Below are 139,355 nucleotides of genomic sequence, written 5' to 3'. Positions count from 1 at the left end.
AGTGGACCCAAATCAAAGCTTTGAATTCTTGTCTTTAGTTGGTTGTCCCATGGTGTAATATGTAACATTAAATGTAACCTATATAAACAGCGCTCAATAAAAAAATTTTGGAAAATGTGCTAGTTTATTTTGCACTGAATTTGATTTATTGGTATGAGAGAATCAAACAATGAGTCCCATGTTGCATGATTTGTGTTGTTTACAAATCTAGTTATATACAGCAATTCAAACTATATAGACATACAGTGCACAATAGATACAGGTAACAAAATATCTTTATTTTTCTATTTACTGTAACAGCTACAGCAGCTATCTATATGCACTGCATGTTTCACTCGCTCAGTTTCTAAGTAAGCATTTGTCTTAGTTAAACATAAATCAGTTTTAATACTTGGCCAACTGTACCTTAACATAATTAAATCAAATGTGGCTATTTCATCTCGTATTGCTTAATAACAGCAAACGCTGTCTGCAGTGATCATTTCTGTAAGGTTCGTTGTGTAATTTTCGTTACACACATTCAATAGATCCATGTACATCTCTCATGTCTATTTACATGTAGGACACAGCAAATGTCATTAATTATCTTTCTGAGCCTGTGATCGCCTGTTTTCCACATCTGTTACAGTACCTATAAAGTTTCCAATGACACTGTTAAAAGATTTTAACATTGTCACTCCCAGTTCATTGCTAGTTTCATTAATTTCTGGATCATAGGCCCCCATGAGGGGTGTGCACACCCTCACACTCCCCTTACCAGCACCTTCCAGGATGCCCATCAGCTGCCCTCTGACCTTGTGAAACAAATCATTGTTGTAGGACAGTAATTCTGAATCATCAAGAGGATAAGTAACATCCTCCGAGTAACATTCACGTGGGACTGGTACCTCTATGTACTTTAACTTGGGAAAACTTGCAGATAGGATGGAGAATAACCTCAGTAGTGCTGCAGAGGTCAGAGGGTTCCCCAGGAGCTTGAGTTCCTCCAGCTCCTGACAACAAGCCAGAGCATTAGTGAAGGAGTCCATGTGTCCATCCTCTATGTTACATTCTTCAAGGGTCAGGCTGACCAATGTGGCTGAGCAACGGCTGAGCAGTTTATGGAAAGCGGCGGAGAAACCTCCAATGATGTCATGACCACTGATGTCTAGGCGGACCAGGGCCTCACTGTGGAGGCTGTTTGACAGGTATGTCATGTCCATGCGGTTCAGGCAACAGTTAGCCAACTCCAAACACTGCAGTGGAGTGATGAGGGGACTAGGCAAACAAACCAGGTAGAAGTTAAAAAAAATGTGGTCATTGGCAAAGGATGAGTAGTACTTGAGAATAATAGCTGCTTTTGCAATAAGATTCAATATTAAATGCTAAAACTTAAAAGAATAATTTGCTATTTGACTAATCCTCAGAAGAGTTAGCTGTCTGTCCTCATCAAAATAACTTAATACTGGGTTCATGTCATGAATTAACAACAGCAACAAAATTAACAACATGGATGTCAGAATTATATATTATATTATTATTAGTAGATTTCATGAAGCCACAAGGTCTCCTTGCTTGTTCACACAAATTAACAAACAACTCTTTTTATCTCTTCAGCTGCCATTTACTCACTGTAACAGTCTGCGCAGGTGTCCAGTGAGAGTGGAGAAACCAATGTAGAGCTCAGTCAGGCTGCTCAGCTGTGCCAGCAGATTGCCGATGGTGGCTAGTAGATCATCCTCATCAGACCCCAGCCTCCTAAAATCCAATGCCCCAGCTGGCAGAGTCAGAGACTGTAACTTGGGGAACTCCACCCTGGACAGCAGTACTTCCAGGTGAGTGGCCTCCAGTGGAACATTGTGGACCACCTCCAACTTTATGATGGACTCAGGCTCTGCTAGTCGTAGAACATAGAAGAGTTGCTTGAGAGCCAGGGAATCAGCCCGAAAACTAACAAAGCGAAGCTTGAGTGGACAGTAACGGAGGAGGAGGAAGGCCTGAGCCACCAGCTCATAGTTGCGGCCTGTGACAAAGCCATTCAGACGAACATCAACAGACGTTTCAAAGACGGACTGGGACACATTGTTGGACTGCATGGCCACTGTGGTTTCATAACACATTTGGGTGAGGAGCTGGGTTCGTGCCCATCGACCCAGGGTGGACTGGCAGGGGCAAGTTTGATGCTCAATGTCCTTTAGGGCTGTGAGGTCCACTGTGTGCAGGTTTTTTGCATAGGTTGTTGGAGGAGACAGCACATAATCCTTAAAAACAAGATACAAATATTGTAAAGTCTTGAGATGACATGATTATCTAGTCAGCCTACAATAATTTATGAAAACTTAGCAAGTAATAAGCCAGATATGCAATAAGTATAATAAGTATGCCATAGTTCAGACCATATAAGTACCTTCAAACCAGTCAGGATTGCCTCCAGACAAAGTCGGCAGGTACGGGAGGTGAGGTCCACCTGACAGTCCAGTGTCTTTCCCAGGAGTCTTTGTAGGTTGAGCTCAGGTAGAGGCCATGTCTGGACCAGTGCATGCAGCAGTGCAGACTGCTCATGGAGGTAGCAGGCCTTAAAGAGAAGCGGGTAGAGGTTGAAAGATACACAGTGGAGGGTTTCCAACGCACCGGGGCCGGTCTTGACAAAGCTTTCAGCAGCAAGGAATCGCAGTGACTTCATATTTTCACACGTTGTTGATATCAAAGGATTCGTTGAGGGAGCTGCTATCAAACAGCTCAGTGTCAGTGTTTTGCCTCCTCTGTGTCTGCTGATTTGTTCCTATCCTCTGTTGCTGTCTTTGTGGCGCTGGTAAGGCACGGGCAAGGCATGGGGGTCTCGTGGTAGGTAAGGGGGCTGAGGTTATTTATAGCAACAGCTGTCTCATGTCCCTCGTCAGGCATGGTGTCTATTTGCAACTTTCAATGAGAGATAAGTAGAAACAACATTTGAATGCCGCTGGGAAATGTGTCACAATTCACAGCACGTCTTTGTCAGGCATGAACTACACAAGCACTGCAAGAACTAAAGAAAACAATGAGAATAAAGAAATAATCCAACCTTTAGATATTATCTGCACAATATTTAATGCAATTCAGCAATTATTTTCTTATCTAGTGCTTTAATTTACATTTAAATATATACATTTTCATTCAAACTGATTTACAGAGAAAAGTATTTGCCACTCTCAAATTGCAACATGTGCTTGCAATGCATTATGGTCAATTGAGGCTTCTGTCCTTGATGACAAGCTTCTCTCATGATGTATTCTGATATATTTTGACATATATATAGTCACAACAAAGAATTGACCTTCCAAGATTTACAGTTTTTCATCTCACAGGACTTTGTTTTTATTACATAACTGAGCCTGTTTCCACCACACACTGACTATAATGTAAACGATGTGATTCAAAAACCTGCGGTGCTCCAGTAGGCCTCCTAAACTCAGTTCAGGTTGATTATTTCGTCTAAGACTAAAATGCATTTATGCAGGGGGGTAGTGGTGATGGTGGTGATGGTGGTGTTCATGGTGGTGATGGTGTTCATGTCTCTGGACCAGTCGGACACGGCAAGAAGGCTTAAGATTAGACAGATTTTCTCTATCTTCCCCAGGTGTGGATCTGAGGTGTGAGGCATCATCTTGTACCCTGGAGCGAAGTCTCTTGCTGTGGGAACGTTGGAGGAGACTGTGTGCTGGAGGCTGACACGGGTTCAAGTGGCACCACGAAGCAGGATGCTTGTAGGACTTTCGCTCTCCTCTGCACCTGTCATTCCTCACCTTACTTTTCAGGGAATGAAGGACAGAGATGCCTCTGGGAGAGCCAGAGAAGATGCAGTTACCATTTTCTACCACTGTGTGGGGCTGGACAGCAGCATGAGTTTGCTGTGTAGGTTCCTGAGATGATGACTCTGGAAAAAAAGATCAAATAATACTTCAATTTCTAGTGTGTGTTGAAAATAAAACAGTAGAAGTAGAGGAGAGGAGAGGTTTCTATACCTGTATTATCAAACTTAGAGGTATAGTTTTCAATGCCAGCTAGATCCAGATAGTGGTTCCTGCGCTCTATATTTTCATCCACGCAGTACAGTTTCCTTACTGGATTTCCTTCTTTTGGAGGTGTACTCTGCTCCATCTTCGCTGCTGTTTTCAGTAAGAAAGAGAGAGAAAATACCTAATTGCATTCATTTAAATCCCACTCCTCCGACAGAGGTACCAGTTTGGGCTCACTGCTGCTTTCATTCCTGTGTGCTGATCCCACACATGATATTTGTGGTTTCTGGAGCCAGAGTATAAATTTCATTTTACCTGACTGTGAGATCTTGTCTGGGCAAGCTGTGGGAGTTACAGCTAACCTGATCCTCAGTGGTGTGTGACCAGGCTGCTTGACTGATGCCTTTATAACCTCATACATAGAGTGTATCAGACTGGACATGTCCTGCAAAACACACAAATACAGACTATACAGAGATTCTTCATTTGAAATATCTTAATAATAAGCATGAAAGCAGCCTACCTCCTTTGTGACTTTGTTGCTGTTGTCAAAATTGTACAGTGTGAAGACCCACTCCTGCCGAGGGTCTTCCTCAGGCACCATGTTACACTCTGTGTCCTGTATGTACACATATGATCAGACCAAGTTTGACATTTCGCGTTCCCAGACAGCACATCTAGAGCTCCCATATAAACATGTCATGTCTTGCACAAAAACTCTTTAGCAGTTGAGGTTTTGTGGGCGTTGTGTTTGGGACTCCTTCTTAGCCGTCTGTTGCCATCGCTATGTGTTTGCCAGGCAACCAAGCGCAGAGTCCAGCGGGTCATTGTGCTTGGTTATGATTCCAGTCTTTATGCTAAGCTAAGCGAGCTATCTGTTATATGACATACATAAACATGACAGTGATACTGATCTTCTGAAAACTCACAGCAAAAAAGAACATATTAGCCTACTTTTTCCATAAATGCTAAAGTATTTATTTAACTGCACTAAAATCACAAGAATCATTAACATGAAGCTTTAAAAACAAGTCCTATAATCATCCAGACACAGTGGAATCACACCCATCTGGTACAAGTCATGATGGAGGCTTACACTTACTCCAGCATGGCTGTTCTTCTTCTTAATCCGTTCGTTGACCTGGATGTAGATGCTTTTGTCTGTTTCAGGTGTCCTCTTTAGTGGCGGAACCACTGAACAACACACAACGCTGAATGTCATTATTAGTTCAATGCAGAAACAGTTTGATGGTGGCTATAATCAATGCTGTGTTAACCTGCTGTGTCTTTATTATTAATTTATTCTGTGTTAAACTAAATGCTCAAACTGAGCTGTACATTCAAAGGCTGATACTTTCCCACACAAACATAAAACACATGTGAGTCATTTCACTATTTTCTTTTCCCCTGGGAAAGCTCATTAAACCATCTATAATACACAGACAGTGAACAATGTACTTATAATGCATGTAATGTTACACTCACCATTGCAGTTGCGGTTAAGGTCCGACCTGTTTTCTCTCAGTTCTACGTACAAGTTCTGTGAAATAAGTAACCGTGGTAAATAAACAGAGAGCACTCATGTACAAGAGGGAGAAGGAAAGAAGGGAGGAAGCAATTAAGTGATTTTCCTCAGTTGGATCTCCAGACCATCTGTGGTTTTCTGTACATCTTTCTAGAGAACTGTCACCAACTCCACCTCAATTATGCTCAACATACTCATATTATATTGGATCAAGCATAATCTTTATCCACTATCATCAATGTCTAGTTTTTTAATTTCCTCATATTTTATATTATTAGTAAAAAACAAGAGATGACTAGATGCACCATGGAGGCATGTGTTATCTCTGTGTTACACTGATGCCTGGGCAGATGCAGATGAGCAACAAAGGGGAAGATTAGATGAATGCTAACCCTCATTCACACACACACAACTCATCTAATCTCCCCACACCCTCTTCTCTTTGCCCGCCACGCTCTGCCTGCTGTGAGGCTTTGATGCTGGGTTCAATTTACAGTGAAGGAGGGCAGGTGGGGGTGGAAGAGGGATGATGCAGGTACCATAACTGTTTCCACCTGGTACAGTCTCCTTCCTTGTCTGTTGCACACCCGCATTACACAACATACAGACATTCATGTATCCATCCTAATATCACAGTGGTTCAAGTGTTGACAGAGAAACAAGATGCCTGGCAGTGGGTCCAACCATGGACACTGTGGGTATGTGGTCTGTGCCTAAGCCATTAAACCACCAGAGCGCAACATCTGAACACGACACCAAGACGACAGCCGGTCATGCAGGTTTTAGAAAACCAGGAATTACTGGGTCATAACTTAGAATTTTCTCCCTAGTATAATCAAAATATCTTTAAACACCTGATAAAGGTGTAAACAGAAACAAACAACAAACTGATGATTGGAAAAAACGTTTTGCCAGAGCTTGGAAGTGAAACTAACCACTCCTAGTTCTGGCACATGAAGATATTAAAACTTGATCGTTACGTTTGCGCTTATGTTACAATATTGACCTTATGTCTGTGGACACTTTGCACACACATGCACACACACACACACACACACACACACACAGAGATCATAGCAAAGTAAACAGGTTTGTGTTTCTTTAGAAAGTGAAGTTGTCGACGCCTGAGAATGAGTCACTGGTATTTGACAGGTAAGTATGTAAATAGTAAGTTGATGTGTCTGTGTCCAGTTTTTACCCACACCCCATTTTTTCCTTTCACTTACTTCAGAAATACACAAAAATGTATGTGTTAGATGCAAGACGCAGTAATACCAAGGATGCAAAATGTTACACTAAATGATCTAAAATGTTTTCTTTGCCATTTGCAGTTTACAGCAGCAGTGTCATGGAGTATGGAAAATCTAATCGCAGGAAGCGCCCTACCATTAACAAGCTCAGAAACTCCACCGCAGCCCTTTAAACAACTTGGCAGAGACGACGCCTTTTTCCAAACTGTAGAACTTCCCAGAACTTTCGTATAGCATGGCACAGACATAACACTTAACAACAAAAGTGGTGGCAGCTCACACCAAATCTCATGACTGAAACGTGTTGAAAAAAGCGTTACTGGCACGCTGCTTGTTCTAATCTTATTTTACTTGAGATTACTGAATAAGTCAATTTACTGTTCCTAGAAACCCTGTGATCCTTGGTGGCATATAAAACAGCTCTGATTCATTTATTACCACAAAATCTGGTTAAATCAAATTAAATCAGTCTTTTTGTAGTCATCTGGAGAGTATGTGACCATGAACAGTGTTTACAGTCTTTCATAAAATGAAATGAAGACTAAAACACTCTTTTTCAGTTACCCAGCCCCGAATCTGACTGCTTCATTACTGTTAACAGTCTACATGTGATGCCGTCTACTCAAACAGCCACCTCTCTCCACACTTCATCTACAGCTCCAAACACCTCTCCCCACATCTTTTTCCTCTCTCCCCACCCTCACAGTCTGTCTGGCTGGAGAAGGAAAGCAGTACCAGATGTGGAGATTTTTTCAGTGCAGCCCCGTATAAAGAGTTTGCTGTTTGGAAGGGGTGGTCGTGTTGCACTTCACAGACTTGGAAGTCTCTTTATAGGGATGGAGGAGGAAGGGAGGAAGAATAAATATACGACTACCTCCAAACACCTTTTATATCTCTTGGATGTGAAATGAGCAAATAACGTTTGTCCCAAAGACTGGCTTCCCTGAGATGAAGCTGATACCACTGCAAGAAAGCTGTGCTGTTGTGTTGTCTTGTTTTTCTGTAGTGTGGAAACAGATCTCCCTGAGTTTAGTGTACAGCTCCCGCTGGAGAGAAAAACAAGCCGTAATATTGCCCAACATCACTAATTCACCTCAACTGGATTGAACATATGAGGAAAAACTGGTCCCTCTATGATGTTGATAATATCACTAGAACTGCAGGCGCTAAATTATTAGTGTCTTATTATTAACAAAGTTAATAATTATAATATTATTGAAATATTAAACCTCTGCCTAAGATTACTGTTTAATCCAAATGAAGTGTCTATCCTGTAATCCATCAACATCAAGTATTTAGTAGAGTTTAATTTGTCTGAGTTTCTCTGATATGTCTGATGTATAGGATCAATGTGTTATTTTTTAATATATAGTTTTACCTCTATCTATATACTTGTTAGGCCAACTATATATAATTTATTACTAACTTCATAAAAAATGTAAATTTTCTTTTTACCTCTGTTAGTTTGCTTTTGTGGATGTGCTCTAATTCCTTCTGACAGGTCAGCACATTGGAAGTCAAACTACCACCTGCAAAACACAATAAATATGTAAACACACACACAAATATTGCTTGAGCACATGTACAAATCGTATCGGATGTTTCCCACATTTTACCTTCAGGGCTCTGTCTGCGTTTCGAAGCTGTCCAAATAATGAGAGAAGAGTGAACGCTTGTAAAAAGCTGCAGAAATAAACTCAACACGGGGTTAATTTCATGTAAGAGCTCACCTAGTTTGGACTGGAATTTGCCCATAGTCCTTCCTGTTCATTTGATCAAGAAAAGTTCATGTTGTCCAAACAATGTGCAAAAAATAACTTTAGTGAAACATCCATTTCCTCTCTGAAGCACCGAGACTCTTTGGCACAGAAGAGCTGAAGCTCGACAGTTTGACAGGGGTGTTTGTCCAAGAGTATAGAAGCAGAGCGAGAGGATTCACGTCTGACTACTTCCGTGTTCGGTTGAAGGCTGAGTGGGACCTGAAGTAGGTCGCTCTGTGTTTAGTTTCTGCTCGCAAAACAACTTATTGTTGTAAGACTTATTATAATCTAGTAAAAATACTAGGAGTTAAGTTTTGTTCACTTAAATAACGTTGTAATATATTTTTCTATCGCGTCTGTGCATTTACTCGCTCTTTAGTATTGAATGCACCACTATCCTCAGTAAGACGTATCCTGGCATGGCACTGACCGCTCACTCATTTTGCTTAAATGAAACATGAGTCGGTAGTGCAGAAGTTGCAGGACCTGTTTCGGTGAAATCTTCATTGTCTGAATGGTCCGAATTCTATATTCAGGTGAAGGTTATGTCTTTGCCACAAGTTTGGTGTTTCCCACATCACTGACTTTAAAGAAGTCTAACACAGCTACACTTGAACTGACACAACAACAGATTTTGAATTTCTTTCAGTAACAAATATTCAACTGTAGAGTATAAAATATATCTCTTACATATGCTATGCCAGAACATCTTTAGGACTCCACACTTCTAATAATAATATAGGCTATTATATAAATTAGAATATTCACAGTTTACTCCACAAAATGTAAACATAAATTTAATAATACGTATAAAAAATAGCAGTGCCGGACAGAATACATTTTATTTTTTTTAACAATTGCAATGAAAAAAACCTAGTGGTGAAGTTTTTTTTGCTGTTTATTACTAAATACAAAAGTAATATTCAAATGATGCAGCCATTATAAACAACTTGTTTGAAATGTAGTTACACATAGTTTCTTATGTACCAAATAACAGCTCATCCTCAATCTGAAGTAGTCACTATGGTTAACAACCATATTTGTTTCCAATATATTACATAAATGTACAAATGTCTGTTTAAAAGCAACAGACCAAGTCCACATCAGAGTCCTGTTAGCTGCTGCCACCCACAGATTCTTTGACCGTGAGTGCTGGTGTGGGTCCTATGTGAGTCCAGATGTAGCCCTTTTCTGGTCGGATGGGGATGGTAGGAAACGGAGAGCTCCGTGACTTGAAATATTCAGAGGGAGCGTGACACACAAACTCCAGGTACTCCATTTTTCTAGGCAGATCCTCTTCAGGACCTGGAAGAAACATATATTTCTTAACTTGCCACATACAGTATATAGCTTAAAATTGGCGCAATTCTGATTTCCCATTACTCACCAAGAATATATGTGCTGGGATCAAAATGGTCCTTTGGGCTGGCCTGGGTGGGGATTAACCAGGTCAATGCTGCACTCTTTTCACAGTACTGGTCCTGCACAAAGCCCCGAATCTGAGCATAATACGGCTTCCCGTCATCTTCATCTATTACTTTGATCACATCTCCTGTCTGGTAGTAAACACCCTGTGGATACAAACAATAAGAGTAAGGAAGACTACAGCCAGGCTCCTTCACATGTATAAAAGGATAAAAGTTCAGCATCATAGTGTAGTTGATATAGTGTAACTAGATGTAGAAATGCTGAAAACAGATAGGAAGATGCAAAAACTGCGTACAGGACATTATCAGTAATACAAAACTGAAAGATGACATTATGTTTGCTTGGTAAGAACGCCGTACCTTATGAAACACTGATTCTGATGTTATTATTGTTGCAACAGATTCAGGGGCTTTGATTGGCTGAGGAAAAAGATCAAGGTAAATAAATTCATTTATAGTACACTACAATAACATGAGAAACAATGAAATTTGCAAATCAAATTCATGTCAAACTTACATTTTTTAACTTAAATATGTGTCTTCTTCCCTTTCCCTTTGTTGACACTTTCTTCTCAGATGCTGGTGCTTTGTACTTGGTGCTTCTGAGCCTCGCAGACCTCCTGTGAATCTCCTGCTTCGACTGAAGACAAAAACAACATGTACAAGGTATTTTGCAGCAGTTCACCATGCTTTGCGCAGCAGCCTCTATAAATTACAATCCACCTAATACAGCATCTCTTAGGCTGCAACTCTTTATTATTATTTTAATGAGTATTGTTTGAGTCTGAGAAATCAGAAAAATAAAAGCGCTAAATCATATTGTTCCAGGACCTGAGGAAGGCTTGCTTTAGCTGAACTATCACCCCACCAAAAAAAAAAAAAGACCTTTATTATGTTTATAGTTAAATTACATATTACTTGAAGATCCGAATGTCAGCGACATAAACAACAGTCTCTAAAAGATGGAAATTAGAAAATCCACTTATAAATGCAACACTAATAACACCAGATTTGTTATACTGAGTATTTTTATTATTATTCTTCATAGGACATGAAGCTGCTCTATGATTTGTTATCATCACTTCACTACAGTCTTCTCCTCTGCTGTTCAGATTAAAGAGGTAACTACTAAATTCAACTGAATTGAACTATTAGACCAGAAGCAACATTTGAAGATGTTTTATTTTGGAGTAGGAGCATCTTTAAAAACATCACAAAATATAAGTGTACCGGCAACAAACAGCCCATGTTTACAAACATTACACAGATGAACTGACCTGCTTGCCTCCGCCATTGCTGGGCTGAGTGTTGGAGGAGATGGAGGGTCCTGATGCTCCGCCGCCGGTGCTCTTTCCTGTGCAGTTGTTGCACAGGATTTCTCCCTGGTTTCCTTTCTTCCACATCGACGAAGAATTCGTCTTGCAGACAGCGCAGCATGGTTTCAAACCCAGCGGCATCGTTAATTGTCAGAAAATGACGAAGAAATAAACAATGAGGAGAAGCGGCTCACTCGACTCCTGCTAACAGTTTATCTAAATTAGACTGGTGCTGGTGTGACTCCAGCAAATGACACCAACAAACACACGGATATTTTCTCTGCACAACAGACAGACTTTGGAAAGATGGCTATGACATTAGACTACTGACAATAACAATCACAACACTAAATAGAAACCTGGACTGTTTGAGAAGACAAATCACCGCCATTGTAGCGCCACTGTTTCTTCTTCTGCGCTGGCGTTTGACATCCACTCTTCTTCTGTGGTAGTTCTGAATCGCTTTAGCGCCCCCGCTGGACTGGAGGACACTGAATGAATTGAAATGGTAGAGTTTGGAAATTATTTACTTTGTACTTTTGCACTTCTGCACCTGCGATTGTGGTTGACCCTGTTAAATTGTTTTGTTATTGGTATTGATTTTAAGCTCCTTACTGGATTGTTTTAGGTATTTCTCCCTACTGGTTAAAATCACATCTCTCTTAAGGTTTAATCTGTCACCAAATCCCCTGGTTGATAAAGGTGTTCTTCAGTGATCAAGATAAGGCCCACTGCTTTTTACTTTACATATAAATACAGTTTATCTTCCAACTTAGCAATACAATGCAGATTTTTATATTGATTTTGTGCCACCACAAACCAGGCCTTCTCTGGATTACAGATCACTTTTTGTTGACCTACAGACATCCCTGTTTTTTTAAAAGCTTCATTTAAACTTAAAAAACAAAATGACAAGGACAAATTGTGTGAATTTCAGGGCACAAACTACCAACATCTTAAACTACTCCCAATTAGTAGCATGTACATAGCAATTCCACTTGAATCGCATTAGAGTATTTTTTTTATTATATATAATTGTAAAAGTATGAAAATATAATATAAAAACATATATTTTGTATAATATATAAATACATGTAGTTATTTTTAGGCACTTTTCATGTGTGTCCTTCTCAGTCATGAGCTGAAGCTCCTCCTGTCCAGCAGGGGGCAGTAATCCAGCTAAACGTTTATCATCAGGCTGCAGAAGAAGAAAGTCGTCACTGTTCAAAACAATACTTGAAGTTCCTCCTGTCTACCGCCTTGTCCTCATGAAGATGTCTCAAAACAACCCTGACAAAGACGACCAAACGTCAAGTAGCAAAAAGTCAATCTCGCTCCCGATTTCCAGAGTGAGGCTGATCATGAAGAGCTCCCCTGATGTGTCCAGCATCAACCAGGACGCTCTGTTTCTCACCACCAAGGCGACAGTAAGACGCCGCATTTCACTCATTTACCATCGGCTCGTTAATCAGCTGCAGCTAGCTGGGATTAGCAGCGTTAGCTTCGGGGATCACTGTAGCTGTAGCTGCTCCAGCTTGTGTGTTCGAGTTTCAGCTTTGCTTTTGCTTTTGCTCTTGTCTTGTTGTTGTTGAAGGAGCTGTTTGTTCAGCACCTGGCTGTGTCTTCGTTCAACAACGGCTCCGGGAAGGAGACTAACACCCTGTCCTACAGCGACCTGGCTAACACCGCAGAGGAGACCGAGACCTTCCACTTCCTCACAGGTGGGACCCAGCTGCAGTCACAGACCTGCAGGGACTTCATGTTGGCCACACTGGCCCTTTATCACTGAAACACCACTGTAACCCGGAACCCAGCTAACTAAGTTAGGGTTCTTCTTACTAATAGTATACAGTCAGTTCCAGCAGTAGTAGAGGAAGTACTCATATTCCAGTACTAATACCACACTGTGAAAACAGTCTATTACAAAGAAGGCTTCTATATGTAAATCAGTTCAAATAATAGTTAAAATGAACTGAAGGAAAGGCTGCAAATCCTCATACAGTGTTGGGAACTCGCTAAGTATATAGTGTGTGTAGTGTAGTTACATTTTGAGGTACTTATACTGGAGTATTTCTGCTTTCTGATACTTCATACTTCTTTGCTGTGCATTTTCATGAACCTGTTATAATTAAATCACTTCTTCACCGTAGATTCATACATCACCCATGGAAATACAGTTAGCTTGATAATCTAATTCAGGCATTTGGAATAGGTCTTGGATGTGTTTTTTGCCTTCATAGCAGTGATGGTGTGATGTGGTAACGTGTTTACCATAGTGTAATCATCTCTTTTTAACTGACAGATATTCTGCCTAAGAAGATCTTGGCTCGAGATTACCTCAAGTCTTTGGAGCAAATGCAAGAGGAGGACGCTGACTTTTAAAAAGATGCATTTCATATGTCAACAGCTGTTATCAACTATTCACATTCTGCCTTTCACTGACAGCAAAGTGACTCAGTGCTTTTTACACTGTGTTCAACTGCATGGCTCATGATGAAGGTCAGAGAAAAGCCACACAGTGCTGCTGTGAAATCAGGTGAAGACTTCAAAATCAACTTTAAACTCAAAAACACAGGGACTTAGAAGAACATAGAAGTTGTACCATAAACTTATGATAAAAAACTCATGCCAGCAAGTTAAATATTGTAATAACAGTATAAACAAATCAGCCTCAGATTCATTCCTGAACTTTCCCGCAGAATTTCTGACCTTTGAAAGACAAACAAACGTACTGTGTTGATGCACTTGAATATTACATTTTGAACATGTTATGATTTAAGAATGATTTTGCATGTTGCCCATTAATCTAGACAATCTTCGAAGATTTTCTTGAAGCAGTATCATCAATATCACTCTTGTTTTTCATCCACAAATATCTGGAGGACAAATAGTTTTCTCTTACCTCCATGTAACAGACCAAGATAAAGTCCATTCCACACATCTGCAGCACAGATGGCTGAGCTACTGAGCTATTATCCCCCTTTAAAATAAGATTGGGTTAACACTTAATTTCAGAGATGCTGCTTTCAAAGTGAAATTTACTGATTTTTCAGATTTTAATTTATATGCCATACTGTAGTTTTACAAACATGCTTGAGTTGTGAGTAGAAATACTTGAAAGTTGTTTGATCTAAGTAAACGTACAAATACCTCTGTTAGCGTAATTACAAAGAAACTGAGCATGCCGTATCTTTCCAAATGAAAATTCACATTGAAACACGTCAATATTTGAGGTGTATAAAACTAACCACCTTACTAAGCATCATTGTCATTTATTTACAAATTGGTTGTTTAGATTTGATATGAAAATAAAGATTTGTGCTGTCTAAAATGTATTTTGTAGCGCATTGTATTTTATCTCAGACATTTGAACATTCAGTTTGCAAATTTGTGAAATTAACAACTCACTAAATGTCCTGTTTAATTTTAATAACAAGTGTTGATATGATAATGAAATCTCCATGTGGAACATTTTCAAAGGGCCAGTATAAAACTGGATTTAACATTTGCATAACTCCCTGATAATATTAGGTTTATTTATCTCTTCAAATTCCAGGTTACACATTTTACTTTAGTAGCTGTATTTAAGACAAAATACGGTGCATATCAAGTCCTCATGCTACAGACTTACATAATCCTAAGCATGCAGATATTTGCTATAAAGAAAGAAGAAGAGGCAGTGGATCCATGCCATTGTCACTGTAGGATGAGTTTGTTCAGTCTAAGCTGCATGTTAAGCAGAGTCTTCTCTAAAGTGGAAAACTGATTCTCGAGGTGGTTTGTCATGTGCTCTCTGCCATCGATGGCGTCCTTCGTGTTGGTAAGATGCTCCTTCATGCTGAAAGGGATGAAAGCTGTGAGTAATTATCTTCTTGACTCATTTAAACACATTACTTCTAATCTTGTCTCACATGTAGCAGAAGAACAGCACTGAGTTAAATGCTAATAGTTTGCTGCTAAAAGTGGCCGGGGCCTTGTCTCCAGATGTCCTGATGAATGACTGTTAGAAAACACGTACAGTGACTCAGCTGCTTTTCTGAATGGTGTTCCCACTCTGCCTTTTTTGGCTTTCAATCAGTATTAGGTCTGGACCAGACAAAATCTGATCCAGTGCTCCTTATTTTCTCACTAATAATAAAGTAGTATTTACTGGAAATGTAAATGCCTTACCACTGTTCAGTGGGGTGGCAAAGCTGTGTATTGTGACATAGTTTTCAACTGGAAAGAAAACAATTGCGTCAGAAAAGGGGAAGGGTTTTGTCTTTTTGAAGTGAGCACACAGGCTTTTAACTTTTCCTCATTACACTGATTCTTCATTTCAAGAGTTATAAAAACTGAAAAATGACACTGCCCCTGGAAGACAATCTGTAAACTGATGCAAATGTCTCTGAATTATTCCCACATACATTTGCTTTACAGGCGCAGCACAGTGATGTATAATTGCAGCTACAGGCACAAAACTTTACTTAGCTAGGACGGGCATGGTTTGAATTATGATAACGTCTGTAGTGTTATGATTAAGGTTTTGTCAAATGGATGTGAAGAGATATTAATTTTAAAGCTAAAATGCTGACTGCTGATGCTCCTTTTAAAAATGATCGTGAAAATTGTGCTGGGGAGTTTGATGCTTTAAAAAAAAAAAGTAATTCTACCCCTTTTTCATCCATCGATCCATTATCCTAATGCTTGTCATCTTAAAGGCACTAAACACTACACTTAACAACAAAAATATAATCATTTTCATACAGCCTGTAAGTTGTTCAACCTGAAGACCTGATACACATACAATCTGGTCCTCATTTCTACTTCTCACCTTGTGAGCGCCCCCTGCTCCCTCCCCTCTTTCCTCTTTTCCTCTAGAGAGACAAACACCTTCTCCATCGTCTGCATAGTTTCTACCACGCTCTGGTGGTCTGAGCGGATGCCTTGGACCTCCTCTCTGGCTTGGTGGTTGTAGGAAATCCCTCCTTCCTCTACCCCGCTAGAGGTGGACACAGCCTGCAGGGCAGCCCTGTTCTGCAGAACAAGCAGACGAGAATTGGCAAACTCTTCAGGCCCAGCTATATTTTCCCAGCAGATTGCAGAGGAAGGGGGTAACCAGAACCGCTGGGTGCAGTTTACTGGCGTTCCTGGAGTCTCTGTAACAAAGGGACTATCACCAGGAAAACTGTCGAGCACGTTCAGAACAAATGATCCAGAGCCCCATTCCCAGTCCTCTCCAGACTGTTCTTCAGAGGGAAACATAGGAGTGGGTCCTGCTGATCCTGCTCCCTCTGCTGGGAAGTGGACCCCCAGCAGGAGGCAGCAGGACAGGCAGAGCCCGGCCCTGCTCACTGCCCCCTGGAGCATCTCCAAACTGGCTGAAACATAAAGTGTCAGGGTTTCAGTATCAGGCTTTTAGGAAAATGGAGCAGATTCATAGTGTAACACAAACAAGCTCAAACAGCTGTAATGGCTGCAAAGTCAATTTTCTTGGCACATTACAGTTACTTTTTCCACTGTGGCCTTTTCCCGTAACAAAGCTATCTTATTATTCACACAGTGGGTCTCCCCTTACCAAAACAAAACAGAGACTAGTGCATGTTCGTCCTATGCTGGGAAGCAAAAGTGAGGTATTTAATGATCACATGTATCTAAGATTTATATGGAGAATTATTTAAAAGTGAAGAACACAACTTTCTATATGGCCAACATGGGGTTTTCTTTCAAAATAAAACTACACATTATGTTACGTTTAATCAAAAGAACAGCAGTTACAATGCATTTTGGCCAAATTAGAACACATTACTTACTTGGTAGTATTTTATACATCTCTAAAATACTGCTGCATTGATTTATTTTATTTCTTCCTTTCCTTACAGGAAGTTTTATTTTCATTTTGGCTGCTTCACGGTACTTTGCAGCACAATAGGTTTTGGAAAATAACAGAGCCCCAAATTTAAAGCGCAACTTCTAATCACTGCAACAACTAGGCTCGATGGAAAAAACATCATTTTCACTTTAATACGGTAATAAATTCACATTTGTTGACTGGGCTTAAAGGTTCTTACCTTGCAAAGAAACCCCAGCGACGAAGTAGTCTGTGAGCGCTGCGACGCTCGTCTGGTGCCTGAAGTCGTCGGAAAAAGTGAGTCGCTGGCTGCAGCCTGTTACATGCGATATGAATCACTATTTACTGGCCAGCAGAGCTGGGAGCAAAGATTTCCCTTCAGACTGTTTGGAGGACATGAAGGAAATTTACCCCAGATTATTTAAAATAGACGTGCACACCGGGTGAGAAACTCTAATTACGCGCAACAACAAACCTGAGTGCCTTTCTGGAAAGATGCAGGCATTTTTTTTCTACTTTTGTACATTTGTTGAGACTTGTAAATTCAAATTTTAATTTACAGATTTGTTTGACTCTAAAGACTATGATTGCAGACCTTGTGACTGGAGTTTATGGAGGAGTCCAGGTGTGATTGTCCTGGAATTTATGAGCCATCTTACAATGTCCTGAACATAAGCAGCCTTGATTTTGGCTCAGCTTCAAGTTCAAAACACTCAGACATCATTCAGTCATGATGAAACAGTTTGATATATATACAAATATAGGCTACTGCTGTTAAAGGATAGAAACATAATTATCCCATGGTGGAGAAACTTGAGTTTAATTTACACCATCTGTGTTTATTTAGTGATTCTTTTGAATGTCCAGGGAATACATTTATACAGCCTGAGGCTTAAATCCTGACATAAGCAACAAGGAATGGGAGATGAATTTTGGCACAAACAACCCAGAGTGTTGTAATTTTGGGGGGTGGGGTGGACATGAGACACACAACACCAACCTTGAAATATGTACAGTTCATTTTGGGATAAATTGTAACAGGCTCTGTGAACCTGGTCACTCCTGAACAGGGAGGAACTGTGAAATGCTGTTTCACATCACCACAGTCCTTTCTGCAAAGATATTAGTACTTTTCGAGTTACAATAACCAGACAGTGACTGTGTTTTAAGTCATGCTTTGACTCAGTTTTGCATTGGATCTTTGCTGCAGCATTATGATTTTGAAGGTAATGAGAGACCAAGGTTAAGGTGCCAACTTTCATATTTGTGTATTTTTTATACTTTATTGCAATGTTTGCTTTACCAGGTTCCATAAAAATGTTTTAATTTACACAGCATTGTTTACTACACAGAGCTTGTTTATTTGTAATATGTATAAGTCACTTTCTGAAGTCTGTGGGGTAAATTTTAATCCATTTCTTTGTCGGAGGTCTCATTGTAAAGGACTTATGATTTTTGTTGGTGAAATATAGGAGTTTAATAAGGGTGAACTATAAGTCTTACTTATATAATGCCTGCTTCATGCGATATGTTAAAGAGCAGCTTATCAGTCTGTGTTTTGTCTGGTAAATTAATTCCTATGAAGTTCTTCCCAAAAATATTTTATAATTTAATAGAAGTGCTTCTTTTATTTATTTAATTGTTAGTAAGTTCTGTAAACTACTAATTTCATATCTGCTGTGCTGCAGCTCACAGTCAAAGGAATGAAAGCACCAACCTTATACAAATGAATGTCCAAATACTTATGAACAATTCACTTATGGACATTTGTGAGTGAGTAGCTGTGCTTTGGTCGTCTGTAATTGATAAGACAATAATCCTACACTGACATCTAGTGCCAATGACTGGAAACTGCTTGATTTCACCACTGACTCCTCATTAAACTGAATTTTATCTGCTCATTTGGAACCCAACAGCTTTTCTACACACTGATCCTAAATCCTAGCAGCTCTGTATGTGCATGTGTTCCAAGATCAAGTGAATTCACACCTCGAGCACCGTTTCTTGTCTTTTCAAATTAAATTCCATCACTGCGTCCTGTGTGTGTGTGTGTGTGTTTGGCTCCACATCCACAGCTCAGGGGCTCTGCCCATGCCCGGGGCCCTGCGTCCGAGGGGCGGGGAGCACCGTGGAGCTCCTCCTCCTCCAGGCTGCCGTCACCGGGGCTGCTGGACTGGAGCAACTCGGCACCAGCACCCAGCCGCTGGCTGCTCCTCCGTGCTGAGTGGAGACTCGGTGCAGCCAGGAGCCGTTCCTCCGCCTCTGCCCGTCATTTGTCACGGTTACCGACATGGCCTCCGACGGCATGGACGAGCGATCTCCGCTGCTGTCGGGCCCCAACAGCGAGAATGTGACCCCCACTGCTCCCCCGTACCTGCAGGATTCAAGTCCCCGAGGTAAACACACGACATGTAGAGCCCCGCCGCCTGCATGCTGAATCATTTCGGGGCGTATCGAGTTTGTGCAAGTGCGTAAATAAAGCGCAGCAGGAGCGTCCAGCGCAAGGCCAGGACATCGGTGGGAAACCAAACGACAGCTAAGAACAAGGTGGAGCTTCCCCCTGTGAGAAGTGGAGCAGTGGGTTAGAGAAGAGGGGGCCTACAAGAACAGCAGCCGGTGTTTTTACTGCAGAAATGCTTCCATCACGACTCACTGTGGCCTTAATGTTTGGGATCTCCACGAAAATAGACGTGAGTCGTGATGTGGCCCTGCAAGACCTCGGTGAATGTTGGCTTTAATGTCGGTGATTGATGCTGGAGAAATGACCCATTGCAGATAAACGCAGGCGTGCAGCCTTTTGTCCCAGCTGCAAATCAACAAAACCCCCAGATGTGGCCTTTTTGTTTTTTTTATTTTTATTTTTTATTTTTGCATGGGGCCAGATCAATAGCACGACGGGATCTAAATGACAGCTGCCAGTTTCCACATTTATATGGAAATAGGACTGTGAACAGCAAATATCTGGTGCTGATCTTGTTGAGATACTTAGATTAGTCCTGCATGTTTGTGTGTGTTTCATACAGTAAGGAATAAGCACATGTGTGGTCAGAAAACTGACTCTGTCTGTCTGCGTTTTGCTTAGTAAACAGCTGAATGTAGGTTACAGTACCACAATACATACACGCTCAACCAGCCGGGCTATTACAGCTCATAAATCCTCTAACCTCTCAGTGTCCTAGCTGCTGTCAGGACTGGCCTTGGTTGAATTTTGTCTGATCAAATTCTGTAGCACTTTATTGTGCATTTTAGCAAATTTAGCAGGAGATTCTGCTGCAGGCTTTAATTTATTTCCATAAAAACATCCTGATCTGATTCTCATGTCAGAGGACCATGGACAGGATTTTCTCTTCCAATGCATGAACATTAAGTCTGCCTCATACACTGTGGTAGTTATCTGTGATTATACCTTTTTATTTCATTGACCGTCTTTATTGATACTCATTTAGACGCATTTCAGTGCTCATGTCAAGAAAACAAATGTTGAGAGCGACAGTTTTGTTGCTCTGAGTTCGTCTAATCTTGCCAAATTCATATTTCCCCACCGGATTAATCATAAAGACTTTAACACTGGGCCGTGAGCAACACCCTGTACAAATGTCTGTATATTTTCCTCCCTCCCTCTTTACACTCTGATTACAGCTAATTCCAGTTTTGTGTTGTTTTTTTGGTATCAGCTAATTTTTAAGTTGAATCCATTTGAGCTAATGACACTGACACCGAGATGTTTCCCTAAGATACAATAATTAGTCCATCAAATCGTGACTCATTAATCTGATGAACAGAGTCGTCCGCGTCAGTTTTTAATCAGCAGCAACAAGCTGAGATGCCCTGTTTGCTGTTTCTCCACTGATCACTGAGTTTGGTGTTGGTGAGAGGACCAATGACCTTGACTGCAGCTCAGTTGTTAGTCGAGGTTCTTGATTTTGTCACCAGCTGCTTGATGCTTTTGTGCTTGAATGGCAGGAAAAAGATGACTGCAACAAAAGTCAGTATTAGAGCTGTTTTAATCTTGACAGTTTGTCCTGCTAATTATTAGAACACTTACTTAGATCACAAGATGGTCCACAGCATATGTGGTGTTATCATAAGATTTGCTGACAATATGAGTAAAATACAAAATGACATTATCACTAAAGAGATGTTTATTTCATGCTACATGCAGTAAACTACATTATAAACTCAGTAGCTCACTTAGCCACACCACCACAAACCACAGCTCCCACAACCATTCAATCCCTGATGGCAGCAGCTGGGACAGGATGGCGGCTGGATATTGTGGTGGTTACTGCTGGTTGTAGTGGAGCGTCGTCTCATCTTACCTACGGCTCCGAGGACAGCTAGTGAAAACCTATAGCTCCTATATTCAGTTTCAAATATGCATTAGGACAACTGCAGAGCACACAGGACAGAGAGGAGCAAGTACGAACAGGCATCTCCTGAGACCGGACGCTGGTGATGGAAGACGGAGAGTTAAGAAGTGCTGACTCTGTTTTAGTTCAAGTTGTTGATCAGGATGTAAGTTGAGGCTGTTGTAAGCAAATCTATGTCTTAAGAAGAGGGTATAGTGTGGATGTGAACACTCACTATTATAATTTGGAGTCATGTACATGTCTGTATCCATTGTTATACTAAGAGGTCGATTGTTTCAGTCAACTGACAGAAGATGAGATCTCAGAGATTTGAAGAGAACAACAGCATTCACAGGTGCTTCTTGTTACACAGGTGTGTCCTGTGAGATGAGTTCAAACAGTACATGGCTTCAAATGACTAATCGTGGTTTTAGCCCCGGGTTTTACCTGTGCAGACTTCAGCTGTTGTTAAAATCAGAGGCGTGTACATTTGTACATTGAACACTGACAATGTTGAATTGTTTGTCTATTAAAACAAAAAAACATGATGATGACTTTATAATTCTGGCAGATTGTAATTAGCATTTGTCAAAAAATCTTTAACATTTTATTGTTTGAACAGTTGGTCTGTGCATGTAATGTATATAAAGAACACCAACGTGTCTGTAGAGTTTATCTTGAGTCTACAGCTTGAGTACTACTGTAGTAAAGGTAGTGACTGTTGCAGGTCTAAATATTAAGTATGTTAAAGCCCTTAAAAACAGGAATGCAGACTAATTACACCAGGTTAATGTGGGATTAAACAGTACAGAGTTCATTTGAGTGGCTACTTTAGTTTAGTTCACAGTAGTTCTTTGAGACATAAAGAGAAAATCTGTAAGTCTGTAAATACCAAGATTTGATTATGTTGATTACACTTGTTTATGGATTGTAAAACACTAATTAGTGGCTTGGCATCTTAAGTTTCTTAACCAAAATGGTCAGGCATTAGTGGGCCCAATTAGCTGGCAGTGCGACTGTTCTAACAGCTGGACAAGTAAATCAAATGTCAATTTTATACTGCACACGCGAGGGCTTCAGTGAAATGTATCTGCTAAAGTTATTTTAACGTAGCTGCAGATGTTTCTTTAAAGTAAAAAACAGCTGAAAGTGTTCAACCCTGTACTCAGACTGTGTGCTATATGTTAATTTTGCCTGCCGCTTGGCAGCGAGGGCAGTGACTTTATGACTTCACTAAGAAGACCCCATTGTTCCTTTCTTCAACATAGAGAGTGGCCCCTGACGAAGAGAGAGGTCACATGTTGAGCAGTCAGAGCAGTACACAGCCTGTCATGGGTTCCTTTACAGTAATGGTAGAAGTAAAACTAAAAAAGTCCCATCGTGGAGGATGACAGAGCATATGATCATTTAAGATCAATTTGTGTTTGTAGGCTGAGACGTATTACATACTAGGTCATAATTGACTAACAAAAATTATTTTAATTAAACCTTTAGGTAACATTTATTTTAGTTGTACATTTATTTGTTATTTAATTTTATTTAATTACATTTTATTTTATTTTGAATGAAATGTTTGATTTTGACACTGAATAAATGTCGTGCCCAAATATGTCTGCATACAAAACACACAGTTACTTGTCTTCCTTTTTTGCTCATGAAGTTTTATAGATGCATGCTATTAACAGCCGGCTGTGTGTTGTGTGCTTTGCCCTCCTTTTCTCAAAGCCGAACTACCTCCTCCTTACACAGCCATCGCCAGCCCCGACGCCGGCGGAGTGCCTGTCATCAACTGCCGCGTATGCCAGTCGCTTATCAACCTGGATGGAAAGCTCCATCAGCACGTGGTCAAATGCACCGTCTGCAATGAAGCTACAGTAAGTGGAGGCCACTGTCGAGGCGGGTTTAGAATTGATTACTGGTGCAGACATCACTAATACCCCCCACCCTCCCAAAGTGTGACATGGTAGCTCTCAGAGGTCGTACAAATGATTCCCTTATTAACAGAGCACATGATTTGGGCATGTGTGGCTGATATGTTGTATATTTCATAGCTTAAAGGCAAAGTTCTTTGTTGTATACAGCTGTACTACGCTGTGTCACATTTATTGTTTTTAAATCGGCTGATCCTCTTCTTTTCTGTTTTTCATGTTCTGCACCAAACTGGCAGTTTTCAGTGAGTTTATTTTATTATGTTTATCTTCCAGCCCATCAAGAACCCCCCAACAGGGAAGAAGTATGTGAGGTGTCCTTGTAACTGCTTGCTCATCTGTAAAGACACATCCAGGAGAATAGGATGTCCTCGACCAAACTGGTAGGCGACACATGGACAAGTTCATTCATTTGCTTCTCTTCCAAAGCATTTAACACTAACAACATTTTGTAAAAAAGACAACTCAAAATATTAGGCTCCAAGCTTTTCACTTTGACATGATCAGAAACATCTGATCCTCTTCTGGCTCTGTTAAGATCGTTCGATGATCTGTCTTTTGGTTCCTCTGACAGCAGACGCATCATCAACCTAAGCCCGGTGATGGTGATTCCAGAGGAGCAGCCGGCGCAGCCAGCACTGCCCATCCAACCCGAAGGGATGAGGGTGGTCTGTGGTCACTGTGGTAACACCTTCCTAGTACGTAAAACTACCAGGACCACCAATCTGATTAATCACAGAGATGTTTGTGCAGACTGTTGTTGCTGCGCTGTTGTTGGTACGTGCATATTAACGACGTTGAGAGCTTCAGGATGTTCTCAACACATTCAGTGATAGAAAATAATTGAAGTGAAATGGGAATTTGATGTATTTCCCTGGCAGACAGTGTTATATGATAGTTTTATGGTATATTTACAGAGCTGGTAGTGAAGAAAATGTGTATGTCTTTTATATGGTGAAGTTAAGACCTCGTTTATGTTAGAGATTCTCTCTAAAAGAACTTGATGTCTGCGTTTGCTACACGTCTGCTTTCCTTGCGTGGCTCTTCAGACCTTCTAAATGCTAGTTCATCGAAGAGTAGCCACAAGACGTTAAGTTCACCCTTTAACCTGTAGCTACACAAGACTTTAACAAAGTTGTCTTCCTGCCACCTTTTGTTGAGGAGAACTTGAAATGCACAACCAGAGGTTCTGAGCATCTCGCAGGTCAGAATGTCAGTGGTGTTGTCCTCTTAACGAATGCGCGTTGTTGCTTGCGACATCTGTAGGGCAGTGAGGACGCCAGGTCATCCCAGCCAATGTCTGGCCTCCCCAGCGATGGCTCTCCCCCAGCACAACAACAGGTTGAGAAAGCTGGTCACACTGGTGGACATATTAACAACAGCCTAACCCTGCTCCTCATTTATGCTGCTGATAATATGACTTTGTGTACATCTGGCTTTGAAGAGAGATTCAGTTAAATTACATTTTTATGTGTGTAAAAAATAGATTTAATCTAGATGGTGTCTAAAATGTTCATCTCTTCTTTAAAGCCATGTGTCTAAAGTCACATACTGAACTTTTATCAGTAGAATACAGTTTTATAACACTGCTTTTTAACATCAACCCTCGGGGAAACAATCCCAACTAACATATTAGAACAATTTTGAGTGTTAATTTATCAACATAGCCTGAAAATATGTTTTTCTAATACAGAAATAATACGTTTAGATGTTCAAACCGTCATAACATTTAATTCAAAATAATTTCAAGTGAATCTTGTCAAAGTAGATCTGTAGCATGCAGCACATGTGCACGTACCTCACTGCTGAAACATGACAACACTTCTTTTTTTCTGTTTCCTCACAGTGGATGGAGCTTCGGTTTAACACGCTAGCAAAGTGTCCCCACTGCAAAAAAATGTAAGTCCCTCAAGCTTTCATTTAACAAACAGGCAGGTTTCAAGAATCTGCATGTTCGTCTTATACAAAAATGAGATGTTTATTAAATGGTTAGTTGTCATGGTAATAGTGGGAAATTTTCTACAACAAAGTGAGAAAGAAAACACTTGTTATCCATGTAAAAACATGAACTCCCAGCCTTCTTGTAATTGTTGCTGGAGTCATTTTTAAGTGCTTACTTTATGGATAAAGTCTTTATGGTCAGACGCTGACCTGGACTTTGTAGTTCTTGGGAAAAAAGGGGGGAGAGGAGGTAATGGAGACTAATCTAGACGTGTGACAGGAATTAAAGCTTGCCCTCAATACATGGACTGTAATGTTAATGTGGTAAGAGGGTCACAGGGTTGAAGAGTGCTGGGAGGCAGTATGGAAGTGATGATATGGAAAGTATCTGAGCAGGAGGCAGCTATAGTTTTCTATACGTCTGTGTCTGTCCAGATCTTACCTGCACCTGTAACTTCTTCTGCCATATATTTCAATATATTTAATTATATTTCATTTCATGAAATGATATTTATTTTATGCCAGTATTTCCTATTTTGACAGTTAATTTATTACATTTATATATATATCCAAATAACTTTCTCTCTTCTGCTAAAGCTTAAAAACATAAAAACTGAAACCGAAAGTTCAGTTTTTATATAACCACAATAAACAAGAAAATAAAAAGGGACTGGGGAGTTATTGTGTGATGAGCCGTAACGCATAAAGTGGTTTATAATCTTTCCTCTTTAACAAGAAAGCCCTTCAATTTTCTTTGTGCAAAGATTTTTCATATGTCTTTGTTTGTCCCCACGTCTCTCGCCTTCTGACTTATCTCTCTCCTGAACTTCCTCTCTACCTGATAACAGAAGTTCAGACAGTGATGGCTGAGATTCTTTGGTGTCCTGTTTTGATATTTTTCTGTAATTCTCATAAGGAACTGATACCACTGATGTGAGAGAGCACATTTCCAAGGAAACTGTGGTTCATGTACATCTAATTCTTAACCTCTCTCTGCATTTCTCAGTCGGGCCAAGAGCAGATCATGTTTGATTAGTTCTGCAAGTAATGTTGTTTTGTTTTAGATGGCGGTAGATGGAGCAACTTAATTAGAGATTCAAAAATAGGCCCCATATAGGATCACAGGTCATCAGAAATGAGATTGTCAGGCGTTATGAGTGCAAACAAAGAGGAATCGTTGAAAACAAGATGTGATCAGGTGATCGGCCTCCCCTTAAGCCATCTGAATACCAGTGATTCCTCAAGAATGCTTGAGTCCCGTCACATGAGAAGCATGTGAGAAGAGAGAGGGGGAGGAAAGTGAAGTAGCAGTGAAACACATTTTTTAAAAAAAGGACAGTGTGGTGCTGAGGAGCCGTTGACTGGGATGGAGCTGAAACAGTTGTTGGGAGCTGCGCATGTGAGGGGCCTCAGGCACTTTCATGTGTTACTTAAAAAGGGGAAGTTAGAAATGTCTTGCCTCAAAAGATTGTCGGGGTGCTGTGGAGTGAGGAAAAGAAGGGGACAAAGAAATGATCGGGCTCATTATAAGAACTGGACACAAAACAAAACAGTTCACAAACATTGGCGTTAGGGATTTCTGATAACGTCTGCAGTTTAATTTTTCATATCCATATAATCATAGATGAAATTTCTCCCAGGACACATGATTAAAATGTATTCTCTAATTTAACCATTTCTTATTTACTTGATGTTTATTTACAGATCCTCTGTAGGCAGTGCGCTCCCTAGGAGGCGCTGTTGTGCTTATATAACTATAGGAATGATCTGCATTTTCATTGGAGTGGGTTTAACAGTAAGTACAGACTTTCTGTTGTTTATATATATATATATATATATATATATATATATATATATATATATATATATATATATATATATATATATATATATATCAGCACATTATTTGAATGCACTAAAGTAAGTTTTTAATCAAAAAATTTAATTGAATTAATTGAAAAATTTATTAATTTTTCCCCCTACCTCTCTTTCTCTGCTCTGTGCTAACAGGTCGGTACTCGGGACTTTGCCAGTCGTTACAATGCCACCTACGTGTCCTGGGCGTTCGCCTACCTGCTGGGCCTCATCTGTCTGATACGAGCCTGCTACTGGGGTGCTATCAAAGTCAGCTACCCGGAGAACAGCTTCGCCTAGCCTGGGCTCCACACACACACACACAACAGCCCTGCGACGGCTGAAAGAACAAACCCCACATTTAGTTTTTCCATCTTGTTCTCAAAGATCTTAAACTGGTCGTGTTCAGTAGAGCGGGTCGTCTGCAGAGCGTTTCTGGGCAGGAGGAGTGTGTTGAAGAGGTGCTGTGTGTGTTTGAACAGGTGCATGTCGGAGGTGCATCCTGCTGTGAATGTTTTTGACTGGCTGAACAAATCTATTGTATGTCGATCGATCCTGTCGTGGTTTCGCAGAATCCTCCGAATCACAGAATCGGGAACTTAAGAAGATTTTTCTTGATGAATGCCAAGATTAGCTGTCTCTCGGGTTGATTTAAGAATGAATGGTCTTTCTGAACCTTTTTGTTGTTTTCCAGCAGCCCGACTGACGTGGTGGTACCCACTTGATTTGTTTTGTTACTGACCAGACCAAAACGAACAGTTTGCCCATTGCACTACGATTATATGCAATTGTATGTGTTGTTTTTGCTGCTAGTTAAACTCCAGTTTCAGAAAGCTGCCTATCCATACTGTATTGTAACCATTCACCTTGCGTGTACACTGACATAGTATTGCTATATGATTTTAACTCTCTCAAAATGATCAACTGTAAAAGAAATCCTCTCTAAATACCCATGCGTGCCAACTTTTCTGCCCAGTGTTAGTCATGAAGAAGAATAGCATCAGATCAATAGGAGCTTCTCTATTTTATTTTATTGAAGTGTTACGTTTTTTTTTGTGCCATGCAGCTTTTAACTCACTACAGCAATAAACCTTTGAGGTTGGTTATTTTGAAGCTCCCCGTCTTCTTCGCTGCTTTTCTTTGCCTTCTCACTCGTGGAAAATAATCCCAAAAACCCAGTGACTCATGTTTGCATGTTGTTTTTCTTGAGTCACTGTGATGGTGTTTTCTCTTTCACAGAGGTAGCTGAAGTGTATGATGTTGCTGTCTTTGCTCCTTCTGCCTGTGAGTTAGAATGTAAACCCTCCTCGCTTATATCGCCGCTCTCTCCAACCTGCAGTGAACTTACTGTGCTAACTAACTTCTCTGTACGCGAACGCAGCATCCTAGACCTTGACCAGTGGGCGCACAAACTTCTAACCTTGTTTTGAATGTGATGATGATAATGATGATGATGACAAAGCAGAAAATAATATTAAAATACTCTTTGTACATAGTTCAAATTCTGTACTTGGAAAACTGTAGTGTGAGATTGAAGGAAAAGATGGCTTGTGGGTCTTTTTAAAAATCATAATTTATCAATAAAATGCAAAAAATGTTTTGGTCTCTTCACTTATTTGGACTAATCTGACTTGTGAAGACACAGACAAGTGTCAAACAAACAGGATGTGTGTTTCTGTTACTAGTTATTTTGACTATGCAACAGTAACACTAGCTGCACCTTTACCATCTGCGACATTAGTGATGTTTATGCACCAAGAATAAAAGGGCAAAATGGGCAATGGATTTTGTTTTCATGAACTGAAAAAGGATTGATTACTTTCGGTAAATGAAGTATATTTTTATGCTAATACTCTGGACTTTTGCCTAAAGCAAAACATTTCAGATTTCTGCAGAAAAAGCAAAACTAAATTTGCACATTCACGTTATTAAGAGTATGGTTAGTAAGTTCAATAAAGTTAAAAATCCTTATTTGACATCAGTAATTTAGCTGGATTGATTCTTAGAGCAATCAGTCTCTTAGGGCTTATACGTTTTATCCTATAGTAAATTTTAAATAATGTTTATTATTTGCTTCCAGTGGAGTACTATTAAGTCACGTACTTGATGCTTGAATGCTTGAATAAATATACCCTAACCCCCTAACCCCAACCCAAGTTTACATGGGAAATGTAGTTTACAGCTAATGTTCCTATTAGTATAGAAGCCACTTTACTCTTTAGCATCACTATATTTTGGATTTTGCATTTATTATATTGTTTTTTAGCAACATTTGGCTCTTAACATCATTATTATTTGGTAAATGAGAATGTGTGATTTAGATGATTATTTAACACCTAATCAATTTGTCCTAAATACTACTGGAGTCATTTCTAGTTTTCTATTTCATTTCTGCACGTTAACACTGTCATTACTGCTGCAGCTCTGCTGTCTTCTCACTAGGTGGCGGCAAATCCAATCATTTGAACAATTTTAAACACACACACACACACACACACACACACACACACACACACACACACACACACACACACACACACACTCTAAGTGTAGATGTCACACTTGAACATCACAGCATCATGGTGCACACAGAGTGAGATAATAAGCCCTTTGTAAGCTGTTACAAATGAACACCTGAGCTGTTACCACCATATATTTACATTAAACTGTCACTGTGAGGACGAATGTTGATGCAGCTGAACAGGCTGAACGATAATTCCCTCTCTGTCAAAAGAAACTAAACACAAGGTCTAAAACGTGAATATATTTTCCAAATGAAGAACAAAAGAGAGTCACAGACAGGATACACAACAGTATGATCTTTTTATTTATGACCGACAGTTATACATCTCAATTTGACACATTGAATACAGAAACAACAGAATAAAGGTTTAATGAGCTCCCCAGAGCTGCTACAGTTGATATAGTTAACCCACCCCCTCACACACACACTCACACACTCCCACACACACACACACACACGCTTCTTTAGCTCTCATTGTCTACCCAGGGCTGCAGATGATGTAACGTCAACAACAGTGATGTGACGATGTTATGTCATCAGATGGGATTCTGTCTGATGATGTCATTGCTTTCAGGATGTCAGAGCGTTGTTTAAGAGTTTTTAGACAAACACACGTGGGCTATTTCAGCTACCACCTGACTATGGAGGAACACTGAGGTCATAAAATCGATACTACGATCACCACGATTACATGAGTTGTGTTGAGTTAGTGTGTGTATGTGTGCGTTTGTCACTTCCCGGTGTGTTGACTCGTTTCCACTCTGCATCCGTCTACTTGTGTTCCTCTTTCAGTTGTTGTTGAGAACCCACCATGATGCTGTGAAATAGATACAGAAAAAGCATTTAGTGACCCGGAAATATGACCCCAATCAATTCGACATTGAGCTCACTGTGTGTACATTGTGTGCTTTGTGTAGTTGTGTGTATCTACGACCAGTTTATTCAGCACTGCCCTCTGCTTTGAGTCCTTGTTGGGGGGTATGTGAAGTGTGCAATTATATTTGTTACACAGAATTAAGACCAATTCATTACAACAATGCAGGAAAAATCAAACACAAGGCCAACTGATTAGGAAACGAGTGCTGGAAAAATTAATGCGATAAAATGAATAATAGCAAACATATTATGAATGTAAAGTAGTAAAAGCCTTTTTTTATTTGATTCTGCAAATATGGAAGAGGGGAATGGTTATCTGACTGTTAAATGTCTTTTACACCATTAGCCCCAGAGGTATAAAATAAAATATAACAACAACACATTTTACAACAAAGCTTCAGTTACATTTACATAATGATAACTCTCACCAGGAACCAGCATGGTGGTAATGGTCTCAGGAGTTTCCAGGAAGTCCACGTTCCCCCTCTGGAAGGTTTTACTGTAGTTGGTCTGCAGGTGACTGAGCAGAGTAAATGAGAAGATGTGACATTTGGTGATGACGGGTGTGTAAAATGTACCTTTTTCTGCTACTTTCTACTTGACAACTTAAGTTGCATTGCAGATTAGTTCTGTTTCTAACCTCTCTGTGTAGTTAAAGCCATGAAGGCCACGCAGCTGCTGAACACTTACTTCTTCCACACGTTGTTGTTCTCCCAGAATTCATAGAGAATGTAGCGTGATTCATTTGCCAGCCGCTGAACTGCGATGCTGCCGAATGCAGAACACGAGAGAGAACAAGTGATGCAATCGCTAATTAGTGTGCTACATCATGTCCCCCAACACAGCCTGTCTGAATGTAGGCAAAGTGGAGCTGTCAAATAATCTTTTCTGTGGCTTCACCCTCGAATTGTGACGATTAAGTTTGTTTTAGTCTCATTTTAACTTGAACACGAATTAACATGACTGGATTTTTAAAGAACCTATTATGACAAAACCTGCAAATGTCACCCCGTCCTTCAGGCAGCTGGATTTTGTTTGTGAGTGATTCAATTTGTTCTGCTAAACTGAAGTTTGCCACAGAGTGACAAGGTGACAGAGCTGAATACACAAATTTTGCATAATGCAGCGCTAAAGCTCGATTTTGGACAGGAGAGTAGTGAATTCTTATATTCATTAAACCGAACCCTAGTTTCTATTTTTAAAGTTTTATAACTAATTCAGTTTCCCTCTTAATCTCTTGAAGATTTCTAAATGAGATTATGATATAAATGAATCATTCATATCAAGAAGAGGGACACTGCTCAAAACGGCTCTGTGGAGTGGATGATCAAGTTACACGCAAAATAACTACTTAACTTAACTACTACTTAAGTAAGGTATAAGGCAATGTCCCCATGTCTACAGGTCCTAAAAGATTAGGACTTCTTTCTCATTGTCTTGGTATTTTAAGGAATATGCCTTTTATCCTTTCACATAAGGAAAAATAAGTAAAAATAACGCAAATGACCTGAAAGGTGAAACAACCAGTACAACATGTGGCAGCTTCTATTGACCTGGGAGTCTGATGGGAGTCTTCAACAACAGAGTAGAGATCGATGGATATGCAACAAATGTTTGTTCTGCTGTAGGGACTGTTTTTTTACTGTTCTGTTGAATTTCCTACTAGTCTTTATGAAGCTGGTTGCAATAATATTAAAAAATAGAAAGCATGTAAATATATAACAGTACATCTCTGGTCAAAAGTGCATAAAGAGATAAACTGACTGTAGACATCCAGTCTGGATGCAGGCACACTCAATGTACTGTCTGAGAGCCAAACGAAACTCTTCCAGCTCCTCCTCCAGCACCGAGAGCTGCCTCTGGACTATCAGGATGTGCTGTGAAGACAACACACACACAACAGGCAGAGGCACAAGAAAGTCAGGGTCAGGGTTTGCATCTGATGTGTAGAGAATGTGACGGAGCTCAGGGTTGATCTGAAATTTCCTGGCAGGATTTCACACTGGCTGAGTGTGTTAGCAGAAAGATGGTGACTAATTGTGACTAATTGTAACGTGAACTCTAGGATTGTTGACACAATCTATAATTATAATGTCCTGGCAACAGTCTCTTTACAGATTAGCCCGCATATGTGCTCCTGATGCTGTGGTACCTGAAGGTGAACAAGCATTTGCATCTCATTGCACAAAGCAGGAAACTATAGCCAGGAAGATCTGGCGTAATCACGACAATGGAGAGCCTGCTAATAATTCCTGGATGATCAGAATTTGTTGACAGGGGCAGAGGGGTTGACGTGAACAGGAAGTGAATGGTCTGCCCTCTGGCCTATGGTACACAATGTGTTAATGATGTGTGTGTCTGTGTGTGTGTGTGTGTGTGTGTGTGTGGTTGATAAAACACCTCAGGTCTCTGTCAGTGTCTAATCTTGAAGAAACAAAGTCACTCACACACCAACACAAGGGTCATTGTGTGAGTGTTTAGCACTGTGTTGTGGATAATTACAGTTTTTCACACAACAGCACATTGATTCCCAATCACACACAGTGTTAAACAATCAATCAATCACATCAATTAATTCAGAAAAGCAGGTAATTAGAATTTTATTCTTGCCACTGTAATTACGGTCAAGTAATTACAGTCAAATCTGCAGCTACTTATCATCACTTAGTGTGGGTGTATTATCTGTGAATCATGTTTGGTGTGTAATGTTCATGGAAACACATGTGAGGGTAGATTTCACATGCTGAAAATCATCTGTCACCATGTGTGAATGTGAATTTTTCACACGGGAATGACCCCAAAATTATATTTCATATATATTTGATGGTTTAGGATTCATTATTTTCAAACTCCCCTCCTCTGTAAATGCTCTCCATCCTCTTTATGTGTCTGTGTTGAACTGACGTGAAATCCTTCACGTGTGTTATTCTGCTCTGTGTCACTGAGCCGCTCATCAGCCGTGAAATGAGTGATGCGCCGCTGACGGTTTCCCTTTGCTGTGGACTCTAAGGTTAAACACAGACAAACACTTGCACACACAGTTCGAAACACACTCGCACATGGGGAAAAACGTCCTGTTTCAAGCAATTTCTTAGGAATTTCCTTAAGGGCAGCACAAGCACATATGAAGACGTACACACACACTCTGTCTCTCCACCACACTCACAATTCCCCCATGTCTGCTTCCTTATTGACTTTAAGCCTCTCCTTCAACACTGAATATTGAGCCTTAAACACAAAGATTAAACATGAAGAGGAGGGCAATAATGTTTTAGGCCTGCTGTTGCTACAGCAACCGTTGACTGCTTATTACCAGCGTGGCCTCTTTTTCAGTAACACGCCACTGTGTGAGAACTGAGTGACACAAAGTGGTCACCAAAGAAAAACAAGTAGACACACCGACTTGCTCTCCACGACCTCCTCTTCGACAGGCTCCAGGCGAATCTCCTGCAGAACAAGAGGAAATACACAGCAGTTGTTTCCTAATAGAGATAAATATGTGTAAATATCCAACAGCACATGGCTGAATAGTCAACCTGTTTTGCATCTAAATTTCTTTAACTTGCAGAGGTAAAGTAAGAACCTCTAAAACATTATGTCCTGTTTACAACAGATTTCAACAGCTGTTATCATCTGTATGCAGCTCATAATTCTCATACACTGTACATACAACATGTCCACGTGTTGTTGGGATGAGTCGATTTGTTTGTGAATCCAAAAAGCCATCATTTGTGGTTAATTGGAGAGAGAGATGTAAAGACCAGATGGTCAGCATGATGTGAGGTGACAAACGTGTGTTAAACCAAGGGCAGGAAAAATAAAGAATAAGAAAATTAAAGAAGGTAAAAATGCCGATTGAAAGAAACAAAGCTACCTTTTGTTCTAGGCGGTCGATGAGTTTCTGCAGTCTGTTGACCTGCACAATCCACTGGCTGTCTTCATCATAAATACCTGAAGGAGCGAGACACAGAGAGGTGGACGGACTTCAGACAGAAACAGTAAACGTCAAAGGTGAAGGGATGAAAAGTGCTGCGTGCACTGAATGCATTTTCAAGACGTTTCCCACCATTGATTGCTTAAGCTGAAGCTAGTGGTGGTAGCCCAGAAGCCATTTCTATGTTTCCTTTCATCTGATGCAACACACAACCACGGCAATCAATAAAAAAGCTTTGAGGCCTGTAATGGAAGTTTATAGAGACTCTGCAGTTGTTTGACAGATCCCCTAGCAACAGTGTCTGGTGCCATAATAGACGAAGAGAAATGACTGTGTGCAAACAATAGATAAATACATACAACAAGCTGGCTGGGAAAATGGAAGTACCTTTTATGTGGATAAAAGACTTTTGAAGGAGCAGAAAACGAACATCCTTACAAAGTTTATTTGTCCCCTGATTCTGCTCTTTTTGCGAGAAAGTTTAGTTTGTATGAAAAACAGAGCACCATAAACTAAAGCATGTATGTTAAAGAAAGACACATTCATAAAATCCAGTCTATTCGTGTTCAATTTTTTTATATTAGCTACTGTTTAGTGCTTTTTGCAGTGCCCAGTACTTAAGTTAAAATTAGCCGGTGCAGAAGACGTGTGCTTGTGAGCCAGACGGTTCATCATCATCATCAAACTGCAATCTGTGCACAAGTAGCAGGATGAGTATCTGACTGTATTTGAGATGTATGTCATAAAACAATATCTCCTACATGCAGCATTCCCTTTCAGAGCATAAAATAATGTGAAGTGACACCTTTGCAATAAACATAATTGTATTATGTCCAGACACGGACATCCCATAATATCCACCAACCTCAAACCTCTCACTTTCTCTCCCGCACCTACACAACCTCCTCTCCTGTGTTTTGCTCTCTGGGTCTGACTCTGACACCATGACTCTGGCCAATTAGCTTTTCTGGTCCTGCCAGCAACGAGTTGACATAACTCAAGACTGAAGAGCGATGAAACAGGAGAAACAGGAGTCCTGAGAATTTGAGTTAATGAAATATAGACCGCAGAACATGTAACCACACCTGAATTGACCAGACTGAGGAGCGGGTTGTTGGGAGAGAGGCTATTGTTCCTCTGAAGCCTCCGATTGGAGCGACGACCCGACCACTGGATGGACAAAACCTCTGGCTTCAACGGACCCTGTCTGGGGTCAAAAGAGGACAATTAATATTCAGACATGGCCGTATTTTGGTTTACTCTCTTTACATAAGCTGCATGACTTTCAAAATCCATCCTCTTTTGAACTCATATTATAATTATATGACCTGTTTGTTCTTTTTGCTGTCCTGCACTGCACACACCAGAAAAACTAATCTGTCCCATGATTTAGAAAATCTGGACTAACCACTAATTCCCAAGAATCAACAGAAATACAATAGTCATGAAATTTATTTTACTACATACACAGCTGTAATTTGTGTGTAGCGAAAAATCTATTTTGTAATAACAGAGTGAGATATAGTATAGTAATACTTCAAGGCTTAGGATTTATAATTTGAGATGAAGATCTGGTTTCTAAATATATGTCTTAGCATGTTGGTCAAAGAGTGATGCTAATGCCAGTGACAAGGTTCGTGCAGCCACAGGGTGACATCTCCTAAGATTTATCCAACTGCTGTCAAGTGGTTAGGTCCCATATTTTTAGATCTTAGGGTGTCTGTGTGTGTGTGTGTGTACAGGTGAAATAATTTCAATTGTCAATTGACTTTCAAAAGTGTAAGTGTATAGTGCCAAATCAGTACAGACGTCATCTCAAGGCACTTTACTATGTACAGTTTAAGACCTTATAGAGTAAGCATGCACTTATTATGTGTACAGTATGTGTTGTTATGATCATAACATGATTTTATCCAAACATAGTGAAACCTTCCTACCAGCACCTGAGACACTTAGTAGACAACATGTCTTTAGCTAGTTCATTTAAACCATATAAAATGAAGTTTAAGATTCTGCAGTCGTTAGGTTTAACTATGCAGTAATCATGTACAGATTACTATTTAATTCTTACAATTTAAATGTAAAGAAATGTGACTGTGATTGTTCTAAAATCCTAAAATCCAATGAGTGTATTCAGAATGATCTCCCTTTGTTAAGAGGACTGTGATTGCTTCATATAACACCACCTACAAGAGACTTTAATTGCTCCTTTCCACATCTGAGAGAAATCCAGTAAGCCTATAATTAATTCACTAGCTGCTCTCAAACTTGCCTACATCCCCGATGATTGGATAAGGAGGAACCACTGATGGGTCCCACTGGATGACTCATGTTATCTGATACCAACTTTATTTGCTGTAATTGTCTGAGCTCGGTAAGGAGAAAAGATCAGCAGCCTCCCCATTAACATGTTCTCCAACAGTCTTCATGACAGTTGAACGTTAGGGAGAGCAGGTTAAAAGCTAAACAGCCAACTGTGTGTGAAAGAAAGAAGATATTTGTATTTTCTTTCTCAAACTGAATTTTAAAGCAATCTCAGTATCTGGAGAAGTAATCACTGATGAACAACCCTGTACATCCTTTCTCAGAATTAATAAAGCTTTATTGAAAGATGATGATGGTACTCAATCATGCATCGAGAAAAGGAGAATTGTTTTGGATGATGGTTCCTACACTGTACAGAGAGAAAACGAATACTTTTAAAGTGAACTTCGTAATTTAATGAATACAGAGCAAAACTTTAGCCCTGACACGTTAGTGTGAGCCTCCATCTGTTTGCAACCTCGTCCCACTCTTAAACATGATCTCATAAAACCTATTTAAAGCCATCAAAGAAGCAGCTGTCTCCTCTAGATGTTTGGAAGAACAGAGCAATACACGGGAAATGTTCCTCAAGCGTGGCTTTTCAGAGAGGGGTAGCTAGTTACAAGCACTGGGCATGAGGTTACTGTTGCAGCAACCTGTAATTAACAACAGAGTTATGATTGCTTTGTCTTTTATGTGGGAAGTAACACACTTGTCAATCACAGCTTTGCAGACAGCAGCTCTCTTAGTCACTTGTGAGTGAAGCAGTGTTGCTAAAAGCTCCCGACTTGTTCGGTGACAATGGTGATTCAGTGTAGTCACTTCACGTAGAGTGATTCAGCCGCATTCAGAGACGGTTATACCATTACAGCTTTGTTTGAGTCACATGGACCCATTAAGAAAGAACCAGCAATTACGTAGGCTTGTGAGTAATGATACTTTTAATTAGAAATATTTTAATGGCTTACAGGTCAACATGATGATAGAGAATTATAGGCAAAGTTTGTCTTCCTTTGAATGTCAGCAGAAGCTGGCAGCAGAGCACCGCTCAGCTGCTGAAGCTGCGGCTGAAATGTGAACTCAGGCAGGTGACGGGATGCAAAGGCTGTGCGTCATCACCTGTTCTTTAAATACATCATGAACACAGACACTACCTACAGGGCTGGACACGCATTTGATGATGCTATGGTACCTCAGTGAGGACACAGGTTCACATACAGGGCTGCATTCCTTAACCTTTTACCCCCACCTTAACCACCACAAGTAACAATCCTCAATCAGCCCTTTGGATGTGTGATGTCCAACGAAAATGTCCTCACAACACAAACTGTACATGTTATATTGTGCACTTGCACACTGGTGAGTCATCACAGCTACTTAACCGAACACACCAGGGGCCATGGCACGCACACACACAGCCTTCTCAGAAACAAGTGCCTCAGGTTTGATCATCAATAGTCACACACAGGCAGCCAATTTACAAACATACTAATATGCGAGTCGTAACCACATTAACTTCATATTCTAATCCCCGACCTGTCATACAAACACGTTATATATATATATATATATATATAAATCCATCCAATCATTTAGCAAAGCAATATAATTCATTAATTATTACTGTTGTTGTCCAAGCACAGCTCCACTAATAAACTATCTGTCTCAATATTGGCGACATATTCTTACTTCAGTATGCAAAGTATTACAATCATCCTTCTTGTAATCGCCTCAATGTTTTATGCATGACAAGTCTTTTTAATTAGCCTTTCCTCACTGTACAGTATTTTCCCATAAGATCTGCGCAGAGATCAAATAAAGGATTATAGACATCTGCTGGATTACAGGGAAGAGCAGGTGGTCTATAAAATACAGGGTGAGAACCTGTGCTGTTGCATGGCACCTTGGATGAAAGCATAGTTTAGTCTGAAATGTGGGACGTAAATTAGTGTGCGTGATTATGGATAAAATTATTACACTAGCTGTGAGAACGGTAATTATGGGTGCTGTTGTACAATACACTTTGTCTGTGTCTGTGTGTGTGTGTGTGTGTGTGTGTGCGAGGGACCAGAGTGATTTGTTCTTACTTCTCCTGGCGAGTCTGCTCGGCTGTGGTTTCCATGGCGCACTCAAGTGAGCTTTGAAGTGAATGAAGCTGATTGGTCGTCTCCTTCAGCAGGAAGCGGGTCACAAACTGCTCCAGGTGGGTGGACTCCTGATAATCCTGTCAGTCAAGAGGAGGAGTGGGAGGAGGAACGATTAAGGAGAGGAGGGCAGAACAAGGAGAGCTGTGACAAACTTCTCATGCCAGCCAAGCGCCAGTCAACGTCCGGGCCTCCCTCTAGTGACGGAAAGTTTCCTCCCTGGAGATCTTTCTCTCACAGTCAGACTGTGCTTGTACTGGGCAGCTTCCAGCTTTGAATGTGATCACGGCATGTGTTCATTGCTTTAATCCTGCTGCTAGTCAGTAGCAGCGAATTGAACAATTGCAGATTGATTTTCTGTACATAGATACAAGTATCTTGTAAATTTCTCAGTGTGAATCCAAAATGTTTCATGATTATACAGTATTTTGTATTATTAATCAAATACGGAAAAGTAATTAATAAGTCTAGTTATCAAATAAATGTAGTGTAATAAAAGTATCATATGGACTTATGTATGCAGAAGTAGCAAAATGGAAATATTCAAGTACATATAAATACATAACAAATACAGTATACATGAAGGACAGAGAGCTTCAAATAATTCATTTTAATGGCAGCAAAATCAGGGAGTCTTATCCAATTTCCTTCACACAAACTAAAAACTAATTGATTCATTCAAGCCATTATGAACATATTTTTTAATGAATGTTAAGGTAACTTTCCATCTTAAATCAGTGATAATGGAAATTTCCCCTCATTTGAAAAAAAAACTGGCAGCTGCCATAGAGCAACAGATCATGCAACTCCTGAGGGAAATCTCTGACTCTTTAGCTGCTAATGCTCCACTGTCTTCACAAGTCAACCTCTCTATTCCTTCTGTTTGTTGCTGGGCAGGTAACGTGCAGTCAGCTGCTTTAAAATGATACTGATGGGAGCAGACTGAACCTAAACAATAAGTGTGGGCTGTAAAACAAAGGCAATCAAATATTGATTAGTCCAGTCTAAAAACATGCATCCTGACATTTTTTACACGTCCCACTGATCTGATAGTTTGCACTAGTGATAGTGCATCATATGGCACAACAGGTGTTTACATTTTCCATTACGAAAAAAAGTGTTTTAAAAATAACCTGCAACTGTAATCACAATCTAAAAGAAATACCATCCTCAACGGCAAGCATTTCTGATTGAGTTGCCATTTTGTGAGTGAAGGACATGTTTGTTTAGAAAGCTGATGGGGAAAAATGAAACTGAATGACATTTTCAACAGGTGTCATTTGCTCTGCTTGGACCTGGGCAGGAGGGCTGAGTGTTGTTTTGGATATAATCAAAATGGAGTGAATGAAGCCCCGGCACAGCAGAGTTTGCTGTTTGCACGCCACACCTGCTCCCACCGTTTTGAGCAGCCTGAATATTTGTATACTCGACTAACATCGAGCTGTCTGTAGGGAAACGCTAATGCAAGTTAGATTAGAGAATGACTAATGCATGAAGAAGAATGTGCATGTGAGTGTGTGTGAGACGCCAAGAGAGTCAGAGGGAGTCAAAGGAATATATTTCAGTGTTTCTGTCTTTTGGCAAAGTGCAATGAGGATGGTTTGAGAAGCTGCATGTGTTTATAGCGCTACAGGAGAGTGCACACACACACACACACACACACACACACACACACACACACACACACACACACACACAAACTAATTACAGTGTTTTTAGAAGCAAGCTAGTCGAACTCTCAGCAGGACAGATCATCAGGCTTTCCCGTCGGTTCGATTATCAACAGAGACCGGGGACTGAACTGCCTGTTCTACAGTGTGAGAATCAAAAACCTGTTTTCCACAAGAACAAAATACTTGAAATTTATCACACCATGAGCGTCGCAACAACTCTGACTCTGTGTTGGTCATAGATCAGTTGGACATTGATCCCCTGACATTCTCACTGTCAGCAAACACACACTTGCACGTTCATGCACACTGAGAGTGAGTCACGACGAAACTGGTAAAGGTCAGTCTCCTGTCTACCATCTGAGCACAAATTACCTCCTGTGATCTGTACCTTTGTGTGTGTGTGTGTGTGTGTGTCCACCTCACCATCTACAGCTATTTAAAACAGCTTAAGGTCTGCCTGATATTTTTCTTTTTTGCCTTTCTCCTGACCTTTTATTTTCAGCTGTACAAAAGGTCAGTTGTGTGCTTTGATGGAGCCAGTGGCATGTAGTTTTTACATTTTTCTATTTCGACCTTATTTTTTCTGCCAGTATCATGCCGTTAAAGCCTTTTAGTCAGGACTAAAACTACATATTGTCCTCTCCAGTTTGCCTCACAATCATATGTCACTCTTTTGTCAAATAGCTTTACCTGAGTAGTTTTTTAAACCCTGTTTGCAAATCCTAAAAATAAGGTCAGAAATAATCTTATTGGAATATGACATTCTGAAATTCAGGTCATTCTGATAATTTGCCACAACTAGAGAACTGAGTGGCTTCAAATGCATTTCTACACTTCTACTATCCTACACTACCTACTGTACCTACCTAGTCTGCAGAAATTTAAGGCTCCAAACCTGATGATTAATTAATTGTGTTTTCCTAAATCAAAAAGTTTCATATTTTGAGAACTGCCTTAATAATACAGCGTCTTTGAAGTGTGAGACACAGCAACATGCACCAGCTGTAGGTGAGAAGCACCTGTGATCTGCTACGAAAGGGTTTGAAGGCAGAGCTGAGGGTGGTGGTGTGTGGAAAGTCTGTAAAAGCTCTGGCAAGAATATGTGTGCAAAATAAAAACCCAGAGTGTCTCTGCACAGATACAGATGCGTGCCTGGCTCTGATTTAGATACACTCCTGCACCCCCCCCACCTGCACGTGTGCATGGATGTTTGATGTATATGCACAGACATACACAAATTATCTCATGCACACACATCAACAATCTTTCAATGCAAAAAAAGGAAACACCTCAGGAATATACTCACACATACATGCTTCCCCCTCACACACATCCACCCACTCCAATTCATATACAGTTGAAATGAGACGACTGAGCTTTAATCTGTGGCTCATGCTGCATCTGTTCTCTCTCTTGCTCAACTATTACTTGATCACATTTATCTTTGTCCTATGCTATGACTCATTTTAGCGTCATAGATGTTTTTGTGGTGGTAAATGGGATAGATCTGAATTAGGATTGGAGAGGTTAACACTTTAGGATGGGAGAAGTCAGCAGTGCACCCTTTACTGTGTACTTCTGTGATTGTGAGTATTTTTGACCAGTCAAAAACTGTTCATATTGTACATGGTTTGTCCTCTTTGAACGGAGATAGAGTATCTATTTTGAACTGTGTGTCTGAGCAGGAACAACACTGAGGAGCCATTTGATGTTCTGTTTCTTGTGTAGCTCATGAGATCTGACTTACGGCTTTTGAAAAATCCACAGCAAGGTGAATAATCCCTCTAGTTTTTTTTTTTTAAACCTTGAAATATACTTCTATACTGCCTCTCCTCTCTCTCTCTCTCATGCTGTCTCATGTCCTGCTCTCAACTATTCTTTTGGAGAACAGAAAATGGTTTGAGGTGCAATTTGATTTTCACACCTTATCACAGCTTGGCGCATGCTGAGGCCTATGAAAGACTGCAGAGGGATTGCAAAAGTATCTTCACGGGATATTTCCTTTGAAGAAGTGGATGTCGAATTTCAGGCACATGTAATTCAATGCTGTGCTCCTGCAGGTCAAACTTTTTGGAAATCTATGTTTAGAAAATGATGTTTCATTTGCGATGAAATATTATGGACTGGTTTTCTTCTACTGTTATTTCAACACCATGTCTGACATGCACCTTATGAAAAGTATTTCCCCCAACTACGCCCTTTCTTCTGTATTTAATATCACAACATTTACCGAACTGAAACATTTATCTGTTGTTACTATTTTTTAATCACCACAGTTCTTGCGTGTTGATGCTGGATGTCATCATGAGTTACCTCTTTCTGTGCTAATAAAGAACTACCACTGACAATTAAACGCTTTGACTCCCACATGCTCTTGCTGAGGCAGCCACAATGGGACGCGTCTGCTTCGCTGCAGATATGAGAGGCGATTTGAGCTTCACAGCATGTGTCATATTTGCCAGATGAGATACTGTAGTAAAAGAGAGTGGTGCAAAGAAAAATAAGCTTTTCCTGCAGATCTCATGAGCCACTTCTCATCCTCACTCTAACGTTTATCCATTCCTCTTTATCTTTTTTCCCTTTTGTCCTGTTTTTCTTTTGTCGTCTCTGACTGTTTACCTTTATCTGTGTATGTTTGCCTTTTTGCTTCCTCACCACCCTCATTCTTCTTCTTCACCTTTCTGATAATAGAAAAAAGTCAGGAGGATCGGAGCCAAAATCAAGATCAAAAGCTATGTTAGTTTGGTGGTGGAGACTGAGGCCATTTACTTCCTCACATATGTTGGCCACAAGTCCAAAAGGAATCATATCATGTATTGTTCTGGGGGTTAATTAGTAGCATGAATGAGACCTGGCTTGTCCTTTATGGTTCTGTAATGGAAATGTGACTAATGGGAGATCTGAGGAAGCCAGCTGGGCAGCACAGGAACATGCTGAGAGAGGTTTGCAGCATGAAGCTCGGACCACACTGTGAGTAAATCAAACATCTGTTTTAGTGTTGTCACTGTGTGCTCGGGGTTCGATGTCAAACTGTGCAGCACGGGGACGTGTGGGAGAGTGTTACAGTACATGTAAATGAACATGAATACACAGTTTTAATATGAACAGACATTGCACAATGAACAGAGAAAGGCATCATCATTGCAGCAGCGTTTAGGGCAAATTTGTTTTCCTGTCAGAAATTTGACACAGTTTGCTGCAAAGATCATCTCGTTTAAAGAGAAATAATTTGGTCATACACACACCACAAACTCACGTGAGTAATAACGTAACTTCACAAACTATATATTAGTATAGTTTAATATATTAATATTCTAAACAAAAACCACATATGACCCAGTTCAACACTGACTTATGTTTTCCACTCTCTATTGACCCCTTGTGTGTCCTGTCAAGGGAAACAGCTTTATATTTGCTTGGTATAATCTTACCTTCTTTGTTTTGTCCATTGCCTTCAGTATGGATATGTTCAGGTCCTCTAAGGCTGCGAGAACATTCTCATATTCACCGAGGTGCTGGGAGAAATACTCTTAACAGCACATAGAAAAAAAATGGAAAGAAACAATTTGTCAGTTAAATAATCAGGAAGAGGCTTCAGCAGAGTGCCGACACCTCAGTCACAGAGCCTGCAGGGGACTACATCTAACATGTAGTAGATGTAGTCCCCTGCATGGTAACATGGTTCCTCCCTTAAGCTGACAAAATGTCAGATACTGTTTGAATCTGTGGCTCCTGTGAGGTGTAAAGCAGGATCCAGCTATAGAACAGTACTTCTTCTTGGTACTGAAATTCAAAGCAGCTCCACTTACCACAGAGTTCGTCGGTGTCCAAGTTGCTGAAAGATAAAAAGTGAGAAAGATTGAAATACAAAATATACTTCATTAACAGGAGATGTCCAATAAAAACTCCTCCAGATGATGTCATCTAGTTTTAAAATAATATTGAGGCTCCTGTATTCTTGATAATAGATGTTGGTTGTTGAGTGTCTTTCCAGTCTCCACAGCAGCTCTTACATAGCATAATTTTCTAAAACTGTGTGTTTGATTGTATTTGTACTGGTGTAACATCTCAGAGTCCAGCTCCAGACCCTCTGATTTGTTGCTGCCTGTTTGTAACTAAATATGTTTACCCTGGTCCTGTACAATTTTAATGTACTTGTACTTTACTGGAGCATTTCCATTTTTTTGTCTAACATTTAAGTTTAAGTCCACTTCAAATCAGAGGAAAATGTTGTACTTTTACTTCACTATCACAATATTGGAATGTCATCAATTGTACTAAATTTCCACATTTATATTATTAACATCAAAATAACATTATTTAAAAACATTGTTTTCTTTTACTATTGTAGTAAAAAGAAAACTAATTCTATTTGTAGTGTAATGTTTTCTAGACATATGCTTCTACTTGAGTGTTGTGTTTGTGTACCTTGTGTACTTGTGTACCTCTGCATGTACTGTACTCTGTAAAAATATTTCCTGTACAGATCAATTGATAAATAACTGAATAATTTAGTTGCTTTTCTCTCCGGAGGTCTGTGTTAGAGACAAGTGTGCCACAAAATGAATTCCTCAACAGAGGCTGTTCAGGAACTTGAGCTCAGTGAGATTAATGTCTGTGTGTTTTAGAAAGGTCTGAGTGTGTGTGTGTGTGTGTGTGTGTGTGTGTGTGTGTGTGTGTGTGTGTGTTTGTTTCTGAAACAGAGACACCAGTAAAGAGTAAGGGGAAAAGGTTAAGCAGTGAGTGAATCAAATTGGAAAACAAACCATCGTATTCTCTGCACAACGAGCTCCAAAAGACACAGAGGACACGTCCTTGTTGTAGTGAAGGAGGCTGAAGTAACACTGGTTCAAACACTATTCCAAAGTGCTGCAGCAATCAATTCCCTCAAACAGGAAAAAACACTTAGAGCCACAGAGATGGAGACACAAACTGAGGAGTTAGGTCAGGTTAGAGACTAAACCGAGTACCGAACACTATCCACCACTGGGCCACACATACAAGTGAGGGACTGAATACGACTGAGTAGCAGATTCTAAATATATTTGTATTCTCAGTAAATCACCTGGTTATTTGATGTTTGAATGTATATTGTCTGTCTTCTTTATACATTTTAAAACATTTTTGTGGGATGTCGCTGTAATGTGTGTTGGATTGTTTAGTTTGTCTGTTGTAGTGTATGTTGTGTATCTGCCTGTGTGTGTGTGTGTACATATACCTCCTCCAAATCAATTTCTGTTTGGGATAATAAAGTGAAATACGTCAATAATTTTAAAACTGAAGTATTGTGTAATCTTTCAGTGCTCGGCATCGACCTGAGCAGGTTAGCCTGTGCTTTGCGAGCTCGGTGACTCACTCTATAATCAAAACAGGATTCAATATCAGACTTCCAAATTGCTGCCTCACAATCTGCCCGTCTCTGTGTTCATTTCACAGAAGGAGGCACATGTTCGTTCTGGTTTAGTCCACTGATGTTCTCTACTGAAGCAGTAACGATGTTTATTCGTGTTTAAACCAGATGCACTTGCTGCAGATATACTTTAACATAGAGACAAGGAACTGGGTAATGGATAAAAGTGCACTGTAAAATGCTTTTTACACCAAGTTAAAATTAAATTTGATCTTCTAATCATACCAGTCAGTAAATGACTTAGTGTAGTGCAGAGAGAGTGATATTTAAATTCATTAAAGGTTCAGAGAAACAGCTTCAGCTTCAGGTTACAGCAGCACTTCAGTTTTATCTCTTCCACAAAAATCAACTCTAAATAAAATAACTAATATTTTTCTATAATAGTGTTTCAAGCTCATGTTTTTCAACATTTTCTATCACTGGACAAATAATTGGCCTCAGACATGACTAATGTGATATTATCTGACAAATTGTTATTAAAAAAATCTGGAACCCAAACTCCTGTAGCTCTCAGTTTATTTGTGACAACAAGCAAGTTTCACTGACTTCTTCTGGTCTAGACTGTTGCTGCAGACTTTGTGCATGCTCTGCTGCACATGTAAGTACAGCTGACAGTAATGCTGAGGTGCACCGAACACACACTGAGTACACCTCACTACAGCAGCTACTGTAATAACTTTTTAAGTTTATGACAAATATACTGAACCTTCAAAACCAATATCAAATTTCTTATGTGCCCCTACTAATATACAGTAGCGTGCAAATGCACTTGTTTTAGCAAGTCAGCATGATTACTTTAGCCAGTTAACACAGCTTTAAGTGCTCCCCTTCCTCATCTCAAAGCTGCTGGACTGTGACAATAGTTACAAAGACTGATAAATGCACCCTTCATCTGCATTCATTCCTCTTCCATGAGATGTGATGTGATTCCAGTCTAGGCTATTATTTACCTTCAGAATTTCCATTAAAGTTTTTTTTTTTTCTGCCAGCCTGTGTTTGTTCTCCTGACATGAAAGTGATCTCCCTGATTCCTAGAACAGGAGTTGACATAGTGTCCTACAGGCTGCCTACAGAGCAAAGCTCTGCAACAGGAACAATCAGGAAGTGCACTAGTTTGCAGTTGACTGTCTGATGTAGACACACCGAGAACTCAGGTCAAATTAAATGCTGATGCATATGACATTTGGGTTCACTTTTTTAAGCCTTTAGATGAATAATAAATTTATTAAATAATAAAATCTACTCAGCAGTGACTGGGCAGGGTGGGGTGCACTCTGGACAGCCCACTGCTCTATCGCAGGGTTTCTGAACACAGACCAGACGAAGATTCACACTCACCAGTTAATCTAACCTGCATGTAATTTATAATTTGTTATTTAAAAACATTATTTCCATCAAAAACTGTGCTGCTGATCTTTCAACTTGTGGGGGGCATTTCATCTTTGATAGGACTCCTGCTCCTCTTGTCTACGGCTGCATGTTTGAAGTTGTCATTGTGCAGAACGAACTCGGGGACACTCTCAGATGATACTGTGTGATGGATACAAATATAAACATCTAAAGTCTGCCTTTAATTCAAGACATACAAATGTGAGCAGACTGACATAGAGATTGATTTGAGTTGTTTATTTCTGTCTGGACTGTTCTTGTCTAGTCTACAAGTGAGTACTAGAAAATTCAGTGTGAACCGGTTTGTATAAATATTGTATATGACAACATTCACCCTCTTTTGAATATGTCATATTATATTCTTGTCACTGTTACAATACAACGATAAGCAAATACAACATGATTTCTCATGAAATTTCAGCTCTTCTTAGAAATTGTGTTCTCAAGAATTGGGTGGTTGTATGCAGGGACGACTTAGAAAAGGTAATTATCAAACTCCAAGGCTTCATTACTTCACATGGTGACAGTATTCATTTGAACAACACATTAACTTTAGTAAATTACAAAGAAGATTCTCTCCATGTCTCAAATGTGTCCTCCAAGGAATAAAGTAATAAAAGGATCAAGTAATTAACTGACTTACTCTGTGTTATGAGTATCGATCGTGTGGAAGAGCTCCTTCAGTTCCTCGGCTGTCAAGACTCCATCAGAGAAGTAAGCTTTGAATTCGTCAAAGGACAGCTTCCCATCGTCTGGGGACGGAGCACAAATGCAGCTTTTCAGAACAGTGTTAGCAAAGCTCAGTCGCAGGTGCAGCAACCAGTGAGGTGAGGTGACCAATATCTAATATAATAATATCTAATGAATTTTAGCAAAGTTTTAAAGAAAAACTCCAGCTGAGATGCATCATTTTATAAACTGCAGGAATCAGCAAAAAGACATCAAGTGTGCAGATTAAATTTCTTTCTGAAGATGGAGCAATAAAACTGAAATCTCTCCACGGTGGAAGATTTCTGCCTTGTTTTTATTAGTGCAGTAAATGACTCTGTCAGCGTAGAAGGTCAACACCATTTGTTTCATTAGACCAACTTGATTGTAGCATTTTTATGCTTTGAGGCGCTGCAATTATGAATAGAATAAAAGCTGTATGAAAAATTCATGAGGTGAAAATAAACAATTTCAGTATGAGCATCCCCAAAGTGAATATGCTTCAGACGAATGAAGCTAACCAACAACAGACATGTTTTCCACACAGCTCTGACTTCACCAGTGGCTGTTTTTTTTTCCATGACATGAGGCGGCTGCTCTTTAAATTGCCACTGCTGACCTGCTCTGGAGGTGACGCTCAGTATGACTGTCATGTCGCTAAAGACGCCATGAGCAAGACACTAATTTAAAGGATGTCAAAGACGCACACCTAAACACACATGCACACCGTGACTCACTTTCGTTTCGTTTTTTCTTGGAACAGACTTGACATTTAAGCGCTGCAGTTTCCACAACCCTAAAACAAACATGAGGGGTGACTTCTCAGCATGCTGCATGACAAGACCTGAAGTCATTCCAAGCGTGGGATGGACATTTAAAGTATAACGAAGCATGTCATGAATATTAGCCTTTGCCAAAAATAAAGGAAAAGGAGGTTAAATCTTTCTTTGACCTATATTGATTTGCATTCCATATATAGCATGTTTTAAAATGTTCATTTTACACAGATAAAGCAGAACAGCAGAGCAGTAGAGGCGAAACAACAGCTGAATCCACCCTTAACCTGCAGCTAGACTATAAATCTCTCAGTCATGAAATGATAAAAGTGTCTAACTGCACTAATTTGTGATGTGTTTCTTCAGATTTTCTGATAGTAAAGCTCATCGGGCATGGTCAGTTTCCTGTTTCCATGGAAACTGAAAGAGTATCAGCAGAGAGTCATGATCTGAATTTCATTGAGAAAGTGCATCTGTTTTCACACATGAGAATCGAGGGTTGAAGTGACGCCAGAGACAGATGAGAATGTGTTTGTATGTGAGTGGAGGAGCTGGTTGGTGCGATATTTACCATTCTTATCGGCTCTCCGCAAAATCTGTGGTGGGAAAAAGGGAAATAAAAATGATGTCAAAATGGTTTCACATGATCAAAGTTAAACTAAGTGTGTGTGTGCAGACGATTGATCACTCTCTAAAGCAGTGAGTCATTAAATTATTGATAGAGCTGTCCCAGAGTCCAGAGGAGATGAAAGGCACAGTGGCAATGACCACATCAGCTTTAAAAGGCTCGAACCACCAACCTCAAAATAGCATTGCCCACTTTCTCCTCTTTTCACGTTTGTACTTGTGAAGAAGTGTCTGAACAGACTTTGACTCTATTTACACATGATTGAGCTCGTCTAAATCTGACTGCACAGCCCTGTGCAAGTGGAAACCTAAACACTTCCCTACACCTATTATTTGTGCTTTACCTCCTAATCAACACTTGTTGCTTTTTTTGTCTTCGACCTCCTCGGTCTCCTGTATATTTCTTTTTACCCGTTACAATCTTTTATCCATGAAATTTAATTCTATTTGATATAACTTTATAAACCTTTAGAAGACCTGGTTTTGGATTTCTGGTTGGACATAAGACCAGGTATGACAGTGATTCTGGGGCTCAGCACATCATTCCTTCTTAATTAGTCTTTTACACCCAATATAGAGAATAATATAAATAAGAATAAGAATAAGAGAATAATCCAGAATAACTGATTAATCTAATGAAAACAGGAATGATCCCCCCCCAACCCACCCAGTAGATCTGTTCATAAAGTGGACATCCCAGTACCACAGAAGCATCAAAATCAAAGATTCAAGACAAAATGTACGAGGCTGGAGTTCATCCAGGAGACATCAAGACACAACAGAAGCAACAGTGTGTTGACCAGCTCGCTGGTTTCATTCCCTGTCAGTCAGTGTCAGGAGATGCAACACCTGTCCAGCATCAGTGGGACACTTGATCATCACAAGTGAATGAAACAGTGAATAAAGGTAATTAGGTGGTGGATACTGAGGTGGATGGCAACGCAGTAAAACCAGAACGAGAAAGCTCCAACACCTTTCTTGAAAAGCATTAAGAGATGTGTGTGTTTTCTTTGTTTACTGTGATCTGGGTAAAATCAATTCGTATAATCTGCTTCTTTCTGCACTTGATAAACAAATCAGACCGACACCTCAGTGTGAGCATCAATAACTAACAAGAAATACATTTTGCTGCTCTCAAGTGTGGATTAAAAAGGACTTACATCAATAAAAATAGACATTCCCTTTTTTAGCTCCAGTTGAGCGCAGGGCTCCTCGGACGCAGGTTGAACCTCCTCTGAACAATCCATCGTGCAAAATGTGTGTCCGGTTGTAAACTGCAGAGGAATGTGTCCGCTTGGAGCTCCTGATGTGATCACGGTCACTGGTCAGAAAGCGCGACTCGTCCGTGCTGTCGTCAAGTCAGACACCACCGAGCAGCACACTTCCGACGCAGAGTTGTATGTGACGTAAAGTTACAATTCAGCCCTCGATTTGGTGTCAGTAATAATAAGACATGTAATAATAATAATAATAAGACATGAAATAATAACAATAATAATAATAATAATAATAATAATAATAATAATAATAATAATATGTGTGGATAATGTTAAAGCTATTCCTGCATTAGGGCGACACACACCACCTTTTTTTATAACCAACACTGAAATTTGTGAACCATTATTTTGACAAAATAAATAAATAAATAATAATAAATAAATAAACTCCCTACTTCCTGTCGTGTCCTGGCTGTGTCGGTCTGGCTTAACAGCGCTGTCCTCGCTTCAGCTGCTGCTGCTGCTGCTGCGCCTCTTGGTTTGAACGAGCCCACCTTGACTTCAGTGCAATAAAAATGTGCTTTACTACTGTGGTAAACAGGCTAATTAACATGCACTGTTAGAGCTGTATAAATGAAAACAGCACTGTAACAAGTGCAATGACGACAGGCTACATTTAGTTACAGATAAGAGTGTTAATTACTATACGGCCAAGGAGCTACTTGAACTTGTGTAAGTTAAAACATGCAGTACTAATCCAGATAAAAGATCATTTCAGTTAATCCAGTCTTTTTAAATCATGTTAACATGTCAATATCAGATTGACAAAGACTAACTTGTCAGCTCACAGCCTGGTTGACTTCTACAGGGTTTCCAAATGCATTTGCAGAATCTTAAACAAAAACAATACACTCATAGAGCTTGTTAAACTTGATTCTCACGTTGTAATTTAGACACTTAAAACTATATATACTAATATATAAATAAGTATTGCAGTTTCTGTTGATTTGTCCAAAGTGTATGATAATGTAAGTCTCATCTGCATTCAATTCAACAACTAATAATGTAAATGATCCTGAGGAAAGCTCTAAGCCACTTGAATCAGTTGTAAAACTGTGAAACGGTTCCATCTAGTGGAGTGTTACAACAATACACAAATCACAAAACCTCACTGGACAAATCACTTGAACTCCTATATGAATAAAGCATCAGTAGTCTAAGACTCTAATGAGAAAGCCTTTGAGACAGACTCGTGGCAGTGGGGATGGTAAGATTTTTTTTTTAGGACTGCCACCTAAAGGCAGTTTTTACCCACAGCTGGATGAGCCAGGCGGTGAGCAGTGGTAGATGCATGAATGCACATATTGTCTGCTTCACTCCCCTCATTATGAATTTATGGTAAGCTTGCCAAGCAGGAAAAATCCCTTCAGGCTGCTATAATATACGCTCTCAGAAACACAAAATAAAGGTAGGAGAAGAATAATGTAAACTCTTCTTCATACATTAAATCTTGTAAGATTTGTTTTAGAAAGTTTCTTAACAAGAATTCATGAATTTAAAATTGCCCCTAGCGTGATATGGCTTCAATTTACAACTCATTTTCATTGGTGCAACTTCACTATGTACGTTAACTTTGTTCTGCAGCTGTTCTCAGCTACTATACATCTACTTTACTACATCGTAGAGGGAAACTTTGGCAGTTTTTATTTGTCACATCAACATTTGACATTGACTAACGAGCAGTGTAGAAATGATGCAGTAAACAATTCAACAGTAGTTGGAAAGCAGTTAAAATGAGCTCTAACATAAATACTGCTTACGTGTTAATTTATTAGTAAAAGTAGTCCAGTGATATTATTTGTACAATGATGGACCTTTCTAAAAGGGAACACACAATGTATATTTTATCAATGATACTTTATGTGAAATAAAAAAATGAATGCAAGAATTTTACATGCATGAAGGATGTGAGGACTTTGTCCACCGCTACTAACTTCAGTATAGTTTATGAATAGATTGTTTACCTAATATTGCTATAAAGTACTATTGTAATTGTACTATACCATGACTGATACTGTACTGTGTTTACTGAACTGAATATTTAATATGAGCCACAATTCTGAGGTTATTTCATGCTATCCCACATGTACACAACTGCATTTTAAAGGGGAAAAACTATATATAGTAGGTATACGTATTTAACAACTGCAGGTTGTAAAATTTGAAATTCTTCAACGTTTCCTCTACCTAATGAAAAATATTTTCCAGAACATTTTCAGAGTTGAACTTCTCTACTTCATTACGACACCCATCGTCACTGTAGGTTATACACCTCACTTCACCCTTCTTAGTTACATGGTAATCAGGCATGAGTTCAGTCATATCTCTGACTAAAGGGGAGCTCATGTAAAGGATCCTTTAAACCAGGGGTCACTAACAGGCGGACCGCGGTCCGGATCCGGACCCAGAAACTGTCCCATACGGACCCGGAGCTACAGAGCAAACCGAACGTTTGATTCCAAATCTAGCGGGACACCTTAATTATAACCGCCGCAGCTATTGCGATCGTTACGGTAGTTATTAAGTGGACGCGAGAACGCATTGGCCAATTGAATGCGAGTTAAGCCATCCCACGTGACTTCACTTAGCCAATCGATTCTGTGGATCGTAGGCAGTAAAATTAGAGACTCAACAGTAGATGAGAGAAAGTTGGAGGTTGGAAAAAAATTAATAAACAGAGATGGTGATAACAGAGAGACAGAGAGGAGAGGGACAGACGACAGAGAGGAGAGGGACAGACGACAGAGAGGAGAGGGACAGACGACAGAGAGGAGAGATACAGACGACAGAGAGGAGAGGGACAGACGACAGAGAGGAGAGATACAGACGACAGAGAGGAGAGGGACAGACGACAGAGAGGAGAGATACAGACGACAGAGAGGAGAGGGACAGACGACAGAGAGGAGAGATACAGACGACAGAGAGGAGAGATACAGACGACAGAGAGGAGAGAGACAGACGACAGAGAGGAGAGATACAGACGACAGAGAGGAGAGAGACAGACGACAGAGAGGAGAGATACAGACGACAGAGAGGAGAGGGACAGACGACAGAGAGGAGAGATACAGACGACAGAGAGGAGAGAGACAGACGACAGAGAGGAGAGATACAGACGACAGAGAGGAGAGGGACAGACGACAGAGAGGAGAGGGACAGACGACAGAGAGGAGAGATACAGACGACAGAGAGGAGAGGGACAGACGACAGAGAGGAGAGATACAGACGACAGAGAGGAGAGGGACAGAGAGGAGAGAGACAGACGACAGAGAGGAGAGATACAGACGACAGAGAGGAGAGATACAGACGACAGAGAGGAGAGGGACAGACGACAGAGAGGAGAGATACAGACGACAGAGAGGAGAGGGACAGACGACAGAGAGGAGAGATACAGACGACAGAGAGGAGAGGGACAGACGACAGAGAGGAGAGGGACAGACGACAGAGAGGAGAGATACAGACGACAGAGAGGAGAGGGACAGACGACAGAGAGGAGAGATACAGACGACAGAGAGGAGAGGGACAGACGACAGAGAGGAGAGAGACAGACGACAGAGAGGAGAGATACAGACGACAGAGAGGAGAGGGACAGACGACAGAGAGGAGAGAGATACAGACGACAGAGAGGAGAGATACAGACGACAGAGAGGAGAGGGACAGAGAGGAGAGAGACAGACGACAGAGAGGAGAGGGACAGACGACAGAGAGGAGAGGGACAGACGACAGAGAGGAGAGATACAGACGACAGAGAGAGAGGGACAGACGACAGAGAGGAGAGATACAGACGACAGAGAGGAGAGGGACAGACGACAGAGAGGAGAGATACAGACGACAGAGAGGAGAGGGACCAGACGACAGAGAGGAGAGATACAGACGACAGAGAGGAGAGGGACAGACGACAGAGAGGAGAGATACAGACGACAGAGAGGAGAGGACAGACGACAGAGAGGAGAGGGACAGACGACAGAGAGGAGAGATACAGACGACAGAGAGGAGAGGGACAGACGACAGAGAGGAGAGAGATACAGACGACAGAGAGGAGAGGGACAGACGACAGAGAGGAGAGAGACAGACGACAGAGAGGAGAGATACAGACGACAGAGAGGAGAGAGATACAGACGACAGAGAGGAGAGATACAGACGACAGAAAGGAGAGAGACAGACGACAGAGAGAGAGACAGACGACAGAGAGGAGAGAGAGACAGACGACAGAGAGGAGAGATACAGAGACAGAGAGGAGAGAGAGACAGACGACAGAGAGGAGAGAGACAGACGACAGAGAGGAGAGATACAGAGACAGAGAGGAGAGAGAGACAGACGACAGAGAGAGAGACAGACGACAGAGAGGAGAGAGAGACAGACGACAGAGGAGGAGAGAGACAGACGACAGAGAGGAGAGATACAGATGACGGAGAGGAGAGAGACAGACGACAGAGAGGAGAGATACAGACGACAGAGAGGAGAGAGACAGACGACAGAGAGGAGAGATACAGAGACAGAGAGGAGAGAGAGACAGACGACAGAGAGGAGAGAGACAGACGACAGAGAGGAGAGAGACAGACGACAGAGGAGAAAGTTGATAAAAGGACGGTGAGACTGAAAAAGGAAGAGATAAATATAAAAATGTCCAAAAAGAAAAAAGTGCACAGTAAAGAGTTTTTAATCCACAATAGACAGACTCCTTTCTGTTCATATTACCACTGGGAGCAGTAAACCAGTATGTTTGATATGTTCAGAAACTGCAGCTCTTATTAAAAGTGCCAATGTCAAACTGCATTATGAGACAAAACACAAAGGTTTTGAACACACATGCCCACTAAAATCTGAAGTGTGATCACAGAGAGTTGCTAGTCTCAGAGCCCAGTATGAGCAGTCCACCAGGATCTTGAGCCACATGCTCAGTTTGATGTTACATATAAATTTCTACTGAATTAATTTGATTTGACAGTCAAGTATTGATTACATGCAGGCTACTTAATAATATATCACAGTATATAGTTAAACATTATAATCTTCTGGACCTTTGCTTCCAAAAATATTGCGTAACGGACCTCTTTAAATTTTAGTTGAATACCCCTGCTTTAAACGCTAATGCTTACTTCAGCATAATTTATCTGCCTGACAAACTGCCTCTCCCTCTTAAGTTCTGTGCAACTGGATACAAGTTGCAATATATTATTAATTCAAATCGTTATTTTTTCAATTATTTATAATTTAAAACTGAATCAATCAATCCATTATTTATTGGCCGCCCCTCCTCAGTCTTGCTGCTTATGTGGCAGCACTGCGTCTGGCTGCACAAACTAACACTAATGATCCAAAACAAACACAGTTTATCGCGAAATCTCGCGTGATTATCGCGACCACAAATCGGAGCCCTCTGATTGGACGAAACCGCGAAGCAGTGGATCACGTGTGCAGGGGGTCACTTGGCATGCTGGGACACAAACAGTGGTCGGTACGAAGAGCTGCACGGCTACAGCAGGAGCAGCATCGTCCGCTGAGGAGGGGGGGAAGACGGCGAGAGACGCACCAGCCAGCTGCAGGAGCGAAGTGTTTTCTCACATCCGGCTTCCACGGTTTGTTTGCTGCTTTGTTGTCACCCAGAAGAGGAGCCGAAGACGAGCTGCGACGTATTAGTGTCTGTAATGTGACGTTGGACTCTGTCCACGCAGAGAGCTAGTTAGTTAGCTTTCGACGGAGAGGAGAGGTTAGCATCGCAGTGATTTATGCTAGTGTGTCGGCGTTAGCTTGGTGCAGATGCTCGTGGAGGCAAAACAGTTTGTGTTTTTGCAAGATTTCGATTCCTGTCATCCTGGTCCTGGGAAGTGGCGCATTGTTTTGTCACTGTCCTCACAGCTCGGATCTTTTTCTGTCCTGACAGCCCACTCCATCTATTGACTCTACGTGGTTCTGAACTGGGGGGTGACAGCTCTGAATATGGCGAGTGTTTCAGATTCAGACTCCAAACCTGGTACTTTTAAGTCATTGGACTGGCGCGATGCCCAGCTAGTGTACCCAAGATAAATATTGTCAGATTGGAAACTTCGTGTAATGGCCAAGGACAGTGACGGATTTTATCTTTATGCCTCTATACAAAGTTGCAGAGCAATGGACTACTACTGCTGAAGCCATCTTCTTAAAACTATATAAAAAAGTTGAATTCCTGCTTCTGTTGAGGCTCAACAAATAAACATTGTTAGACATGGACTTGCACTGGAAGTAAAGAGTATCTTACAACCTCTAACATCCCAGCTATCTCCAGGCGGACATTTCTGAGCCCTGCTGCCGGTCCCCAGAGCTTTTTTGAGGGCTAACATGTCAATGTCAGGGGTCACGACCTTGCAGGTTTTCACCAAGCTTGTCAAGCATGCAGTGGGGAAGGCACAGATTCAGCTCAACCGCTGGCTGCAAAGGGCTGCCACAGATGAGTGTGACAAAATCGACATCCTGATATGCAATGCCTTTAATGAGCGAGGGGCTGGCACAGGGAAGACTGATGAAGACCCTCAGGTTGTCAGTGACACAGGGGCATCGACCTTCACCAGCAGTGGAGACTTCAGACACCCATGCTGCATCACCACCTTCTGCTTCAAGAGTGCCCTGCTGGCATGCATCCTGACAGCTTTGTGTTTCTCCTCGGTTGCCCTGGTGCGCCAATACCTCAAGGACCTCCTGCTCTGGGTGGAGAGCTTGGATAGCCTCGTCGGAGCCTTGCTGTTTATAGTTGGTTTAATTATTGTGTCATTCCCATGTGGATGGGGATATATTGTTCTAAATGTGGCAGCTGGCTACCTCTATGGCTTTGTGCTGGGTATGGGACTAGTTATGGTGGGAGTTTTAATAGGGACCTTTGTGGCACACTTGGTTTGCAAACGTTTATTGACTGACTGGGTGCTGAATAAGGTTGGGAACAGTGAACAGCTCAGTGCTGTCATACGTGTAGTCGAAGGAGGAAGTGGACTCAAAGTTGTGGCCTTAGCGAGACTAACCCCCATACCTTTTGGGCTCCAAAATGCAGTTTTCTCGGTGAGTATGTAAACACTGCTTGCAGCTTTTCCCTTTCACCTTAGAACACCATTAGTCAAGCGTGTTATGTCCATTGTAAAGTCATATTGTTTGTAGCAGCGGTTAGTGCAGTGGACCTGCCAGGAGCAGCACTGTAACCTGCTGGTGGATCATGATTCACAAAATCCGTTGCTGTTGCTAAAGTATTTTTTTCAATTTTACGATTGTTTTTTTTTTTATTTTTCCGAGGTCAACCTGCCACATAAAGAAATTTGAACTTGCCAGATTCTCGGCTTAAGAAATGGGGAGTACTCCTACTGCATGTAGATGTTTTAGTTGTGATGAGTTTTGGACATTTGAACATAGTGGTTGTGTATTTCATGTTGTGTCTTACATCATGAAATACACTAGAAATGAAAATACCAGACCAGCCTCTAGAGAAAGGAGACTCATTCCACTTGTAAAAAGAAGAAGTGCTTCACTGAAATGGTTTCTATTGTGGCCCAAGGACATCAATTTATAATCTGAACTATCAGTTGTAACACTCTTGGGTCATAGTCTGAGTCTTCACGTTTGGAGCATTTTATTTCCTGAATTTGATAATGAACTAGTAATGTAGTCTAGCTCATAGACATTTTTTCTGTTAGGTGAAGCTGAAGTCATTGGTCAAGGTAACATACACCATGTGATCTACATTATAAAGCTAATTAGTCGCAGGATATTGCTTTCAGCTGAGCTCATACACTTCACATGAGGGCTTTGACCTTCATACATGGCATGAATAATTTATAGTCAACGATTACTATTCTCAGTCAACTCATTGATACCTACCTACCTAATAGTTAAAGCCGTAAGGGGTGTGTTACTGTATTGTATATATATATATAGAAAATGAGCTGAAAGATCGTGGATCGTGAAAAGTGTTACTCCAGTTGTAACTGAAAGATTAATGAAGAAAACTGACCTAAGGGTGAACTTGATGCTGTGAAGTCACTCAGGCTTACAGTATCATCATCACTACTGTCTCCAATTGCACCAGTATATGCAATATCTCTCTTATGGGAAGAGATCTCAGACTCAGTAGTATCACATTTTCAGATTGTTTTCTGTCATTTAATTGTATTATATTAGCCTGTCTCCTAAAAATAGTCACAAGGATGATTATGTTAAAATCCAAGAATAAAAGTGTACAACAACAGTATTTTAGAGTAGCACTGCCTACAAAACACTGTCAGGGTTTTGCTCAGTAAAAACTACAATCCAGTGACTGCAGAATTACATGTTTTAATGTGCATAATTGCATACTATTGTATAACATTTTGACCTGTTGAAGAATGGGCGAAACATTAGTCTAAAAAATATCACTCTAGGGTCAGTGTGCAGACAATAATGTTTCCATAAGTGCACTATAATATATAATAACTGAAGGTACAAACCATTTTATGCATTAATATATGAATCTGGTCAAAATTATGCTATTGAAATTATTATAATAATATAATAAATAAAATTATAAGTAGTATGGAAATGTGTCTATGGATGAAGGGGGTGGGGAGATTGGGGGATGGGGTGCAAAGTGCGATTTTTTCAAGTTAAGTTAGACTCTAGCCTGCATAAACAACTCATTTCAGATGCACAGTATTTCAGTATTATATTTTAAAGCTCACACAAGGAAACAGCCAGATTAAAATGCATCAGATTTCACTGGTTATGCTGAAGTGAACAGTGACATTTTGTTTACCACTAACTTAGAATACAAAACTAGAATCAAAGTAGCGTTGAAGGCAGCAACCAACAATAGCACAAACATCCAGAAGTCGAAGCAAAGTGGTGAGCTAGAGAGGCATTTATGGTTAAAGCATGAAGTTGATACATGGGTCTGTGGCAGGAAGAGGAAAAAGAAGATGACGTTCAGTTTGGTTCACAAGCACAGTAATTGCACGTTGTAAAACCAGTGTGTTTTCTGTAGGGACTGATTTACTTTGACATTTCTCAACTGTAGGGAGATGTGATATTTGGCTTTTCACTCTGGCTATTCCAGTTCGCTCGAGTTCAGATCTTGAGTTGTATTGAACCATCCTGGGTTACAGCATGAATATGCTGGTCAGGGTTTCTATTAGATTGCACTGCAGATGTATATTTTGCAACTGAATGTAGGTTAGAGTTCAGTGAAGAGACTTGGTGCACTAATTGTAGTCTTTCTGATTTAGAAAAACAAAGTAATGTGAGTTAATGTAATACAGGAAACATCTGTATTTAATATAATGCTTGTTGATGCATTATAAGTTTGGGTTAAGTGGAAAAAAGGCGTTTACATTTATTATTATGGAACTGATTATTTGTAGACCACAAATGCATGTGCACAGTTACATCATTCAAAATTAGGATAAAAATAGTATTTATACACAGCAGGTCACGACATGTTAAAAATAGTTTTGTTTTTGTAAATTTACAGTTTACATAACATTACGACGACACCTTCAGAATAATGAAAATAGTAATTTGGCAGCAGTGAGATGAGATCATCCAGGTATCAGTTGACTGTGCTGCAAACAGGACAGATGGTAAACTTTTGTTGTGTTTGGTTGATAGGCTGGTATTTGAGAAGCATCTCAAATTCACATGCCTGAGCTGTGACATTACATGTGAGCAGTGAACTGACAGAGGCAGGGATGAACCAAAATAATAGGGATATGTAGGATTACATGTATGCTCCAAGGTAGGAGAGTTTGTGATCTAAAAAAAAAAATTTTTATTCTTCAGTATTAGTAGGCTATTTGCAAAAATAAATAAATAAATAAACTAAAGCTTAGCAGATGGTTTTCAGATGATTGTTCAAAGCTTCTGTTTGTCAGTGGTTCAAACGTCTGACTCCATGGTTGGGACATAGCTCTGTGTTTAAAAGTCAAACTGTACCATTGTATCATTCCACTATCGTGGCTGGACAGCAACAACAGCAGTCACCACTGAACCTGCTGCAGAGATGAATATGAGGTATGAAGGTCATAGTGCAGGAGTGGCCAACCCTGGTCCTTAAGAGTCACAGTCCTGCTTGTTTTCCAACTATCTCTGCATTTCCTGCTTCTGATTGGCTGAACACACCTGATCCATGTAATCAGCAGAGGGTAGGGCAGAAATAGTTGGAAAACAAGCAGGACTGAGGCTCTTCAGGACCAGGGTTGGCCACCCCTGTCATAGTGACTACTTTTTAAGAGTGTGTTTCACATCGGTTGCCACTATCACTGGCATTTTTAGTGACACTGTATATGGGTGGTTAATTGACAGACATGTAAAATACTACTTTCTTTCTCTAGGTTGTTATACAGTGGCAAGAAAAAATATGTAAATATTTGTATGTGTATTTTAGATGTTCTGTATTTATTTGTCATAAAATGTGATCTGATCTTTATCTGAGTCAAGAGTATTAACAAATATGATGTGCCTAAAATAATAACACTGTCTTTATTGAGAACAACGATAAAAACCTCGTGGCACATAGTGCTAATGGAAAACGTATGTGAACCCTTGGAATAATGAGCTTAAAAAAAGATAACTGGAGTCAGGTGCTAGCAAACCTGGAGTCTTGTTAAGAAAATTAGTTTGTAGGTGTGGAGCTAGAGCTACTTTGACTGACAAAAACCACTGAAATGTTTTGAGTTTTCTCCACACAAGAATAATGTGCTTATGTGAGCTATGCCTTGCCAAAAGGAGCTTTCAGAGAAGAAGAAGAAGAAGAATTGTTGATAATACAAAAAGCTGGAAAGGGTTACAAAGTGATGTCAAAGACTTTAGAAATTCACCAGTATACATTTAGACAAGCAGTCTATAAATGGAGACACTTTGGGACTGTACCTACTCTACCAAGAAGTGGGCGGCCAGTCAAAAATGACCCCAAGAGCACAACAAACACTCATTAATGAGGTAAAGAATCAACCAGCTTGCAGCGATTGAGGGGAAGATGAATTCACAAGTCTATTGAAAAATTCTTTAGGATAATGTGAGAATGTCTCGACGTCCACTGAAACTGGTCAACCAGTTTTTATCCAAGGGTTCACACACTATTATTTTAGGTACACCATATTTGTTAATACTCTTGACTAAGATAAAGATCAGATTATGTTTTATGGCAAATTAACGCAGAAAACCGTTTATAAACAGTTCATATTTGTCATATTTCTATGGTTGTCTTTGAAAATGTTGTCTGACTCTCCGATGTGGGTTTTGAGATTGTTCCCTTTGATATATTTTAAGCTTACAGATTACAGATCATTAATCATTATCAAATTGTTTTTTTATGATGCACCTGTACTTTGGTCAGATATTTTTTACCTGTTACTCTGAAGTCTCACATATCAAAGTCCTGATTGCAACACCACAAGAAGTCACTGTCTGCCATCTAATGTAGTTAACTAGTTATACTTTGACTGCGGCTGGATTTTTAAGGGCTGATAAGGATATATAATTTATTTGTTCTTGATAAATGTTCCTTGTCATGTCAAGCAATTGGTACCAAAAACATTTGAGGGTCATTTTTACAAATGAGCGAATTTTGGCCAATATATGTGTCTGTCACTAAATAACTAAACCAAAGATGGTTTAGGTTGGAGAAGCTGGAGAAAATCAGTCTTTCGAGTTGTCACACATAATTCTTAGTGTGAAACTCTTTTCCAGCTGTGGAAGTGAATCTCAGAGTGAAACCTTCACCTGGGAGTTGAGCTGACCCTGCCAGTAGCAGGCTAATAAACCGAATCCTCTTTTTTACCTCATTCCTCTTCTGCTACATTTTCACTTCTGGCCCAGAGGGGTTTCAAACTGTTGTCAGGCTCTATCCATACACCGTGTAATTCATCTTACTTGGCCGCTCATTATTAAGCTGAGCTGATATTGTATCTTTATAATCTTATTCTCAATGATAAAAGGTGAAACAAACCACGGTTGGTCATGATCACAGTGGAATATTGTGTTGTCTTCACTGACCTTGGTAAGCACTTTCTGTGGGTAAGACTACATTTCACTGTGCCCCTCGTTTCTTTTTGCTGAAGTCGATGGCACTACATTATAGCGGGTAACCTAAAACGACACAGAAACTGCAGCAGTTAGCAAAATAATGGGACAGATCAGGAATCCTTTAAGGATAGAGTGGACATATTCAGGGCCCCATGTGTATTTTATAACAACTTGATAACCTTTAGCAATCGCTGGGCAGACTCCCTCCGCTGGCATAATGAGCTGATGAAGTCACTGTGAATTTTATTGTTATTTATGGGACCCAAACTATTGGCAAACATGTTTGTGCAACATTAAAATATGCCCTGTGGCTTCATTATTACCAGTGGAGCCTGCGTATGTCAAGACAAGAACATGTTTAACATCACAATAGCCTAAAATTCCTATGCAGTTGATTCCCTACTTTACGTTTTTGTTTACAAGCAGAAACTGAGCCATGCATTTCTGCTGCTCTGAATAAATCAGGTCAAGTTTTGGATGGGATATTTTTTGTCTTGACTTTGCAGATTATTTTTAATACACTGGCTTGTAGAAATGAGTAGGAGTGTTTTTTTGTTTTTTTTTTGCATGGTTCTAAAAATACCAATGCCTAAACTTTCCCTGGTCGTATATTTATATACAGCATACTGTATGTACATATAGACTACCACTCAAAGGTTTGGACTCCTCTAGAAATGACCATGCTTTTCATAAACGCATATATGCCTTCAGCTGTATTACTTATGATCAGTTATCCTTTTAAATCAATAAATAAACTGGCATTGGCAAACAAAACATGCAATTGGAAGACAGTACTGATGTTTGGCTGAGAGAGTGTGCATCCATTCTCAAAGACTCGCATGGCATTTCTCAGAGATTAGCTGAGGGCATTATGACTGTGTTGACACATAGTGTGGACACATCACTACGTATCTTTCGAGGAGAATGGCCTGTTACACAATCGTATTGTGTAAAAAAATTGCGGAGGAAAAGCAGCTTGACAACAACGTTGAGTATTTGATAATATCACTGTCCTATGAAGTGGAACTCAGGGTCTTATCAGTGTGCTGTGTGATAACAGGAGCAGGTCTACTATTCATCACTGCAAGGAGACACTTTGGCTGGATTTAACATTAATGCTTTTTTTTTCCAACTCTGATAACATTTTTGCACAGGCGTCGTCTTGTAGCAACGAGCAACAGCCCTCGACACACTGCTATCAGCCTCAGTGTTGTCACAGCGCACACAGTGCCAAGGTCACATCCTTACACATTCAGCACAGGCGCACATCAGTGTATTACATCAGTTAATGAAGGGATCAAGGGTGGCAGCATTGCAGATTCTGGTTTATATTTAGGTGGTTGCACTAAGATATGAAATGAGACACTCAGCCGAATGTGTGATTGCATGTTGTACTTCAAGTACATACATCAGCTAGTACTAAGGCCAAGCAAGAATGTTTGTGGTTTTGTGGGCTGCAGTTTTTCCAGATCCACAATAATTTAAAATGTTGAAATATGGGGAACAGGGATTTATTAAATTTGTTATTGATATTTTAAGAAACCCAGCTATAATATCATGTAATTTATAGCAGATATCTATTCCGTCAAACTGTTTCAATAGGTAAATATATTTCATTCTTAAATGTTTAATCCCTTTTCACTGCTCACTTACCAGCATAATCTGTAGCTCTGCTGTGTTTGAGTTTAGAAATTGCCCTCATCAGCCAATGTGGGATCATTTCTTTTAGTAAAAGCCCAAGTACAAAGCACACAGTTAGTTGATTAGCTTTTAAGTTTTAAAGCCTGTGAACCTAAATAGTTTAAAAACCCAAGTTTAGGCAATATTGGATATTATATTGGATACAGATGAAATAATGTGTGTGTACATACACTACCTGTCAAAAAAATAAAAAAATAACCACCTGGATTTAACTGAGCAAATTGGTATAAGCCTCCCATTGGATAATTACTGCATGGATGATGATGTTTCAGCTGGGAACAAGTTATTTAACTCTAACTGATGCAGTGAGTAACTTCTCATTTCTCAAACAACCTTGTCAGAAGACACATCCTGTGGTCCTGGAAAAGCTGTTAATCTGTTTCAAAAGGGTCAAATTATTGGCATCAAGCATCAATGAAGGAGATTAATGAAACTACTAAAACTGGTTTAAGAATTGTCCAATGGAAGAAGGTCATGTGGTCTGATGAGTCCAGATTTACTTTGTGCAGTGGTCCGACTCTATTGAAACAATGCCACTATGATTGTGTGTCGTAATCTAAGCTAAAGGTGGTCCAACAAAATATTAGAGTGTGTAAATTTTTGAGGGAGCAGTGTATAAGAAACATGTTATTGAACCTCAGTCATAATCTTAAAAATGAATATATAGATGAATAATGATGTTTGAAACGTATTTGTTAATTTCAAGATCACAGATGTGTCCTTGCCAAACTACCTGGTGGCCTCCTCGGTGGGCCTGTTGCCCACCCAGCTCCTCAACTCCTACTTGGGCACCACCCTCCGCACCATGGAGGACGTCATCGCTGAGCAGAGCATCAGCGGCTACTTTGTGTTCAGCCTGCAGGTGAGCTGATGGTTACGGATCTGTTGTATTTAGAGTTAGTGTTTGATTTCCCATGTGTCTTTGTTGTGGTCCTCAACTGTCGTAAGACATGAGGGGGGTTAGGAAACTATACTCTAAGACCAGGTCCCAACAGACTTGTCAACCAAAGCTTTATGGAGATAATGGGGTAACATTTCGCTGTATTTAATTCACTGGGGTATTGAGGTGGCAACAGGAAAAACACGTTTTACGTTGGCATGATCCAGGCAACACACACACGGGACTGTGTGGTTCTGAGAAATGGCATCATTAAATGCTTCCTGTAATCTCTCTTAAACTCTGACGTGGTGACAGTGACAACGATAACGATAATCACAATACATCTGCAGGTGACACACCCCTGTTTCCCTTTTTTGACAAGAGCATTAATAAAGCACTGATGTTTAAAGCTGCAGGTCTTGTTAACAAGAGAAAAGTAATACACAGCTGTGGACTACACCCATAAAGCCTGTCAAACTGCATCCTAGTGTAAAAGCGGAGACATCTGTCTCTCCCCTCAGGCTCAAGTTACATAAATGTCCAGTGTTAATGTTAAACCATATATAGAAATGCAAACTGTGCGGACAGTGATATCCAGCTCACCCCAAAGTCAATTGATTCTAGCACAGCATTCACACCTGTTCAGTTTCATTTAATCCTCACTCCAAGTGTTCAGGGATAAGGGTGTGTGAAACATTTGACATGTTCACAGAAGTCAGTGGTTAAAGGTATGTCATAGATTAAGTCTTGTGGTGGGAAATTCCATCTGGAAGAGCTGATAACGCCTGAGTATCGCTTACTGTTCAGTGCCAGCATCATAAGCAAAAACATTCATTTTTTCAATAGCAAATATATAAAAACAATAATCAAATTAAAGGAGTATGGATTTGCATTTTATTTGGCCTATGAGCTTTACCCCTGTCCACATTGAACACATTTGGTTTGGTTTTACCTTGTTAGAAGACAACCCACACAAGACGAACTCGTCCAAATTCTCCAAGAAAAAAGAGAGAAGCAACCTTCAAATATAGGCATAACAAGTATAGTGGAAACAAAACAAACCACAGGCAGCATATAAAACAAACAAAGCATGTGACACAGGAGAAATACACAATAAGTTAAAATAACTTTTTTCCATAGTGGTCCTGGCTCTGAATCATGGAGACAACAAAGACCGCTGTGGTCTGCTACTGAAAGTTCAACCATGCAGTTAAAAACAAAACATTAACTACATCTCTTCTGTTTTTACTCAGATGTTTTCAAAAACTGTAATTGATTGAAATGATCGTCTGTCATGTGGCTTTTCGTTATATATTTAAGAGGTTTATATTTAAAAACATCACATATGAGTCTCAACGCTGTGTACACTTAAACCCCTGTAATTAATCTGGTGTGTGGACGTTTATTCACATGACCAGCAGCTACATGCTTATTAGTAAAGTTGAAAATTTTAGTGTTTAAAAAAGTTTAAGCTTCAATTTATAATTGTCTATTTTTGTCTAGACATATGGTGAATTCATTAAGTTGTGTTGAAGCTAGTGCTACTACTACTACTAGTTTTGAAAACCTGATGGCAGAAACAATAAATATTTAAAGCTAGTGTGATCACAACACCGTGACTTGCTCATCTGTCCTCCACAGATCATCATCAGCATTGGTCTGATGTTCTACGTTGTGCACCGGGCTCAGGTTGAGTTCAACGCAGCCATCGCCGCCTGCCAGATGGAGCTTAAATCGTCGCATATGAACGGCTCCTCCAATAATCACAGCAGCTTCTCTTACTGCAGCAAGAGGGCGACAGCTGGCAGTGGAAACTGCATTAATGTGGTTTGATCTAAATTGTAAGACTACTACACAGCTTAAGGGAACCTGCTGAGTCTGTACGTTGGTGGCATGCGATCAACCATGTGTGAAAAAACCTTGAACACATAAGTCGTCTTTAGTCTGTGCAGTGTTTTAGAAGTGTGGGACCATGCACCTTTGACAAAATGGTGCTGATGAACAAAGTTTTGCGACTTATTTTTATTATTATTTTCATTAAAGTACTTAACATTTACTCTGTTACTGGTGATGTCAATGAAATTATGATGTTGAGAGATATCAAACGTGGCTGACTGAGTGAGTGTGCTGTTTAACAATAGCTCGGCATTAACTGCCCGCTAACACTATGAATGTGCAATTTGGAGCTTTCTAGAGAACCAAGGAATTGTTTTTTCCATTTCAGTGTAAAAACAATACCAACCTATGCACCTTTATCTCATACTACACTTTGTTTATTTCATTTCAGTAGATTTTGGGATTAGTTTGTCGACAACCAGTGCTTATTTACAGACAATAAGGGCATTATAAATACTTTAAAAGATTCAGCTTTTTAGTCCAATGTCTTGTTTTGGACTGAGGAGAGAGGAGCTCTCAGTGAGCACCACGGGCTTCTCTGACTATGTGATTTCTGCTGGCTTACGACCACATCAGATGAATTGACCTTGTCTACTCGGAGATCATTTCAGTGCTTGTGCAGTTTTGAGAAGAGCAGCTGGAGAGGAGAGCAGATCTTGCAGCAGGAAACTCAGGAATGTTTCTGCCAGGAAAGTTGAAGTGCAGCATCGTCAGCTCCTTGATAGCACAGAAAGATTCCCACACTGAGCTGAAAGTGAGATGTTGAGCTTTCCTGTTAGTATTCACTTCAATTTGGTTTTTACGTAGTGTTTTGTTTGCTTTTTCCTGGCTGTGAGATCATCCATTCGGGTTTTACGTACTTCTTTAGATGGTTGTTTCAACAATTTTGTGCAATACACTGATGATGAAATGGCATGAATGTCATATTTCAGTGCTGAAACCAAACTAATCAGAAATGCTCTTCTGCATATAAAATAACACAGCCTAAATGTTGTTGCACAGCCTGTGACATTTGACTTACATTACAGACAGTGAAGTATGATGGAGATTTAGGGGAAATTAAGGGAAGAAATTAGAGGATTGTTTTGAAATGAAATAATGTTGAGAATAAAGTTGAAATTTAACTTCACAATATAAGATTAAGCTGAAGCTACTAGCTTTAGGGCATATGGTGATGAACAGGTGACATTGAAGTATGAGTACTTTGATTGTGCTGAAAACTCCATCTGTTCGAAAGGAGAACGGATTCTGTGCTCTCCTGAGCTTCACACCTTCAGGATCAAACAACTTCATCAGTCGTCCTGTTGTGTCTTTTGACACGACATCCTCTGTATTACGTACAGTGGTAACCATTCATCTGTCTGTTTCTGTTTGTACGAATGTGACAAACTTTTCCAAGTTTTATTTTTCCTTCAACAGATGCAGATTTTTGGCACAATCTTTGCAAAGGTCTAATACTTAAAGGGAACCATACGGTGTAAAAGCTAAGTGCTTACTCTGAAATTGTTGAAGAAATTTTCCTCCACTCATTTTTCCCCTTTAATTGACCCTAATAATCTACTGTAGCATAGAGATGAGATAAAGTGGCTGTTATTTTTTATGTGCCATTATTACATAAGGATTATCAGGTGCCATGACACTGGCCCACCTTACTTTGTTTAACTAATTGGTAATAGTAATGGATGGTAATAACACTACTTATTTTGTGTTTTAGCTCTTAATAATATAACAACAAAGCTCTCATGCTGTGGGTTAATTTTACAGGGCGCTACAACAGACAAACATTATTTTCATACAGATAATTTAAACTATGAAGGGGTTTGTTTGGTCAGAGGTTGAAACTGATGTGTCTCAGAAGCCGACAATCAAACACAACATGGACACTAAGTGATGAATGTGATAATACATTTTATTTTTACATGAATTATTGTGATGCTGCTCCTCAGACAACGTCTGATTGAGGAATAATAAGGGCTCCTATTTGAAATATCCATCTATATGTCCCCTGTACCTGTTCACAAAAGCCTGTTTTCTATCACCGACACTGCTTTTTGTTTTTGTACTTAAATTGTTGACTTTGATTTGTTTTTCTTTTTTAAATCTTTGTCCAAACACATTCCATGCTGTCCGTCCTGTAGAGTTATTTCCATGGTGTTGGTTAAAAGGGCCCCTTGCTGTCTGAATTTAGCAATAATGTTAGAAAGTCAAAAGCAAAAAAAAAAAAAAAACACAAAAAAAACTAAATAATAGAGGTCTGGTAAAGATAATGTTAATGTTTTTTTTTAAGTGAACAAAAACTGTGTTTGAATTGTTATTTAATCCATGTTCCACTGCAAAGATGAGTATCAACATTCCCAGGTTTGTGTTACAGTGTTCAACCTGCCTTTTACCTCCTGCCTCTGACGGACATTTCTGCGTTGCCTAAGTTATAGAAGAGACGCACCAATGTCTGTGATCACAACAGCTTGTTCGGATTTTGTAGCACCTTCTTTGGAGAGCCTCTAAACCTGTTGATTGCTTTTGAATGTTTAGTGATCAACCGCTCACTTCTGTCACATGAAAATCTGGTAAAGCAGACCTAAACATTTTTCTAGTTTCTTACTTGAATTGAAAGTTTATATAGAAAGACATGAGTATGTTTTACAGCTGTGGGATTTAATAAATCTTCTCACTACTCTTACTTTTTTGCGTTTTAAAGGCATCAAATTGAGGTTTCCCTTCATTGTTCAATGAGAATCTGTTGAAGTGCTCCAGGTTTTCACTTGACAGCAGTGTCTCTACTATCTGAAAGTGTGATTTGTGTAACTGTTCTGCTCAGAAGTGGTAAAGTAGTGGAAGTGACGCCATGTTTAATGCAAAAATTAAGTACATGAAAGTTGGGGACACACTTCATGATATTTTAGCCCCTCAACTGAGAATTTGAAAGTTGAATTTGTGGGGGAAAAAAGACGTTTTACAGTAAATGGTTTGGTTCTTCCTATGTGGGCTCTATTTAACTTAGATATAGTTATGCAATGACTGATTCCTGAGGGAAGTATATTTCATAGACACCCACACAAGACCTGAATCTGGGATGTACCTGCACACCTGAACTGTTATAGTGTGATATCTTTATCTTAAAAGTTGAAGTTGAGGGTCACGTTTGGTGCTATGAAATGCAATACTTCCCTATCTGTATCAAGTGCATTACACATATACTGTATTTTTTAATACAGAGAATTTTACAGTGTATAAATATTGATATTTATCGCTGTACAATGCTTGTTCAGTGTTATTTATGAGAGATAATAAAACCTGTCAGACTTTGTTACAAAGTGGTCAGATATTAATGAAAATGTGGGGGTCACACCACCAATATTACAAATGTAATTGCCATTTCTGGTAGCATAGTGACCTGTGAGGATTTCTATGTCTCTGCTGTTCACTTTTCAGTTTTGACCATTTATTTTTAATCTGTTATTTCCTCCCCAACCGCATGGAAGTGCAATACTAAATCTCTGAAGTACCCCTTTAACAAACGTCTAGTCCGTTCCTCGCTTTGTTTAATAATTTAAAGCGTGCAATATGTTATGTAATCCAGAGTGAATGCCTGTCCTTGTTTAACCCGATCAAACTTTCAGTCAGACTTGCTTTTTGAGATTGAAAAACAGCCTGAAGTAACTAGTATCCGTCAGAGACTGTCAAAAATCTGTGGAAAAGCTTCCATTGCTGATTTAAAAATGTTGCTAAACATTTGATAAAACCCTCTCTCAGACATAAATGACCTCACCCAGAATCCCTGCATGAGTCACTGAATATTACCTGGCTTCCTTGCCAGCTCTTCCTTGAATGATGGAAGACAAAATGTTCTCACTCAGAAGGTTTCCCCTTATCTTGCAAACCTCTAAATAACTGTCAGTCCTCAAATATGCAGCAGATGCAGCAGGACTGCGTGGTCAGAAATAATGCTGGCTTCTGGGGCAGTTTGTCACAGTGATTTTGAAGTGAAGCAGTGATGGATGGGGCGGTGGTGATAAAGAGTGGAGCACCACTTATTCTTGCCCTTGCCTGTGACAAGTTCTCTGTACAGAGGATGTGAGGGTTTGTGTGGACGGCGTCTGACAGATAACGTTCACATTCTCCTGCTTGTGAGCAGCACCGTGGCCATTTTACCACTCTCACACAGTGGGAAATATTGCCCACAGCCATTTTCTCATATCACCCCCCAAAAAAAACAACTACAAAAAAAAATAATACAACAACCCAGCCAGAGTCCAGCCATTCATCAATTATTAACAGAACCCTTTTTGCGTTTGTGGCTCCACCTGCTACCAGGAACTGCAGTAAACACACACAAATCCCACAACCCTGTTGATCTCTTCCGGGCTCAGGTCAGATGTGTGTCCAGTCCATCATCATCCAACACTGCCTCAAAGGACAAACCTCATCCCAGAGCCTCCCTGCCAGCAATCAGATACGTCCACACAAAACCGAGAACATTCATTTTGACGGGCCTCAAATGAAAGCCTTAGTTCTCACTAAGGGCTGAGCTTTCAGAGGGAAAACTCCAAAAATACATCTGTGAGGCTGGTGGTGCTTGAAAACACATCAGAGAGCGAGATTATAAAAGACAAAAACGGAGTGAGTGAGATGATCTTGGAATGTGTCCATGCATCCATCCAGAGGGAAACTTATGGTGTGGACGTTTTCAGATTTGTGAAGGAGGGAAGTGCTGATCATCCTCTGGCAGAGGGATCCTGCTCAAGGCAGACGGATAGATCATGTGACAGCTTTCTTGGCACAGACAGCTGTTGCCTCCATCTGTACCATCTCTGACCTGCTGCTGTTCTTGTCCTCGATGTGATAGTGTGAAACCGCACCTCTTGAGGAGTAAGTTAACAATTCAATTTCTGCAAAAACATACAAAACATTTTGAATATATTTCATTATAAGGATAAGTCACTGTGAGTTTTTGTTATTATGAAAGTTTAATGGAGCATCTATTTTCTATGTAAACTCACAGTTACTTTCAATTTTTAATGTTTCAACCTTTTGTAAACTGGACTTACACATTACATGAAGTTGGCAAAATACAGAACTGTCCTTGAAGCAGTGTTATTACACCAAATAAGGACCTAGTTTGTTTATATTGTGTATTGTATAGTTAAGTATATGTTAAAGTAAGTAGTAATACATCATTTTCTGCAGCGAATTCGTGATTTTAAAAGCTATTATCCAAAATGAGGAAAAATCCTCAAACCGATAAAACAACGACGTTTTCCATGTGTCCTTTCTGGTCTAGAACCAGTGATTGGTGGGACAAACAAGGGAATGAGACGTATTCTGATGACGCCTGCTCTTAGGGAAGAGTGACATCTGTGTCCTCTCCTAAGGTCAGCTCTTCTTTGCTGTGTGACTGTGCTGTCTGTTTACGGAGCAAACATGAAAACACTGAGATTTGAAGGCTGCACAAAGACAGAGTGGCGAGAGGGACGTCTTGACAGTGTGTTGGCGGTGACTGTGAAGAGGAGGTTACACCTGGTTACATATACATATACAGGAGTAGGCTGTAGTATTTTTAGGAGCTCCAGTACTATACCATTGTTTACTAGTTTACTTACCGTATAGACCCACACTAACAATAGAAATTTCAACTGTGGTTTTCCTACTGTGACCAGTGAAACGTCTGATCTCATTGACCTGGTGACTGTTCAAGTCTGTTTAAATAATTACAATTTAACTCTGTACTGCTCTCTGGTGGTCAAATGTCAATGCTACACAAATACACAGTTCTGACTATCGGAAGATTTAACACTGGTCCTTAAGGGCTGCTGCCCCCATCTGAGAAGGCACCTTCCAGTTTCTAAATGAACACGTAAACCAGGTTATCAGCAGTGGGTAGGGCAGCAGACCTTGAGGACGGGAATTTCCCATCCCTGCTATAGAGTATAATGAACTAGATTTCAATGTCATTCCTCTAATGTGACAAAATCATAATATTTGAAAACAAAATGTTGACTGATGTTCACTGACCCCTGGGAAACCTCCATTTGCTGAGAAAGATAATGTGATAATCTATAATGTGATAATCAATTGATCCAGAATGGTTACTAATGAACTTTGTGAGGACACTGTGTTGTTTCAAAGGTCAAACTCAATTAGAAAAAACATTTAATGAGACTGCAAACTTTATTAATTTAATATTTATTTGGTGCTTTTTACATTTAGTTATCTATTTAACTGTAAGTGCAGAGAAAGATTAGCGCAAAATAAACAGACACAAGGTAAAAAATAACGAAATTGAGTTATAAAATGAATAAGCAACCAGTCTCGGATTAGGCCAGTGGTCATCATCTTTTAAAGAAAAAGTCTTTCTGTGGTGTGAACACTGCAAAATGCAAACAAACTGGACCAGTTCATGTTAAAAGAAAAGCTTTCGCTTGAAAAGCAGCATGTTTCGGTTTGTTTTGCATTTCTACTGAGCAGAGAAGCTACAGTAGATTCCCCAGTGATCACTAGTGTAGCGGCCACAGTCCAGTTTTTCCAGTCCCACCAGGGCCATGTGGTCAGGGACCAGATGTGGAACTCCATCCCTGGTTGCTGGGCGGAGGTAGATCCGGTCAAAGCGGCACCTACTGACATAGGGTACAGTCTTGTTGTTGTTAGCTTTGGTGTCCCATGTGTAGCGGCAGTGCTCCTGTTTGCCCAGTCGCTCCCAGACATCACAGACACTGGGGGGTAGACCCACCTTGGCCACCTGATGTAGAGTCCAGATCAAGTGTTAGTGATGCACTGTGACTGTCTGCTGATTATGAACTGACTGGTATTAATACCAATGACTAACCTCAGTGTCTCTCAGGTTGGTGTCTCCCCCAAACAGGATGGTGACATTGTCAGGTGCCTCTCTCATCCTCTGCATCACCACTCGCAGCTGCTTCATCCGCTCTTCAGCATGGCCTTTACAACTCTCAAAGTGGGACGTCATCAGACACAGTTTCTGGTCTTTAAAATCCACCTACATGTAATATTCAAGGAATAATAGGTCACATTTATGTCAACTAAATGTAGGAGATTTGTACAACCTGTCAACGCACAAACCTGAGCTACAAGCAGATTTCTCATCATTTTAGTGGTGGGATAAGTCACTATCTCGCTCTCCACCAGTTTGACTCGTGACCTCTTCAGCATTATCCCAGTGAAGTAACCATCTTCACCGCCTGGTCAGCACAAGTAAAGAAAAGGGTTAGGTTTAGGTTAACTGCAGTTTTTCACAATTTAGCTGATATTCTGGGTGGATTTTGAATTTAGTGCTGTATACTTTGTGTATAGTCTATTTTAGTGTATCCTGTCCTGGTTAATTGAAACATGGTCATTGCTGTGTTAAACTCTACATAATCTAAGACAGTGCATGCTAACAGAAAGGTAGAAAATAAAGTCCAGTGGAAATACCTCTATCATCAAACATACTGTACCTTCAATGATCAGGTAGCTCACAGCCCGTTTCTTCAAGTACTGGACATAGGGTGGAATGAGCTCTTGTAGGAACACCACATCAGGAGTGTATCTGTGATGAGAAAAATAACTTTTCAAACACTATCTCCCACTGTATCCCCGAGCAACATTTAATTTCCTGTTGCTCTGTTGATGATCTCTGATAATAATTGAGTAGATATCCCCCTGACAACTAATAAAGGTAACACATGCTTACAAGACTAAGTAGGAGCACAGGCCTCTGGCCCGTTCACCAAGGTTGTCGGTGTCGAGTCCGTCCACATTCCAGGAGATCAGTGACAGTTTTCCATCGTCTTCTTCTGATGGTTTATGTGTAGACGCAGGACTGTCTTCAGTCAAATCTATGCTGGAAATTTGTGAATTTTGGTTGAAAATAGTGAGAAGTACTGTGCAGTAAATGAATAAATAAAAGAAACCAGACTTACCAAGCAGCAGCTGCAGGTTCTTCAACCTTCTGCCTCTTGGTTTTGGGGCTTTTGTCTCTCTCTGGAGAATCTTCGACTTCAAATATTTTCTCCATGTCTGCTTCAAAGAATGAGTTCAAAGCTCGCTGTAAGACAAGTGACAGTTAAAGATAATTCAACGTGACTTAAAATAATCACAGCAGACATTTAAACAGTTGTAGGACCTGTGTTTTTAGCTTTAGAGGATGACCTAATTAGTGAAATATGCCAGCTGTGTTTTACTGGTATCAGTGACCACGACACTAATCTAACTTTAGCTATGTAGTGCTACATGTGAGAGCTAATGCTAAATCAATGTAACGGATCCCCTGTAGCGTTACCTCCATCTCCCAGTCATTTTCAGCCAGGTAGCACTGAGCCACGGCGCTGTCAGTTCCCGCTATAGCAGCAAACTCGTCGCAGAGACGAGTTCTGTTTTCTTCTGCGTTAGAAACTGACGGCTTATCGGCGTCAGAAGCCATGATTTATACACACTAATGTTACTACTACTACTAATGTTACTTACAAACTCCCTCTGCTAGACAGCTCAGGTGCACCAGTGAAAAGCTTCCGGGGTAAGTTGCTTATGTCAACAACGCAGCAAATTGTATGTTGTATGGTTAAAAAGGAGCGGCTACACATACGTTCATGTAATACTGCCACTATAACAGTGTTTTCTAAATTTCACATCTGGTATAAACACAATTCAACTAGCATCTTAGCTAGATAGATAGATTTATGGACGTGTACATATTTATTGCCGCTTAGTTTGCAGTTTCACCCGGACGAGTTATCAAACGCAGCCGTTTCCGGTCTGAAGTAAACACAAGTTTGACATTGGCTGTAGTCACAAATATGGTATCCATGAGTTTAAATTCGTTAAAACAAATAATGAGAGTCATGGTAGATAACCCAGGTTTTGATAGAGTTCTGAGCAAGGTAAATATTTAAATTCTGCACATTTCTTGAACTCTGAACATTTATTTTTGTGGCTCCGAGTACACTCTGTGTGTGTCAGCCTGCGCTCTCAGTTAACCTAGCTGTAGTCGGCATTGCTGTACTGTCTCTCACCAGTTGGTATGTATGTTTTTACCTCAGGTGGACATTTTGTCTGCTGTCCCGGGTAAGCTGGTGTGTGAGATGCGGGTAGAAGAGGAACACACCAACCGGGGAGGGACGCTGCACGGCGGTCTGACAGCCACTCTGGTCGACGTTATTTCCACCGTGGCTATCATGAACACTGAGAGAGGAGCACCCGGAGTCAGCGTGGATATGAACATAACGTGAGTCCCGTGAGTGCAAACCTCACTGCTATAGACATAAATGCTGTACCCTTAAAAAGCACTGCATCGTCCGTGGATATGACATTTAAATTATGTAACTGCACTATATAATAATGTTAACTACACTGGTATTTACTATTATTTGATCATCCTCACGTTCAACTTTTGACCATCACTATTATTATGCCATTTTATCATTATTCAGATTTAGATTTTTTTTTTATTTTTTATTGCAAGGTGTTGAATTGTTTTTGTGAGCAGAAAACAACTGGAACAAGGCAAAGCAATTTCTCTCCGGGATTATTAAAATTATTTGGATTTTGAGCTCTTAAATCTATTTTAAATTAGACTGGTAGATTTGTTGTATAGTTAGTTCATGCCAAAGCCATTATTAAGCAAAATGTGTAAAATTAACCTTCCCAGTTGGCTAATATATTTACCCGGGTTTTGCAGCAGCTGTTTAACTGAATGTTTAATGAATCAGATTTGCCTTTATTTCTTAGCTGCAATGTTGCTTTTTGGTTTTAAATAGTTTGTGTTTTTGAAGGGATGTTGGAAGGTTATGCACAATATTGAGAAATGCTATTCATGAAATACATTTATGAGTGTCTTTGTGATTAGATAAAAATTATCAAATTTAAGTAGTCTAATAGAATATGCATATTAATATGTTATGCAATGTAATGTAAATTCATCCCTGTTTCCTAAAACACTAGGAAAAATACAAGGCATATGAATATGTTGCTATATGATGATGAATTGTAACTACAGCTGTGATTACAGGCTGGATAAAACAATTTAGATTTTCCCTAATTCACAAACATATTAACCCTAAAAATATCAGTGGTCTCAGCCTGTCTTAAAATTATGCTGAATTTATCTCCATATTTTTACTATTTCTGCATTCCTCAAGAATAACTATATAAACTACAAATGACTGAAAAGATTTTCACTATTTTACAGATACATGAATGCTGCCAAGATAGGAGAGGATGTACTGATTACTGCTCAGGTTCTGAAGCAAGGACGTACGTTGGCATTTGCCACCGTAGACCTCACCAGCAAGGCCACAGGGAAGCTCATTGCACAAGGAAGACACACCAAACACCTTGGCAGCAGTTAAATTGTTTACAATGTATACCTGTCTAAATAACATCATGTAAATGTACTGTTAAAACGAAGTAGTTGAGCAAACGTGACCTTACCTCTGCCTGCACAGTTTGCTGCTAAGCTGTTTTTTTTTTTCTTTGAGTAGTAATTTAGCTAACATTGGTGGAAGCCACAACTCCATAATACTACTCACTGAATTGTATGGTCACAGTCACTCCTGTATTTATGAGTCTTTCACATGCAATAAAACAAGTGGACAAGTTTTCAGATGTTTTCAGAATTTGCACTGTATTGGAATATGCTCAGCAGTATTGATTTGAGAATCATCAACAGAAAAAAACCTAGAAGTTACACGCCTTAAACCCTTTCAACACACTGAATCAACAATGAACAAAAATATGTGCTTTATATTCTTTGACAAGCAAGCCTGCAAAACCCAATTTTAATGAGCATGGCAGCAAATTATCTTAATTTTAGTAGGTCAAATTAAACAAAAATCAGTTAGCTTTCAGCAACTCTTGTTAGGCCTGTTAAACATTAAATATATCACCATTTCAATTTGAACCCACAGCCCAAATAAACAAAACATAAAAAAAAAAAAATCTGATTTCATTAGCTTAAATGAATAGTGCATGAACGGCTTGAACGGTAACAATGACCTTCAACATCATCTCTCAACGTGTATACAATGCCTTTTGAGTCGCTCAAGTGTTTAGCAAAGGCCTGCCTAGCATGTCAGAGGAAAGCAAATGACACCAAAACATCTTTTAAAAGTCCAGCAAAAAAAAAACTAAGGCGGTTTATAAGAAGCAATACCTACACCATATGATTTGACAAATATTGTTCATCTTGTTATCTTTGCTTACACAGGTGTTTTAACACCTATTCACACCTGTCCTTGGTCAAAAGATTGTGTAAAGGTGTTCTAGAAACCCCCTTGACATTACAACCAAGCTTTAACAATCCTTTCTTTTGACAACAAGGATATAAAACACGTCCATCTGAGAACCACTGTGAAGACCTGGGTATTGTTGTTCCTGTTTTGATGCAACATAAAGAGTTCCTTCAATGACCGGTGCTGTTGACAGTGTAGCTCCAAGAGAACAACCAACCACTCAAAATCAATGTTCGTGCAGGTTCAAATAAAAAATGGATGAGTGAGTAGGAGGGAATGAAGGGGGGGGGGAAGGAAAAAAAAAAACAGGAACCAATCCAAAAATGGCAGAGAGAAGAGGGGAAACACTGGGAACATGAGGGGGAAAAAAAAAAAAAAAAAAAAAAAAAAAAAAACAAGAATGGGAACTAAATCAGCTTCAGGTCTGGGAGAGGAGAACAAGTAGGTAACAAAAAAGGAGAGATCCAAGCACAAGTTCAAATCTTTTAAAAAGGAACCAGGTAGAGATGAGTACATCAATTTGCTTCTGAAAGCTTAGGCAGGATGATGGGGAGGGGCTTTTCCCTATGTGGTTGGGTGAATAAGGAAGCCCTAATCAGGCATGTATGGTCGAAGGTGATCCTCTATGTCTCCCGCACCCCAGCAGGTCAGCTGGTCCTGGGGCAAGTACAGGCAGAGGCTGCACAACTTGAAAACTGTGGCCTTGGTTTTAGGAGTCTACAAGAGAGGTGGACAAAAAAAGTTGTGGTTAAGTGTCAAGAGACTGTGAGGTTTCACCTTTTCAAATAAGTGACACACGTCTCATTCCTAGAACTCACCTGTAAGTGCTGTCTATCCATGAAGAGAAATACAGACTGAGTTGGGTTGTTCATGACCATTCCAGCCTTGTCTTTACGACCCAAAGCATGCAAGCACTGCTTCTCGTAGTCTCCATGATGAAATTCAAACTTGGCCTGTAAATCAGAGGACAAACTTGTGAGTCAAGTCATCCTCCAGGGAAGGGTGATCTATAGTATGTGTAAAGTCAATTTCGACAGCTGAATGGGAAACGTGCATTTTTACATATGCACTACAATAACACCCCTGTTATTAGTGCTGTTCACCTGTTATTCTTTACATGCAGGCTTAAATGTATATACATTATAGAGAAAACATCACAAAGTAACAAGTAATCTGACAAAATGTTATCCTCTGACCTGAACAGGCCTAAAGGGTTCATCATCAGCCCCCTTCCATCTGGAGAACAGCAGACAGACAATCTTTTCAATATCGTTGCGTGGCCAAAGAATGAAGTCCATCTCCTGTGTGCAGCCTATCACATCCTAAAAACAGATGATCAGGGAAAATATATTAACATAAAAAATAAATTTACCCTCACACTTCCCGCTCTTCACATGGTTCACTGTCTTACCCTTCGCATTGACTGGTATCGGGGGGCGTGTAGTTGCACAATGTCTTTTTGCAGGAGTTCTATTGAACTCTCAAGAGAGTAGCTGGAATCCCGCACACCTCGTAGGATGTTTTCTTCATAGTTGTTGGTCATCACTGGCACCACTTCAGCTACCTCAAAAAGTGCTGACTTCTTCGTCTGTAACGACAAAACACAAAAACAAACACGCAATTAAATTTTTTGCCTTTGTCATATGGTCAGGCACAAGTTTAAATAGGACATAAAATTTGCAACACAATGAGGGATAAGCAAATGCCCCCATTTGCGGACAAACCTTTTCTTTGAAAACGAAGGCTATATAAATCTTGAAGTCAAACTGATCAGCCAAAGATTCCCTTTTCTTCCGAAGTTGAGCTCTAAGTCGATTTCTTGTTTGATTTCTTCGTGAAGTTGGGTCCCCCATGGTTAGATTTTGATGGAAGTGTCTTCTCTTGAGCAGAATACTTTGTCTACACTCTCTACTTTTGTATTTATACGCTGGATAAAGGATGGAGCTAGATGCCTGATACAGAATCAATGCATCAAACAACTCTAGGCTAGATCTGTGAATTGCCCACCAACTACCAACTGAAAAGGTCAACAAATCAGAAGTAAAACTAAGTCATTTTTAATTCTTTTGTAAAAGGGCAGTGTTGAGGAGGGAAATGATCAACAAACTAAGACTACATCTCCTTATCACCTGATCAGAAATCCACGTTTTAAGACATGACTTAAAATAAACTGGCCTTTTTTTCCCTCAATCTGCCATTGACGACGGATAACAATGGAGAGTTAAAAGAAAGAGCAACTCAAAATGACATTTCTTCCGTAAATGTTACTGGAAGCAACAGAAACGGATGCTACTATAAAAACCCATAGCGGTAGTATATTTTGCAAGTGAATTTGAGGACTACAGACTAGCGAGCGGACAAATATCCTATTAGTTGGGTCATTTCAAAGTCCCTCATCCATGGCTGTCGTGTTGTGTGCGTTTCTCTGTAGAGACTGCGTTATGTGCGTGTTACTGACAGATTGGGGATACAGACGAACATGGCAGGTAAATACGGATGCCAGGAGATGTTGGCACCGAATAACATCGAAGTCTACTGTGACAGTAACTTGACATTTCCTTAACTTTTACTGCCACTCATTTGGCCCACGGCCTGCGGTGCTGCCACTGCCGATAGTCATGATGTGGGTGTATTTTTAGCACACTAGCTAAAGTGAGCTAGCAAGCTAATCTAGGCTTTCACTTCCGACACTAACTAGTAGTGAACCGACGATATAGCTACATCTTATCTTCTGACTGACTGGCTAAATTGAGGCCTGTGTGCGGTTGGCTAACTAGCGTACAGTCATCTTTCCACGAGTTTACATGTTCTCGCTTGGTTCAGTGTGACTACCAGTGCCGTGAGAGTCAAGAGACCTGCAGCGTTGACTGACTAACTGGATTTGCTTATGCTCAGCATTTTAGCTAGGTATAATTAGCTTCAGTCGTGTCTAATCAACAACACCATCGATAATAAACAGCCCGGGAATCACTAGCCAAACCAACGACAAACGTTGAACGGCGAAATAAACGTCAGCTAAACAAAATTTCCCACGTCTTTCACGTCTGAAGTTTCGAGGTGTTTGCTGCGCTTGTTTTCTTTCTCTTCTTTTCGTCAGTCGTCACAACCTCCGACTCGCCCTGCAACATGCCATGTCAAGATAAATCGACAATCCAGCTGAAATCCTCCGTTCTTTCAGTCGACATGTGCTGTGTTCTGTCTGCCGGTGGGCCCATATTTAACGGCGTGTCGTCCAACGTTTCCCCGTTTGGTTTCTTTGTGTGTTTTTGGGCAGCTAATAATGGCACAGGGCTCGTCGATCCACAGCCTCCCCAAAATGGCTGCTGACGCTCAGCTACAAAGATCTGACGTCACGCGTGATGCACGTTGACATGTGACCGCACGTGGAAGAAAAAACAAAAAAAAAAAAAAACTTCCTCGTGAGCGGTGCGTTTGTCACGTGACCCAGTGGGCGTATTTAAGCCGCTGGCGCGAGATCCGCAGCCAGAAACGGCGGTTTATCAACTTGGTTTTTGTTCGACGCTAAAGGTGAGTTGTGTTTACGGTGTTTAACATCGATTTAATGTAACATTCATCACGTCTGCTGCTTTTCAAGCACCGATAGCAAAATCCCATATAATCTTTGTTTAAGTTGGTTTATTTTGAACGCTAGTTAGCTGGGTCAGTCGGCCTTTTGTACTGCATTTTGTCTACGGACGCGCTAGCTAGCTAGCTAGCAGTTAACGTTAACGCTAGCGTTGTCTTTTAACCAGCTAACGCTAATGAGGTTGTTTCACATAACACACAGTTAACGACCAGTTATTGTCGCGTTTAAAGGCTAGCTACAGCTTATTTTGTTTGTCCAAATAGCTACGGTAACACTAGCTCCCACCCTGTGCTCTTCCGTGTGTACTAACCATATGTAAATGAACCCCCAGGTCTCTTGAAAGAAAATGAGTGCAAAGCTGAAACACCGACAGCAGATGTCTAATGAGAACATTAAGGTGAGTGATTATGATTCATTTTGTTTGGTGTTAACGTTACCCTCAAAATCAAAGTCCAGCGTAGGCGTTCACGGGGTATCTAATGGGTAGTTTTATATGCTGCCGTTTGTATGGATTGTAAAAACACAAGCTTTTGTAAATATGTGGCCACACAAGGTAATTTAAACACTAGGGGCATGAACACGTTTCTTATAAGTACATGATTAGATCAACAGTAAATGCTAAATTTGAATTAACTTAATTCAAATTAGTCTTTGTATAGTGCAGACTGGGATATTTGAAAAGAAATGTTAATGGTATTGGGAACATCTGTACTGTGACTAGAAGAAATGCCTGTTTTGATGACTTATTATTATTTTTTTTGTAAGCATCTGCAATTTAGAAAACTTTCTACATGAAGTAGTTTCAGACATTGTCTCCTACACTGCTGAAAGATAATGTTTACAGGCAGAAAACGCACTAGCAGTGTTAATTTTAGCCAAACATAAACTGAGCTTGTTGGCTGTTCTGTAATGACCCATGAAGACAAACTTTCCCACGCTGCTGAAAGAATTTGGGCCCTGCCCCTTTTCCCACACCTGTGGGGCTGTTGCACATGGCAGCAGTGTTATTAAGGCACTTCACTTATGCCCTCTCCCATGGTGACAGTGTAACTAAAATAAAGCTTGAGAGGTGAGACTAAGCTCTGGTGAATAGAGGCTCTGAAAATGAGAACACTGGTCATGGTAATTTCCCATGTGACTTGGTATTGAGTTTCTAAGTACTCCCCTGGGAAAGTGTTAGGATGGTGCCTTCTGTTTTACCATTATCTGAGTTGTGACCTACTCAAATAAGGTAACAATAACTTGAGTCTTTAATTTCTTGCAGAGCTTTTTCACACCAACTCAAAAGGGAATGGGCCCCCCCAGGCAAACACTACAGGTCCTCCAGCTGTCAGCTGCCAACAAAGATTTGGGGAGGTCAGCTCAGGTATGCAGTGGATTCACTAGAATTTCATTTCGGCCATTAAGTTAGTTCTGTTTACATTAACCTTTTTGGTGTTCACCCATTCAGTAACTGGTCTGTTGCCATAGGTCTACAAACCTAAATGAATGTGGGTTTTATTTTCTTCAAAGGCAGGAAAGGTCATCCCCAAACGGAAACAGTGGAGTGCAGAACAAAGGGGTCCAAAGAGGGTGAAGGTAGAAGTAAAAGCCACACAAACAGACGAAACTCAGTTTTTGACTGATGGCATGTCCAGTGAAGCATATGAACTTATGGTCAAAGGTAAGCATGATTTTATAGTTCCTATACTGATAAATTGAAAACTGAAAATTTTAGTGCATCTTAATCTTGAACTCCCTGTCTTTGTAGAAACTCCTCCTTCCACCTACTGGAAAGAGGTAGCTGACGAGCGACGGAAGGCCTTATACAGTGTTCTACAGGAAAACGAGAAGGTGAGTTAATTGCTGAGAGGTGGCTAATGTTTAGCTGTCACTTCAGCTGTTCCCACGCTCTCTGAAAATCTCAGTTGGCATCAGTCCAACTGGCACTGAATTTGAAGTTAATTTTTTTTTTTTTCTCCCCCCACAGTTACACAAAGACATTGAGGCCAAAGATGAACAGATAACAAAGCTTAAGAGTGAGAATGAGGAGTTGCAAGAGTTGGCACAACACGTACAGTACATGGCTGATATGATTGAGGTAGGCATTGTTTGTCATTCAACACAAAATTTGAACAGAATATCCTAAACTAGTAGGCTACTTTTGTTTTTAAGCTTTACTGAAAACACTTGCTCATAAATTCCTTAAAATCATTTAGATGAGTGTAAAAGTTTACATTATTGTGGTTAAAAGAAAACTGGGCTGCTACAGAGTGACCTGATATTTTTAAAACTTGACATGCTTAATCTCATGTAGCGGCTGACTGGAAAGAGTCCAGACAATCTGGAGGAACTGAGGGACATCGCCCTTGATGTTGACGAAGACGAGCATGAGGATTACTGTGAGGAAGATGAGGAAGACTCTCATTACAGCCAGAGTGACTCTGAGGAAGAGACATCAGATCATGAACATTCAGAGGCCTCTGGAGAGAATGATTAAATGAGAACTGTTGCATGTTTTGGGACTTGGACTGTTTATACAGGTCAGCAGCAGATTTCTAGCCAATGTGATATGGCAGCAACCATATTGTCCTGCTTTTAGAGGAAATGGCTTGTCAAAGTAATTTCTGATAAATCAATGTTTCAAACTGAAGAACAGGAACAGATTTTAAGTGTTTTTATTTTTTCTAAAGACTAAGTGTTCAGAAATGAGCCACCTTTTTTGTCACTTTGTCATGGCATAGTAATAAAAGCACAGGTGTATATTCAGAGTGAAATCAGTTCCCATAGTGGAAATTAGCAGGTAGTTGCCACCTGAGCCCTGGTGAGTTTAACCTGGGATGCATTTAATCTAGCATTTAATCTAAGGTCTGCTTAGTGGCAGCAGACCTTAACATCCTTTGTGTTCTGCCAACCTGACTTTTTTTTTTTTTTTTTTTTTTTTTTTTAAACCCCCCTTTCCCAGTTCACTTTAACACCATGCTCATTTGGTTGACTTTATTAAATAAGGGTTTACACTGAGCAGTAAGAAATTAACAGATGTTAAGACCTGTGCTTTTCTTGCTATGACAAGCTAAAGTGAGTTATTGCTATATTTAGTGCTACATTTGTCCTCCCTAAAAGTGTCTGGTTTACACTTTAAGATTGTGCAATGTTATGACAGTGGTGTACATAAAGCTTGTTTAAAATAAACACTTATAAACAAACATTTGTCATGACTGTTGTTTATAAATCTTGTAATGTGGTGAAACAATTCTTTCTGCTTTGTGCATTGCCAGTTATCCTCCATGGTCTGTTGTTGAAGCTGAACATGTATCTTGCACAAGCTGACAGTGACCAGCAAGTTTACTTGTAAGTAAACAAGTTCCATGTGGTAGTGAAACAAGAACTGATTTGATGTTTGTATGTCTAGTTGATGCTTAAACAGATGCCAGTTCTATCACTAAACTGAATAGAAGAAAAGGTTACTTGTCAAATATAACAATTACTAAGTATTAAGTATGTTCTCCAAGGTAAATAAGTCACTTTAATTCAGAATCTCATACTTACAATTATTGGATGTAAACAATTTTCATGTCTCATTTTCCCCTTCTACATGAAAGAAAGCAGATCCAGCAACGAATATTGACTTCACAAACACATCAAAGTTTAATGCTCATACATTTTATTGACAGTACAACCAGTTGACATGCACAGAGATGAAATGTCTGAGAAGATTGAGAGGAGTTGTAGGGGGCATTTGAAGACATCTTCAGAGATGGTGGCGTGGCAAAGAGATCTTGAATATGAGAACCCTCCGACTACCTCCTACAGGGAGGAAGGGGAATAGACCTTTTTTCACAGCAGGAGAAGCACAGGTGGCATAAATAATGATGGCTGCATTCCACTAGGGGTCCCACTAAGAGAAGACAGTGACTCAGCATGCGCAGTAGCAGAAACTCTTAATGGAAAACAGCCATCACTAATACACCTGTGCTTCTTCTGCTGTGAAAAAAGGTCTGAAGGGGTGAACAGAGGAAAGGATGCTAGTCTCCTCTCCTCCATCTCCACTTCACTTTGTTGCTCTCCTTTTCTTTCTTCTCCCTCTCTCTCTGTTCTTTCTTTTCTCTCTTCAGTCTCTCTTTGTCTTTCTTGTCTTGTTCTTCCCTCTCCTTCTTCAGTGTCTTCTCTGCCTCCTTCTGTGCTTTCTTTGCCTCTTTTCTAATCTTTGCCCTCTGCTTGTCTGTCATTTGGACGAGCTCCTAAAAGGAGAGAACACGTGAAGTATTGTGTCTGGTAAAGATTAAATGTGAGCCTGAAACAAGTTGTTCTAATCTGCCAGATTAACTGAGGGAATGTACCTGAAGTTCAGTGTGCCTTTGAGTCAGGAGCTGGATGTCCTCCTCCATTTGGATGACTTTGTGGAGCCACACCTCCTCTTCCTTGCTGTGTTTTCTTTCCAGCTCTTGCATCCTCTCAAAGCCTGCCTCCTTCTCAGCCACCTCACATTTCAGCTGACCTTCCAGAGTTTTGAACTGGACCCGCCACTTGGCCTCTTTCAGGATGATTTCCATTTCTTTCTTGTCGAGTTTGGCTGAGGTCTCATTGAGCTCTTCGTAAAGAGACCTCTGATCATTCATTCCTTTTATGATAAAATCATTTATTTCCCGGACAAACAGGTCTATCATGCTGTTGACGTCCTGCAGACCTTGGTCTGCTTTCCTGTTCATCTCGGCCTGGCTCTGGAGGAGCTCTTGTTCTTTTTCTTCCAGCTTGGCTGAGCTCTCGGCACACCGTGCTTCAAAAGACGTCTTTTCCTGAGGTATTTTGCTGATCAGATCGTCCTTTTCCAGGATGACCTGGCTCACTTTCTTGTCCGTCTCCTCCTGCAGAGTTTTGATCTGGGCGCCAAGCTCCTCCTGTCTTACATGCCACCGCTCCTCCCACTCTGCATTCAAGTCCATCAGATTTTTGTCAGAGGCAGCTTTGATGGCTTTAGTCTCATTCTCCCAGATCAGAGTGATCCTGTCGTTCTCTTCTTTCCAGAAGGAGGTGACCCGGTCGTACTCTCCCTTCCAATATTGCGTGACCCTCTGGGTCTCCACCTCCTGCTCATGGAGAGCATTGTGAAGGGAGCGGATCTCTTTCTCTTTCTGCTTGATTTTTCTGCCCAGGTGTGTTTGATTCTGATTGGCTCTTGCTGACTCTAGAGCCTTCATCAGTTTCTTCCTCTCCTGCTCCCAGCTCAGCTCCTTGGCGGCCATCTGCTCCTTCAGGGCAGCATATTGTGAGGCCAGTTCTTCATTTTGGTTCTTTGCTTGCGTTTGGGCTTTTTTGAGGTCAAGCTCCAGGGGGCTGGGCACATGCTGGCTGTCCTGGCTGGGGCCAGGTGGAGCAGGGTCTTCATGGGGCTCTTTTGGCTGAAAAACACAAATGTAAATGCAGTAAGTAAAAATTCTGAATATAGACAAAATGACTTCACTTTAATATGTATTACACAGAGATAAATAAAACTGTAGCAGTGACTAAATCATTTTCAATTTCCAATAAGAGATTTTGAAAAATCAGCTTTTGACGTTTTGAACTAAACCTTTTTATAAATCAGGCTTTTAACTCGTAGGTCAAACACAAACCACCATTCTGAGGAAAATGTTTTTTTTTCTTTATATACAACACTGATAAACATAAAATGTACTAAACTATGGTTAAAGACTTATTTGATGTGAAAAAACTATATCTCATAACATTTATTGCTATTCAAATATAGAGTAGTTGAAGTGACATTTGCAAAGCCAACTACATAAAACCCTTAAAATGTGAATTCCTGCCAACGCAGCAACATTTTCTTGCATGCCCCGATTTTCACATTACAGCAACACAGAAGTAAAAGACAAAAATCAAAGCCACAACTATTGAAAGAACAAAATGTAATAAATTAAATTCTGTCTTATTCTATTCCAGCTAATGTGTAATTTTTTATAAAATGATGTCAGGTTGTTTGCTGAAAGTTGGTACAACAGGTGAAAAAACAATGTAACAATAAGTTTGCTGGCCTAGATCAACGTGAAGCTGATAAAATGCGCGTCTGAGAAAATCTTGCCTTGTTCTTGGAGCGGTCGCTTGTCTCCATGTTTCCCGAACAAAGCGGTACTGGAGTATTACTGCTACAGTCGTAGCTGTAGTTTCGTTTCAGTATTGAAATCCTCTTGGTAGCACTCATTCTGAGTAGGTTTTGGTCTGTTTTCACTGAGACAAGTATCTCTGTTGAAGGTCAGGCTATAAATGATTTTTGGTCTCTCAGTACATAGACAAGGAAAAATTCTGCTGTGTCATGACTTCTAGATTGTGACGTCACAAATTCAGGAATTAAGTTTTAAGACAAACATTCTACTTGATCTTTCTATTGGACATGAGGCTGATTTTCTTTGTGTGAATATTTTCTAACTAAACTATTTGTCTAATACAAGTCTCAAATTCTACCCCTAACAGGCATACAAGAAGATTTTTAAGTTCATTCAAGTACAGCTATGCACCCCACCCTACATGTATGCTACATACAGTAAATTAATGAACTTTATTTGAATTTCTGAAGTAAAAAACTCAAACTAACAGTACGACTTTTAATTTTAACCAACAAAGACGAGACTGATGAAAGGACCCCCACAAAAAAGAAAAAGAATGAACAATCAACAATTTTATAATTAGAATTATGCAAAAATAAACTTTATTGCAACTTTTGACGAGCAGAGGAAATAATGCTAATCACATTGAAGAAGAGTATTATGCAACTAAATGGATCAGTACTGAAGCTAGTGACCACAGAGATGGATAAAGTTCAATTTCAGCCAAAGTGTCCCAAGTTATCATTAAAACCAGCCCAAGTAATTAATGTGCACATTTTGCCAACTTGTACTTTGTGGTGACAAATCATCTTAACACTGGTCAAGCTCATGTTTGTAAAAAGAAATCAAATCCAGACACTGAACAAGTGAGTGAATTAGATACTGTACCAAAATACTGTAATGCTATTTATATCACTGAAGAAATTAAAGCAAATGTTACTTAAATATGAACCAGGTATGCAAAAACCTAACATCTTCAGGTTTTAGTAACAACTTCACACATGTACACATTATAATACAAAAGAAAAATACATTTCATAAAAATATTACCACTTGCTTTTAATCAATATGGCTTTTGGACTGTGCGTTTTCAACCAAATGTAGCTGGATTCATATACGATGGGTTTGTCTCATTTTTCAGTTGTGCTTTTGAACATAAATCTGAGTATTGTGGCCAAAATGCAAAAGTTGTATTAAAATACATTCTGCAAGACGATGAACTTTTGTTAAAAGACCATTTTAAAATGATTTTTCCTTTGGTTATAGTAAATCTTCTAAAGAATAAAGTCACATTTCTATTACATATTGTCCCATTATGTTAGAAACATTTAAGGGAAAAGAAATCTATAATACTATAAGCAAATCTTAATCTTCTCCAAAATAATAATTCATCTAATATAATTCTTCCAAAATAAACTCCAATTAAAATTAAGTATGAGATCAGTTGCACGTTAATGGCATGGAGGCCTTTTAAAACGATAAACTATATTTCAAATACTAGACCTGATCCAAAATAGGACATAAATATACAATTCATTTCCATAATAATGCCATCTGCACTATTACAGTAGAACTCCAAAGAAATATTAAAATTACAGGAGTAAATAATAAATACGATGTGTGAATTGTGAGTTTCGTCATTGTGCTCTAGCACCAGACTCAGTAGTACAGTTACAATGAGAAAAGTTGGAGTTAGGTGTTTAGCTCAGGTCAGTTTTCCCTCATTAAGACATGAGGAAATAACACAGACCCAAGACATACCAAACAAAACACTTGTGCAGCCTCTTCTCATAATAGCTTAATTTCTACTCCTGCATTAGCCCACATACTGTGTCAATGTGTAGACAGTCATAGGCTACACCTATATTCTGCCCAAAAGATCCTCCTGTCTGCCTAGTTACTGAGGAAGTGCACTCTCGCAATCCTAAGCTCAATTTATTGGCCTGGACTGGCTCTGCACCTGGTAGGAAAAAATAAATTTCCAAGGGAGCGCATCTGTAGAACCCGTCTGCTCGGCCATAACAAGGCTCAAATGGTCGGAGCTGACGTTGACGAAATGTCTTCTCACATCAGCTCGGTGCAAAAGAGACTCATATGTACAAAAATTGCACTTGTTCAAATGCAAGTATGAGAAAAGTCTAACTGCTGAGAGAGTTAACCTTGGGCGCTCAGTTTCCTCCGCTGACAGATAACTGAGGGCTCAATCTCTTCAAGTCTGTAAACTGCTGTCAAACTACGGCCTTTTAACCACTTTCTCTTCGAAGCCATTCACAACTTATTAATGGTCCTCCCTGCCACAAAACTCACACCAAGAAACCCTGAAAGTCGATATGGAACGTACTAAAAACAGAATTTAAGAATACAACCACATATATTACACCTGCTGTGTAAAATATGCCTTATTTACATGGCGTACAACAGTGCAAATCTTCAGAAAGCGCCAGGAAACAAAACCAACTGAAACATGTAATAAACAGTCATTATACAAAGATGGTAGTTAGTATATTGGCGAGACACAACTGACTATAACAATCAAGATGAGAACCTGTGAAGAAGTGTTGTGTGGGTGTGTGTGTGTGTGTGTGCGAGTGTGTGAAGGGTGAAGATGCATTGCTTGATTTCCAGTTTCAACAGTCTTTGGAGCAGCTTTTAGCGGCTTTGTGTCCAGTCAAATTCGTGCTCTCCACTTAAAACTCAACATGACCGGTGTGCCTGGCTCAGAAAGCAGGGGGAGGAGGCATGTGGGGGTGTGCGAAATTAAAGGTGAAAAAGGAACAAGGACTGTTAAGTGCGTATGTCTGTGTGCACAGGAGGGGTATAGGTTGTGTGTCCAGGTGGTTAAGACAGTTTGTTTGATGTTAGTTCTTTATTTCATCAGTGAGCTCAGGGATCTAATGTGGCAGCGTGGAGATCTTTAAGTCTGTTCCATTAAGCAGATCAATAAAATGATCAGTCACAAACAACCCTGTGAGGTGTGCAGTGTGGGGTCAAGCTCAGGGGCAGTGCGGTCTTCATAAGTCGGGCTGGGATTTAATCCACGATGCTCTCAGTGGCTCAGAAGGCAGTGGTCACGGCATTTCCTCGCCGGGTGCCCAGACGGATCATTTCACCCGGCACCGTGTCCAGCTGCTCGTACGCCAGCCGGCCCTCCTCACCTGCAGCAAACACAAATGTTATCTATACACAGAGTGGCTTCTAAGAGCATTCTGTGAACTCTGTGAAGGTTTCAAAGGTGTTTTAGTCAGGACTAACATTTAATTAATGTAACTGTCAATTAGATTCATTACAGATTAGTAATTTACTAAAATGAATAGAAGGCTGAAAAACTTTTAAATGTGCAAAATAAAAAATTATTAGTCCCGATACAATAATGTATATTTGAAATTTCTATGCATGTAATTAATAGTTTCATGTTTTATAAACTGAGGTACAGAAGGTTAGCAGACTTTAAAAGCATACAAAAACATCGCGATTAATAATTTCCATACTTTCGTTACTTACCGAATGTGAGCAGAGTTTCTATGGCGACATGGCGAAGCTCCTCATCAGCTGAATCACACAGCGCTACCACCGCCCTGATACTCTCTACAGCCTGTAGAGAGACAGAAACAAATGCAGGAAGGTACTTGTTAAATACATCGTAGAGAGAAGAACGTCATCATCTTATTGAGAATGTTTTTAGTAATAACCCCTATTATTATTATACTGCTATAGATAATTTAATAGGCCACTGACCTGCAGACAGCTGAGAGCTGAACAGGATGCTCTCTGAGTCTGAACTCCAGCCTCTGACAGCGCCTGGGTGTAGCACTCCACTGCCTGTAGACACACATTAACTTTCAAAAATGGCTTTGACTATTTGTCAAGAGTTATTAAAATGACATAAATAGTACACACGCTCCCTCTCTTTAGCGCTACTCACCCTGGTCTTGAAGCGGCTGTGAGATGCTCCCGACGAGAGGTAGTCTGCTGCTGCCTTGTTGACCTGAGGGTCGTCGACAGTGAGTAGGGAGGCCAGGGCCCTCAGTGTGCTGTTTCTGGGCCACAGGGACGACACAGGCACCTCCTCCAGTTCCGCTAGACACTGAGAATAATCGCCACTGGACAGAGCCTCTGCAAATTGTCCTGTGTATGAGAAGCAAACATGGACACAGTGAGTACATGGTAAACTATTGTAACACACAGCAATACTGTTTCTGTTTTAGCTTTATCCCAATATTTTGGGATATTCGTGTTGTGCAGGACAAACAAATCTCCTTTGGTTACCCTCTCTGGCCAGGTGCAGCAAATGCGTCTCCATGTCCTGAACCTCATGTTGTGAGATGTAGCTGTGGAACTGAAACACCGTAAGAACATCCTGGGACAGCGCAGAGGTGAGAGGATTATGTGACACCACCAGGTTGCTCCTGTCCACCATCTCACCCACTACAACACTGATCACTGGCAGAAGAAAAAAAAATTAAATCAGTAAATATTCAGAGAGGATTGTTTTTTTCTGCAACTGCACTTGGATTGTGTTACATAATACTGTACATTTTTATTAAATGCTGCTGCATATTTAAAGTAGTGACTAATTTAGAAACAAGGAGTCAAATCACAGAAATAAATCTGTGTTGAGAAATGAAATATTAAATATAACCTCTGAACAGTTTGCAGAAAGAAAGCAGCGATGAGCCAACCTGTGTCAGTGCTGTGTGGGTGTCTCTCCTGCAGCGCTGCTGTGTAGCACTGGTTCATGTGTTTGAAGACTCGGTCCAGGGTGGTGTGGAAAAGTCCTGCAGACCCGCTGCACTCTGACCACAGAGTCATCAGCTCAGGGCGCTCGGCCAGGCCTGGGAGAACTGAGGGAGAACAGAACAGAAGGTCAGACACTAAAAAATAACAAGACCACAGCAGAAGGTCTGCATTTGAAAATCAATTTTCATGCATGTAGTTTGTTTTAAAATGCAGAATTGGTACATTGTTGTCATTAAATGAACCTGGTTTTCACTCATTGGTACCTACCATCAGCAGCAGATGTAATAGCTCCCAGTCTGTCCACACTGATCTCAGCTAGTTCCTCTAACAGCTGAGTCTGTCCCGAGAGTTTGTGGAGTACAGTTCGACGCTTCCACAAACTCACCCCACTGGTTAACACCTGCCAGTACACAAAGAATGAAAAGGCACGTCGGACCAAGTTCCTGGTTTTACGGATTCTTCTCTATCTAAAGCGTTTGTAAGAAACATTTTGAGATGTGACTAGAGGCTCTACCTGTATGAGGTGGTTACAGTACTGCAGGTGGATGACGATGGCCACGTCCAAGTTCTCGTTTCCAGTTGTAAGAGGCAGTGGGCTTCCTGCCACGCTGTTGCCTACCCCGGTGTCTTCTGTCAGGGCTTCGCTCAGGTGTCCTCTGGCTTCTGGATGCTGGCCACTGAGACATGCATACCCAGTCACCACTGAGTGGCAGCAGCATCACACTGCACAATGGTTCTGTAATACTTTAAATTCTACTGTACTATAAGCATCAAATCTCAAACACATTTCAATCTTGCTGCTAGTGAAATATTACTTAAAATGATGATATGTAGGCAATATTTAGATTTTGTTTGGCAAACTTAGCAACATTTGTGTTGTGTAGGAGTAAAACCATTCATGCTTGTTTTTTTATGACTGTACATAACTAAAAACAACAGTAGCAGAGCATTATGTGGCATCTTGCTTCACATGTTACATCATCACAGTATTTACTTATATTTTGAAAAAACCTGTATGACACATTTATCAATAAAACGAGATTACATAAGTCATCCCTTACCCGATCCTTTCTCCATCTGCATCAAAAAGGGGGGATCTCTGTGGGGGAAGGCTAAGGACGGCATTATCATCTCCAGTATCCTCATCGTCGAAGTCAGACGTGTTGAGGAAGTCGAAGCTCTCCAGGGCACTCTCTACCGTCAGACTCAGGCTGGATGACCGGCTCCTGTGGCCCGGGAGACGACACTGTCGGGGAGGAGGAGGGATTTATTTATTTATTGTTCTCACTTTGGTCAATACAATTATCAGGTTCCCACTATACAATAATTACTGACTTGTTACTCTCTTAAGTTCTAACAGTACAACAGGTACCTCACAAAGAAGTATTCCTACAATGCAAAAGTATCATTTCCCAAATTAGTCTGTATTCATTAAGAACCAAAACATTATGTATTTCTGACATTTTCCACATGTGTAAATGAAGGAGATTAAAAGTTCAGTCACCTTGAGTAGGTCCTCAAGGCGCATCACTTCCTGCTCCAGGTCCTGCAGCTCTCGGCAGCGGTGCGTCAGTGACTCCAGCTTCATTAACAGGCTGTGGATGGCCTCCTCCAGGCTGCTCTCCAGGAAAGCTCTGCTTCCCTCCCCGGCCCAGCTTAGGCTTCCTCCACCCTCTGTAGAGCTCCCACTGGGCTGCTCAATCTCTGAAGATGTGAGCCTCTTCACCAGCTGCCTGGTCAGGCTGCCTGCCTCCTCTGTGTCCAGTTCAACAGGTTTCAGTTCATCAGCATGATCTAAGAAAACATCCTCTGGAGCCACTGTAGATAATTGGCTGTCAGAGCACAAGGACGGAGCCGCTGAACCACAGTTGGAGCTCGAATTTCGCTGAGACTCTGTGCGTTCCCACTCTGAGTCCTCTGCCACTTCAGCTTCATCACTAGCGAGGCTGGCACTAGTGCCCCTACTTCCTCTACTTCCCATGTCTCCGTCCTCTTCATACTCCTCCTCCTCTTCCTCCACTAAATGCTCCTCTGCGATAGAGTCCTCTCTAGTTGGAAACATTTGTGTAGGCGATGGTTCTGTTTCTGGAGGAGTGACTGTGATCTCAGGGTTAGACTGGCCGGGAGAGTGGGAGCTCGGTGCTGGACTGGGACTCGGCGTGGAACCAGAGGTGTCAGAGAAGGTGAAGGAGAGACGCTTGCACTCAGCCACGCCACAGCCACCATTCTCAAAGACATCATCTGGCAAAGTGGACTGCAATGAAAGACAAAGGAATCAATATGAAATAGAAAATGAAATGCACGTTAAAGATAAAGATGGAGATAGACAAAGAGAGGCAGACATAGTTGTATAGTATAGTATAGTCTAAATTCCTGAAACCAGTTTTGTTCAACCAAGACAGGTAAATCTAAACAGAACAAACCACAAGAACAGAGACGGCCTAAACAAAATCATGCAAATAAACATGCACACAGCCACACATGGCATTCAGAAGCCGACAGAAAGGCCCACGTGTGTCCACACCAGCAGAAGAGGACATCCCCATTATGTCAGTGGGGCAGGAAGCACACAAGAGTCAGGTTAGCAGCGTCGAGGGGCCACAACACACTCACATAGACCTCCAGACTGGATTTGGGCCTTGGCCGTAGCGAGGCCAGGTCACCAAATGAGCGACTGCGCCTTAGCTTCTCTAGCAGGGTGTCTCGGAGCATGTGCAGGAAGGAGAGGCGCTGACGCTCCACAGGATATGGCTGCCACTTCTTTAGACAGTGCGCACAGGCGAGTAGGACAAGGTGTTGAATATTTGAGTGAGTGGGATACAGGAGGAACGGATAAACGTGTAAAGTGGAACAGAGTGTGGGTTAGGGGTTTTAATGTGGAAATGCGAGAGAGAGAGGAAGGTAGCAGGGAAATGGGTGAGGGTTAGTTAGGATCAGGGCTGGCATTGCTCACATAAGCCTAAAACATCAACATTCAAACTATGGTTCAAAATAAACATACGGTCCGGTGAAGACAATACTCGGGTAGTTAGATAATGAGAACTACTCACAACCACAAATACTACTGCCTCTAACCACCAAAATGAAGATAAAAGAGATGCATGTATGTGTATTAAACTCACAAAAAAGGAAGTGTCCTGGAAGGTGGGAGTCTCCGGTGTGCCCTGGCTGTACACCGACACTCGTCTCTGGAGAGCTGTGGCTTTGCTTACGTTGCCAGATGACAGGGTCAGGTCTTCAACATCGAAGGGGCTGAATGAGAATAATAAAACAAGTTAACTATTGTAATTGCTCTGTAACTTACCTTTACCAAGTTATTTTATAGATTTGTTTCTCACAGTGGACTTTGCTTTATACTCATGTGCCATAACTTGTAATGACCCAAGTTTCCACCAGATGGCAGGACACTACAAGTCATGTAGCCAGAGACTTTGACACTAACAACTAATTGTTATACTGAAGGTGTTCTTTATCAACAGAACACTTGGCTAGTCCAATAGCAATCAAAATGTATTTCACAACCGTGATGATGAGCAGCGATAGCATGAGAATGATGAAATCCTCTTTAAATGTATTTAGTCAACTCACCAGGAAGTAAACACAAAATCATCTGGTCGAATCAACAATAGACTGTGATAAAACTGCTTTTCAGCCATTTCTCATTATTTGCAGTATTTTATATGTTTAATCTTGAGTATTTTGATTGGTCTGAAGTGATACTATTCCACTAAATGTTCAAGGGTTGAAAAGTAGCTAATCAATCTGAATTGAACAACATAACAATCCACAGCCTATTAAACTACTTTATAATAGCTTTGTCTACTTACTACCACGTCACCTCCAGGTTGAGTTTTATGGTCCCCAGGTCGTTGACATCTACAGCCACCACCTGAGGCATGGCAGTAAACAGCTCCTTTGTCTCACAGATCACACTGCCCACCAGCATGTGAGTGGCCAGACCCTTCAGCTCTGTCACCTGATTGAGCCCAAAAAAAAAAAAAAAAAAGCTCTTGAAAAAATCATTCTGACAACAAGGCACAAGCCAGGGGACCGCTGACGAGTTGTCGCTTCACCCCAGTTGTTATTTTGACGAACAGACACTATTAACTTCAATAGTGATCAACAATAGACCAAAACATAATATTATATGGCAAAAAAGTAACAGTCACATGAGGTAAGATGTTTAATTTATGACTGGATCATTATTGAAAAACTTGGGCATCTAAATCTCCACAGTACCTTGATGTTGATTAGGTCACTGATGAGAGGCATGAAAATCATCTCATCTCCATCCCAACTCTGTCTGGAGTTCACCTCAATCCTCCCCTTCAGCTTCCACCTCTGACGACCATAACGCATGAAGATCTAAAGGAAAGAATTCAAAAATAAACACACACAGAAATAAGAGCGAAGCCAGAGAAAGAACAAGTTACATATTCATACATATTCATTTTTCAATAATGGCAATAATAATGACATTTCTTACACTAACACTCTTCCTACTTGAGCCCACAAACTCAAACTTAAATAATTCACCCTTCTGTTCAGTACAGTTTGGTAAAAAGTTCACACATGTACTTCAAAATGAAAAGACATGAGCTTGCCTCATACTGGTCTCCAGGACAGAGCCTCGCAAAGCCTGCCAAACCTGTGGAAGTGAAGAAATATGGGTTTAATGGACATGACAGCAAATATTGATAAATGAATTAAAGTCTAAAACTTCATTGCAGCTTTAATGACTTTAATAGACATTTAGCCTGTTATACTGTAGTGGATAAGGGTAATTTGGCATGTGATGATTGGATGTACTCTGAACAGATTACAGGTTGTAAAATAATTCTCCTAATCAGAACATTCTTGTGAACATTAGTGAACTACTGCTTGTTTCTTCTGAAATAAATAACTGTCATTTAAACTGGTACTTGTCAGTTGGAAGCGTTTTTTCCTCCATTAATTCTTCTCCCACCTTTCATCTTGATATGAAACTCCCCGAGCAGATTCTCCAGTTCACCTTCAAATGCACCCATGTTCTGGATAAATGAAGAAAAAAAAAAAAAAAAAAAAGACTGATCACGTCACAGCCCTTTAGCACAAAGCCAATTATCACTTAACTGCAGCGGAGGTGGGATCCCTCGTCTAAGCCCTCAGGACAGGTGATGAAATATGTGTGTGTGTGTGTGTGTGTTACTGGGATTTAAAGCTCATCAATCAGATTAGGCTTATTAACAAATAACAAACCTGAAGAACCTGTAGAGATATTTAAACATTTTGTCAAGTGTGACCAAACATTTAAAGCATAATGTTAGTATTACATACAAATGCATCTTTTACCAAAGTAATGAAATTATTGTATATGTGCCACCAGTGCTTAGTTATTCAGATTCATTAGACCAGGAGATTTAGCAGATCTTCTCTAGCATTCCCCATACACTGTTGTGGATGTTCTGTGACTGTACCTCAGTGTATTCCTTGTACCGCCGGTTGACCTCTGCAATGCTCTCCTTGGTGCCTTTAGTGGAGGGCGAGGAGGAGAACGCCTGCTTCATCCGGCTGGCACCTTCCCTCAGACGGCTCTGGATGCAGAAGGCCTCATACAGCTCATCCACCTGGATGCACAAGTGCACACACACACATACATCTGTAATAAATGTTCCACAACGACAAGAATCCATTCATACACATGCAGTGTTAATGTCTTTATTAGCCACACATGCCGCACGCACATACACACACACACTTGAGGAAGAACTTTTGCACTAATGAAACGAAGCGACACTTGAAGTTTAAAACCCTCAATATGTTGCATCAAATCATCCCTGAGCATGAAGCAAACTCTCTAAAAACTTCCAACTGCCACCTAAATTATTCTGGATGTGTTCACATCACGCTGGGATCCATTCAAGGATGCTCAACGCAGCTTTAGGCTTGTGCAGTATTCAGTAACTCAGTAATGGTGCTAATTTTATCAACAGGGTTTTCAACGAGAGCCAAAATAGGAACTGTTGAGAATGAAACACTCTTAGTATAAATAACGAGATCCAGACAGGTGATGTGACAGCTAAACTACAGTGAGGAGGAAGTATAGATCTGATAGTGAGCAGATACAGCCAGTTCAGCCTTATCAGTGTAACTGTATCCCTGCAGTCTACGACCCCAGTGTGACACTCCCATAGTGGAACAACAACAACAACAGACGGCGTTTAGGGCTCATTTGGAGACGTCTGCATGACTTCAGTGTGCAGCACCAGCCTGCTCCAACCCAAATCCACAGGGAAAGGGAACGGCTCCATCGACATCCTGCTGCTTTACTGTGAGCTGGAATGAAATCATCAAGCTATGATGTCGTAAGTAGAGCAGTAATCTTTTCACTTCACTGGTGAGAAATACATTTTTATGTCAAGCCAAACGTGCTTGTGTGGTCTTCCTACCTTCAAATTGTACTTTTCACTGGGTAAAACACACTGTGTCCCTGTTTTTAAATGCTGTAATCACTTTTCACACAACTCTTCACATGTCAAAATACATAATTAGGCCCAAAATAGACCAAATAGATCAAACAAAACTGATTTCACATTATGATCTATCAAACCTATTAAAAGTCAAACATCTCCTTAACAGATAAGAAGAAGAATAAACGTAAATATTGCCGAGTCACTTAAAGTAATCGCCATTTACCAGACGTCCACATTTTCACTGCCCTGTCTAATTTTTTTTTTTTTGTTTCCCCAAACTCACATATGATCTGAGTGGCAGCCGGGCAAAACAAAACACCTCTGGCGAGCCTCATCAAAGGGGAAATATTGCAGCCTGCCTGACGAGAACGCTGAAATATTGATGCCTCGCGCTCTTTATGGCACTCATTAGGGAGAAGCAGGAGAAAATGGGCCATTCTGGCTTCTGCCATCCTTAACATCTACTTTGACTGTTTGTTTGTGTATCTCTGTATCGGCACCGTGCCAGCATGTTTGTGGGAGCAGACTGTAACTGTGTATGTTGAAATGTCTACATGTGCACAGAGGACATGTTTTTGCTGTGGTGCGTGGGTTTACACTAAAAATTGAAAGCAGCTTGTAGTAGGATGTTTCTGTTCTGGAGGATGGGCGATGTAGCTCGGTGATAATATAATAAATCATCTTCATACACACAGATACAAAAAGGCATTCAACCCCTCCCCCTCGTCTCAAGCCACCAACTCCACCTCAAACCCACAAGCCCCCTTTCAGCAGCCCCCACCCCTGACTGGGACCCAGCCCTGTCTGTCTGTCTGTGGTATGTGGTGTATGTGGCAGCAGCTGAGCTGAGCCAGCTTCACAACCCTCCTCAACCACTTTTGTTATTCTGAGCGCTGTGATTGGTGTGAAGCTGGTTCAGAGCCAACAATCAACAGCTTTAAAACACATTTGTTTACAACAAAACAAGGGAAACAAACAAGAGCAGTGACCATATGTAAAGAAACATTTCACTTGTTATTCATTTGTGTGAACTTTTTCCACTCGTGTTTTTGTACTCCGATAAACGAGGAGACCACTACAATGAGTTTTTCATTTGGAGAAAATTGCCTGCCTCTGTAACAAAATTGGGCCTTCACAAATCGAGGCTGATGAATAGCCATTATTCTTCTCAGACCAACCAGTAATCATATCATTATCAGATAATTAAGCTAATATTTGTCCCCAATTAAAATAGCCTCTTGCTGCCTTCAAGGAAATGTCCTTTTGAAGGTCAGCCAAGCTTCACTCCAGAGGACAGCCATCAGCATATTGCTGCGCCTCAGGCCCGTCTCACCCCAGAAATAAGAAACATAAAAGGCAAAATACAAACAAAGAAAAGCCAAAAATTTGTAATAAAATTACATATATGTGCACAAATGGACAGTACTGTGCAGAAGTAGCAGTGTCAAACAAATAAACATGTACGTTTATCAGAAAAATCTTAATAGTTTAAGCCATGTTATAGATAAATATGCTAAAAATTCACTGGTTCCAGCTTTTTTAATATGGATATTTTAACATTTTTATCACAAAGACAAATTGAGATTCCGTTTACAGCTTGTAAATGTATGTATCCTACATTTTGCCTTGAACAACAAATGCAAAATATGTACACAAGTGCTCATTTAAAGGGCTATTTCAATGCAAAGCCAAACCTGAAATATGCCCCCCCACCAAAAAAAAACAAACAAACATCTGAGCCCCTCTTAATTAACATTTACCAGATGTTTAGGGCTATTAAATATTGATGCATTCTAAATTAAGTCATTTGGACCCAGAATCTCTGCATTAATTACAGCTCAGTGGGGCAACACACCTGCACTGTAGGAAGATTGGAGATTTTACTGGGGACTCAATTACTCAACACAGAGTCCCATTTAACAAGGGTTAGTTATCCACTTTAGCTCAATTTGTATGTTTTTATGAAAGCATAATAAGAAGGTCTTGAAATACAAACTAGTAATACTTGTTTGATGGTTTGACAGCACAATCACAAGTAAATCTGGTGGCTTTTATTAAGCATTATGGGAGGTTTTAAAGGATTGTCTCTATATCTACATCTGACTTTCAACAGTGGGATTTTAAATATGAGCACAGAATCTTTAGAATATGGCAGGAATCCTCTTAAGATATGGCCATTATCCTGCATCGTAGAATAATGGTACACACACACTTTCTACCAGGCGGTGAGTGATTATAAGCAGATTAAAACAGGCGGGCCACATGAAACATACACACCCCTCTCTGGGGAACTGTGGTCGTGAGTGTGTGTGTGTTCGTGGCAAGATTAGCACCCAAGGGAAGAGGGCAAAGGAAAAAAAAAAAAAACCCATTAAAATAAACACATATGAAGCATTCACACTCATTTTGGATTGAAATTGGCACATGATTAACACACACACACAAACACACACACATTATTTCTCTAGGGGGGGAAGAAGAGGCGTCTGGCACTTGCTCTTCTCACCTTCAATCTCTGTCACTCGTCTCTTTAATGATGCCTTGTTGATACCCCCCTCCCTCCACACACGCCACAGGCCCCATCCCATGCAGGACATAAGAGAGGTTGTATTGTGCCACCTGCTTTCTCCATGTGTGCAAATTACAGCTCGGACATCTGCAGGCGGCCAGCAACACGAACAGGAACAAAAGAGCGGGCTGATATAGCTCAAACACACACACACACACTACTAACTTGCTGATGGACGATTGTTAAGTCATCCCTCACAGCAGCTGCTCAGGACAAAGGGACCGGCCTGAGCCCTGACACAAACACCTACATCCTTACTAAAGCTGACAGTGAACATCCTCTCACAGCTGCTGACTGATAGACACACAGGATTTGTTTTTTATTGTCCTGGTAAAGTGCATGTGCTGCACGTTTTCTGGTTACAGTTATATATATATTGTAAGGATTTTACACCGTTGTGTACAGTTTACATATTCTGTCTGCAGGGCACTGAAATCTAATACTCTAATGACAGAACTTTAGGTGTCTGCGCACTGGCATCTGGCAGCTTTGTCTGTGTGTCTGTAAAAGGTTCTTGCAGTAGAATAAAACTCAACAAGAATCTCATTCAAATGATGGCAAAGTAGTTGTGGTTTGAGGATGTAAAGCTTCAATATACCTGCAGCCAATAACAAATGAAAAGGCAGCTTCACAAAAGCAGCACTGGTATATATTTAGAGAACGAAACAACACTGTGATAGCTGGATTTAATGCTCTGTACGCTTTGACTTGTGAGGTTTTTCACCTGCCTGGCGAGATAAATGAGACACTGCTTCACTAGTTCAAATATTTACAAGTGCATTTAAATCTATTTTTGTACCGAGCTGGAAAGAACAGTAGTGCTTCAGAATGATGTTGGATGTTAAGTAGACCGGCTTTGAGTGTCTGTCTGAGTTGTGTTTGTTTTAACTCCATCCTCTGACACCATCTTAGACAGAACCACAACTAAACCTGTAGTTTAAAGTCAAGAGAAGAATATTTTGATTCTCAGACTCTGTCTTCTCTCAACATTTCATCTTTAAGGACCTTGTCAATCACTCTTCACTGTAGCCTGCTAGCTGCCCTGACCTAGATTCACGGTTGCCTTCAACCTGTCAGAAACATTTGTGAGCCACAAATGCGTCCGAAGGCTGCGTTTTAGTTGCATTGTTGTGTACATGTGTTTGCATGTGAGCGTCCTTGCCCGTCAGGATGTATATGGGCATAAAGGGTTAAATAGATGGCTCCTCTGTGCTCCTCAGGACTTCAAAACCCTCTTGGGGTAACCATGGTTACCTTTGGAGCAGCGCTGCTGTTTGGGCGTGTGTGCTCTGATTGCCTGCTGTCACGTCTGATTTGACGCACAGTGAGGGAGACCATTACAGGACTACAAAACGAGATGTAGACGAAACATATTCCTTGCAACCTCGTAGGGGATTAATGCCCCCAACTGGCAACCTGGAAAGAAGGATAAAGCATTTCTCTACCTGGCAACCGCAGGGAGTTTTTGCCTCAATTATTAAAATGGCAGGAGACCTCCCTAAAAGAAGGAGAGAAGAGCAGAAATGCCACCCTATTCTAGCAGCAGAGATCCACAGCAGAGTGGACACTGTAACGTTACCCAAAACCCCCACATGAGGCTGGCAGGAAGAAAGACAACTTTAGAAACTAAAGCAGGAAAATGATGTTGAACATGTTCCGCATGTTGATTTATTAAAGCTAAATCAGAGCATGGTGAGAGAATCAAACAGCAACTCGCAGCTTCAGGCAATCACCAACTACAAGCCTAGAGCCCCCCCACTCTGTGTCTGACCAACAGCCTGAATCAACTTTACTGCTGCTTTAAAACACAATGGGACAAACCTGATACCATACCTCTATATTATACCTCTAAAAACGTGAGGATCACAGGACTGGATGATTACAGACCCATTGCCCTGACTCCTGTGGTCATAAAATCTTTTAACGGAGTCATCCACTCTGATGAAAAGGTGATCGGCTGCAGCCTCCCATAACTGCAGGATTCGAAAACGTGCAATAAGGATTGCAGCCGACCCCTCTCACCCCAGACTAGTGCTCTTCCAGTCCCTCCCCTCCGTCCATCAGGACCAGGACCTCACGCCACAAGTTTCCTCCCCCTCTTTCTTTCTACCTCCTAAGTAAACTCACTTTTTCTGTACATAACCTTTTGCTATTTTTAGTTTAAGGCAATAAACTGTTTTTGATTCTGATTCTGGTATGTGCTTTTTACACCAGAATTTTATCCAGGCTCAGGACCAGCACCAAGGTTGCCCTTGTGGGGAGGCGCACCTGGTGTGGTGGGAGCCAAGAGCTGCAGAAGGGGATTAGTGCTATTTTTATGTTTGCTCATTGAATATGGAATAACAATCCAGAATTTGACATTGAAGTAAATTTAGGGGTATTTTTTTCAGCACAGAGCGAGGACTAGGTCTTCCCCCTCTCTCCTACCACTGATATATTATGAAACCTGGGTACTTGACTCAAATGAGCAGTCACTGAAAATTGATCACCTGGCATGCAATCCAAAAAGGTTTTCTGACTTCCACTGAGTTTGCTTCCATTTTGTGCAGCCTACTGCATATGTGTATATTTGTTTCTGCTCCCGGCCCCGTCTGCACCTTCCTATTGAAACCTTACTACGATGCCAGAAAAACATTACTGTTCTAGAAACAAAAAGGCTTTCCAAAGGGCCACGCAGACACGCAGAAGACTCTACATTCAAACAACACAACGTACAGATAGAGAGATAATAAAATATTCTGGTATTACACATCGGTGCTTACCTTGCTTATGTGAAACTCCAGACGTCTCATGTACCTCTCAATGGTTTTAATTTGCTGCAAAAAGACAGATACAGCACACAATTTACTGTTGATGATAAGAATATGGTCCATGCTACAGGATATAATAAGGTACAGTTTGCAGTCCCAGGCTTATGTGTTAAAGAAGTGATACTTCAATATCATTAAATTGCCCCAGAAATCTTAATTCTATGTTTTCTCTAGTGTAGAAATATCCTGTTTTTGATGGATTTATTTTATTGTCTCTTCCAAGGATCTCATAGCTGTTCCTCTCAAGCTGTCTCTCCTGCTGTCCCATCAACTATTCCTCCCCCTTTTTTCTGCATTATAACTCAATCCCTTCAACCCTCATTTCTCAGCTCCTGTCCTCCCTCTCGCCGTTTTTGTTCCGTCCCTTCGACTCTTTTCCACATCAAAGATTCCCTCAACACACCGAACTTGGAGAGATTGTTAAAGTAAACCCTCCCCTCCATCAACTCACCTTGTCAAGATCATAGAGCACTCCCTGGAGAAAAAAAAACACACACACAATCACACACTTGGTACAGAAGGACAACATCACTAGACTGCTTTGGTAATGCAAAGCAGACTACAGTTAACTGGCATCAAGAAAAGATCCTATTAAACACTTCTTTCCAGTGATTCTGCACATGTTCATGTCTGTGAATTCAATGATGCTAAGCTTGATTATTGGATAATAAATGACAACAAAACAGCTTAGATTTACTTACTAGCAAATTCCACAATTATACTATCTGTCTCAAGTTATCCAGTGATGTGAATGGTCATAGGTCATACACATTGGACTCTTTTCTATCTCTGTTCATGTAGAGATATGTCTCTGTTGGTAAATTGAAGTAGTTTCTCACCAGACGAGAGTTCCTCTTCATGTCCTTCATCAGAGACATGAGTTTGTCCAGTTCTGTTTGATGAACTTCCAGATACTCACTACAGGCCAAGAAAAGAAAACAATTACATTTGTATACAAATACAATGATATAAAGATTGTATCTGTTTCTGTGAGGTAGTTAGTTTAAGTAATTACGATTTTATTCCCTCTTGATGAATCTGATTATTTACCTGATTAATCAAAAATTTGTTAAAAGTAAATTTTCAAAAACAAGTACAATAATGTTGTAAACTTGCTTGTTTTATCTCACACACTACTAGAATTACTAAATTAACAATTATAGCAGAAGTATAAACACTCATGCACATACATACATTTTGGCAAATCTCTAAATACAGTGTATCTGAGACACAAAGTATGAACAGATGTACAAGTTGTAGATTAAAGAAACTAACATCTATGAAACAGACGCTTTGTCACTTTATGAGAAATGATTACTCTGGGTGAGTTTCTGAATTGTAGAATGTGTCAACACAGTTTACAAAACATATAAGTCACTCACTCCAGGCCTTGTTTGAGTGCTGTGTAAACCTCCTCCAGTCTTTTAGGTTGGGGGTCTCTGGAGCTGCTGCCTCCCTTGTGGCCTGAGAGGTGAGGCTTCTTGGGCTTGGACTGAGGCTTTTTCTGCACTGCAGAGTTTCCCATGAATGAGTTACACCTGCGCACACACACACAAACAAATACACACAATAGTAAATACACTGGAAGTTCCCACGAATGGCCTATTTTTCCTCCAGGGTTGTCTGCTGTGCAACAACAGGAACAAAACGGGACAGACACATTGTACTTCACAGCATTTACCTAGGACTAAACAGCTACCTTTCAGATGCAGACATTCAGAGTTAGTGAACAACACTATTTTCATATAATAATGTAGTGTTGAGATTTCTGTATCACTTCACAGCAACCTGATCATGTCCTTGGGTCAGTCTCAGCATGAATTCACCTTAAGGCACATTGAGTCTGTTCACATCAAGATAACTGAAATCATACATCACTGACATTTTTAGCTTGCGTTTCATTCAAAAGCCATCTGTGAAACACAAACACACAATCGCAAACTCGCATCACAACCTCAGCTGTGAACCTCTTCATCAATCATATACTGTAGGTCTGCTAAAGCACGAGCACACCCCCATAGATCTGCACACATATGCAAAGATGGGCTTCCCACCCCCCACTTTCTGCATTTGACCTGTGTTTGGCTGCACTTCATCTTCAGCTGGAGTAAACACACACAAACACACCCCACAGCAGTCACACCCCCGGCAATCAGTGACATTCAAGTGTTGTTCAGTGTCTTCCCAGCAGTCCTCCAGCTGACCATGAGCGTGACTGATTTAAGGGGGGAGGCCAAAAAATATAGAGTTAAATAGAGTTCATTAGTTTGTGTATTTGTAAAAAGATGACAGCGACAGACAACAACTGTAAAACATGCATATCACAACTTCCCAGATCCAAAAGGGGGGTCATCCTGCATCACTTAATCCAAAATGCTAAAAATATTTAAATCAGTATAAGGTCAAACAAGGAAAATCCACAGGTTCTCACATTTAGGAACCTGCAACGGATCATGGTTTTGTGTTACTTCTTGAAATGTTAATAACACAGATAAACTGGTTGAGCATTTAAGATTTGAAAATGTCAAAATAATAGTAATAATAATACTAAATGTTACTTTAGCGATTGTCCAATCTATTCATAGACCATCAAACTAATTCACAGGAAAAGATTCTTAATAAATAAATGATTTTAAAAACTCTATTTTTTTTTTACTTTTTGTGTTATTCCCTACGAGATAAAGCCTCCTCTCAAAATTTTCTCTAGTCCAATCATTCTCATTTTAGGTCACACTCAACTTAACTGCTCATGCACATTTCAGCTTTTAAAGCCAGCGACCACAGATTTAGCTGACAAATGACATTTCTCTGGACTTAATGAAATGATCCCACTCATTTCAGGGACACGGCGACAATCAATTCCAGCGCTCGACAAGTTAGAACAGGCCACGTCTTGCTGCATGCCAGGGACCGCAGCACAACTTCAGCTTAGCTGCCACAAATCTAGGGCAACACTGAATGAGAGTGCTGCGTAGCCTTGGGGTCACGCAAGCTGCAGTGCAGTAGGGTCTCTTGGCAGACACGCAGAAACACGCGTATGCATTACAAGCTAACACAATTCCATACTCGCTGGTAATTGTGGATTTGCACCCTTTGCACACAAACCGCTAAGTTGGCACTATGCATGCATGCATGCGTAAATGCACATGTAACATGCACATGGGTACACACATGGTAAGTCCTTTTTTGCTCAGTGACATCAACACACACTCCAATGGCCTCCGAAGCCATATTTCTGCAGCTTTCCACCTCGCTCATTATCAGGATGGTAGCTAGTCAGCCGCTGTCAGTCGCCCACACACCCTACTCATCCCAGCCAATTACAGTGTTCAGTGTCTGAGCAGAGAGAAACGAGGACAAGAGTGTCTTCAAATACTTTCTCACAGCAGGACTAGAGGTGGTGAAGAGCACCAGGCGCCGACAGCTGGAAGTATGAGATTGTAAGAGATATTTCGGCGATCTGAATGTGAGAGGGCTTTGTCTTATGATGATGTTACAGATGAGTCAAAGAGGGGGAAGCACAGATAAAATCCTTATCCCTAAAGACCGTTATCAGTATCTTCTAGCTTCTCACAAGCAACTTCTGGCTATAAACAAAACAGCTATAACACTGGCTTGTGTGACTCATGAAGGTTGACTTCTGACTACTGAGTCAGAAAATTCATTCTTCTGTGTGACTGAAGTTTTTAATGTAAGCCTGGTTCCACTGATGGACGGTGTTTCATACAAGCAGTGCACCGGTAAATCTGCAAAGTCACCAGCACTTGAAAGTTTTCTAGGATTTATTTCAATTTGATACCTGTGTACAGAGAACAGATTGAGTCATGAAGGAGTGTTGAAGGAGGCATATGACCAGAATTTTATTCCTACTATAGCTGCTGCTTTCACAGTGCACCAGAAGATTGCTCAGGCTCTGACAAGTCACAAGTTATGTGGAAATGATGTAATGATCTACCTAAAGAAAGAGGTCAGCTTGTTATCTGAAAAGACATCTAATCACTATTTGCCTACAAAGCAGAGAAAAGCTGGATGACATGTTGAAATCAATACCATTTTTAAACAAGATATGATTGTTTAAAAAAAAATAAATCAATAAACTAAATAATGTTTTCTGAATTGATTCCTTCACTCATGACCCCAATTGTTAGTTGAGAAATTATTAATATCAGCTAAGTGATGATTAACAGTTTTAAAGATTTCTGCTTACCGTGAGCGTCGTTCCTGTAGCGTGCTGAAGCCGGCAAACGACTGACTCCGGATTATGCCGTTGGGCCCACCGGGGGAGTGGGTGCCGGCCGCCATGATCTCTGGGACACGGGACGACACTCCTGCGAAGGAAAAAACAAACAGACCTTCAGGAGCAGGTCAGCAGCACACGATGAACTCAAATTACACTAAAAGCAGAGAGGTTAACTTGAGTGCAGCGAGCAGGCAGCACAAAGTAGGCACTGTTAAGAGATGCTCACAACGTGCACGGTTGACAAGCAGCATTCACAACCTGTGCTAACACGTCTCAACCCCACTGGCCTACCTGTCATCACTCAACTGCAAACATATCTCAAGTCTCACCGTGTCACATTGTCCTTCCTCAGGCAGGTGTCACAAAACACGACTCCCGTCACTTTCTGCTAACTGAGATCTGTGCATATTTTTCAACCTGAACCAAGAGGATAAAATGCAATTCATCAGACTGACAGCTGTTTGAAAGCCACAGGCGTGGCACAAGAAGAAGTCGCTACGTATGTGAGGATTTGATTTGATAGAAGCTTTAAAAGCCATGTTTGCCTTTAAGACATTTAAGTGATGTGCAGTAAGTGAATGCAGTAACAGATCAGACAAATCTACAGTACATAAGTTTCCCCTGTAGTAAAGGCAGCTTTTTATCACCATGTTGATATTTACCAGCAGCATCCTGTCAGATTTTAACCTTTTCTAAGCTGGAGATGTGGAATGCAACATGACTCACGTGGGCACTTGGGGAGCAAGCTGAAAATAGACAGAAGCATCCATGTATAGCTGTCAGATAATGATGCAGCAGAGATCAAGTGCCCAGAGGGAAAAATCCACTGAGGTAACTGAATCATAGTTTCAACCAGCATGATGACACTTGGTGCAAATCATGTTGTTAGTGTCAGCAGTTTGGCATCTAAACGTAAAGACCAGTTTAGCAAATATTTAAAACAGCTTCATGACAGTAACAAGTGAGGATGCATTGATTTGCAGAAGCAGTTTTGAACAAGTGCGTTCTGGACTACCAAATACATACAATCACCCAAGTTCAGAGATGAAACTTAAGAATAAAGTGAAACACTGGCAGAACTGTCCAGCACGCTGACCTCAATGTACAAGTGTGATGACTGTAAACAGTGTAACAGCCAAAGAAGTGTCATTTCTGTCTCGTTAATCTGCATCACTTTACAACCGAGCAAAAAGAAAAGTGTGGTAACACAGAAATGCCTACAGGAGAGAGACAGATTTGTAGAATCAAATTACCCTCTACTAACAAGCAGAGGCTCTGAGGCGTCACTCTTCAGCTCTTTGAATCTGCTTCTCGTCCTCACGCAAGCGAGATAAACCGTCCCGTAACGTCATCAACGTCAGGTTTGTGTCATCATACAGATGCAAGCCTTCACACAGACACACCACTTCCCTCCAGAGACACGTGTAGAAGAAGTGATTAAACTAGCAACCTGATATCCTTTACTATGGTCGCAGTGACAGACAGAGACCCACAGAAAGACCCGGCACGGGGCCCAAGGAAAGACTAGAACCTTGTTTTGTGCTGGGGGACAACAGGATTGGAAAACTTATACTTTAACAGCTATTAATAGCAACTTGCAGAGAGAGCGGACACTGGTGGCTATGACACAGACTGTATGTGAAATTATGGCCTGTTTACTATTTAGTGCACTACATTTACTGTCCACCAATTTAATTGAACACTGTGCAAGTGTGTAAATCTATTCACTATAAAGTGCATTTATCAAAGTAGTGTCAATGGCATGTACGCGATCCTAAAATGCATTGTAACATGCTCTGAAATATACATTTAAACAGCAGAGGTTTTAACAATATCATGATGTGGTCATATCACTGTGAAATGATTCTACCTACTGGTGTATCATCACCTTACCATGGCTGGCAGCAGGAGAGCAGCAATTTGCCCTAATGCTGTGCATTTTAGTCCATTTTGGTCTTTGGATGTTCAACAGCACAGTTTTCTGCCTCGCCTTGTTTGTCTCTCAGATTTTCTGACTCACTCTCCTTGTGGGTGGGCAAATGATGGTACATTTTGTTACCTAATGCTCTCTGGGTAATCACAGAACAGGCTGGACACTGTTCTCCGCACTTCCCCACCATCTCTTAAACTAAAAACTGTTCACAATGACGCCAGATGGTAGAAGCTGTTCAGTTTCAAGTCACTTCAATACCCTGATGTACAGAAATTGTACAAGCAGCTCGTGCTGCCCGTGATGAGCACTCGAGAGAATAACAGTGTGTATAACTTAACGTCCTCAGAGAGAATATGTATGAAACAGCGGCATGAACGCCATTCGAACGGGGAAAAAGCTTCGTATTTGCTCAAGAGTTACACAGTGTGCTCACTAAAATCTCAACTGTGAGATGGAGACAGTGTGTGAAATTCAGTCAGTGTTTGTCCTACATTCATTTTAAGGGACTTGCCTACCCACTGCTGGATAAATGGAGCACTTCATCTTGTTTATTCTGCCTCTGGGAAACTAAGTCACTTGCCTCTGTAGTATAGTGTAACACCATAGGTTTTATAAACAAGTTTTATCCATCTGCCGCACAACTATAAGATTAGATTAACATCAGCTACATTTCAAGCCACACTTTTTTATTCATGTCTTGTCCAATGTGATCATTTACTGCTTCTCTTTGTAATATATGATTAGTTCTGGTCCATCGACTGGTCAAACAACAACATCTGACAATGTCACACTGGGATTCAGGAAACTGTGATGAACTTATTTCTAATAATTTGTCCAGATTTTCCTAAACCATTTCCCAGGCTCAGCAAGCTCCTTCAAAACAAACTAATCTAACACACACACACACACACACACAGAGTTCAGTTCAACTTCTGAATCATGAAAACCTTTTTCCCGTTACCTCTTAGTGTCACCGCTCATCTCGTCTGAAGAGCCTTCCAGAACAACAGAGCCTACAGTCTTTGCAGTGTGTTCTGGTTTGGTGCCAGCCTCCACCCACTTTGACACTCAATTCATTCACTGGTCACTCTCACAGCCCAAAATGCACCTGATTAACTTTGTAATTGATCAGTGAGCAGATGATACACAACACCCAATACAGAGACTGGTATGAGAGCAGGAAATCTGATGTAATATCAATTAGCCACTAACTCCCCAAGGTCCATGTGTATTAATGTATTCATACACCCCCAGACAGTGTGTTTTGTGTTTGAGGGAGGCAGGAGACAGACTGGTTAATTAATGAGGGATGAGATCTAGTGGAAGGAGGAAAGGAATAAGAAAAATGTCTTCAACATGTTGCAATTAGACAAAACTACAGAAAGGTGGATTGGACAGTTATCATATGCACTGTAACATCATTTACTTCCTAGAGCAGCACACAAACTGCTGCCAATGTTAATGCTTTTGGTAGTGTCGGCCTGTCAAATGACTCCCTGCATCATAACGTTGGCTCGACAGAATCCTCGGAGGACAACAGCACCATCACAAAACACACTATTTCACTTTTCTTTTGAAGCACGGATTCAAACACCTGCAAATAAAAGACACGTGAAAGACATTTTCTGAGTCCTCCATTCATGCACACAAGTGACTCGCATGCGAATTGATTTCTCCAAACATTTGTCCCACAAGGTCTTCTCTTCGACAACAGAGTGACTCACCTATTCTTTTGCTTCTGCTCATCACCGTCAAATGAACCTAACACACTCTTCACACTAACATTTACTCACTGTAGATGTCGTGTTGGAGCTTTTTAAGTTTGCAGCAATCACAAAAACACAAAGCAGAACATGTACACAAACACTGCAGCATCTCTAAATTCGTCATACTGATAACTGTAAATGTTGCAGCACAAAAACTTCGCTCTCCTCTTTCACAAACAGTTACACAAGAGTCACCATCAGCCGAGAGTGTGTGTCAGCCTCTTTCAGACTGTGTATTAATGTGTAAAAATCAGTGTCACTGCATGTTAACAACAGGTGCCTAATTCTTAATGCCTGTATAAATTAGCCTCACCATGGCAACAGCAGACAAACTGGGATGGAGTGTGTTACGTAAAACAACCATTATGAGCCAACTGCCAAGAAGTAGGACACACACTCTTGTGTTACAGGGCAGAGACTTTTAAAGCACCAATCATTCATTTGAAAAGAGCCGTTTTTATATAGACATCTTTTACACATGCTGTGTTAGATGTGTCTACAGCTTTCACAAAAATAAATCCTTAAGATTTCTATTTTTATCTGCATTTAATGTGCCAGGACGTTCAGCTAAAAATAGTAAGAAATTAAAGAATAAAGCAAGCTGGAGATGATTAAAGATGAAAAAGGAGAAAAGTGTATAAAAAGACACAGCAGTGTGGTTACAAGATGAAAATAATCAGGCTGCTTTTAAAACTGAACAAATCCAAAAGACTATAGCCCTGATATCGTCTACATAAAGTATGAGTGTATAACAAACCCGGCAGGTTGTCAGCATGTGCTCGGTTTTAACTCAGAGTGCCCTGGTTCAATGAGGAGAGTAACTGCTGGTGTGGCTCCAAACTGGGCTTCAAAATGGAAAACAAGAGCAACGCGGAGCTCAGTTTTATTACTTAGGCACATCAGCTCGGTATGAACTTCTCAAATGTCCCAACCACAGCCAAAAAGGAACTGAGAAAGCTTTACGTTGGCCCATTTAGAGGCCGCATATCACAGCCGGAAAAAATACTGTATGTAAAGTGATATAAATGAAAAGCCGCCTCAGAAGGAGCAAGTTCAAATTTAGGATTTAAAGTAAGACAACCTGAAATTTCGACTACTGCTCTTGTCAACATAATTCCTTGCATGCATAAGATTAATTTTAAGATGAAAATTAGCTTGTCTTAAGCCTGCTCTCGTCACACGTCCCATTAACCTGTTGACTGCTGGGGAGAGAACATGTTTTAAATCCCTGCAGGGAAAGCGTGTGACACAAGTGCAGGCAAGTTTATGGAAGGCAACACTTGCACATATGCAAATTTTAATCTACAGTAGCATATAGCAGAAAGTTCATGATCGTGCTTCTAAACTGAAATCGGGGTGGGGCCATTTATAGCTACTTTTACCAGGAAATGAGGAAGAGAAAGCTTTATCATCCTCAGTACTGAGGAGAAGGGCTCCTTCTGAGGAAGGCACTTATTCATCTTCACTAAAAGGCTTCTTGAATGCAATAAAAGGCAGGGAGGAGGTTTTTGTAGCATGACACTGCAGAAAATGCCAGTATCACCTTTTGAGGTGTCAATGAAACACCTTTTATGATACAACTGAATCAGAGAACTGCCAGCCAAAAATAAAAAAATCTGATGTAAAAGGAATGAAACCTAGAGGCAGTTTGAAGACTTGTTCATTTTTAAAATTACACACAAAGAACATTGACATCTAGCTATACATAATATTGTATGTATATACATATTTTAATAAATATATACATATTATTTAATTTAATATAATTTCTGAATGTTGTGTTCACTGCTTGTTTGCTACACTGGTTAAAAAAAATCTGCTATTGCAGTTTCAAAGGTTTGTGTTGTGACTAATGTGATCTACTGACAGTCAGGAATTCACCAGAAGCTTCGACCCTGTCAACAAATTTCCTGTACCTGTTCAATAACATTCTTACACCCTGACCAAAGGGAGCTTGTTGTTACGGGAATTCCATCACACAGATAAACCAAACAAAAGAAACAATGGACAGAAGAGAAATCTCATCCACGTCCTGTGTGATGCTGGTATGCAGCGAGGACAGCTCAGGTACAGCAAGAATCAACAGCTTGGCTGATGGTCATCGCTGTATAATCAGCACTTTAAATGACCACAATGGTAGAAAACTCAACAACATTTGGTCACACATGGCAAAGACAAAGTAACCGATGACCTATTTTACAAATCTGTGTGACCCCAATTTGGCCACACACTTGAATTTTGCTTTATACATTAAGATTTTAAAAAGGTGTTTGTTGTGATAAGTGAGACCATTTAATAATAGGATGTCAGAAATTATCATAAAAAGTTGAATACCTCCTATGAAGTTGAATATTTATAGAAATACACTTTTACATTTTATACATTTCCTTTCTTCCTATGAGTTGGTAAGAAGTGACAAGACGTGTACCGCTGCTGTCAGTAAATAGAAACCTACAACAAGCAGCTCATTAGTTTAACAGAAGCATAAACACAGAGTAAATCAACTTAACTCTCAGCAAGGCAGCAAAGACATCCAACTATTCCTCTGAGCCAAAGCACATTCTTGTCAATAGCAAATAATAAAGTAATGTTAAGTGTCAGCCTTGCAGTATGTGTTTTGGTTTTTTTCATTACAGTTTAGAGAGATTTTGGGTTTCTTCTGCTTGACTGAGCTCCCGTGTATCATTGCCTTCTCACAAATAATCAAGCTGCGCAACATCCTGTCCTAAATAATCAGACTCCTCTGATCCCAGGCATCTTCCCCATGGTGAATGATTGCAAAAAAACAAAAAAAAAAACAACCAAAGCTTTACTGGGTCAGCAATAAACTGGTCTAGACTGTAAATAATATTAACCAGAATCAGCTGACAGACAATCCAGTCATCTGACGCAGTTAAACCATTTATTGGAAACTGCATGTTTGTGTGCGAGTGCGAGTGTGTGTCAGATTTACAAACACAAAAACCTGTTTCATTTATGTTGTACAAGAAGTAAAGGGACCTCTTTTCATGCCTCACTGTGTGGATCTGTAAGCGCGTTCCGATCTCCTCACATATCGTTAAGTTGCGTTTACAGCCGCTCTTTTCTAATTATAGGTCATCAGTTTTCTCATGGGGCAGAGCATGCAGGGAAAATGAAGGGCAGGATATGGAGTGGCATTTAAATGTACAGATGACCAGATTAACTGAGGCGTGTCTACACTGGAGTTACATCCAGGCAGCTGCTCTGACATTTGAGAAGGGGAGAGCAGTGTAGCCTTATGCATGCAAGGAATGATGCAGACAATCTGTAGGAGCCACAGTTGAAATTTCAGGACATCGTATTGTAAAATCTGTTCATTGAGGGAATAATTGTACAGCACAGGAGCAGAAAGACATCAGCTACAAGCACATAATGCGTCCACTGCTGACGTGAACGTCCACACGATGACAACAAGTCATTATATAATGCAGTTAAATGTTTCATGACAAGATAACCAACACGTTTAGTGCTGCTGCACCCCTGCAGCTTCGTTTACTGCCAGCTGATGATAATCTCTCCGACACCATGATGCTCTGATGTCAGTTCAGTTTATTTAATTCAAGTAGTTCTTATATACTGTTATATCAGCACAGTAAGAAAACCATATTCCTTATCAAACCTCTTCTAGCTGCACATCTCTTCGCAACGTTGCGAACAACAAAAGTTAATCAATGACTATTTTTAACACTGTTAAACCACTTCAAGTAGGATTTTCCTTCATAGACTGAAACTCTTAACCCAGTTTCTCACTTTTGTTCGTCTCTGATTTGTCTCTGTGCGACTCAGAGAGACAGTGACCACCTATGCTGCAGCGCTGGAATGCAGCAACCATACAAACAGGATTATGCCAGTTATTTCAGCCCCTTTTGTTATTTTTAACAAATGGGAGAAAAGACAAACACTCTTTTTGATCATAGCAGCTACAGTGATAAAACAAGCTCAGAGTGTGGAGCAGCAATGTGTCCTTTAGCCAGCCATGGGAAAACAGCCAGCTACAGAGTTTGTCGCAATTCATGCACGGTATCGGCTGGAAGGGTGGAGGTTACGCTTACCCTGCCTTTGCCTTTGCTATGTATCTCACTTTTAAGTGGCTTTGGATAAAAGCATCTGCCAAATGGCTAAATGTAAATGTAAATTTCTATCCTACTTATTCCTCCTGCAGTCGTGTCTAAATTATTACAATAAAGGTAACAACAATTTACAGAGTGGTTAAATGAAAAGAAAAAAAAAACACTACAGCAAGAAAAGTTAAATTGTTCTTGAAATGATCTCTCCCTGGCTAAGAAATACACTGGAGGAGACAGTTGTTTCTTTTCTTTGCCCCTAAACTGTGATTTCACAACTGAATATTTCAACTAACGATGGGGATTATCATAATGTTTAGAGGAGGAACTCAGCTGCGAGTGCAGCACTGAGGACACATGAAGTGTATTTTGAAGCTTTGCTAACGCAACTACAGTATGTGTGTCCTCTTTTCACAAAAGCTGCATGCAGACATTCATTACTTAAAAAGTGAGGGGTTCGTTAGCATAGTGTTAATTATTTAGATTTTGGAAGCACGTAGGTGTAGTTCAGTAGAGTCAAATGATGCGAGAAGAGAGAAGGAAACCAAAAAAACAAAAACAAAACACAGACACTGACAGTGAAGGCACAGAGTTGGAGAGAAACAGCGACAGAAACAAGGATGATTCAGACACTGACAGAGACAACGAGACAGCCTGTACATCTGTGGACAATGCTACAGATAAGCACAGGCATTATGATGCACTGTTATCCAGTGTGCAGTTCACCAGCCCCCACATACAGTAGACTGGTGTCAAACATCTGGCCACACTGTGTTCTTCTGCCATTTTACCCCCTATTTTTTTTATAGCTAGCTTTTGTCTGCAGAATGACACCGGGGGCAGGGGAGATGAGATGGAAATGCAAAAGAGGCCGAGTGCCACTCACAGACCCACACAGCTCACAGTAAGATGTAGCCTCATGATCATCTCCTTTAACCGAACGCTATTTTTGATACGTGTGCAAAACTGCCCATGTGAACTTAATGATAACTCACTTAAAGTGTGAGTTATCATCTTAGATCATAATAATCACACTAAAAGACAAACACTATAATCGTACTATAATCCGGGCTTAGAGGAATCGTGTGCAACATAATTTAGGTTTTTGCCTGACAAAACATCTACGTAAGTGTCTCCTATGTCTATGTCCATTTTAGCCCCGTTGATTTGAAATGTCTACGAGACAGGAAATGTCTACGAGACAGGTCTTACGTTTACATTTTAAATTCAGTTTTATGACCTTTACAACACCTGATGTGCCATTTACCGATCACAGTCTATCCTGTAGGTCCTCATCTAGGGCTGCAACTGTGTGTTTTTAATATCAATTAATTAGTTGACTAATGAATTGTCCAACCGTCTTTTCCATACCATCAAAAAGACAAAGCTTCAGAAAGCATCACACTGGGAAAAGGTTAGAAAACATGAGTTTATAGAACTTACAAAGGTTTTGTATTATATAACTAAAATAGCTACTCCATCCATTTATTATTAATCATTCGCAAAGTTGAGAGACTTGTAAGAGACAGAAATAAAAAGCTGCATACAAAAGACACAACTTTAAAGACATATTTTGTTGCATGAGGAGCAGCGTACTTCAAAGAGAAAACAGTCATCCTCACAATGACTCGCCGCAGGGTGAAGGAGCCGTGTCATGTCTCCCCCTTTTCCCCTCTTTCTCAGTTCATCTGTCAGTGCACAGCTGTGTGTCACGGCCAGCCCAAGGCAGCTGGGTAATGGGAGCGCTCACTTCCTGGTCCCTCAAAAAACTTTAACTTTGTGACAGAAGAAGCAAGTCACACAGGTGCAAGTCTCTTCAAAAAAAAAGAAAAAAAGATGCAATTTTATCTGGAACTGAATGTGATCAACGCACTGAATTGTTTTCAGGGTATGATGAAAAGTTCAAAACTAAGACTGCAAAAACAAATAATGAAAACAGAGGCAACAGAGATGAATAAAACAGAGGCAGAGAAGACAGGATGCTGAAGAGAGGAGAGCAGCATTGATATTTGAGCTGTGAAATCCATCACAGAGCCATGAAGATTTTGACAGCACATGTGAAGAAAACAGGGCGGCTGGCACCGGGTTCGTCACACACCAAAATTATAATCTGTGTGTTGTCGCCATGCTGGCAAACAAAGAAACAGACATAAAACCATCATGGCACACAGACGTGAGCCAATAGTGTTCCAGCTGCTGGACACCACAGAGGGAGAGCACCAAATACCAAAACAGACAGATTATCAGCTTAGGACCCTAAAACGCTTATGGCAATCATAACGCCTCCACAGCTTCCAGCTGCTCCAGCCAGAGGTGTGTGCACCAAATATGTGCAGCATGTCAAATATCATGTGTCACACATGACGTCTAGTGTAGAGCATGTGCAGCAGTAGGGGATTAATGGGGTACACCTCCACCGCACACACGTACACAACAAGAATGCTGCGCTGATCTGCTCAGAGACAACGGCAGCAGGGGTGAGGATGGGTTCACATCCCTTTCCATAAATTCTCCATCTGTATCTATGGAGGAGAGGAGAGGAAGGAGGGGAATGGTGTGGCCAGATGGGAAGGGATTGGAGGAAGAAGCAGAGGGGGAGGGAGAAAGGAAAGCAATAGAAAAAAAAAATAATAGAGATGAAAAACCTCATTTTCCATACATCACTGGCTCCTTCTCATTCATTCAGGAGAAAAAAAAGCCCACAAACACATGTACACACTTCTGCTCACACAGTGCGTGTTGATAAATGTCACATGATGATGCTGGCAGTGGCCTCTATAAACAGTCTCTTCTCAGTCGTTTGAGCCAGGGATTGTGATTAAGCAGCACTGTTGTGTAGCCACCAACCCGAAATGATGTGATGTCTCTGAGGATGGCTCAGACCTCATTCCTCAGGCTAATGCTACTGTAGCTAAGCTCACTGAGGGGAGTACATGCTTGGGAGACACACGGCACTGAGAGAAAATTAGAAGCATTGGGCATTTGAGGTCAAGCAGAGAGAGCAGAGGAGTATCCACAGACATGCTAGCAGCAAAGTCCACAATGAGATGATATTCAGTGACAAATCTGAAAATGTGCAGATCCTCTCAAAACTGAGAGAATATAAGTCAGAAATGTACCAAGAAGACCAAAAAGTGGGTTTTACACCATCTTCTGCAATAAGCATGAGTTTGGCTTATGAAAATGTTCTTCATGTCATCCATCCCTCCACAGAGATACCACCTCCACTCTTCCACTCCTCATTCCTTCCAGCCCGACAGCTCCACTGTCCCATTAAGAGCCCCACACCCTGCCTCTGACCCTCCCTGCAAATACCACTTAACCCCGGTATAACAATCACAGCCCACCTTCTGAAAATTCCCAACAAAGATAAAATACCTCCCACCCCCATTGGGGAAGCGGTGAGTGTAGGTTAGGACGTGTCAGGACAGGCAAACAGAGCCAGACTATCCTCCTGAGGCCTGATAACCTCTGACTCCGAGTAAAAGACGGTGTGGACACTTTATCACAGTCTCATGACACCAAACCACAACCTAGAGGGGCTTTTGTCACTGTGTTGAATCACTTTAACTCCAAAATAGAGATTTTACGAGACAGCAAGGTGTGAAAAGTTGAGAGGTAACTGTTCCTAAAATAATATCACTGTGACAGACATAAAAACAACTGGCTTCTTTATCTGTGAACAGAATGACCCAATTTCTCCACAGGGAACATTAAAGTTTCATTAAAGAACCAAATCAACCTCTTGCCAGTCATGCAATGAGTTATATCAAAAGTAGCTTCGCAGACGCCGACTGAGGGTTGAGTTAAATTTGGAATTCTGGATCATGAAAACTCAGCAGGAGATGTGACTATATTATTTAAGTCATCCTAATCGTTAAACTCTCGCAGTTCACGCAGAGCAGCAAAAGACAGAAATCATTTCTCTCCCCATCCCAGCGGAGCACTTTAACTTCCTGCAGCCTACACACGCCTTATGAAATAATAAGCATCAGCTGTGAAAACTTCAAGGAGGCACTCCTTCTGTAAGAATGCAAGGCGTACGTCTTCTTCCCAAAAACCGCACATACGCTCACAGATGGAAAGACATATGTATGTGCATGCAGTGAATATACACTACCACCCACACACACACACACACAACACACACACACACACAAACACACAAACACACAGAGAAGCAGGCAGTATTCCCATGCCAGCGGAGTGAAGTGCAAGTGGGTGTTCCCGAGGAGAGGAAAAGGTCAAGTGTGCATGTTTGAGGTGTTGATAGACTTTAAAAGCACTAAAGTCTCCGTAATGGCTGTGAGCACAATGTAAGTCCAGGCCATATTCATCATTATGCTTATTTTAGCTTGTTATTTACATTGCATTAGTATGGTGCTTCAATTAGCAGATAAGAAGTGAAGAAATAATAAAAAGGTCAAATGTTTAGATGATTAATGGCTTATTTAGATAATTTTTCAAGTTAGTTAATTAGATTAATGAAATATTTTGTTATAGTCAGAGGAGTATTGATCCTCATCTGTAAGATGATGATTTGACCTCAGTTGGTGGATCATGTGCGACTTAACCAACAACAGATGAAATGGCTGATCAGGTCGTCTATTGTAATAAAATAAAGGGTATTGTGAAGTGTTGCTGCTTTGTTTTTGCCTTTTATGACAGCGAACTCGAGAGAGAAGAAGAGAGGAGCGGTTCAGGTGATGCAGACATTCCTGAAAAGCCCATTCAGTTAACATGAACCTCACAGTGTTGCATTTGAGGAGTTTGGTTTGGGGAAAAACCCGACAAAACGAAAGAGCATCTGAATTTCCTCCAAACCACACAGTCATAATTCCTTTAATGAGGCTTTGGAGAGAAAGAGGAGGAAATGAGTGCATGTGTGTGTGTGTGTGTGTGCGCGCTCGTCTCTGAATGTGTGAGACACAGTAAGTGAAAGACCGGGAGAGAGTGGGGGGAAAAAAGAGGGAGAAGAAAGGAGGCTGAGGCCGAGAGCGCAGATGCAGGGAATGAAAAGCCGGCCAGGGTAAAGTAGAGGGAAGGTGAGGGCGAGCTTGTGTGTGAGAGTCTGGGAACAGACGCTGGTCTTGCACCCCAGCAGCTTGGCACAAACACACTACCCCCTCGTCTCCTCCAGCCCCCCTTCAAATAGCTTAACCATGGCCCAAACAGGCTGGCAGAGAAGCAAAGCACTTCCACTTAACCATATCAAAGTCAGCCTGGCGCTGCAGTAACAGCACATTTAGTCCTTAGAAAAAAGAAAACGTCTCTTTCTCAGAAAGAGCATGAGCAGCTTGGGGGGGGGGGGGGAGCCTGGCCGCAAGCTGCGTGATTATTTGGGTGAAAGATTTTCCTGTTGTTTTGTTTTTTTATTTATTTTATTTTCAAGCACACTGGAGCCAGCTGAGAACTGAGGAGTTGATAACTTGACAAATTGTTGTTTTTGATCAACTTGGAGGACGAGCAGCTGAAGAGATAACGCCAGCTCAGTTGGAAGACATGTAAAATGATGAGATTTTTAAATATCACTTGTTTTTTTTTCTTCTTTTTCTACAGTAGGTGGGTATGAGGGGGTAGAAAAAGTGATGTGCAGGCCATCTGGCAGCTAGAAACCTGCAAACAACTGGAAATTTCTCCTGACAGACCGGTCCAGGCTGCTCACTGCCTCTCTTCAGTCCTGCTGCTGTGTTTATTTGCCCTGGTTCAGCTGACGGATCCACTGTGGGTGGTATCCATGTACAACACTCCACTAAAGACTGGCGCCCTTTGACCCCGGCCCTCAGCAAACCTGGAGGGGCATTTTTTAACATCCCAGGCTTGATTTTGCTCACGTTTCACACGCAGGTTGTTCTCTATCTCGTCAGGAAACGACACAAACACCTTGTGACAGACGCTTGGGAATCCTGCACTTAACTTATTACACAGCACATCACCTGTCAGAGCCGCTGATGAGCGGAGACAAGTTAGAAATACTCAGAATCTCTATTATCTAAGCAGTTAACTGGAAGTTCAGTTCCGTAAAACCAGCCGAATATAAAACCACAAAACAAGACTAATCGTATTTGGTTTAATATCACTGAACGATTCTTGTGTATTACAAAGAGATTTGTGTCAGGAAAACTGAGCTCAACCTGAACATTTTCGTTGGGTTTATCCTCCACGCAAAGCTGTGATCCACTAACCTACTGCCCCGGAGAACAAGCCTTCCCCCCCACGCTAAGACGAAAGGAGCGCACCACAGTCTCCGTGTAACACCAGCTCGATTTAAAGACATTTTAGCCTTTGAGGCTGAACTGAGCGATGCTTCCACTCACCTCTGCGAAACTTCACTAAAGTGGCGTGTCGGTGGCGTCTCGGTCCGCCTGCCTGCTCCTCTCCATCCGTGCGTAAAAAACAAGAAAGCAGGGAAAAAAACTGCGTGGTCGCTTTAAATGCAAAGCTCCTTGTGCTCTACTGATCAAGATACTAAAAAAAAAAAAAAAAAAAGGGAATCTCCCCCCCAGTCCCCTCAGGATGTAACAACCACTCAAATGCCCGATGGATGTTTGGACGTTTGTTCCCAGAGCAGCGTCGACGCAGCGGCCGCGCACAGCGAACACTGAGCCACTCACACACTCGTTCCCATTTGTTTTGCTGCGCTCCTCCTGAACAACGGGGAGCCAATGAGAGGCGGAGGATGTCACAGGGAGGGCGGGACCAGTCTGCAGCGGACCCCAACTCTCCCTTTCAAGTCTGAGTGTCTGGTCCGTTTGCGCGCACCCGGAGCATTCATCAAACGGCCACGGTGTCCTGTGTCTTTGTCTTTGTCTCCACGTCTCGCAAACATAAAATCACATCAAATCAGTTGTATTAGCATTACATATTCAAGGTGGCAATAGTGGAAAAGTGAATTTGCGTCGCTGAATGCAACGAGCGCGCATTTCTTTTATAAAGAAATGAAATAGGACGCATCCTTTTTCCGACTGGCAGTAACAATGACCGAGGGATGTACGCAAGCCAACTGAAGAATTGAGATTGAAGCACAGCGTCGCTCATTTTCTACACTTTTACTATTTCAACAATTCCCATTAGAAAAAAACGTGGCTTTATTATTTATAAGATTATTTATTAGAAACGAGCTCTGCAGAACAACCATCATTTTCTACTTCAGCTGCTGTCAAAGGTCCTTCTGATACTTGAAATACCAAGGTTACATTTTTCATAAAGAAGAATCATGTGATAGCAGGCTGGTTGTTCTCTGCTTTGCCAGCAGTCACCTTATGAACCGTCTCTAACATTTCTCTTTGCCATTTTTGGATGATGAAGCTGATACAAAAGCTGCTATATCTAAGCCTGTGGTTTTATATTTGAACTCTACATGTTTACTTGGACAATAAAGAAGTTTTTCACATGGAAATGCTGAGAACAGGGGCTTCCTACCTTTCCTACCTGTTGGCTTGAGGTAGGTATACAGCTACTGATTTTCCCCGGACAAGTAAGCAATAAACAAATTGAATTATATGGCAGAGAACCATGGAAAAAACATCACATGGAAAATACATTTCTGTGAGTTGACTTACGAAGAGTGACTCTTGTAGATGAGCTCCTGCCACCATAATTGCCCTCCATAAGTGGATATGCTGTTCCACTAAGTCTATACAAATCCAATCCAGCTCACCCTTCTAAGAAGCAAAGGGAGCAGAAAATGGCTTGTCCCTTTTAATCCATCAGTGTGGTATTAGTAAAGGATTTAATAATGACTCCTTGATATGATTAATCATAAAGGGAGGGTTTAGGGATTTTTGGTGCAGTCATTGCTGCTGCCTATTTGACTACATGTGGCAAGAAAATTGACTTTGTGGTTTCAATTTTGAGAAAACCATTTGGGTGACAAAGTGATGAAAACAGGATGTCCATACTCCCCGAAGAGACAAAAATAGAAAGAAAGAAAGAGAAAGTTTTCCTTCGAGGGCTTTTGGTTAGAAATCATTGTTAAAAACTGGCAAAGAACACAAAAGCTACATAAGTGGGCAGAGTTGGAGTTGAGCTAATGGGAGATGGATGTACCAGAAGCACGGAAAGAGAGAAAATTTGGAAGAGAGATTGGAAGTTGACTGCAAGATTGAATTTCATCCTTAGTTTAGAAAAGAACAAAACAAAAACAACAACAACAAACAAACAATTCTGGTGCCGTTTTGCCACCATGCTGTTCTACAGTATGTAAAAGGTACAAAGCTGTGATGGGGGGGCTGTTATTGTATTACACCTGCAGTGGAGGTAGTAACATCACGTGTCACAGAGCGAATTACAAGCTACACTTCCACACATTTAGTATCTTGCTCAGGGATACTTCAACGTGTGGCCAGGAGGAGCTGGGAGACCACCGACCCTGCAGTTTGTGAACAATGGCTTCATGATCTGAGGCACAACTGCCCAATTTTACATCTTTGTAAAGAGGGAGAGGTGAGTGAGGAGGTGTGACTGATAACATGTTATTTCTGGGATGTGCCACCAGGGTTGTTTCCCCTCAGAGACTCTCCCATGATGGAGGAGAAGAGACTTTTCTCAGAGGGATTTTCTTTTACATACACTAGGTTGACATGAATGCTAAATAATCAGTGTTAGGGTCAAAGAACAGGATTCAGATGGAGAAGAGGAGGAAGAAGAGGTAAAATGATGGAAAGAGTCAGTCAAAGTGGTACATTTTACTATGAAATCGCAGACAGAACACATTGAAGAAACTCTGTAGGGTATCCATAAGTCCCTCGGCTTGCACCAACACACACACCCCGCTCTTCCTCCTAGACTCTCAGCTGCTGAACAGCTCAGCCTGTAATTATGTCTGTCATCAACAGCCCCTGACTGGTGGCTATATTTACAGAAGAACAAGTGTGCATGTACATGCTCCCTGCACACAAGCATGCACAACGAGAAGACCATACAGTGCACACATAGACTGTATAACACGCACATGCACAGATGCAGTACATAACTAAGTATTTATAGAGGTTGTCAATCAGAATCACAGCAACACGTAATTTAGCATTGGGTTAATCTGCATCATCGGATTTAAGCTTCTCAGGAATTTTCTCAGGAGCTAATTTCACTTTGGCTCACACACAGTAACACTGCGATTTTAAGAAAAAGTTCTGTATGCATACATAAATATGTATACACACATGTTCACATACAGTAAACATGAATAAACCACTGACCTCCCAGCCGAGCAGTTTCTTTCCTTCCACAACAGCCATCGCTGCTGTTGATCACCAGCATTGATCTCATGCTCTGCATGTAGCGCGGCATCAAAAGGCCTCCTGTCCCTCGCTCTACCTCCAGTCCTTCCCCAGTTCATTCAGTTAAGCATTTTACAGTATGTCCTGCATCCAGAAACTAATTTCCATTCTCTTTTTCTCTTTACATTTTACTGCCCAACAGCGTCTGACCACTAAACCAGGATGAGTCAGAAGGACCACATGACTCCAGGGCATGGAGGTCAAGGCAGAGGGACGTACAGCCACAGCTGACAATGTGTGTGTGTGTTAGAATGAGAGTGTGTGGCACTAAAATATCAGAGAGAAAATGCTGAGTGCCGCCTCATCTTGTGTTACTAGTCCTGTTTAGGCTGACTCATTGTTAGTCTTTTCCAGTTGTAAATGTCAAACTTAAATCTAAGGGAGTTTCTGATGTTGTCCACTCAACTCTAGTTTCTGTTTATGGCACATACACACACAGGATTCTGCATATTCATTGCTTCATAAGTGATAGATTTAAAGCGTCTACTGTAGATTTCAGTACAAAGCTCCATATTATTGTGTGTGTCTCTCTGAGTCAGACATACAGAGGTGAACCAATTACAGGCTGTGTTCTGCCCAGTGGCTGTTTTGGTCTTTAATGGCAGGTTGCTTGTGGAAGGTAGAGTCTCTCCCCCGCAGGGCTTGGAGGCACGTCATAGGCAGGTGTCTGCACACAACATAATGCCACTCTCCACAACATACAATAACTCAGACTACTGTACGTGCTATGTGTGTGATTGTTTTATAGACTTTTATATTTTACTTCCTTAATAATACCAAAGCTGTATATATGACTATGTATATAACAACAATGGATGATATCACTCACAATTACCCACAACAACAAACCCTCAAAGAGGTAGACGACATGCATTTCTTAGCTTTCATACTCAGTATTCTCATATTGTGGTTTTGCTACCTTTCCCAAGCAGATGATCAACACAGCAGCAGTCTAAACAGGCAGCTGTACAGGTAATGTTCACTTATGACAAGAGTAACATGCTCGTCAACAAGAGGTAAACACTAATCTTCAACATGACTGATCTGTAACTTTTCATGTTTTAAACAGCATTACCTCATTGCAAGAGAGCACACAATGTCATGGTAACCACAAAGGGATTGTAAGGGTAAAGGTTAGCAGTACAGAGAAAATACTCAAAAGCATTTATTAACATCTTGTTTATAAAAATCTGAGACATGTTTACGACCACACATCTCTGCAGAGAAAGACAGAACAGCATCATCTTGTTTTGCTAAATGTTGTCTTCCCTTCCATCCCTTCTGTCTTTCAGAGGAAGCTGCAGAAAATGATAATAGTTGGAGTCTCTGGCTAAAGTAGGTCAGTAGAGCCAACTGTCAGAAGCAGGAAGAGGAGATGTGCAGCACTAATATGCCAGTTACAGTAGGTCCCCTCAGGTCAGAGCTATTCCCAACACACAGTGACCGCTGACACACAAACTACGGCACGGTCACGTTAGTCTGTGCTGCATCGCTGTGGACAGACGCAACATCTGTGGTCTGACAGTGGAGGTGTATGTGTAGGTCATCTGTCTGTGCACGAATGTTTAAGATGCAAGGCAACACGTTCCTACACTGTGTGTGCAGGAAACTAAAACACATGGGCCATTGCATGCGTCGTGTTTTATAGTCGATTGGGTTTGTTCTAGATTATTGCCTGATCTCTCTTTGCCTCTAAACCCATCTCTGATATCAAATATACACTTCCACTGAATCAGATCATCAACCACAACATGATTAAATCACTGACAAACCAGTTCTTATTGACAGCGATGGAGGTGACCTACTGTGTCTGTGCTGTGTTAAAGTAGAGCTCGGGTTGACAGACAGCAATAAACATTGACTCAATTATTGTCTGCTCAGACCACTCACATCGCTCTGAACCCATTGCTTTGCTGTAGGGAGAGCTCTCTATACGTTATCAGTAAAAACAAATGCACTGCAGCTGATAAAGTAAAACACTGAGAAGGAGAGATGATGATCAGAGATTTCATATTCTTGGATATGATGGAACTGTATGTTAAACCTCAGTGTAGAACATGTGATCTTGATGTTATTTTTAAACAAAAATAGATTTTATTTTAACTGTATATGCTTATGTAAAGAATTACAATACTAGATGTGAGTATTAAAAGCCAATGGTGGGAAATGCAGGCTGTTGTATCCAATACCTTTAACTTCTTTGTACAGTAAACAGATAAATCATCTCCCTCCCAGGTTTCCAGTCGGTGGAGCAGGACTCTCCTCACTGTGACCCTGAGCCTTGGCAGCCACCAGATCAGTTGAGGATACTGTTTCCTGGAGTCTGTTACACAAGGCAAGTACTGACAAGAGACTGAGAGAGAAATGGATTTGTGAAATCTGACCGGGCTTCTAGTTGAGCAGGCTTCTCCCTGAGCTCTGTATATCGAGCTGATGCCTTGTGCGAGTGTGTGCGTTGGGGGTTGTTCTATTTCACCCTGTGGGCAGGAGCTGAAAGCCCGTACTGTCGACATGAGAAAGACTTCATGTCATCACCATGATAACATAATGAGATCTGCTCAGAGCCCATATTTGAAGTTGTGATTTGATTATAACATACTCAGACATCATCAAATCAAATGTGATTGTGTCTACCGTGCTGATTTATGCAATGTTGCAAGAATGGGAAGTACGGGAGAAAACGCTGATCCCTACTTCATGCACAGGTTCAAACCTTGCAGTGACACCACATCAACAAGATAAATAAACGGAATCTGTTGAATCATATGTGAAGCAGTTTGTTCCATGTTGATATTAGAGAAAAACAGCTCCTGCAAAATTTGCCAAACAGACTGTTTTAGTGTCAAAGTACTACAACTTGGAGTTACACGATAATCTAAATGCTAATCATTAGCCATGCAGTTAGAACAGGTCACATGGTGAAGTATTCCTCACTTTAGTAACATAACATACAATGTTTGTTGAAAATCAGAAGTTTAATAAGATATGTTCAGCACGACTTTTAACAACTTTTAAAATGTTGAGTGAACACAGATCTGGTTATTTTAGCAGGTTGACAAACCTAACTTTTCAGGTATCATGTATGCTGGATGCCTTATTTTCCTCTATTTCCTTTCTTCTTAGCTCAGAGGAATGCTGTCATATTACTACTTCTGCGTGTAGCAGGAAGCCTTTCTATACTGGAAATGAGACCTACAGTACATGAGGCATTTGTGACATTCCTCTTTTAAAAAAAACCCCACATGCTGTGTCATGCACTGACATCCTCAGTATGTTTGTTCACTTCTTCAAATCTCAGGTGTTGAATAGCTGAGAACACTTAAAAAGCCCTTTGGCAAAATCTGAAGCGAATGTTTAAATAGCTGCACGGTAAAAACACTTCATCGAAGCTTTAACCTCGATCAGGTGTAGTGTCATCTCACACCATGACACAAAACCCTCCTGTTAGATTTTATGCAAATTGACAGCGGCTGAACTTGAAACTCCTGTCACATTTGAGTGATTGACATTGTGCCAGGGGGAGTTTTCTAAAACCCAACCAAAGAAAATATGAATAAACAATAACTGCCGAGCTCAGCAATTAGTCTTTTTTATGTGACTGGTATTGAAAAAAGAGTGGAACATGCCTGCTATTGCACATGGAATAGGAAGATTCCTGCATGACATGCGATTCCTGATAAACAAACTGGATCGGATGAAGATCATTTTGTCCACTCGACCCTCTCAGATCAGTCATCTATAAACCTCAGGGTTACTGGTTTGATTCCTGGTTCCTCCCGGCCGCATGTTGAGTTGTCCTTGGACTAGACAACGACACCCCGAAGTAGGAAGGAAATACTTCCTGCAACATCTGAGTGTCAACAGTGAGCCAGGGTGCGGCAAGGCCTCGTGATAGAGTCCTGTGGTGTTTCCTAAAGGCTCCTCTCTGGTGACTTAAAGCTGCTCTTTGTGCATATTGGTCTGACCCAGTTAGTCAAACATTGGTTTATTTAGATACCAAACACAGACCCTTCATTCCAACTACGGCACCATCAACCTTATACTCAACTACATTTTTACTGTCATTAATGCCTTACTGTACTGCGACACGCTACTTGCTTTAGTTATTGAAGCCACTTCCCTGCCAACCACACAAGAAGACTAGCAGAACAAACTCACATTTTTTTATTTCACAAATCCCCCTGCCAAATACTTATTACCTCAGTAAACTCATACCTCTGTGGTAAAATGTGTACATGTATATAGGAACCACATTCCCAAACACAGAGGATACAATCAGGTCAATCTGTGCCCCAAATTTCATGCCTTGAAATAAATCTCTATTCATATTTCCTGCAAAGTAAGTGCTTTGTGCTCTGACTAAAAGGAAGGAGCACTGACTGAAGCAAGAATGAAGCTATAACACTTTGTTCCCGCTGAATAAAAAGCTAAGCTGGCCTTTTTCGCTAATTCACACAACCTGAACTGGAGTCACAGGAGAAAAAGGGAGGGAGAAAGAATGCTTGTCGCTGTGTATCTGCTCTGTTCAGGCACTCTGACATTTCTGCTGCCAGGCTAAATGTAGTGCTCCTTGGTCATAATTCAGTTTGTTACCAGCAGCAGCAGAGAATGACAAGTTAACCATGCTATATAAAACCTATTGTCTCTATAAGAGCAGAGCTGACAGCAAAGACGACTGTTCTCCTCCTTTTTTTTATTACAGCAACGCGGAGGTCAGTGCCACATTTGTACTTATATCTGCTGCAGGGTGGTATTTGCCTTGTCTTTATCTTCACTCGTCACCTGGATCTGCTGCATTTTTACAGCCATTTTTACACTACACACTATGCATCCATACATTGTTCTGACCACTTTTCCTCTGAAGGGTGGCATATTTATATTGGATATTTAAAACCTAACAAGAAATATGCAGATTAGAGAAAATATCTGCAGTCATAGTATTCCCTGCACCAGCCATCCTCTGAACACATTTCATCTCTCTACTACTTGTGGGGGCTCAACCCCCAGACTGGGCACGGTTGTATAAATCTGACTTCATCCAACTTTAAATTCAAATTCTGTGCACAGAAAATATGCAAAGGTTTGCACGTCTACAACTAATAATTAAACTAATGATTTAGAAAGAAAATAGGCCAGTGGTAACTTTGCATTAATCAGCATTAACAAGCACTTGAATATTCAGCACATAGACACAGTCTAATACCCACCACTAACCCAAAGAGCTAATTAGAACAGAAAGTATACAGTGATCCATATTCTGCAATCTTCAACTGCATCTATGAAGAAACACTGATGCCTGCTGGCCAGTTGTTACACAAATCTGCGCACTGTGATTGGGTGGTTGCAGAGAGTCATCTGGCTGCGTACCTTCTGGCTGTGTTGTTCAAAGGGAACTTTCTCAGTCAGAAGTGGGTCAGTGGAGGCATTAACATACATTACACACACCGAATGATGAAATATCTGGGAATATCCTCCTGTTCACTGTCCACTTGTCATTTGAGGAGCTGCTGCAGAGCACTTACAGCCTGCATGGAGCTCAGATACTGTATACGTCTAAATGTGTCAACACCGCGTTGTTACAATCGAAGCTGTTGGTGTGAAATGAAACAGAGCTGCTTAGAGCAATAAAAAAATAATACACAAGGACTGAGCGTGTGTGTGTGTGTGTGTTTGTGTGTGGTAAAGTGTTAATCCAATGAGTTTTTAAGTGGCTACACAAAATACTGTAAACAATATTCAGTTATTACACAACCTGGCAGCATTTCTCCCTTTATATCTGCCTGTGAAAAATCATCAGTCAGGTCCTGCTGTAATTTTCCTGCTCATCACTCTCTCAGGCTCCAGCTGACCATAGGTTATGATTACAGCTGGTTTTAAAATAACAAACACAAGTACATGTTAAAAAGATTTTTTTTTTTTTTTGTGGTGCATAATGCTTGGTTAAAAACATCTGCCCGTTATACAAGAACGCCCACACTGCAAGGGCACAGCTCCTTTCTGCTTCTAAAAAGGGTGAAAGTTGGAAAATCGATAAACAAACTCTGCACAGAGCTCTTGCAAAAAGGGGAACTGGAAACAGAAAGCATGTAGTTCTCATTAGTTAATAATGCCTGACACTGTTATTACATTATACATGTTATAACAATCATTAGATGTATAAAATACTGCTCTATGACTTTACCTAGTGGAATACATTTCTGTCTTCCTCCACAATAAGACAAATCCATTTTGTGTTGAGTTTGTAGCATCAGTGTGTATCAGAGCCTACTCAACCATGCAGCAAACAGCCCCACCTACACAGCTGAGGAGAGCCCTCTGGGCCAACCTCAAACCATCACTTTTGCCCTCTTCTTAACCCTGATTACACCCACAAGTCACAAACCAACCAGTCTGACAGCGCTCCACATCTCAGGCAGCAGTCTCGGCCCTGCAGCCCACCTGTAAACCCACGCCTGCTTTCACACAGCTGACCCTCGGCAAGCCTACCGTCCTCATAGAAGACATCCTCTGCTTCTTCACGCATTATCTCATCCAGGTCATTCTCTGAAATGTCGGTCATAGCCATCCCTATTCCTGCTCTTCCTTTTCCTCTTCTCCTTCTCTCCCTCTCGTCTCTCGGCTGACTAATCGGAGCTTGAGAGAGAGTGACTGGGCTGTAAAATTGAATCAACGCCGGCCTGGCCTCCTCGCTTCAGGCGACAGTCCTATCACCGGCAGGCTCCTCGCTCGAGCAGAAGAAGACTGGGACTGAGCTGCGCTTCAGCCCCTGGCACGAGGTGGTGTGTGTAAGTGCCAGGTGAAGTGTGTGTGTGTGGGCGAGAGAGAGGACTCCCAGCGACCTTCACTAAGTTTAAGCAACAGTGCTGATTTCATAACATCCTGTGCAAAGCTGAAGTGAGAGTGTGCTATTTGAAGAGCACTTGTAATAGTAAGTGTGCGCATGTGTGTGTACAGTATGGGGAGGGTCATGTTGTGTGTGTGTGTTCATGCGTGTGTGTCTATATGCACAGTACGGCTCTCTACAGTGAGTCAGCTCGAGTGGCTGGTGATTAACAGGAACAATTAGATTCTGTATTTTGAGCCAAAGAGGACATGAAAAAAGGGTGAGAAAATGTGTGTGTGTGTGTGTGTGTGTGGCCTGCCCTGTGAGTTGTGAGGCTGGCTCTACTTGTCATTCCTTCACAGCTCACTAGGAATCATGGGAGCACACTGATTGCTCCTTCTATTTTTTCACTTGGACGACACTGAAGGGGCCTTGGCGTCACTGATAACGTCTGCTGTTGTCTGTTGCGGCTGTGTGTCTTCATGCTCAGGATGCAGCGAATAAACACACCGAGGTTCTCTGAAAAAGATAGATTCATACACTGGGGGAGCCCCTCTCATGTAAACACAACTTTTACCTTTGAGACTTTTGCTTTAGACTACAGTCTGTTCACACGAATCAGTGTGTGTGTTGTGAAAGTATGAGACAAACTTTGAACAGAACTTTTTGAAACCTCAAAGATGTTTCTGTCTATTTGGAGCAAAACATATTCAGACTTTCCAAGGTTGCACATGTTTAGACAAACACAAAACATCCAGAAGTGCAATTGTTTGTGTCTTTATGATGCACCTAATGCACATAACGTTATAATGTATTTATTTGGATTTGTATTTTTGAAACAGAATTGTGATGAACGTTGTCCAACACAATGTAAAGTGTTTGGCTTGTATTCAGAAAGACTTGCTATTGACTCTTCCTGTTAATATTTAAGTTGTATGACAAATGACATGACAACACTACATACACATTGTATTGGACTAGCAGATAGCTTTAGCATGTGTAGCTGTTCAACTCATGAGCACAACTCCTGCACAAAATCTTGTCACGTGTGATGACAAACTTTCCAGCAAAACTTTCCAGCAGGGTGACACCATTTTGTGCCTCTGAAACTAGTTTTTTGAAAAGAGATTTTCACCATCCCCATGGGACCCCACACAGGCCTCTCTCAAGCATTTCACATCCAGTGGCAAATTACTGTTAACACAGTCTTGTCTCTTTTTGACCTTTAATTTATTCTTAGACGAAGAAGTCAAAAAAGCAGACAGACACTGACTTTTCTTCCTCTTTCTCACATTGTGCCTTCATCTGTCTTCACTCTGCAGTTTCTCTGACTCACACCCCATTTAGACAAACCAATCCCCAACAAAAATAGAAACTAGGCCTCAAGTCAATCCATTATCACTTTTCCTTCAGACTTCCTCTCCCCAGCTACTGCCTCGCTTTAAGGCCAAAGCGCAAGGGAATGAACCTGGAGACAAACTCATTTTCACTGAGGCTAGTCCAGACAATTCAGAAACGTTACATCCAACAGTAGGTGGGATGTGGTTCTGAATACACATGAAAAACATGTATTGCAGACTGAAAGCTGTGCTGTGTGATTGGATGGTTTAACAGTGACGCTTATAAATTTAAAGGTTGAGTAGATTTTTTATCTGTCTGTGGTCACTGAGGAGGATGGTGGGAGAAACATACTACAGTTTTATGTCCTAGAGTGTGTGTACACATGTTTGCATGCCTAAAAAGTTGAGTCTGTAGTGCTCTGTCCTCAACGTCAGCAAGCAGATGTGCCAGACAGATAAACTAGAAACTTGTTTTATACACTATATGCATTAACTATTTATTTGCTACCCTTGTCCTGTTTTAAAAGTGGGTTGTGCGTCTCATGTCCCTCTTAGGGCATATAGTTCATCATCTGACCAAGTCCTTTTGGATCATCATACACCCTCTGAGTACAACCCAACATACTTATTACTTCCTTAATCGTATTCTCAAATGTCAATATGTGCAGCTTTTCTCTGTTTTGTATCATTATTAACTGTTTTAATGAGTTGCAAAAAGAAGAAAATGAGTGCAAACATGTAAAACACACATACAGGGCAGGTCTGTTGGTCTGCATAGTCCCACAGTGAGCAGGAAAGGACAAGACACCACCCAGCTGACAGCATGGAAAGAAATAGTGTTGACAGAATTCAAAATGGGAAGTCACAGAAACAAGTACACACTTCTCGAAATCAGTGAAGGAACAACATCAGAGTGAAGTATCGGTATTGCTAATGACAAACTTCACCAAATTGTATTTACATGTATCTCTTGGTGCACATTCATCTTAACAACTACACCACATGCTGAATAGTTTTGTTTGTTAATTTTTAACAACTGTTTGCAACTCAAAGGTGCAATTTTGTTTCAATTTTATTCTGTTAGATGTGTTAACATGTATATTTGTTCCTGTATTACTCCTGTTATGTTATAATTATTATATTCTGCATGTGTAAGAATCGATCTATCTATCTATCTATGAGAATGTTGTAGAGCGGAGAAGCTATTATGTTAATTTTACACCTACTAAACAGGTAGAGTAACAGGAAATTACACAAAATGGTGAAATAATCTAGAACCAAACCGAGGCAGTGAACAGCGCAGGAAAATGACTCACACAAATTGGTGCTGCTCAATATTGCCCAAAAGTTGTTTTGCAATCATGCAACTTGGCAGGTTTCACATGATCTGTGATGAACACTTTTTGTGACATGAGCCGCATGAGATACAAACAGGAAGGAAATGGGAAAGGACTCACTGGTCATACAGGAAATAAACAGAAAACTCACTCACATACAGATCACTGACACATACAAAACAAAGCCCACTGTCTTATGCAGCTTCATCCCACTCCCATCTGCTCATGGCTATAATCATCAACAGTTCTGAGATTAGAACCAGAGTTAACTTATTCACAGCAAAAATGGTGGATGTAGTTATTAAAAGTTACAAATCTGAGCAATCACACACTTTTCATCCACTTTTTCTCTTTTCTCTCAGCAGCAGTCTGACCAAGAGCTCCTTCACTGGCAGGAGCGCCGGAAAACAGGGTCACATTCGGGCTGCATTTGCCCTGCTGCATTTCAATGACTGGGTATATTGTTGTAGCAGACAGAGAAAACCCCCTGCTTTCGGACATGCAAACGCCTGCCGCTGGGATGCACACACACACACACACACACACACACACACACACACACACACACACACACACACACACACACACACACACACACACACAGTACCAGCATATACACAATGCCCACACACAAACAGAAAGTCATACTTGCATGTAACAACACTAAACACAACACAGACAAACAGACAATGCAAACACACACACATACACAATAAACACATGCAGTTGTTACTCTAGCATTGCAAAGGGTAACGCAAATGCTCAGTACAATGGTGTAGTCTGAATGGGGTTGAACAATGGAGCTCTTTGGCATCTGAATTGAGCCAGATGATGAGTATCCCAAGAGGCTGAATAGGCGGCTTCAGCCTCCTACACACACTCTCCTCTGGCCCTGACAATATGCATCAGTGCACCGCCTGTTACTGCGGACTAAAATATTAGCATTGAAGCAGCAACTCATTAGCATCCTGGCTAATTCTGTGGTGCGAGCTAATTTGCAAGTATGCACCCTCTTGTACAGACGCGACATTGGCCAGAAAATAATAGAAAAGCAGGGAAAGAAATTCACCAGAGAAGAAGATAGAGTATAGTAAGAACCACAAAATCTCATCATGAACACAAATTCTTGCAGGATTATAGAAAAAAAATTGAACTGCTCTTTTTTTTACATTATTTTTTGTTTGACAATACACAAATAAATCAGAAATTTCCAATTCCAACCAATTCAGGATACTTGCTTAATGAATTATGGCATGATAAAGCTTTCTGTGAAGCACTTCTAAAGAAGTGCACAGCGTGTTTACACAAAGACACAATGCACCCAGCAATGAAACAGCTTGAATGAAGAGATAAAAATACAGCCAGCGCACGGGACATTGTTGCTGCACAAATAGCCAATTCATAAAGTCCTGTGGAAACTGGACTTCCGAGGACAGGGAAGTTGAGCAAGAGCACGTCACCCCCCGGCCAAGACAGCTCAGCGAAATCAAGTGCACATGAAGAGGAAGTTTAAAGTGAATACTGATGAGAATACCACTTCAAAAAGTTTGTGTCAGACAAGATAAGACAACTTTTTGGACATCATCTCTCCTCTAAGGCCTCTGCCTCTTTTTCTGTCCCTCTAAGAAAGGACGACAAAACGGGATGAATGTGAAGGGGTGCCTGGTTACCCTGGTAACAATAATGAGGGCATTGCGTGGTAAATCCAATTTGCCACGGCACTCTCTGACTCATTTGAAGTGCCTGTGTGTGAGTTAGCATGTGTGCATGCAGTGCATTATGGTTTCATGTGTCAGGTGGAAAATGGCCATAATGTACTGTACTGTAGCCCACCTCACACATCCGACCGCATGTGCACAGACACACAGACGCACACACAAACACCACAGCCCCAGCTCCCCGCAGCGTCTTCTAATCAAGAAAATTGGTAGATCACAGAGTGAATCTTGTTCTTTTCATGTTGCTTCTTGTACTTTTATAAAAGCTGGCGCAAGACAGGACAGTCAGTTCTCCTCATTCTTAGATAGGAGAATGGGTAAAATCAATAAAACAGAGGACTTCCACATTAGGATAGTGTTAGTAGCTCATTAAAAAAAATTTTTTTTTAAAATCTGAAAATGTATCTGTACAAACAAGAGAATGTATGAATTTGCCAATGAGGCCTAATTTAAACAATTTCACTTTCAGCCTTCCAGTTTTGTAGCAGCATCCATTTACAGCTTTCAGGCAAACCATGTAAAGTGTAGGTCCCACCTGGATAAACACCCAGCCTGTGATTGTTTGAAGATGCTGCCTTGTTTAGTATGCAGAGTGAAAAACCAAAGCTTGGTAAATGAAAAGCCAAAAGTAAAGCTGGTAGATATACCTACTGTAAGCATAGCGATATCTTTTCATCTTCATGTGGTTGTAAGTCCTGACTCTGTGGTACATTATGTTAAAGCATAATCCAAGCAGATGCCTTCTTGTCAGTGTGAGGCTCTGTACAGCTCCTTTTGTTTTGTCACCAATTTCTATATTTGTGCCCTCTCCCTGTCTCTCCCTGCCGCTATTGTATTTTGTCTTTCTCTGTTCCACAGTCGCATCCTTTTCTCTCACTCATTCACTCTTTGCCTTTTTGTCTCAGGGTGCACAGAGGGCATCAGACAATGGCAGCGATACAGCCGCTGCACGCCAGCTGTGCAGACTGGCACTGCAGAGACAGCAGTGCCCACGTCGTGCCCCGCTGCTGGTACACCTGGGGGGAAAAGATAATACTCAGCTGAACCACTAAACCACATGAATTAGCAGACCGCAGGCTCATATTGATTTGTCTCTGTGACCTTCAGTGAGAAGTTTATGTGCTCAAGATAATCTGCGGGATGGGCTCAAAAACAAACTTCCAGTAATATATGGATTTGTTTCAGGTGGTTAGTGTTAGGATTTAATGGACTATTTGTTCAACCTGTAACCTATAAAGTGGTTGTGAAGCTTTCACGTGTTTAGTAGGGAGTCTAACATTTCCTGTATCTAAATAGCTAACTGCCTAGTAAATAAGCACTGGTTCTAATTTCTGCAAACTGCATAAAAGTTATTAAAGATGTGCAGCAGTATCATGGATGGCAGACACACAAGTCCAAAAGCTGCTCCTTTTTTAGAACTCAGGGTTCATGAGAGTACCCTCATTTACAGGCCGCAGCTTTCAAATCGATTAGATATTATACTTAAGCTTGTTCTATTCTTTGACAACCCGTTTTCCTAATGGGCAGTTTATGGCGGCCCATGAACCATATCAGGAGGATTGCAGCAGGGCGGAGCAACAGAGAGGCAAGGAGTCTTAAAACCACAGTTTCCGCTCCCACGCCGCCCAGTACATCAGTGTGTCTCACAACTTTCACCACAGCCAACACCTGGTGGCTGCAGAATGGGGAAATCCATTTTCAAAAGAAGAAAAAAGAGTGGCCAGTTAATGGCAGTCGTCTATTTAACCCATGACTGCGCTCATGTTTGAACTGTATAACTCATGGCGTGTTGCACTACAATCAAACTCAAAAATTTGGATGCAGCGAGCGGTGGGATGCATTTATAGATTTAAATCAATTCTCTCAAATGAACAGGAAGGGAGGGTATCACAATACAGCTTCTGAGAAATAGGGTGGAGACACAGGAGGAAGGTTGGGCAACAGTGTGTAAAATAACATTAGGTTCCTATTGCAGCTGTATTTCTGTGAGAGTACAACACAATGGACCACAGAAGCCACAAAGGGTGTCACAGTTAGGAAGTGGGTGGAGGGTTTATTCCGTTTGAGGATGACAGAACTGGTCATCTGGGGTGT

At 40.8% G+C, this 139,355-nt stretch overlaps 15 protein-coding genes across 19 annotated transcripts in view; 6 read left to right on the top strand and 9 right to left on the bottom strand.

Annotated features, from left to right (window-relative positions):
* Window positions 1-117, top strand: part of LOC113154643 (cytochrome b-c1 complex subunit 7) — a 1,601-nt gene extending 1,484 nt beyond the window's left edge. Inside the window, exon 4 of the mRNA XM_026348951.1 lies at window positions 1-117. This exon is cut by the window's left edge and continues 77 nt beyond it. Within this exon, the coding sequence (XP_026204736.1) occupies window position 1 (1 nt within the window). The 3' untranslated portion in view covers window positions 2-117.
* A 134-nt stretch (window positions 118-251) lies between these two features.
* On the bottom strand, window positions 252-2,956 carry lrrc14b (leucine rich repeat containing 14B). The gene is made up of 3 exons (XM_026348948.1): window positions 2,387-2,956; window positions 1,612-2,240; window positions 252-1,257 (listed from the first exon to the last, which is right to left on the bottom strand). Exons 1-3 carry the CDS (start codon window positions 2,660-2,662, stop codon window positions 579-581), a joined length of 1,584 nt encoding a protein of 527 aa, XP_026204733.1. The 5' UTR covers window positions 2,663-2,956; the 3' UTR covers window positions 252-578.
* A 91-nt stretch (window positions 2,957-3,047) lies between these two features.
* On the bottom strand, window positions 3,048-8,632 carry LOC113154642 (protein naked cuticle homolog 2-like). 2 transcript variants are annotated; one of them, XM_026348949.1, is made up of 9 exons: window positions 8,480-8,632; window positions 8,366-8,392; window positions 8,205-8,278; window positions 5,460-5,514; window positions 5,071-5,168; window positions 4,498-4,593; window positions 4,290-4,419; window positions 3,981-4,124; window positions 3,048-3,892 (listed from the first exon to the last, which is right to left on the bottom strand). In XM_026348949.1, the coding sequence occupies exons 1-9, from the start codon at window positions 8,502-8,504 to the stop codon at window positions 3,468-3,470; spliced, it is 1,074 nt and encodes a 357-aa protein (XP_026204734.1). In that variant the 5' UTR covers window positions 8,505-8,632; the 3' UTR covers window positions 3,048-3,467. The 2 variants fall into 2 exon arrangements, with proteins under 2 accessions (XP_026204734.1, XP_026204735.1); XM_026348950.1 differs by having other exon boundaries at window positions 5,077-5,168; window positions 8,480-8,630.
* A 757-nt stretch (window positions 8,633-9,389) lies between these two features.
* gatad1 (GATA zinc finger domain containing 1) lies at window positions 9,390-11,689 on the bottom strand. The gene is made up of 5 exons (XM_026346947.1): window positions 11,214-11,689; window positions 10,454-10,576; window positions 10,297-10,356; window positions 9,897-10,080; window positions 9,390-9,814 (listed from the first exon to the last, which is right to left on the bottom strand). The coding sequence occupies exons 1-5, from the start codon at window positions 11,391-11,393 to the stop codon at window positions 9,624-9,626; spliced, it is 738 nt and encodes a 245-aa protein (XP_026202732.1). The 5' UTR covers window positions 11,394-11,689; the 3' UTR covers window positions 9,390-9,623.
* Window positions 11,690-12,449: 760 nt separating this feature from the next.
* chrac1 (chromatin accessibility complex subunit 1) lies at window positions 12,450-14,587 on the top strand. The gene is made up of 3 exons (XM_026348277.1): window positions 12,450-12,679; window positions 12,847-12,973; window positions 13,555-14,587. The coding sequence occupies exons 1-3, from the start codon at window positions 12,521-12,523 to the stop codon at window positions 13,632-13,634; spliced, it is 366 nt and encodes a 121-aa protein (XP_026204062.1). The 5' UTR covers window positions 12,450-12,520; the 3' UTR covers window positions 13,635-14,587.
* si:ch211-57n23.1 lies at window positions 14,072-17,475 on the bottom strand. 2 transcript variants are annotated; one of them, XM_026348276.1, is made up of 3 exons: window positions 17,303-17,475; window positions 16,066-16,608; window positions 14,072-15,090 (listed from the first exon to the last, which is right to left on the bottom strand). In XM_026348276.1, the coding sequence occupies exons 2-3, from the start codon at window positions 16,599-16,601 to the stop codon at window positions 14,949-14,951; spliced, it is 678 nt and encodes a 225-aa protein (XP_026204061.1). In that variant the 5' UTR covers window positions 16,602-16,608; window positions 17,303-17,475; the 3' UTR covers window positions 14,072-14,948. The 2 variants fall into 2 exon arrangements, with proteins under 2 accessions (XP_026204061.1, XP_026204060.1); XM_026348275.1 differs by having other exon boundaries at window positions 16,066-16,612; window positions 17,303-17,474.
* Window positions 17,476-19,236: 1,761 nt separating this feature from the next.
* On the top strand, window positions 19,237-28,757 carry pip4p2 (phosphatidylinositol-4,5-bisphosphate 4-phosphatase 2). 2 transcript variants are annotated; one of them, XM_026348274.1, is made up of 7 exons: window positions 19,237-19,478; window positions 23,181-23,305; window positions 23,636-23,742; window positions 23,934-24,057; window positions 25,206-25,258; window positions 27,005-27,095; window positions 27,311-28,757. In XM_026348274.1, exons 1-7 carry the CDS (start codon window positions 19,373-19,375, stop codon window positions 27,452-27,454), a joined length of 750 nt encoding a protein of 249 aa, XP_026204059.1. In that variant the 5' UTR covers window positions 19,237-19,372; the 3' UTR covers window positions 27,455-28,757. The 2 variants fall into 2 exon arrangements, with proteins under 2 accessions (XP_026204059.1, XP_026204058.1); XM_026348273.1 differs by having other exon boundaries at window positions 23,157-23,305.
* Window positions 28,758-29,958: 1,201 nt separating this feature from the next.
* Window positions 29,959-51,249, bottom strand: necab1 (N-terminal EF-hand calcium binding protein 1). Its single transcript, XM_026347051.2, has 14 exons — window positions 51,192-51,249; window positions 50,680-50,900; window positions 49,464-49,488; window positions 48,052-48,160; window positions 44,419-44,444; window positions 44,041-44,138; window positions 38,880-39,016; window positions 35,574-35,695; window positions 34,429-34,505; window positions 33,954-34,001; window positions 32,319-32,431; window positions 31,245-31,322; window positions 30,983-31,074; window positions 29,959-30,495 (listed from the first exon to the last, which is right to left on the bottom strand). Exons 2-14 carry the CDS (start codon window positions 50,764-50,766, stop codon window positions 30,467-30,469), a joined length of 1,041 nt encoding a protein of 346 aa, XP_026202836.1. The 5' UTR covers window positions 50,767-50,900; window positions 51,192-51,249; the 3' UTR covers window positions 29,959-30,466.
* A 4,987-nt stretch (window positions 51,250-56,236) lies between these two features.
* Window positions 56,237-70,586, top strand: tmem64 (transmembrane protein 64). Its single transcript, XM_026348198.1, has 3 exons — window positions 56,237-57,822; window positions 65,216-65,371; window positions 67,031-70,586. Exons 1-3 carry the CDS (start codon window positions 57,112-57,114, stop codon window positions 67,220-67,222), a joined length of 1,059 nt encoding a protein of 352 aa, XP_026203983.1. The 5' UTR covers window positions 56,237-57,111; the 3' UTR covers window positions 67,223-70,586.
* Window positions 70,587-73,476: 2,890 nt separating this feature from the next.
* Window positions 73,477-75,780, bottom strand: tdp2b (tyrosyl-DNA phosphodiesterase 2b). The gene is made up of 7 exons (XM_026346933.1): window positions 75,561-75,780; window positions 75,202-75,326; window positions 74,973-75,122; window positions 74,737-74,828; window positions 74,363-74,481; window positions 74,109-74,279; window positions 73,477-74,021 (listed from the first exon to the last, which is right to left on the bottom strand). Exons 1-7 carry the CDS (start codon window positions 75,699-75,701, stop codon window positions 73,740-73,742), a joined length of 1,080 nt encoding a protein of 359 aa, XP_026202718.1. The 5' UTR covers window positions 75,702-75,780; the 3' UTR covers window positions 73,477-73,739.
* Window positions 75,781-76,017: 237 nt separating this feature from the next.
* On the top strand, window positions 76,018-77,877 carry acot13 (acyl-CoA thioesterase 13). The gene is made up of 3 exons (XM_026349043.1): window positions 76,018-76,158; window positions 76,318-76,502; window positions 77,466-77,877. The coding sequence occupies exons 1-3, from the start codon at window positions 76,075-76,077 to the stop codon at window positions 77,623-77,625; spliced, it is 429 nt and encodes a 142-aa protein (XP_026204828.1). The 5' UTR covers window positions 76,018-76,074; the 3' UTR covers window positions 77,626-77,877.
* Window positions 77,878-77,879: 2 nt separating this feature from the next.
* c11h6orf62 (chromosome 11 C6orf62 homolog) lies at window positions 77,880-81,846 on the bottom strand. The gene is made up of 5 exons (XM_026349042.1): window positions 80,232-81,846; window positions 79,919-80,095; window positions 79,704-79,829; window positions 79,326-79,460; window positions 77,880-79,224 (listed from the first exon to the last, which is right to left on the bottom strand). Exons 1-5 carry the CDS (start codon window positions 80,358-80,360, stop codon window positions 79,099-79,101), a joined length of 693 nt encoding a protein of 230 aa, XP_026204827.1. The 5' UTR covers window positions 80,361-81,846; the 3' UTR covers window positions 77,880-79,098.
* Window positions 81,847-81,959: 113 nt separating this feature from the next.
* Window positions 81,960-85,268, top strand: gmnn (geminin DNA replication inhibitor). The gene is made up of 7 exons (XM_026346853.1): window positions 81,960-82,035; window positions 82,425-82,490; window positions 83,358-83,459; window positions 83,606-83,756; window positions 83,844-83,926; window positions 84,063-84,173; window positions 84,390-85,268. Exons 2-7 carry the CDS (start codon window positions 82,440-82,442, stop codon window positions 84,570-84,572), a joined length of 681 nt encoding a protein of 226 aa, XP_026202638.1. The 5' UTR covers window positions 81,960-82,035; window positions 82,425-82,439; the 3' UTR covers window positions 84,573-85,268.
* A 394-nt stretch (window positions 85,269-85,662) lies between these two features.
* On the bottom strand, window positions 85,663-88,312 carry LOC113154780 (golgin subfamily A member 6-like protein 22). The gene is made up of 3 exons (XM_026349156.1): window positions 88,152-88,312; window positions 86,413-87,471; window positions 85,663-86,313 (listed from the first exon to the last, which is right to left on the bottom strand). The coding sequence occupies exons 1-3, from the start codon at window positions 88,269-88,271 to the stop codon at window positions 86,098-86,100; spliced, it is 1,395 nt and encodes a 464-aa protein (XP_026204941.1). The 5' UTR covers window positions 88,272-88,312; the 3' UTR covers window positions 85,663-86,097.
* Window positions 88,313-89,320: 1,008 nt separating this feature from the next.
* ripor2 (RHO family interacting cell polarization regulator 2) lies at window positions 89,321-132,919 on the bottom strand. Of its 2 annotated transcripts, none has more exons than XM_026347779.1 (22): window positions 132,530-132,919; window positions 108,949-109,069; window positions 106,124-106,279; window positions 105,581-105,659; window positions 105,193-105,216; window positions 104,694-104,747; window positions 98,367-98,516; window positions 97,877-97,940; window positions 97,515-97,558; window positions 97,150-97,275; window positions 96,738-96,886; window positions 96,033-96,162; window positions 94,415-95,164; window positions 93,972-94,156; window positions 93,425-93,587; window positions 93,178-93,310; window positions 92,853-93,014; window positions 92,440-92,613; window positions 92,096-92,298; window positions 91,909-91,992; window positions 91,675-91,765; window positions 89,321-91,328 (listed from the first exon to the last, which is right to left on the bottom strand). In XM_026347779.1, exons 1-22 carry the CDS (start codon window positions 132,606-132,608, stop codon window positions 91,228-91,230), a joined length of 3,222 nt encoding a protein of 1,073 aa, XP_026203564.1. In that variant the 5' UTR covers window positions 132,609-132,919; the 3' UTR covers window positions 89,321-91,227. The 2 variants fall into 2 exon arrangements, with proteins under 2 accessions (XP_026203564.1, XP_026203565.1); XM_026347780.1 differs by lacking the exon at window positions 132,530-132,919 and adding an exon at window positions 123,083-123,489.
* Window positions 132,920-139,355: the final 6,436 nt, after the last annotated feature.

The sequence above is a fragment of the Anabas testudineus genome, chromosome 11, assembly GCF_900324465.2.
Source record: "Anabas testudineus chromosome 11, fAnaTes1.2, whole genome shotgun sequence".
In the NCBI taxonomy this organism is placed as follows: Eukaryota; Metazoa; Chordata; class Actinopteri; order Anabantiformes; family Anabantidae; genus Anabas; species Anabas testudineus.
Note: the sequence above shows the minus strand (reverse complement) of the source record. Positions and strands in the feature narration are given on the sequence as shown.

Excerpts from the sequence above, each read along its gene's own strand:
- lrrc14b (XM_026348948.1), bottom strand. The coding sequence starts at position 2,662 with ATGAAGTCACTGCGATTCCTTGCTGCTGAAAGCTTTGTCAAGACCGGC. Across the intron at positions 2,241-2,386 it reads CAATCCTGACTGGTTTGAAG|GATTATGTGCTGTCTCCTCC; the intron begins GTACTTATATGG and ends CTTGTTTTTAAG. Across the intron at positions 1,258-1,611 it reads CACCTGCGCAGACTGTTACA|TCCCCTCATCACTCCACTGC; the intron begins GTGAGTAAATGG and ends TTGTTTGCCTAG.
- LOC113154642 (XM_026348949.1), bottom strand. The coding sequence starts at position 8,504 with ATGGGCAAATTCCAGTCCAAACTAG. Across the intron at positions 8,279-8,365 it reads ACGCAGACAGAGCCCTGAAG|GTGGTAGTTTGACTTCCAAT; the intron begins GTAAAATGTGGG and ends TGTGTTTTGCAG. Across the intron at positions 4,420-4,497 it reads GCAACAAAGTCACAAAGGAG|GACATGTCCAGTCTGATACA; the intron begins GTAGGCTGCTTT and ends TGTGTTTTGCAG.
- gatad1 (XM_026346947.1), bottom strand. The coding sequence starts at position 11,393 with ATGCCGCTGGGTTTGAAACCATGCTGCGCTGTCTGCAAGACGAATTCT. Across the intron at positions 10,357-10,453 it reads ACATATTTAAGTTAAAAAAT|CCAATCAAAGCCCCTGAATC; the intron begins GTAAGTTTGACA and ends CTTTTTCCTCAG. Across the intron at positions 9,815-9,896 it reads TCCCAGCACATATATTCTTG|GTCCTGAAGAGGATCTGCCT; the intron begins GTGAGTAATGGG and ends TGTTTCTTCCAG.
- chrac1 (XM_026348277.1), top strand. The coding sequence starts at position 12,521 with ATGAAGATGTCTCAAAACAACCCTGACAAAGACGACCAAACGTCAAGT. Across the intron at positions 12,680-12,846 it reads TTCTCACCACCAAGGCGACA|GAGCTGTTTGTTCAGCACCT; the intron begins GTAAGACGCCGC and ends TTGTTGTTGAAG. Across the intron at positions 12,974-13,554 it reads GACCTTCCACTTCCTCACAG|ATATTCTGCCTAAGAAGATC; the intron begins GTGGGACCCAGC and ends TTTAACTGACAG.
- si:ch211-57n23.1 (XM_026348276.1), bottom strand. The coding sequence starts at position 16,601 with ATGCTCCAGGGGGCAGTGAGCAGGGCCGGGCTCTGCCTGTCCTGCTGC. Across the intron at positions 15,091-16,065 it reads GAGCAGGGGGCGCTCACAAG|CATGAAGGAGCATCTTACCA; the intron begins GTGAGAAGTAGA and ends CATCCCTTTCAG.
- pip4p2 (XM_026348273.1), top strand. The coding sequence starts at position 19,373 with ATGGCCTCCGACGGCATGGACGAGCGATCTCCGCTGCTGTCGGGCCCC. Across the intron at positions 19,479-23,156 it reads GCAGGATTCAAGTCCCCGAG|CCGAACTACCTCCTCCTTAC; the intron begins GTAAACACACGA and ends CTTTTCTCAAAG. Across the intron at positions 23,743-23,933 it reads GGATGTCCTCGACCAAACTG|CAGACGCATCATCAACCTAA; the intron begins GTAGGCGACACA and ends TTCCTCTGACAG.
- necab1 (XM_026347051.2), bottom strand. The coding sequence starts at position 50,766 with ATGGATTGTTCAGAGGAGGTTCAACCTGCGTCCGAGGAGCCCTGCGCT. Across the intron at positions 31,323-32,318 it reads ATCCAGACTGGATGTCTACA|CATCGCAGTTCAGCGGCTGG; the intron begins GTCAGTTTATCT and ends TGCATTCGGCAG. Across the intron at positions 30,496-30,982 it reads TACCACCATGCTGGTTCCTG|CATCATGGTGGGTTCTCAAC; the intron begins GTGAGAGTTATC and ends TCTATTTCACAG.
- tmem64 (XM_026348198.1), top strand. The coding sequence starts at position 57,112 with ATGTCAATGTCAGGGGTCACGACCTTGCAGGTTTTCACCAAGCTTGTC. Across the intron at positions 57,823-65,215 it reads TCCAAAATGCAGTTTTCTCG|ATCACAGATGTGTCCTTGCC; the intron begins GTGAGTATGTAA and ends GTTAATTTCAAG. Across the intron at positions 65,372-67,030 it reads ACTTTGTGTTCAGCCTGCAG|ATCATCATCAGCATTGGTCT; the intron begins GTGAGCTGATGG and ends TGTCCTCCACAG.
- tdp2b (XM_026346933.1), bottom strand. The coding sequence starts at position 75,701 with ATGGCTTCTGACGCCGATAAGCCGTCAGTTTCTAACGCAGAAGAAAAC. Across the intron at positions 75,123-75,201 it reads GAACCTGCAGCTGCTGCTTG|CATAGATTTGACTGAAGACA; the intron begins GTAAGTCTGGTT and ends ACAAATTTCCAG. Across the intron at positions 74,829-74,972 it reads CTGTGCTCCTACTTAGTCTT|ATACACTCCTGATGTGGTGT; the intron begins GTAAGCATGTGT and ends TTCTCATCACAG.
- acot13 (XM_026349043.1), top strand. The coding sequence starts at position 76,075 with ATGGTATCCATGAGTTTAAATTCGTTAAAACAAATAATGAGAGTCATG. Across the intron at positions 76,159-76,317 it reads TTGATAGAGTTCTGAGCAAG|GTGGACATTTTGTCTGCTGT; the intron begins GTAAATATTTAA and ends TTTTTACCTCAG. Across the intron at positions 76,503-77,465 it reads AGCGTGGATATGAACATAAC|ATACATGAATGCTGCCAAGA; the intron begins GTGAGTCCCGTG and ends ACTATTTTACAG.
- c11h6orf62 (XM_026349042.1), bottom strand. The coding sequence starts at position 80,360 with ATGGGGGACCCAACTTCACGAAGAAATCAAACAAGAAATCGACTTAGA. Across the intron at positions 80,096-80,231 it reads CCTTCGTTTTCAAAGAAAAG|ACGAAGAAGTCAGCACTTTT; the intron begins GTTTGTCCGCAA and ends TTGTCGTTACAG. Across the intron at positions 79,830-79,918 it reads GATACCAGTCAATGCGAAGG|GATGTGATAGGCTGCACACA; the intron begins GTAAGACAGTGA and ends ATCTGTTTTTAG.
- gmnn (XM_026346853.1), top strand. The coding sequence starts at position 82,440 with ATGAGTGCAAAGCTGAAACACCGACAGCAGATGTCTAATGAGAACATT. Across the intron at positions 83,460-83,605 it reads ATTTGGGGAGGTCAGCTCAG|GCAGGAAAGGTCATCCCCAA; the intron begins GTATGCAGTGGA and ends TTTTCTTCAAAG. Across the intron at positions 83,757-83,843 it reads ATATGAACTTATGGTCAAAG|AAACTCCTCCTTCCACCTAC; the intron begins GTAAGCATGATT and ends CTGTCTTTGTAG.
- LOC113154780 (XM_026349156.1), bottom strand. The coding sequence starts at position 88,271 with ATGAGTGCTACCAAGAGGATTTCAATACTGAAACGAAACTACAGCTAC. Across the intron at positions 87,472-88,151 it reads GCGACCGCTCCAAGAACAAG|CCAAAAGAGCCCCATGAAGA; the intron begins GCAAGATTTTCT and ends TGTGTTTTTCAG. Across the intron at positions 86,314-86,412 it reads AAAGGCACACTGAACTTCAG|GAGCTCGTCCAAATGACAGA; the intron begins GTACATTCCCTC and ends CTCTCCTTTTAG.
- ripor2 (XM_026347779.1), bottom strand. The coding sequence starts at position 132,608 with ATGGCTATGACCGACATTTCAGAGAATGACCTGGATGAGATAATGCGT. Across the intron at positions 97,276-97,514 it reads GTCCTGGAGACCAGTATGAG|ATCTTCATGCGTTATGGTCG; the intron begins GCAAGCTCATGT and ends TCTTTCCTTTAG. Across the intron at positions 93,015-93,177 it reads TATTACATCTGCTGCTGATG|TTCTCCCAGGCCTGGCCGAG; the intron begins GTAGGTACCAAT and ends GTTCTCCCTCAG.